Source organism: Ascaphus truei, chromosome 2 (genome assembly GCF_040206685.1).
Source record: "Ascaphus truei isolate aAscTru1 chromosome 2, aAscTru1.hap1, whole genome shotgun sequence".
NCBI classification, from domain to species: domain Eukaryota; kingdom Metazoa; phylum Chordata; class Amphibia; order Anura; family Ascaphidae; genus Ascaphus; species Ascaphus truei.
The window spans coordinates 432,971,720-433,115,898 of record NC_134484.1 but is presented as its reverse complement, the minus strand read 5'-3'; the positions used below and the strand labels follow the sequence as shown (position 1 = coordinate 433,115,898).

The 144,179-nt window shown below is 44.6% G+C and overlaps 1 long non-coding RNA gene across 1 annotated transcript; it reads right to left on the bottom strand.

The window, feature by feature from the left end:
- Positions 1-35,371: 35,371 nt before the first annotated feature.
- LOC142488787 (uncharacterized) lies at positions 35,372-124,828 on the bottom strand. The gene is made up of 7 exons (XR_012799660.1): positions 124,750-124,828; positions 108,205-108,521; positions 102,257-102,573; positions 96,309-96,625; positions 82,804-82,897; positions 52,810-52,902; positions 35,372-35,653 (listed from the first exon to the last, which is right to left on the bottom strand). It is a non-coding gene; the product is annotated as an uncharacterized LOC142488787 (long non-coding RNA).
- Between the last annotated feature and the right edge of the window lie 19,351 nt (positions 124,829-144,179).

Sequence of the window (144,179 nt, the reverse complement as noted above, 5' to 3'; positions counted from 1 at the left end):
ATGAAGCATTACCAGATTACATCCCTAGGAAGCTTGCGTTTCCATAGAAAGCTTGTGTTGCTATGATCAACATTTGACAGGGGGTATTTTTTACTTCCTCAAGCCCAGGACTTGCCAAATGACGATGTTATATTGGGCAAAAAAATAGTGATAATGAAATGCAGGATCTGCACAAGAGCTAGGACTTTGTTCCATCTGTTGCAGGTCCTGGCTAGTAAAGGAAACTTGGAAGAATATCTATATGCTATTTCAGTAAAACGCACTAACTCAACATTGCAAACCTGCATTAAATCTGTATAAAAAAAATGTGAAAACCAAATCTGTCATTTTATATTAATTACAGATGCACACAGAAGGAAGAAAAACAAAACAAAATCTATATTATAGGCCAGGGGTGGGCAACTCCAGTCCTCAAGGGCCACCAACAGGTCAGGTTTTCAGGACATCCCTGCTTCAGCACAGGTGCTCAATCAGGGACTCAGCCTTCGACTGCACCACTTGTGCTGAAGCAGGGATATCCTGAAAACCTGACCTGTTGGTGACCCTTGAGGAATGGAGTTGCCCACAAATGTTATAGGCCCTTTCATAATGTTGATGATGTGTAACTTTGCATTGATATTTTTTGGATTATCATAGTAGTAGTGTGTAATGCTGTAAAATGAATGCTTAACATTCTGCTCCTTCAAAAATATCACCCTTTTGAAATTGGACTGTCAACATTTTAAGTAGAAAACAAAACATATTATATATTTGAGTGCAGGGAATGTTTCTATTGTGTATATACACTTTCACATAGAAGCTATCATGTTGTATACACATGCAGCACCATATTTTTTTTATTTTTTATAAACCAACACACAGATGATACAGATCATGGGTAGTCAACTCCGGTCCTCAAAGTTCACCAACATGTCTGGTTTTCAGGATATCTCTGCTTCAGCATAGGTGGTGCAGTCGAAGACTGAGCCACCTGTGTTGAAGCAGGGATATCCTGAAAACCAGGCTAATACTCAAATAACTTGAGGACTGGAGTTGGCTACCCCTGATCTATAGACAATACCAGATGCTGAGTTAGGATGAGACGCTTCTCAAATAAGGACATACTACATATTCTATTGTCACCCCCTGTGGGGGGAGCTGGTTAATCCATACACAGGGGAAAAAAACCTGAAAAATGAGCATAGAACAACCTGCCTGTAATGGTCTTACCAGTTGGAAAATAAATGATGGCTATGTATAAAAGTCTGATAGCTGCCACATTTTAGCAAAGTGTAGTTCAAAAAGCAGCATCAGTTTTATTTAAAAAAAAAAAACGAATAAAGTGAAAGCCGGGGGATTTTCTTTTGTTTTATAATTCTAGTGCTGTGTTCTGCACTTGGGACACTTTGATACTACACATTCCCGCATGTGATAAGTTGATTTAGAAAATGTTGCAAGTAGCAGCATGGTTGACAGATAGGTCATCTTGGTTCGTAAACAGTGAACATAAATAATTGTTTACATAGCAAATTATACTTGTTCTAAACACTCGGTAATTAATTGCAGGTTGTCATTATATACTCTGCTCTTTGACTGAAGCAGAATTCCGTAGATTGTTTAAGATCCTTCAACATCTGTTCAATGCTATCAAGAAAACTGTCATTGACGTAGAATAAATCACTAATCAGTTAGAATTAATATGCATTAATCTGGTACAGCAATCAGGGTACAGGCAGTCATGTTAGAGTTCTGGGAAATATACACGTTTCATAGAAAGACGACTTTCACTGTTTTTTTTAGTTGTTGTGACATAATACATATGCCCATGTAAGGTTATCTATGATATTGTAAACACATACATGCTATTTTATAATGTGAGGAAGTGGCTAATAAAAGCAAGTCACTCTCTCTGGGCGCATCTAACAGGCAATCGTGCGGCTTTTATGTTTTTTCAACAAAAAATTTCTTTATTAGGTCAGGGTACAGTTCACACAATATCTGACAACCCACTATCTTATATGAGTGCCCCATAGCCCAACATTTCATTTTACAGCATCAACTGCGGGAGAAATAAAATTACAGACTTACAAGACGTACAGGACAGACTTAGGGAAAAGAAAAAAAGGGGGGGGGAGGGAGGGGGGGGGGCGTTCAAGTAAGACGGCCAGTTAGGACGGCCAGATGGAATGTGTCTCCGGATTGTGCTCTTGAGCCACCAGCACTATAATTGTTTCGAGGGAGCCGACTGCTCGTCTCTGCGTGGTCATCGCGTGTCTGCCCTATCGGTGTTCTAACCTATCGTTGTCTGTGCCGCTGCCCTGAAGGAGAACGCATCTTCTATTATCACTGCAGAATGTTGGTGGCATTCACCCCAGGGATGTCAGATTGGTCTAGCCAAGGGGCCCATACTTTTAGAAAATTTGTGCCGGAGTCATTGACCAGACTCGTCAATTGTTCCATCCGGCAAACATACCAGATTCTGTTCCGAATTTTCATCATCGTGGGTAAGTCTGGTTGCTTCCACAATGCCGCGAGTTCGCACCTCATGGCTGTTGCAAAATGTGCAATCAGTTTTTGTGCCGGTCTGCCTAGCCCCCGCCTGCGCCTGCCCAGCAGGAACAGCCAGGGGTCCAGAGGGACCGGTCTTCCGAGAATTCTCTCTAGCCAATTTTGGATTTCCTCCCATAAAGGTGCCACTTTGGTGCAACCCCACAGCATGTGCAGCAAGTCTGCTTGTTCCCCACATTGTTTGGGACACAATGGGGGGTAACCTTTCACAAACTTTGCTAATCGGGTTGGGGTGAGGTACCACCTCATGAGGACTTTATATGCGTTCTCCTTCAGGGTTGTGCAGATCGAGCTTTTGGCCGCCGCCAGCACTATAGTGTCCCAGTCTTTGTCTTCTAGGGTCTCCCCTAAGTCGGTTTCCCATGCCTGTCTATAAGTCAGTTTGGTATCGTCTGTGGTCTCAGGGCAGACTACCGCTCTGTAGATCGTAGAAGTAAGTCCCGAGGTGTCCGTTCCTCTTGAACACAGCTGCTCGAAATTGGTACGCTTCGGGCGTTTAGGGATTTTGTTATAGAAGGCTCTAACCTGAAGGTATCTAAAGAATTCGGAGTTTGATATCCCGGTCTCAGATTTAATTTGGTCAAATGATTTAAGTAGCGGGCTACCTTTCAGATGTTGAAGCCTTGTGAGGCCCTTTGTTTTCCAGGCCCCCATATGTCCACCTGGCATGCCCGGGGTGAAATCAGGGTTCCCTACAAACGGGGTCATATATGTGTGCTGGGTGGTAAGCGCACATCTCAGTCTGGTGTCCCTCCAAACTGCCAACGAGCTCCTCATAGTCGCAAGCGGTATCCCCATGGATTTTTGTACTCGCTGTGGAAGCCAGATTAAATCCTGTAACTCCACCGGGGAGCTACAATTACGTTCCAGTTCCACCCACCTCCAGAGAACCGTCGGCAAGTGCCACTGTACTATTTGAGTCAATTGTGCCGCTCGGAAGTAGGCCAACAAGCAAGGTACCCCTAGTCCTCCTCGTAGTGTTGGGCGAATTAATATACTAGCTTTGATACGGGGCTTCTTAATACCCCAGACGAATTTCACCATTGAGGACTGCAGGCGGAGGATGTCAGCCCTGGCCACCTGCACCGGAAGTGTCTGAAATAGGTACAGGATTCTGGGGAGGAGGTTCATTTTGAGGCATTGGATCCTGCCGATCCAGGAGACTGCATAGCCTGACCAGAGTCTGAGATCCTCCAATAGGGTCCTTATCAGTCTGGGGTAGTTAGCTTTGTATAGGGCGCTATATTCTTTGGTGATATTAACCCCTAGGTATTTAATCGAGGAGTCTTGCCATTTGAAGTTAAAATTTAGTTCTATCAATTTTGCGGTAGCCTTTGGCAGGTTTAAATTTAGAGCTTCTGACTTAGTTTGGTTAATTTTGAACCCCGAGATCTTATTAAATTTATCTAGTAGGCTGAAGACGTTTGGCAGGGAGGTAAGGGGCTTTGTTAACATTAAGATAATGTCGTCCGCATACAGGGCCACCTTGTGTGACTGGTCATGAATTTGGATTCCTGTTATATCTGGGTTATTACGAATATGTGCCGCCAAGGGCTCTATGCATAGCGCGAATAGTAGTGGGGACAGGGGGCAACCCTGTCTGGTGCCACTCTGTATCGGGAATTCCTCTGAGGGGAAGCCCTGGTGCCGGACCCTCGCCCTCGGTTCATGATACAGAGCTAGAATGGCGCTCAGCATTCTCCCTCCCACGCCGAACTCCCCAAGCGTCTCTTTAAGGTAGGGCCAATCAATTCGATCAAAGGCTTTTTCGGCATCTAAGCTAAGTGCCATAGACGGGCTATTCTGTTTCTGGGCCAAATCTATTAAGTCTATGATCCGTCTAGTATTATCTGCCGCTTGCCTCCCGCAGATGAACCCTACTTGATCTGGGTGGACCAGCTTGGGCATTACCGTGTTTAAACGGTTTGCCAATAGTTTGGAAAAATTTTTAGTATCAGAATTGATCAGCGATATTGGTCGATAGCTCTTACAGTCAGCTGGGTCCTTCCCTGGTTTGGGGATCACTGATATGGACGCTTGGAGCATTTGGCTCGGGATAGGGGCCCCATCTAAGAATGAGTTATATAGCCTAGTCAGGTGAGGGACTAATAATTTCCGGAATTTTTTGTAATATAAGTTAGAGAAACCATCGGGGCCTGGGGCCTTCGATGACTTCAGTGATTTGATTACCTCAGATATTTCCTCACCTGAGAAATCCACCTGCAGCGCGTCCCTTTCCAATCTGCTCAATCTGGGCAAATTTGCCTCTTTCAGAAACGTCTTCAGCTGCCTATGAGTGGTCTCACAATGGGAGACCTTCGCCCCATCATATAGGGTCTCATAGTATGTTTTGAACTCTTCGACAATTTGTTTAGGGTCAGAAGTGAGGCCACCTTTATTAGTTCGAATTGACTGTATGTGGAAGTTATTACTCCTATTCTGGAGTTTACGGGCAAGCGGGGTATCTGGCTTGTTGGCACGTTCATAGAATTTCCGTTTAGACCAGGTCAGCTCCTTCTCAGCTCGGGAGGCCATCAGTAAATTTAGTTGCGTTTTGGTATCTAGCCATGCCTTAAGGGTTTGGGCTTGTTTATTTTGTTTGTGTAGGGCGGAGAGGGTTTTTAGGTCTGATTGTAAAGTGTGAATCTTTTTTTCCCTTTCTTTCTTCCGCCTACTAGCAATCCCTATGAGTTCTCCTCTGAGTGTCGCCTTATGGGCCTCCCATAGGATAGACTGAGACGCCACGCTACCCGTGTTCTCGTCAAAATATGTCCTGATTTTTCCCTCTATTGATTGTGCCACCTCAGGGATTTTAATTAGATACTCATTGAGTTTCCATGTCGCTCCGGGCCTGTCAAGCACATAATCTGTGCACCGCAGCTCTACTGGTGCGTGATCTGACCATGAAATATCATGGATTCCCGTGTGGGCGATCTGCGAAACCATTCTGTTGGTCACAAAGAGGTAGTCTATCCTGCTATAGCGGTCATGTGGGTGGGAGTAAAATGTGTATTCTCTTTCCCCTGGGTGTTGCTCGCGCCAGATATCAACCAGGTTGTTGGCCCGGAGGCCCCTGATCCAGGCAGCTCTACCCTGTGGATTTTTAAGTCCGCCTACAGTGCATCTGTCCGTGTGAGGGTCGAGAGTATGATTAAAGTCCCCACCTAAAATTATAGCACCCTGTGCTATTCTCTGAAGGGTCGTGAAAAAACGATCAAAGAAGGAGTCTGCGCGGTCGCTGGGGGCATATACATTTGCTACAGTGAGTGGCTGGCCACGAATGGTCCCGACCACTATTAAGAACCGACCGTTAGCATCCCTCTTTGTGATGGTTATATCCAATGATAGGCGGTTGTGCAATAGAATTGCGACTCCTCTCTTTTTTTTATTTGCTGCGGCTGACACCCAGGTCTGATATCTACTGTCAATAAACTTAGGGGAGTGGCGTCGGGAGAAGTGTGTTTCTTGTAACATGATAATGTCCGGGTTCAGTCGTCTGTAGTCAGTCATGGCCAGTCGACGTTTCTGGGGGCTGTTAAACCCCTTCACATTGTGGGATATGATTGTGAGGTCCCTACCCATTTGTGCTTTTTGTGTGACTCTTAACGGTGGCGGTCTGGATGATGGACCCATGTTGTCTAGTTGTCCAAGGACGTCTGGAGCCAAGAGTGCGTCCTCGTGTGTCTTTGGCCTGGGAGCGGGGGAAACAAAAGGGAGCAGACATAGGGGTAGAACACATAACAAAGAAATAATGACAAACATTTGGTGACCCAATGAGAGTAGTCCTCCCAGGGTACCATAACTGCCCCTTCTGGGGGTCCGGACCTAGGCACCCCACCTCCCCCTGTGGGGGTGGGCTCTCGTCCCAGATGTACCGGCCCAGTGGGGTCTTGTGCGGGTCTCCCTGGGGCTAAGACCCAGGATCCCGCTTGGAGTCCCATGTCGATGGCGGGCGTAGCGCATCCCGCCTCCGCCTTTGAACAAATAACTTTCTTTTTAATAGCATGGTAAACAACAACTTCAGAACATTTTTTCCCTTATGCCCTCGCTGTCCCCTTGGCTTCGGAAACTTTTAGTCTCCCTGTTAATTCGCCCTCTAATCCTATAACTGCTGCATCCTCGGTCAGCTCTTTGTGCCTCAGCTTTGTGTCTGCTCGCCTGGATATTATCGTGGCCCCTTTGCCAGTTGTTTAGGGTAACCTGTGTGTGCCTATCCAAGGATGCTATTAGCTTGGCGGTATTGTGACTGTTATGTATTTCTTCCCTTTTTTTTGTTTTGTTTTTATCCTCTCTTTTTTTTATTTTTTATTTTTTTGGGGGGGGGGGAAGGCGGGGTGGCGGTGGTGGAGGGGGGGGGGGGGAGAGGGGAGTGGCGGAGGGGGGGGAGAGCGGGGGAGGGAGGGGGGGGGGAGGGGGAGAGCGGGGGGAGGGGGGGGGAGCGGGAGGGGGGGAGCGGGGGGGAGGGGGGGGGGGGTGGGGGGGGAGAGGGGGGGGGGAGGGGGAGAGCAGGGGGGGAGGGGGGGAGGGGGGGAGCGGGGGGGGGGGATAGGGGGTGAGCGGGGTGGGGGAGAGGGGGGGGGATGGGGCGAACCATGGCCCCGCATGATGGGTGTTGGGCAAGGGTGTGTTTATTATCTATGATTGGTCTCCGTAGGCCACAACCCTGGTCTGCATGTCTAAAGTGTTTGTCTGTGTTTGTTAAAGAGCTGGGTGCTCATGCTTCTTGCATTGACTTAATGCGCAGGAGGGGGGGGGGGGGAGGGGGGAGGGGAGGCAGGAGGGGGAGGGGGGGTGTGTGCGTGTGGGCAAGTAGCTGGTAAGTTTGAACGTGGGGGGGGGGGTGTGCGTGTGGGCAAGTAGCTGGTAAGTTTGAACGTGGGGGGGGGGGGAAGAGTCTGTGGGTCCACCCCCCCTACTTATGCGCCGCCGCGGGCCAAGCGCTTCCAGCTTTAACCTTATCGTTCGGCCTGCCCATGGGGGGAGATGTGTGGGGGGGGGGGGGGGCGCATGGAAAACATGCCCGGTCCTGAGGATTCGCCCTTCGGGGTGCCCCCCTCTCCCCCCGTCCCCGAGGGCTCCCCCCTCACAGCTGGGGAGAGGAAGGGGAGGGGAAGGGCGAGGGAGAGATCGGCTGTTGCCGCTATAGTCATAGCTCTATCCCTGCCAGGGCTGCACATCCGGTTCCGGTGGCAACTGGCATCCGGAGGCCGGAGCATCGCGGGATTTCCTGTGTCCGATGGGGTGTGCCCCATCCAAGATGGCCGTCTCGCTGCTTCCGGTGACGTCCTTCCGGTTGCCATCATTGAGTCGCCGGACATCGGGGGAAGCGGATGTCTCCTCGTGGGCTCTTCCCGCCGAAACGACCTCCACTTCCGGTAGGTGCTGGTGATCCCTCCATGCGGTCTGGCGTCGCCATCTTCTTGATCTTGCGTGTCACGGGGATTTCCTGGTATTCTTTTCCCTCGTTACGACCGGCACTTAAGGTAAGAGGATGCCGCTTTGGCTCCGCGTCTATTATTCTTTTAGGAGCAGTTATCCAGAGATCTCCGGTCCGTGCTGGGACGTCTGCCATGCATTTTGTGCACTTTTTCAGGGTAGTTCTGGCGAGAGTCAGGGAAAAACTAGGGCCTAACTGTGGCCAACTCAACTTTGTCTTTTAGGGCGCCGCTCTACCCCTCCTCCTCTGTCGCCCGGGTCTTGCGGTTTTTGGGGCTGGGGGATTTTTGCCACTCTGCAGGTGGACTCCGCTCCCTGTTGTTATTTGAGACAGGGCCTTCCTCCAGTCCTAGGTTGCGGAGGAACTCTGGGGCTTCCTCCGGCTCCTTCATCGAGATGGCCTTCCCATTCCGCAGGACCAGTAGTCCAAATGGGAAGGTCCACCTGTATCTTACTGCCCTGTCCCGCAGTATTTTCGTAACCGGTTGGAGCTTCTTTCGGCGAGCCAGGGTAATAGGGGAGAGATCCTGGTATAGTTGAATGGATGTGCCTTCGAAACTGCATGCCTCGGGGCCCCGGGCTGATTGGAGCGCAGCTTCTCGGGTGCTATAATAGTGCATCCTAGCGATAATGTCTCTAGGGTGGTCGGAGGCCACTGGCCTACTCCGGAGGGCCCGGTGGCAACGATCCATTGCCAGCTCCAACGCAGGTACCCCCGGTAATAACACAGACAGCCAGCGGGTTATAAAGTCTTTAATATCCGCCACGTCTTCAGAGATGCCTCTGATGCGGAGGTTGCTTCTGCGGTCTCTGTTCTCCGCGTCTTCCTGCCGCTCAGCCAACTCCGCTATTTGCGCCTGCAGGTGGTTTGCTCTCTTCTCAGCCTTTCTCGCCGCAGTGTTGGAGGCCGCCATGCTGTCTTCCAATGCCCCTGTGCGTTCTCCCAGGCCTTGGATTTCTTGTTTAAGCTCTTGAATTTCGGCACGGAAGAGCGACCTCATATTGGCATAGAGCCGGTCGAAGTCGCATCTTCGTACCGGGAGCTGGCCTGCCGCGTCCTCTCTCTCCTCCTCCCGATCGGAGTCGGATCCCGCTATGGAGCCCGGCGCCATTTCAGCCTCGGCCCCCCGCGTTGCGGCTCGGCTCACATACTTGCGCATGTCGCCGGTAGATTTTTTTTTGGTAGGTTGTGGGGCCATCCTGATGTATTCCCCTGTTTGTGCGTAGTATTTATTGTCGGGTAAAGTGATTTTTAAATGTTAGTCTGTCGTTGTTTTATGCGGCGGGTGCGGGAGCTCTCAGCTTAGGCTGCTACTCTCCTCACCATCGCGCATGCGCCTCCCGTGCGGCTTTTATTTTAATAACACAGAATTGAAGCAGGGGGTCACCGGAGCTGGATCACTATAAATTCTGCCTCGGGGACCCTTTGCCTCCCGAGTTTACAGGCCCCGGTATGGGGTTCCAGTACCTCTGCTATGTTGTACAGTATATGTAAATATGTTAAAGCATCCTGTTGTGAACCTTTAATTAATAAAATGTACTGTATGTTGCCCTCTTGTTGGTCCATACTGGTGTACAGATTCACGGCCGAGCTGGCATCTAAGCCGGTCTTCAACAGGTCAGCATCTAATATGTAACATTTCACAATTGTACACACACTATTGTTCACTTTAACCATTATATACATGTAACATACAATATGTGACTGATATTACATGGGAATAGTGTAACACCAAAATGTCACCATAAACTATATTTATACAACATCCAATTATTCTCAATATTACTGTTGTCAACATAATATGTAACATATAAATACCAAAAACTTTTCAACCCATAATGCTAAAATATTGACACTTCACGTCAATGAATTTACTTATGTGATATTATATATGTTTGTGAAAGTATCACAAATACTATTGTGTTGCAAACCTTTAAGTAATATGTTGCTTCATGCAACCTTCTTATAGGTCCAATCACGTGAAGTGCATCTGGACCAACTTGTCTATGTGTTCATATTTATTGTCAGGATTGGAAGGAGTGTGAGGAGTGATGGTGATCACGGTGGGCAGGGGAGGAGCGAGGACTGGAGTGTGAGGAGGGAGTGTGAGGGAGTGTGAGGAGTGCTTTTATAATAAGATACATGTAGTATAAAGTAGGTGATTGACAGCTGTAAATACAAAAGTCACACATACTGTATGGACATATTTGTAATACTATTGAATTACTTAAATATATCACATAAGATGCTATATAAGTATGAAGTACGTTAGTTAAAATAAACATCACTTCATATTTACACTGTATTTCATTATCACATACAATAATATCACCACAAATGTCTATAAATGTCTTCATAAGACAGTACTTGGCAAAATGTGACAACAACACACATGTCATAAACTATTGCACCTTAAATTAATATATTTTCAATGTAACCTTATAATAGGTCCATCATCACGTGCAACTCTGCGGGCAGCCCCACCCCTGAGTCCGTCTTCAGCAGGTAAGCAAAGGAAGTTCAAGTTGTACTTTTCACAAACAGTAATCTTCACTTGTCAGATACAGTACCTTTTCCATAACATTCATGTAACAATGTGCAATACAAGTTTTATGGCAATGTGAAATGTGTGATATAAATATTTTCCATACAACAATATTCATGGCCTAAATATTTTACAATTGCCAAATATATAAATTACAGCGACCTCAAATTTGGAAGTAAGTCTTTAATTAAAAAGAACAGGCTAATATAGTGGCATGCCATCAGAACTTTGAGTTAAAATGTTATGTAAAAGGTGTCACTCAACATATAAACATTTATTCAATTATGAAAAAACATTGATACAATTAAAGAATGTTTAGTGTTACCAACAAATTAGAAATAATTGTACTGTAATTAGTACAAAGCTCTATTTGTACTGAAATATCTATTTTCCCAAGGTCCTTAGTGGCATGATGAACCACACCGCATACCACATCCTGTACCGTGTTCAGAGGGTGATGACAATATTACCGCTACACAACCTTCTGAAGAGGAATTTACATTGATTTTAGAGCACATATTAATGGAGTGAAGGCTGAAAAAACATGTGCCTCCTCATGAGCACCCACATTAGCTGCACGTGGAAGTGTTACATCTATACTCCAGGAATCAATGCAGCTACACTTAAAGCAAGTGAAACACCTCAAGCAACTCACATGTAAGATACGTTTTCCTCATTAGCACATAGCTCACGTGAACCAAAGCGTGTGGGTTCACACAGCAGTCACCAAAAAAAAAAAAAAAAAAGAGCAGCCATTGATTGTCAAGTGTTGGCGATCAAAAAACAATAAATCAAATTACAGTAAAAACAACTGCAGGCCATATCATCATCATCATAATCATGTATTTTTTTTGTAAAAACATGCCTCAACTTAAGGGAGCATTGCAATACTTTACAGTTAAACAAATTAAAATGATATACAATTCTTTTGTTAGGCCGGGAAAGCCCGAAGGAAGAGGAAAGTCGTACACCGAGCCTGAAACAGTGGTACAGTAGATATACACCTGAGCTTTGGCAGTAGAGAGTTCCAGACCTCTGAAGCTGCATATGAGAAGGCCACCTCCTTGGCACAGAGAGGACCTCTGAGGACCTAAGATCACAGCCAATATCCCTCCACAGCTTCAAACGAAACTGCAGATAGGCAGGCCCTTGATCTGAAAAGATTTTAAATGACCAGTATGGCCAACTTGAACTGAAGAACAAAGGAACATAGTGCACAACGGGTTTGGCAAATCAAACTCATTTATTGGTGTTGGCTCAATAAATTAGTTTGATTTGCCAAACCCGTTGTGCCCTATATTCCTTTGTTCATCATTTCAGGACTGATTGCAGGCTTTCGTGCAAACACTGGAGCACCGGTAACTGTATCATTATTTTTCTTTTTGAGGTGTGCAGCTTTTCTCTTATATTATCTCAACTTGAACTGAACCCAGATGATCACTGTAAGCAAGTGCAGATCGTGTAAGATGGGAGTTATATGCTCAAAGCGAGAAACAAGCCTCAGCATTCCCATAGTCTAACCGCGTAGACATAAAGGCATAGACCAGTGATTCCAGATCCATTGATGACAGGAGTGGACACAAGCTCTGAAGCAGCCTCAGAAAAAAAAAACAGTCTTAACAACTGTGGCCACTTGGGCTTTATGTTGGGACTCTGGTCAAAGATGATGCCGAAGTTACAAATCTGATACACGTGCAGCGGCTGTACACTATTGATTGGGGAAGCTCTCGAACCCATTGTTCCATTCTCAGGAGTCTTGCTGAACCCATAATTAGTTCAGTCTTGTCAGGATTGAGCTTCAGCCAATTCATCTCCATCCATTCCGCCCCCTCGTCTAGACACGTGTGGCAACAGCTGTCCCTGGTCAGCCCTGGAAAGAAACCGATCTGAGTGTCATCAGCATGCTGGTGGCAATTCATTCAGACAATGCTTCCAGATGATGTGACCCAGTGGTCTTACATACACATTGAACAGGAGTGGTGACAGCACCGATTAATGAGGGACCCCAAAGATGAAAGGTCCCACGGGTGACACATTGGATCCCATAGCCACCTGCTGGATCTGGCCCTTCAGGAATGAGGCAACCCATTGTAATGCGGTCCCACCGATACCAGCTAGGTCCCTCAGGTGGTGCAGCAGCACCCCATGATCAATTCTGTTGATGGCTGCTAAGAGATCAAACATGACAAGAGCAGAAATACATGCCTTGTCCATAGTCATCAATAGGTAATCCGCCACACAAAACAGGGCCGACTCAGTTCCATGACGGCTTTAAAGCCAGATTGTGTGGGGTCAAAGAAGCCGGCACTCACTCACAGCGAGGGATCTATTGATGATCTCCACCAACCCCAGAGCCACTGCATTATTGGTCTATTTAAGGAGCCATGATGGACAGGGATCCAGGTCACAAGTTGTTCAGTTCATCCCATCCATGATTGAGAGGAAATCCGGAATTGAGATGATGCCATACTCTTCCAAGACAAATTTTGCCTGTGGGGTGAAGCCCATAATAAAATGGCAAGCAACCTTATGCACATATCCACACAAATCTATAACTCAACTTACAAGATGTGTGGCATCTTTAATCAGGCCATGGATATCTCGAGGTCACAAACACCACCTACTGTTAGAACTGAAGCACCAAATGTTTAAATGGATACAACAACCATCTTGCCATTTACCCTGCATGCATCTCCAGCTCATCGAGGTGTGTACACCCGAGAACGGATAAGATGCAGCAGTAGAAACACAATGGAGGACCTTCAAAGAGAGGCCAACCATAATTTTATTGTTTGTATAGCACCTATGTTCTAACGTTTGTTTTGGTGCACAATTTATACTATAAAACATTTTTGGTTAGCAACACAGACCAACTTCATTCTATTTGCACATTAGTCACAAGAGGGGTGGGGCAAGGTATTGGGGCTGTAGATGGGGAGGTAGGTGATGTTGGTAGTTGGGCCAGGTTGGGTGGTTAAGCCTCTCAGGGGCTATTTTTAGAGGTTAATTTCCGCATTGCTAACTAAAGGTCTGTCTTAAAATGCTGTAAAAGCCAGTAAGGCCGCCAAATTATTTATTTATTTTACCATTAAGTAATACATTGGTAGATACAACTTGTTTTCAAGTATGTCCTGGGCACAGAGTTATGATGACAGATACATGATTACAAATACATGGTTGCATAGGAGAACAGGGGTATACTTTATATATAAAGACATTGCATTACATTAGGTGAACAGGGTTATACATTAATTATGAAGACATTGCATGAACTGTTAAAGATAAAGTAAGTTATAGACGTATCTAACAGTTACAGACCACATTAAAATGTGAGACAGCTTTAGTTTTGAAAGAACAGAGACTGATTTTGAGCGTCTCAGGTAGATTGTTCCAGTTGTGAGGTGCACAGTAAGAAAAGACAGAGCGGCAAGATACTTTGTTCAACCGTGGCACATAAAAAGTCCCTTGGAGTCAGGTGATAAGTGCTGCATGTGGTAGGGGTGAAGAGCTTGCCCAAGAAGTATTTGAAGTATATATAAACATCATAAAGTATGGTGTATAACCGGTGGATTCGTGCCGAGTGCAATTGTAGGCATGGGCCAAAGCTTCCACATGTTTGCTCCACTCTCCCTTTTGAGAATCCTGTAGTGTGCCCAGCATATCTAGCAGTGTCCGATTGAATCGTTCCGGGAGATCATCTCCCTCAGGATGATAAGGGGTAGTCCTTGATTTCTGAATATTCAACAGAGCCAATAACTCTTTGATCAATTTGCTCTCAAAGTCTCGTCCTTGATCCGAATGCATTCGGTTGGGCAGGCCATAATGCACGAAATACTTCTCCCACAGCACTTTAGCCACTGTGGTAGCTTTCTGATATTTGGTGGGAAAAGCTTGCGCGTACCGCGTGTAATGATCGGTTACTACTAATACATTCCCTATACCCTTTGAATCCGGCTCGATTAACAGAAAGTCCATACAGACCACATCCATAGGGCCAGAGCTTTAGAGATGCCCCATTGGGGCAGCATGAGTGGGCAAAGTCTTTCGGTGAATGCATCTTAAACACTTTCGGCAATGCTGTTCAATGGACTCCCTCATTCTGGGCCAGAAGAACATGTCGTGTACTAAACCCAAGGTTTTATCCACCCCCAAATGTCCATGATCATCATGTAATGATCGTAGAACTAAGCCTTGCAGTCACCAGGGTAGGAATAGTTGCAGACGATCCGGATGATTATGAAACGGAACAACCCGATAAAGGAGCCCGTCATTAATTTCAAATTTGCCCATTCTCGCATAAGCAGGCCTACATCAGGGGAAGGAGCTCGTTTTATTAAGGAGGCATTATGGTACCGTAGTGCTTGTCGAACAGCCGCAATGGTTGGATCACGTGTCTGTGCTTGTACCAACTCCTGCCAAGTGAGGATACTGTTTTGAGTTATGCCCATGCCATCAGGGTGACAGTAAGCTTTTGGAAGGCCTTGTGGTTGACACCCTAAAGAATCCACAACCCTCAACTCTGAGAAGGCTACTCTATTATTTACGATAGCTGCCGTAGAGCACATGGCTCTCATACCTGGTCCCGGGATTTCTTCTCAAGGCTCATCCTCTGAAATCTCATCTAACACCGGTCTTCTAGAGAGTGCATCGGTCCCTATATTAAGGGGTCCTGGTTTATATCATAGAGAAAACCGGTACATAGCAAGAGTGGCCAGCCATCTATGACCGGTCGCATCTAATTTAGCGGTTGTCTGTACATAGGTCATGGGGTTGTTATCTGTTCTGACCTCGAAGGTAACTCTGTAGAGATAGTCATGTAACTTTTCGGATATAGCCCATTTAAGAGCCAGAAACTCCAATTTATGAACAGGATAATTCTTTTCACTGGGGGTCAAACTTCTACTGGCATAGGCCACAGGACGCAATCCATTGGGATACTTCTGATGTAGTACCGCTCCCAGTCCATTAAAACTGGCGTCTACATGTAGGATGTAAGGCTTCTCAGGATCAGCATAAGCCAGTACTGGAGCTTCCGTTAAGCTCTTTTTAAGTCTGATAAATGCTTCTTCCCAGGCTATTGTCCACCTGTCCCCAAAAAGTGTTCTCGGAGTATTCTTCTTCTGGCTGGATTTTTCAGGATATACTTTCAGCAAGTTGTTTAACACGGCCGCTTGCTTTGAATATCCCTCTACAAACCGCCGATAGTATCCACAAAACCCGAGAAAGGACCTTAGTTCCATTACATTCTCGGGTCTCGGCCAATTCACCACCGCTTCTACTTTGGCCGGGTCAGTGGCCACCCCGTCTGCAGATACAATATGGCCCACATAAGTGACCGAAGTCCGACAGAACCGACACTTGTCTAGAGAGAGTTTTAATCCTTCTTGACTCAATCGATCCAATACTTTCATCAACCGTGTCTCGTGTTCTTCAAGGGTGGCCCTGAACACAATTATGTCGTCCAAGTATACCAGACATTTCCGAGGACACATGTCACCAATCGTCTTTTCCATAAGCCGTTGAAAAGTAGCGGGGGCACCAGAGATACCTTGGGGCATTCGGGTAAACTGATAGAACCCCAACAGGCAAACAAACGCCATCTTTTCCTGATCAGCTGGGCTCATAGGTACTTGGTAATACCCAGACCGAAGATCCAGCACGCTAAACCATTGACTCCCGGACAAGGCACTGAGGATCTCTTCTATGCGGGGTAAATTGTATTGGTCCGGCACGGTACGTTTATTCAGAGTTCTATAGTCCACACACAAACGTACAGACACAATTCTTCTTTCGAACTACCACAATTAGCGAGGCATAAGGGCTTCGAGAGTCGACCACTATACCGGAGGCTTCCATTTCATGCAGGACACTCGCACATCGTCTTCATCCCGAGGTGCTATATGGCGAGACCTTTCTCGGAATGGAGTCTCATCATTTAGGCGGATGGTGTGCTGAGCGCTTCTGCTGCATCCCACATCCATATCGCTTGTAGAAAACACTCTTCGTCTCTCTCTCAATTGATCACACACCCTTTTTTTCCATTTCTCTTCCAGGGGAGACTCTCCAAAATCAAAGTGTAAATCTTCAGTCTCCTCCTTCACCCCATTGGCATAGACAGTTGCGGTAGCGTCTACAGGATCCACCGGGTACACTCTGCCCAATCGTTGCCCTCGTTCCAAGGACACCGTATGAAGTGACATGTTCTGTATGGTCCCCTCAATCTTCCTAGGAATTCTAGATGACCACTCCCGTACTTCTGGTACCATACGATATCCCCAATGAAGTTCCGCTTCTGGAAGGGTCTCTAGCGAGAAATATCGATCCTGCTTATACCGTTGGGGGTACGCGATCAGAGCCCACACACTCTGTACTCCCCCTGGCGGAATCTTCAGTATCCCTGGTTCTAAATTAGAAATATCGCCGTACTCTTCCTCATAGGCCACACGATAACATTCTTCCCGTAGACATGGGGCTATGTCCAAGGAGTTCAACGGTAGTTCACCGGCTTCTTTTAGGAAGGAGCGAATCACTGACCGTACTATGTCGGCATTGGTGCCCAGTATGATGGGTGCTCTGGGGTGTTCTCGTAATTCAGGGCAGACCAGCGCTTCCACCAACATAGGATGCGACTTTTTAGTGTTCAACTGAAGGATGTCTAACTTGACCGCCACTATTCCATCAATAGGGTAATCGTCTTTGCTCAGTCCCCACAAAGTCATCTTTTCAGCGGACTGCAAGGGCAGGTGGCTAAGATGTTGATCATAAAATGGCCGATATATTATGGTCACCTGAGATCCCGTGTCCATCAATGCTGAGGAATAGATCCCTTCCACAACAATCCTGATTAGGGCAGTGGGTCCTACTCGGCAATAACCGCCTGATGGCAAATTGTTGGTTACAACCGTCTCTTTGGAGTCTTCTGCGGCCCACTTGGGTAAGGCCAAGGAAGAAGAGAGAGCTTGCTTCGCCCGTGTCATGTAGGTTTGACCAACGGTATAGGGTTTCTGAGGATTGGGGCAGAATATGGAGATATGTCCATCTTCTCCACAGTTGTAGCAGCGCATGCCCTGATGAGATCTTGCTCGGCCGGAGAACCCGGGGAGGCGATCGATACATATCGGGAACCTCTGCGTCTTTCTTGGTCCCCCGATCTTTAGGTACTGTGGTTTCTTTGGTATCCTCCTTGCGACTGTCCTTGCTTTTCTTACGGGTGTGAAAATGCAGTTTTTGTAGACTCCCCACTAGCCGTTGCCGTTTTATAGCCTCGGTACATGACCATTCAGCTAATATTTGGACAGCATGATCCTTCCAGATTTCAAATCCATCTTCTCCGGTAGGTGTCGACAGAGTCCCAGAAAAGAGCTTTAATTTCCTGCAATGCTGTGATTGAGAAGCGAGAGTTATAGTTTCCATAAATTGAGACACAGATAGGTCCGGGGGAATTCCCCCAGAGAGGGGGCCACGGTCAGCCCCTTCATTTCCAGTGGGAAGGGCTTGAGCATTTGTTGAGTATGCCTTCAGGACAGGGGACGACGGTGATTGTCTAGGGGCCCAACTAGGGGCTCCGTCAATTGCACTTGGGGAAAATGTCACTCGAGAGGGGCGAGAAACATGGGTAGGTGTACTACTCGGGATAGGAGCTATCGTCTGCCAGGTGCCACTATGAGGTTCATCTGCAACCATGTCAGTGGGGGAATAGCGGTCAGCGGTGAATATCTCTCTTATTTCAGGTAGAACTGCAAATACGATTGAATAGCCTCCGGGCGGGGCCTCGGGGCCTTGTAAGGTTTGTGGCATATGGTCCCGATTTATCTCACGCCCAGCTGTAAATAATATAGCACACCAGTTACAGGTGGGGGTCATATTCTCGTGACCCTACTAGCTCCAACGTGTGAACCCCCAGCAATATCTCTAGTGAGGCACGTATTTTACTCACTAATGCTGTAATCGGAATGTTCCCTACAGCTACTACATGACTAGAGGGTTCTCTGAGCTTGAGGGCCCATGCATGGACTTCCGGGCTGGACGGGGAAAACATAATGAACGATTTGGGTATTTCTACACAATTTTACTAGGCACCCCAGGTATTTATCTCAGCAGCGCCTCCAAATGTAACGGGTATTCCCGGCGAATACTAGCGCTACTGCCGTGCTGTGTAACCTGTGTGGCGCTCAGGAACCTAAGTCTCCGCTGTGGAGCCTGGGGGCCCAGACATATATATATATATATCCTGTGGTGCAGCGCCTCCACCTGGGAGGGCTCCCAATGGAGTGGGAGAAGGCCCTCACAGGAAATAATCACATTAACCGAACAGTGGCAAAACAGAACTGGCTTTACTGCATGTAACTGGTTCTTAACAAATAACAGGTGTCCCTCCCATGAGGGGGACACTACACATGATGGTTAGCAATTCAACTTCCCCTTACACCGGGTGATTCCACCCCGTGTCCATAACCCCTACACAATCTGTCCACACCCTTTGAGGGAGAAAACACATATGACTGCGCAGTCACTAGTCCTGTAACATTATCAAACAGTAAAGTTGGTGCACTTGCTGAACGAGGTTACCTGCCAAGCACTCCAGTTCTCGGGCCTGAAATCGAACTTCACAAAGGATCGATAGTCGGACGACACCGCAACCACCATCCGGGGAGATTCCACCTGAAAGGCCTCGGCAACGATAGCGACAGTCTAGGTCCAACTCGCTGGCAGTACGCGCAGCGTTGGCTGGGTCTATTAATAAACTGGCTATAAAATAAGGGTAATGTCCCTAACTGGGGCCGGTCCCTACAATACTCCTCTGTAGTGACTTAGGGCTATGTGGGGCCTCAGGGGCTGCTAGCCTAGTGCAGAGAGTCACTGACTCCTGCACGCTTCCCTTGCGGCTCCCGACACCAACTGAACTGCGTATGCAATCACACGCATACATCTATCCTTTGCGGGGAGCTTCTCCAACCCTATTGGTCCTCTGGCGTCACATGGGGTGCCCTGACTATTCATGGGAGATATAGTCCCTACTGTGAGGCCAGCTCCTTGCGCGCGTCTCTTGCGCATGCGCAACTCTGCCGAGCAATATTCACTGTGCCCGGCACTCCGAGCCACCCGACCTTAAAAACGGCATGCCCGCGTTCCCGGCAACAGCTGAAATGCGAAAAGGGGGGAACCTGGCTACACAGGCAAGAATGTAATGCGTCTAATGCGGGTGTGTGCGCTATATAGAAAACCCACAATGTCCTCCTAGGTATAGATTAACCCATGGGGGGTGTTAAAGGGCTAAACATATATGGCGCAAAGGATCATAACCCAAAAATAGTGGGTAATGGTGTTAAGGTATAAAGATAGAGTTCGTAATCTCCGGATACATTTTCACGCCTCTTAAGAAGGCTAAATTACAATTTAAAAATGATCAGGACTGAGTCAGTAAGTTAGATATGTGGTAAAACGGTTATGTATTTAAAAAAAAAAATCAAACCTGATTGTTTTTCCTGAGTTTTTTATCGAAGAAAATACAGTTTCTAGAGCCCAATTACTGAAATGTGACTTTTCTTGCTTTAAAGTTACTCAAAATTTGAAATAGATTTCTGCAATCACTTGTTAATTGATATGAATTTGGAGCATAAAGATATGCCAGTCTGGTACTTTTTTGCAACATAAAAATGGATTCTTTTTTAACCTCTGCATTGCTAAGAGAACCATGCAAGAGCTAACAATGTAGTCTTCCATATCCATATCTCCAGCTTACAGTAGTTCTTCACACATCACCGATGAAGAATTTCATTTTTATTGACATCGATATCCGGAAAATCTGTGATTATACAAGTCGGCCATCGGAACTAATCTATACAAAAATATTTTTTAAACTTCGTCTGAATTATGTATCTATTCTGATAATATTCATTTTTCATTAAAGTTTGTCTTCTAATTCTTATTTTTGTTATGTTTTACACAATATCTGAAATGTTGTAAGTAGTAAAAATAAAATAAGACAGCCCACTTACTCCTTGCTACAGATCAAACAATGAATGTCTTGTTTGGCTGGTTCTTGAATAAAAGTCCATAGCCATAGCTATTGAGTCACTGTTTTTTTCCATTCATACTTTGGAACTGGCTGTTATTAAACGTTTGTACTATCTGTCATAAACCCAGCATTTGAAGGCATTTTGCTATCAGTTGGTGAACCTTTGAAACTCCGGATTTCACAACGCTATTAAACTTTACTAGTCTGTAATAATTATCTCAGCTTGTATTCACTAAAATCTGAATTTATGGTTTAATTGCTGCTTTTTTTAGCCTATCCTTTGAACATTTGTTACCCCAGAAGGCTTAGTTTCTTTTTTTTTGTGCACCAGTTCTTACACTGACTAACTATAATTCACAGTGTACAGTAAGAACACTTTTCAAATGCAGTTAATATACCAAAACTACTGGGTGAGAGAAGAGAAGGTCAAACCTCTCCAGTGTTAAATGAAAGATAAACCTGGAACTTTGTCCCACCGGGTCAAAATAAAGGAAAGCAGTCGAGTATGCAGTGTATTCTGCATAGCAGATATGCTTTAAGGGTTTCCTGAGGGCAGGGTGACTGGACAAAGTAAGTGGGCTAGATAGTCTTCATTTGCAATCAATTTATATATTTTTGTTCATAGAAGCAGCTGCAGCCAACACATTCTGTGGTAATAGAAAGCACAATGTTCCAGCAACGTTCTCAATGGAAAGGTATACATCTCAAGGTCAAGAAGGCAGGCCATATGCTGTAGTCTATACATGATTATGAAAAAAGTAAGATACAGTATGCCTTAGTGGTCTGGCGCCTTAAGAGCTGGATGTGCTTTTGGTTATAAATATGAATATTTTGCATTCGATGGCAAAACGGGAGAATATTAGACTTTTGCCCCTATTGAAAATTTCTCAAAACAGATATTACAGAACAGAATTCAGAAATAAGAATTAGATAGTAGAACCAGAACGAGAATATAAACTGGTAGAAGAAAGGTTCAGATTTTTTGTGGGTCTGTGTTTTGTTTTGGAATGTGCAGTAAGGTTCTAGCACAAAAGGTTCAGATTTCATATACCCGGGTTTTGCCCAACTCTTTACATGTGTTCTTTATCTTTTATCCACCTCTGACACCTAACATACTTAGTTCCTGATCATTTCTGATAATCCTCTCAACACTACTGGAAGACTCCATGCAAAGTTTATCCCCATCTCCACTCATCCCCACTCATCACTGTAAGATACACTGTATATGTCTCCTACTAACTCTTGGAGATGTGCAAATGTGTCCAAAAGGGGTTCACATGTTTATTTAAGTATTTTTGGGGAATTTTGCCAAAGTCATGACATTTTATATTGCTTAAAAAAGAGCAACAACTGCACATTTCCACCTGATGGTGGACATGGTGTCTGGCATATGATGATACATAATATACAAATAAATCCAAAGCAATAAAACATAAATGAAGCATCAAAGTCTCAAAGTATTAATCATATCTAAAATTCAATATATTGTATTAAAGAATTGCCTAAGGTGTTTAGAGGGCTTACTGATTGTATTAGCAGTCACTGGAGGAGAGCAGCAACATGTTATAAATGTCTCCGGGGTTGTGCTACAGCATGGAAGCTAGAGGCTTGCATAATAAATGCATAGTTACTAAAACAGAGCGGCAACACCAAGTGAAGTGCCTAAGTTTGCCTTCTATCAGATCAATAGTTACAAAGGCTTCACATGAGCTGCAAAATATGTATAGACTCTAGTAGCGTGTTACAATGTGTGCGCTGGGGTATAACTAAAGGGGGGTTGTACAAAATTTCAGAGGTATATTAGACAACAGAGATGTCACAGTGTCGCATCTCAAATGTGAAGTAGAGATACAGTCCATAAGTATCAATGTGATGTCAACTGTGTGTCATGACTGACCGTCATATCTCTGCAGTTTTAGTATAGCAATTAGTTTGAAGGTATAGTCAGCTAGTGATAACATCACAAATAATCACATGCCAGCAAATCAGATGGAGATGCTGTGCAGACCTGCTGAGACACAGTAATTGTCCAGTACCCTTTAAAAACAGTAATGCCGTGCCAACTAGAGATCCAAGAATTGATCCGTGCCAAGACTTGATCCGCGGATTTCCACAAATCAATCTCAAATCTCTTAAAGGGCGATTCATCTTTTTCTGATTTCATTTTATCATCGACAATCCAATTCATGGAATCCACAATCTGCTGGATGATTTTAAGAATCCAATCTGCACGCATATTGTTGAATCGCAAAGATTGCGGAATCCGCAGATTGGATTGGTAAAATCAACCAGCAGATTGTATTCAGTGGTGCTTTTTTATTAATCCGCATAGATTGAAATGGGAACCATCCGTCAACGGATTATACACCGCGGAATAGATTTTGAATGGAAAGCTTGGGAAATTCTTCAAAACGGATTTTGATAGTTTTGTCCATCCCTAGTGTCAACTACCATTCATTTAGCATTGTGCATTGGCATCTCACGTACATACTGTATATAAATAATATTATTAACAATAAAAGCTATGTCAAGGACTTGGTTATAGACCTGCTAGTAGTCAGCACAAATGACAGTATATAGATTCATCCTTTATTCACCACTATCAAATCCGCTTCCAGACTAAGCGCTAGATCCACAAAGCTCTATAAAACAGGGCAACTAACTTCATGTTACCTAAATAGTTAATGAAGGTTAACTTCTGTGACTTTAACGGAGATGTACAAAGCTAATTTCATGCAAAAACAGCATCCGTTACGGTCCTCATTATCATAGGCATAACAGTACATTAAGATGCTTACGCACATCTGTTCATTAAACATGTTAATGCCAAGATTTACATCTGCTAACTCACATACGTGTTAAATCACAGTTCCACACATGCACAATGACATTTCTCGCATACTCAATACAGAAGCACATGCTCTTTAGAATTTTATACAACCCATGTGCTAGGAATGTGTTTGTCTTATTTAACGAGCATGTGTACTATTTCACAAACAAGTTAAAATAAAGTTTAAATAGAGGTTCAATCATGACCGTTACATTACATAACAAGGGTAGGTAGGCAAGATGACCCAGCCAGCAGATAGTGGCACTTCTAGAAAGATAGGCAGGTGTAGAATTTTTAGGTTCCCTGCTGAGGAATCTGATCTGCTCATAAATGGCATAGTGAATAACTATGGATAACTATGCCAAGTTATTTGGTGAGATGGACTAACATCTGGAAGTCCATAAACAGTATAGGCCATGCTGATAGAAGCACTGACATATTCAAGAATAGATGGGCTGACAGCAAACAGAAGATGAATTAAAAGCTGTCTGACCATGGCTGCCAAAAGGATGGTGGTCGAACTTGAACCCTATGAACACAGACACATTTCAACATCACAGGTGGTCAGTCTTCCCACTCAGGTTGACACATCTGACCTGCAACAGGAGGAAGCTGGTAAGTAATCTTTAAATAATTATGACTAACAAAAATCACTATGTCCACATGATTTCCCGCGCATATAAAACACATTAGTCCATAACTCAACAATATTAAAATTAAATGTACATAATAAACTAGGCTTTAACTGTGCAATTAACACACATACGTAAAAGAATTACTCTCTTTCTATAATGTGTTTTTCAAAATATGTATACCAATTGATATTTTGAAACATGGGTTCTATGATCACTTCGGTAACTTGATTATAGTTGACATCACTGTATATAGCATTAGCCATATATAGTACTGATTGGTATTCACTAATGTGTTTTAGACTACATATCTGTTGATGAATCAATTGTGAACGATCAGATATGTTCCCAAAATAAAAATACGTGGGACTACTAACACAAATTACTGTAACCTTTTATCATGCCCCCACTCACATTCATAGAAATGGCACTAAAGGCATGTTAAATGTAACAGTGATTTAACCCTGTTATAATGAGGCCTGTAGTGGTCTGAGGAATACATCAGGGAGCTGGTTAATTGCAGCTAGACAATTAACCAGTCTCCACCTGGCTAATCAGACAGCAAGAAAAGCCTGCTGCTGGGAACTGACAAAGAGACTCTTGAACACACAGGAGTACTATTTGCTGCTTGCAAGACACCAGCAACCAGACCTCTATTCCTGGGTACAGTGAACCCAGGAACCTGCCAGAAGCTGGCCCCTCACCGGACACCAACCAGACTCAGAGACTGGCATAAAGAGCTCTGTTTAAAGGTACCTCTTTAGACATTGGGGTGAAAGGTTGGTAAGAGGTGTATCCTCCCAGCCCTGCAGATAGGGACAGAGGATGTGAGTTAGCCCTTACAAAGGGAAATTGGCTGAATAAAAGCCATTGTTTAATTTCCCCAAATATTCTCCCTGGTCGTACCTCTGCATATGTCTCTTACATTAAACCATAACACCGTTTAGGAAAGCTTCTCAACATTAAAACACACATAATCCCATTATATACTTACATTCATATAGTATATGTGTTGCACATAATTTGCACATATGACCAAAATCACAAAAGGGTACTAAGCTTTGGCTCGCCTTTGATCTCATTTAATTGAATAGGAATAAAGGTGTGCAAAAACTTCGGACCCTTTTATGGATCTTGCCCTCATTTTTAGATTTATTCTGGCACAGTTTTGTAAAGATGCCATTTGTGTTCTCAAAATATAGGCCCATCTCACAACTCCTAGTGTAAGCGCCAGCCTCAGAGGGAGAACTTTGACAGCTGGATACTTCTCAGAGAGAGCTAGAGGAGTCCTTTACTTTAAATTTAATGGAGGTGAAACTCCCAGCTTTGTCTCAAGTTGTGGTTACTGTTACTGCTCTAGCTCCTTTGGCCACTGCAGCGCCATTTGTGTCTCCTGTTTCAGTTTTGACTCCAGTTCCAGTTGTGGCTCCTGTTCCGGATGTGGCTCCTGTTCCGGATGTGGCTCCTGTTCTGGATGTGGTTCCAGCTCCAGTTGTGGCTCTTGTTCCTGTTGTGGTTTCAGTTCCAGTTCTGCTTCCAGCTCCAGTTTTGGCTCCTATTATAGCTCTTATACCAAATCCTGTTGTGGCTCCTGCTGCTGTGGTATCTGCTGCTGTGGCACCTCCTCCTGAACATAATCTAGCTGTGGCTTATGCTGTGGAAGATGCTCTTGATGCTGCTGCAATCCTGCAGTATCACAGCAGTTGCTAGCAGTCCATCGCCAGCAAAGTCGCTACACACATTATCTAATTTAAGATGGCTGGAGACACCATTGGGAGTCTATAGCAGTCATCAAAGGGATTGGGCAAAACATACAGTCAGTTGGAAACCAATTAATTAATGTTATCCAATAGGCCATCTGGGCGCTCTGGTCACCGTCTAGTCTTACCACTCTGACTGTCACACAGTCAGTAATATATCTACACCCGCAGATGAGCCAATCTCACCCACACCTGAGCCTCTATTGCAACGTAGCTGGCATCGCCAGCATGGAGGTCATGTCTTTACTCCTCGCACAAGCAAATGAATACGACATTCTAAAAAATATGTTATTCTGTTCTTTTTCCAACGTTGGAATTTTTTTCTTGTTATATTCTTCTATTGTTTTAGTGTTATTTGGCACAAAAATAAAGCAAACCTCTGATTTAAAAACATAGTTTCCTGTATTTTTTGCTTTGTTTAAAACACAATTAAGGTGTCAGGAATTTTTGTTGGGGGTACGCACATGTAAATAGATTCTCAATAGAACTTATGATGCTTTCTGTGGATTTAATACTGAAAAGATTACAGTAGAGTTTGTATTAAAAAAAAGCCTAGAAAGAAGGTACGGACACTATACACATGATCGGTTTATTATACATTATTTTCTTTTGGTATCCTTTTTTAAAACACGAAAGTTTTTTTTTTAGGGGAGTATAACAGTATAAAAATTATTGTAAATGATGCTTATCAAAACAAGCTAGTGTGGTGATCAGTGATGTTGGAACGGGGAAACACTGCCTTTATTATGAGATACCTCTTTAATAGTATTATAACATGATGTTACACATCATGTGACGCTATCTGAAGAGTGTGGATGTGAGTACAGACAGTCCTCGGTTATCCGACACAATGCGTTACTCAAAATGGCGTTGGATAGCGAAACGTTGTAAAGCGAAACACGTTTTCCCATAGGAACACTGTTTAAATGAAAGGTTCCGTTCCTGAAGGCATTTTTAATGCTAAAATACACAAAATATTTTATGCAGACAAGAAGATATGCAGCACACACATAAATTATATAGTGCATATACTGTATTATATATATATAACATAATATATAATATAATATAAAAATATAATATATTATATAGTATAATATATATATATATATTATATACACATAAACAACTTTGTAAGAGCGTTGGATAAGCCGTTTTGGCGTTGTAAAAATGAACATAGGTATACATTGCACAGCGTTGGATAAGCCATTCGTTGTAAAGCGAAGCGTTGTAAAACGAGGACTGCCTGTAGTGGCAAATTTAGCCATGATTTAACAAAAGTAATGTTAACTCATTCTGTTAAGTATAATGTAGCTCTGTGCATATTCATTGTTTGTGAGAACACCTCTTTTGCATATCACTAGCACAAACGTCTGTTAGATTAACGCAAGCGTTAGTTCCGGCTGAAAACAGCACTTGGTGCAATGTTATGGAGCTTTGAAAATCCCTGTTAGCACTTAATGAGCTGTTTACTGATCTTAACGTCTCGTTAAAATGTCACCAACAGAGATTTGTGATTCTGCCCCAAAGTTCCTTCAAGACTTTGGCTGTTTCCTGCTTTAAATATGTTTGAAACTGTAACATATTATAGGCTAAAGCAGTAAAATTCCGGGCATTACTGAAATCCCTGCTCTCAGACATATAGGGGGAGTGCAGGCATCTCTGTTCCTCTCCTCTCACAGCACATGCAGGCTCTCTCTCACAGCACATGCAGACTCTCTCTCTCACAGCACATGCAGGCTCTCTCTCACAGCACATGCAGGCTCTCTCTCTCAGCACATGCAGGCTCTCTCTCACAGCACATGCAGGCTCTCTCACAGCACATGCAGGCTCTCTCACAGCACATGCAGGCTCTCTCTCACAGCTGCTAGTGCTGTGAGAAGCTGGCGGGTCCCTAATAGTAACTTTGTTACTTGCAACAAAGTAATATTCTTCCACAACTTGTATAGCCTCTGCTAAGGTAATTTGTATCTGTTTATTTTTTATTTTTTTTAGTTTGTAGTTAAAATCACTGCCCCCCAACTTCTCTTCCCATTCTCCCCTTCACCCACCTCTTCCCCTTCCCTCTTCCCCCCCCCCACTTCTCATCCCTTTCTCGCCCTCAACACCTCACTCCCCCCTCACCACTCACTGCACCTCCCCCCCCTCACCCTCCTCTCCTCTCTCGCCCCCCTCACCTCCCCCTCTCTCCCACCACTCACCTCCCCCTCTCTCCACCCCTCATTTCCCAGGGACTATTTTTTATATATAAAATAAAAATAATAATGATTATTTACAGTCAATACTTACAGATTCATTTCATAAATAAAAAAAGGTAAATTTAATTTGACACAATTTCGCTAGTTAAGTTAGGGTTTATGAGTTGTATTTAAATGTAGGAATGTCCCTTCAACTCAGCGATAGACATGCTGAATTACACACATGCTGCTATTAAACAGAAATAATAAAACATGTGAAGCAAAATGTTCATGCAGACTGAGCATTCATTAAAGAGACACTTTCATTGTGAAATGATATTCTCCCAACTGGATCCACAATCATTTTTATAAAGAGATACTGATCTATTTTAAGCATTTAATTACTTTCTGAGCTCCCTACTGAATAAAGTATGAGAGGTGGCTTAATATGGAAAGATGTAATATCCTGCTATGCAAAATGTTTAAAATGAAATAATAACAGACATTCCTGCAATTACTCATCAGTGCCCTGGAAAGAGAACTGTGTGTACTATGAACATCCTGCTACTCTCAAAGAAAGAGAAAAGACTGACCAAATGTTTCCCTCATCAATGTCCATGTTGTTAATGGAAAATGTCCTTCCTGTTTTTCTTCCTTTCGGAGAGATTGAATTTTAGTGCATGTACACCTAGATACTGGCCTGGAATCATAAATACAGTTTCACATTTCTTTTATTTTTTTGATAGTTATGTTTGTATTCAGCCATTATGAAAACTTTGCAATTTACATAGATAATATCATTATAACGACCTTGTTTTTTTCAATCCAGCTTTCTGCCTCTGTGGTGCTAGATTTTATAGCATGTACGACTAGCAGGAGTTTACGTAATCTCATATCAACACACATCTTTACATTTTCAGGAAAAAAAGTTGGAGCAATATGTGATATGTTGTTCTGTTTCTCATAGTTTTTAATGTAAAATGTAATGTTTCATTTTTAAAAGTCGGTCAGACACAGAACTAAGGCCCAGATCCACACAGATCTGCTATTAACTTAATGATGCATTAACTTAAGGTAATGCCTCATTAAATGCTGATGGGTATCTCCAAAGCTCCATATGGCAGAGATTAGTGTAGTTTTTGTGAAGACAGGACGTTGCATTAGCTATAACAGACATTAGTGATAATCATATGCAAAGAGGCATTCCCCTTTAACGCTGCTATTTAACAATGCGCTAGTTAGGTCACATCTAAAGTTGGAGTTAATCATATTCGGGCCTGCAAGGTATATGAAACCTCAGAAGTCTGCAAAATGTTGCCTACTAATGTGACGTTACCTAATTGGGTAATGTCCGCAAGTTTTCATCAATTTAACCGGTTTCCTCAAAGCTAATGAAATGCAAAATCAAAAGTCATTGGCAAAACTAGCATAGTTACATTATTTGTATGAACCGGAATTATCGTTGCGCGTTAAACAATACACCACATGCGCATTGGAAAAAAATTAACATGCGTTACAATTAACGCACATGCATTCAACCCGTGTTAAGCATGTGCGTTGCCTAACATAACTCCCATGAACACGTGGCAATTTCAAATAAATACATACTGTAATACAAACTGAATTATGCAGCCATATCAGCAAGACCGGTGAAGTGGTGACAAGGTGGGGCAGGCATCTATCTGACTCTGCTGCTGGAACCAGTGCTCAAATTGCTGATGCTGCAAGAATTTGTAGTTTGAAGTTCACAGAGGAGGAACTTGAGGTTCTAATGGAGTGGTCCCTCCAAATTATTAGGGTCTTTGTGGTGATGCACCAGCACCACAGAGAAAGAAAGGATTTAGGGCAGAATCCTCACCCACTTAAATGCCCTGGAGATCACAGTCCACTGGGCTAACATGTTGAAGAAGCACTTGGCAGATACCAAGCGGATGCTATCTGACCATGCGGCCCATGCCACGAAGACAGAAGGTGGATCACCTGCTCACCTTCATCTCACCATTATGGAACATAATCTAGTTTCCTATATATTAGAGAAATGACATATGCATGATCTAAGAAGACAGTTGTGTCCTTGTGAATACAGTACACGAATTTTAGACCTAAATCATTGATTGAAACTCAAAAAAAGTTTCCAAAATGCTAGACTCTCCAACCCTAAATCAAAATAATGTCATCAATGAAATGGTCATAGTATACCAGGCCCGCCCCCAGCTCAGGATTAGCCCAGATTGATTTGAGCTCCCAAAACCTCATAAAGAGTTTAGCATAGCTGGGATTGAACCTGGGCCCATGGCCATTTCACAAATCTGATGATAAAAGAAACCATTAAATTAAAAGTAATTGTGAGATAAAATAAACCTAATAGAATCCAACAGAAATGCTTGTTGAATGTTAGGAAGTCTGACAGTCTCCAAAATATATTGATCAGCTGTAATACCTTCTCATGCTCAATACTCCTGAAGAGAGCTTGCACATCTATAGTAGCCCAACGATAGGTGGATTTCACCTAATCCTCGAGATGTATCATCAACATCTGAGAAACATTGTCTGACAATATGAGGTGCATATGTCATTCCCCTAATATATAAGAAACTAGATTGTGTAGTATTTATATTGTCAGTTTATACATTCCTACTATGTATCTTTTCATTCTATGATTAATAATTTTTAGCAGCCATATTATATCTGGCTTTTTCTCATTGGTAGCTTCATCTTGATTGCTCTAGTATTTTTGTGTATTCTCTTGTGCAATATTTTCTATAAGAGTGCACTTCAGACTTTATGTTCATTTCACCATTTCAGCAATATAAAGTTTATATTCTGTTGTCCTTGCATTGCAACATTCTGGTCAGTGTATTACCTAGTTATCATGTCTCACATTATCTTTGTTACGAATACCACATCAGCTTGTTATCTAATATGCAAATAAGGTATGTTTATTGCCATGTTGGTCTTTTAATAAGTTTCATAGGTTGTATTTACCATCTTGTTGTTTGCACCTTATACTCATTTGCATACTGATATCATTGGCTACCTGTCACTACTTAAGGAATGCACACATTGCAACTTCTATACCCCTGAGGAAGTCACATGACCTGTGACAAAACATGTCAGGACCGTCCCCTTTTCGTGTATGAGTCTGGTGGAAGTTTCAGCCTGTGTCTACCTTGTGGGAAGCAATACCATCTCCCCCTGCTGGCTCCTGCATCATCCCTACATCATTGTGAGCATTCAGGAATGCTTCATCTGCTGCAGGATTAACACCAGTGACTGCTTACTGATACAGATGTTATACAAAACGCGCAAAAGATACACTAAAATAATACAATTGATACAAACGTGATATAGAATCCTGTAGGGGATCAGCTCTCAAAAATTTCTCCCAGTCCGTTTGAATCAGATAGCAAAAAAGGAATGAGGCGCAAACCCACTCAGGAAAAACACTGTGACAAATAAATGAATGTGAACACACACCCTCCCAAACACACTATCTGTCCTTCCAAGTGCAGGAAAAAAACGCCAGATTAGATAGTGAGAAAAAAAAAAAAAAAGAAAGGACATAGTGTAATCCGTTTTAATGCCAACATGCATCAGAAAGCATGAATTGCACTTACAAAACAGGTGATAAATACGAGTGGTGGGTGTTGTTTTCACCAGGACACCCGCACCTCTCAATAACACGATCCAGGGCTCAGCTGCTCCCACAGCATACGGTAATGATATCCTCTTCTCAGCCAGCTGGAATATGGTATAGCGATAGTACCTGCTGGGTTGGGAGGCACTTGCGCACTGCATTCCCCCAAATCTCCAAACGATGCAGGTCCTTCGGAACTACTCACAGTGGCTTAACCACAATTATAGGCTAAAGCAGTAAAATTCAGGGTATTATTGAAAACCCTGCTCTCTGATTGGTTAAAATTACAGGCATTATCCACAGTAATTCCCTGAATTTCAGCAGTGTGCAAAATGCAGTTTTCAATCTGTTTATTTCCAGCCAATCAGCTTTCAGAACAGCTGAGACAGGGCAGGGGATTGGTTTGAATTAAGTAAAAACTCTGAGACATGGCAGGGGATTAGTCAAAAAGTATCAGCCACGGTTTGACTCCTCCCCCTCCCGAGCTGACAGAGATTTTCTGAGCAGATTCAGTTGAATTGGGGAGGGGGGGGGGGGGGGGAGAGAGAGACTGCAAAGAAGTAAGTGTGTTGTGTATAGAGGTGCAGTGTTGTGTGTGTGTGTGTGGAGGGGGGGAGGTATAGAGGTGCTGTGTTGTGTGTAGAGCTGGGGGGGAGAGTGCAAAGTTTAGTAAGTGGCTGCATTTTTTATTGTGGCTGCAGTGTGTGTGTGTTGTGCTGTTCTATGTGTAGCAGCAGTTTGTGTGAGTGTAGAGCTGATGTGTGTGTGTGTGTGTGTGTATAGAGCTACTGTGTGTGTGTGTGTCAGTAGCAGTGTTTATGGGTGTAGCATGTGTGTGTAGCAGCAGAGTTTGTGTGTGTGTAGAGCTGCTGCTGTGTGTGTAGAGGTGCTGTGTAGTGAGTGTAGAGGAGGTGCTGTGTTGTGTGTGGTGTGCTGTGTTGTGTGTGGTGTGCTGTTTTATGTGTGTGTGTGTGTGTGTAGCAGCAGCTTGTGTGTGAGCTGCTGCTGTGTGTGTGTGTGTGTACACAGAGGGGACGGCAGTGTGTGGATATAGATAGCTGCAGTGTAAGCGTATATAGAGGTGGTTTCATGTATTTACCATTTTATTTTAATAAAAAAATATATTTAACTATACAAAAGTGTCTATTATTTATGAAATAAGCCTACATTTAGCCTATAACAGTAATAATCCCCTCAGAACAGGACCTCGGGCCTTCAACTCTTCCAGCCAGGGCATTATTGGCCAGTAATGCCCTGTTCTTCAGGGATTATTACTTAAGTAGCAGAATCACACTGGAGGCAAACATTAACATGCATCAGCTGGTGGGATTCTAGTACGACATCGCTCTTGCCATAATACCCAGGGAATCTTTACAAATATACTGTATGCAGCACGCTGCAAGGGACAGCCACATCGATTTGTCCAGTTTATCTTCCATCATCACATGTCATTTGAACGTTAGAGTGAGTGGGCCAGACGTGAACTTTGATGGATCCCGAGATAAGACAATATAAAACAATTTGAGGCGTGCTATTTTAGATGAACTTGGGAAACAAAATTTAATACAGTGAAAGACACCATTACCATACTTTTATGACATCTGAAGACAGCTTGAGTAATCAGTGATTCAAACTGATGAAAAAATGATTTTTTTAAAATACATACAGTTTTTTTTAATAATAACAAGGCGGGGTGTGTGGAATTGGTTTGTCAGTGTTTAATCCTTGTTTTCATCCTTGATGTGCAGATTGATTCTGTAGGAAGAGTCAAACAACTTGCTCGTGTAGGAACCACATCCATCGACACAGAACATCATTTTTAGGTAATTAAGGTAATGTATGCATTCCATTCAATTTGCATATATCTGTACCATACATGTGCACAAATTCAATGGAATATCTATGAGTGTGCAGGCCCAGCAGTATACCGACACATCAGCACAATTTAATTAGTTAATAGGAGGAAGGGGTGGGTTACATTGAATTTTGGACAATTTAGGATAAAGACACACTAGCACTACTAGCAAAGTACTACGTGAGCCACAAAACTCTATTTGCAAGCAGCGGGTCGCCCACAGTCACAGGGCCACGGCATGCAAAGAAATTACGGCGGATTGCACTTGGTTTATCACGATGATAAAAACAGTAACTCACTGTAGAAATCTGCCTTGCGCTCCAGGTATAGATGGAATGATATAGCAGAGTTGATCCCAGGAGGATCAAAAAGAGCTCCCTCAAAAATAGAGCACTCAATGTTGGAGTACAATGAGTAGACTAACAGTGGTCTAACAGGTAAGTACTGTCGATAGGTCAAAATAAGCCTACCAGATGGAATGAAACAGGATTTGTGTGATCAGTATGAATCAGATGGGGGAGATTAATTGGGGAGCATAATCAAATAGGCGGCATCCAAGGGGAGGAGGTGGGGTAAAGAAAGGGGGCAGTGTAAGTCCTCTATATCTTCAGTTGAAACCCTCTTGTATCCTCCTCCCTCATGTTTCTAGCATCATGTTTTATTATGGTTCTTTTACTATAATCAGTACTTATTGTATTGTTTGATTGTACTATCAATTTCACCTGATTGTGTTTATTTTAATTAGTTAAAGTGTTTGAAGCCTTAAAACCCTTCCTTATCTATAGTACATATCTGTTTTTGGGATTTTTTTTTCTACACTGTTCTAGCCATAGATTCCTTTGTATTGCTGACCTGAAAGCTTTTCCTATGACATAAATTGTTGGTCCAAATAAAAAAGGTATCACCTAATACTGAATAACTCATTTATTCTGCACTATCTATCGCAACTGGACTAACACGGCTATTTCCGTTTTATATATATCTTTCATCACTTGCTTTCAGGAACCTTTTGACACCTCCAGCCATAGAACACATCCACACCGGGGGAAGGACCAGCACAGATCACATTCCAATAGACACTGTTTATAGTATAGCTTTTGCTTGCTTCATTCATTGTAACATCGCCGGAAGAAGAGATCAGTGTATCTCGAAAGCTCGCACAAATAAAAGCATTTCGTTAGCCACAGAACGGTATCATCTATTTATTTTTTGATTATTGAAGCTCAGCTAACACGGTACTGATACCTTTACATGTATATATATATATATATATATATATATATATATATATATATATATATATATATATTAGTCCCCTTGTCCCCTTTAGAAAGAAATGGGTTAGCTCCACCCTCTAGGGGGGAAAGGTTATAAATAATATAGTCAATCATTACTATTGAGGAAAAACTATCAGGGGGCAAGTCACCTGACAGAATCTTTTGATTCTAGTATGTTACACAAAGACCCTCCACCTCCCCTCCCCCCAGGGATAACCAGGCTCCAAAACAATAAATCACCCTGCGTCCATGGCCAGGACAGTCATGGAAAGTCTGGCCTAAAAGGGCAGGTCCCTTCAGCTGCAAAAAGGTACCCTAGTCCACCAGCACTCAAAGTCAGTCTTCTGTCCTCCTGGGGAGCCTATCCCAACATAAGTGTATGCCCCAGTCAACAATACAATGGCATTCTGTTGTCAGGTGAAATTACTACTGTTACTATATTTAGCAGGACAGTTCTGCTTTATTTTGAAGAAAAACGCATAGGTTCCTTTATTACACCAGTACAGCTTAGCCTAAATCCAAGATTAGAAGCTTGGGGTACTACTCAACAGGAGCGCTAATACCCTCATTTAGACTACATGTTGCGTCCAAGGTGGGGCTGGTAAAAAAGACCAAAGGAGAAACATGTTAATTGTTTTTATTAATTTTGAGTCTTTTTGGTACATATTTTATTGTTCTGCAAGAAGTAAGCCAGTTTCCATGTTATTTTCTGTCTTTCTGAGATTGTTTTGCTAAATATTTGTGCGACGTGATCGTGCTGATCGAATCCTAGAGAGTAGAGGTGGCCAAACAGGTGCCTCAACTTTGCCAGCAGGATCCCGCTGAGACCAGCAAATGAGGCAATCGCTGGGAGTCCTGACAGGGATCAAGTTGATGCTGGCGAGATTACCGGGAAGCTTCAGAGAAAGGAGTGCTTCGGATGTCATAGGAGCTACTATCTAAGAGCAGAGATTACAGAAAATTAACTGAAGCTCCTAAAGCTGCCTCTGTGGGGAAGGAAATCAGGCAGAGGTATCGATTACAGCCCACCTCTGGACTATGTTAGACAAAGGGTGATGGTTGACTCAGGAGGGCCTGGAGCTATGGAGGGCATCTCAGCAGTCCTTGCCCCCAAGCTTTTACTGTCACACCTAAGAGGAGATGAATGGCAAGATCAAAGCATACTGGGAGTAGTTGCCAGGTGAGTGTGCTAGGATATCCTGCAGCTAATGGAGGATGACTGTACCTCCTATATTCTCCCGGGTTGTCCATATTAACGAATTTGCCTAAGAACTCTCCAACCAAGCGGTAGGTCCTAAAGGTCTTGGTATCTGTCCCACCTACCTGATGAAGGCGGTGGAGTGAGACCAAATGGAATGGGCTAGGAACAGAGTCCTGGACATTATTGTAGCCACGAATGACGGCAGGGTCACCATGGTGCTAGACCCACATAACCAGGCCTGTTTAACAATCTGGACCAAGACTGGAGATTGGGCTGAAACATCTTTAAAAATTCGGCCCGGGGTTCACTAAATGCATCCTGGGTCCTCTTCTGCTGCACTGATAGCCAAAATTCTGTGATGACGATCATGTGACCAGGCAGGCACTAGGTTCAATTGGTTCACTGCTAGAGAGGGCATGGCTCAAAAAGGTGATGCTGTTTCAGAAGGGGAAGGGGATGTGACTTTGAAAATGGTTGCTATAGGAACAGAAATGCTTGTTACATTAGAATACATTAAACATGTCTTTAAAATTGTTTTTTTTTTAATGCTACAAGTATTTTCTCATAGTACAGAACTGATTTATTGAAAGAAAAAAAAGAACACATGTAGGATATTGCTTGAACTGCAGCTTTAAAGTCCATTAAGGTTAAAGCAGAGATTTACAGGTAATGTTACATTACTTAGGTTAAGCACCAAACCGAGCAATTTTGTAGCTCCCTTTTTTTGCAAGTCCCCTGAAAAAACTCAACCGATTTCAGAGTTTCTATTGGAGTGATGCCAAGACTAACATAACGTCACGTTATTGAAAGTAATTGCAATGTTATCATGGAGAAGAAGTGGCTCAGTGAGTAAAGACACTGACTGGCACTGAGTTCAATTCCTGGTGTCAGCTCCTTGTGACCTTGGGCAAGTCACTTTATCTCCATGTGCCTCAGGCACCAAAAACATAGATTGTAAGCTCCACAGGGCAGGGACTTGTGCCTGCAAAATGTCTCTGTAAAGTGCTACATAAAACTAGCAGCGCTATACAAGATCATATTATTATTATAAGGCAATGCTAATGAAAAATATTGAATCTAGCTTTGTAACCATCTATTGTCATCATAACTCCATGCCTAGGACGTACTTGAAAACGAGCAGTTACTCTCAATGTATTACTTCCCGGTAAAACATTTTTATGCATTTGTAATTAAATATAAATAAATGTTAACTCAGGGAACATAGCGTCTAATCTTGTTTCAATTAACGTTGCATTATGTTCCCTTACTTAATGGAGCTTTGTCAATCTAGATCTTAGTATTTTTATTTTCTGTAACACAGGTATAGTACTGTGCAGGAATAAAACGGTTCACATTGTTAAATATGCTTTTTTCTAATTGTTGTAGAAGCTGCTTTGGTGACTCCAAAAACACACCACCAAGTGTGACCAATTGTGACCAATAAAAGTGAGAATTAAAAAGGTTCCGTTCTCCTGTTCTCTTTTTGTGTGAAGTCATTGCACACAGAAAATAACGTCCATCTTATGAAAGGGTTAAAAAATGTGACGGGTGCAGGCTCATTATACAAGAGTTTGTGATTACCTCATCTGGGAAATATTTCTCTGCAGCAAGCAGCAAAGCTATTTCCTGATACCACCATTCACAATTGTGCCTGAAACCACATGACCTGCTCAGTACTTTGCAATACCATATAAGGTAATGGTGATCTTTTTGTGCATGTTTACCATTCTAGGAAAGGCAAATGCCAAGAAGTTGTCCCCATGGGCCTTTTACAGGCACTGCACATTTTTACAGCAGTTGAAGCAAAATTCCATGTGGTTGTAAATATTGACTCAGTATTATATGCTGCTTACTTCTGCTCAGCAAATAAAGCTGAAGATTAGTAAGCTTAGTAAATGTGATTTGCTTATGCTGTAGATCGTTGATAAGAGCTATTTCTTTTGTGAGCTACTGTAGTTTTGGGAACAAAACAGCCCATTCCTACCTGAATTACTTTTTATTTTATTTTTATATTTTGGCAGAATAGGAAGGGCAAAAGTTTGTTGAATTAAAAACACATCTGAACTAGCAATTCATTTATTTTAGCCCTACAGAAAATGTTTAGTTGCTTTCATCTCATTCCAACATTGGAGGAAATGCTAAGTATGAAACAAATATGTCTGTGGCTAATGCTACAGAGCCGACAGACATTTTTTAAATGTCATTATTTGATGTGTCAGAATGCATACAATGCACATTTTGAAAGCGCTAGTTGACTGATACACCATGCAATGCAAGCAGCCCCACCTTGTTGTGAGCAAAACATTTGTGTCAGCTACACAATAAATAATTGAATATTTAAGGCTAGTGACAGCATTCACATAATGTAGATGGGAGATATAAAAAGGCCACACGTACCAAACGTTCTTACTAAAATGTGTACTTGAAAGGGCCAAAGAAGCAGGTTATTATAATAATGAAAATTATTTACATACTTTAGGGTTCCATATGTTACAATTAATCTACGTCTACAATTAATTTGATGGACAAACACTTACACATTAATTTAAGCGGCTATTCTTCCCTCCCAGCTGCAACCAGTGGGGCATCAACTCATCTACAGTATCTATTTATCTTATACTATATTAGTGAAAGCACTGTATGTTTGCCTGCCTGCCTGCATGCATGCATGCCAGCCTGCCTGCCTGGATGTCCGGTGTCCCTAGGGGAAATCTCATTGGTCCCTTGGTCCGCCCCCGCACACCTCTCATTGGCCTGAGGCGGAGTGACGGGCCAAAGGACACACAGGGGGACACACACACAGGGACACACACACACAGGGACACACACTCTCCCCCGTCAGTTGGACCGCAGCTCACCTTCCACCCCCCCCCCCTCCTCTCCCGGTGCCCCTCCTCTCCCGGTGCCCCTCACTCTCCCGGTGCCCCTCACTCTCTCCCCCCTCCCCACCTCACCCAAATCCCCACGCTCCGCAACATCCCCAGCCGCACCATCACCCTCACCGTGCGCCGCGGAGGAAGCGCGGCCCTGCTGCTCAGCAGCAAACTCCAGGCTCTTCCCCCCTCACGGCGCGGCCCTCCTGCTCTCCCCCTCACGTGCGCCGCTACCGGAGAGGGGAAGCGGCGCGGGACTCCCCATCACGTGCGCCGATACCGGAGAGGGGAAGCGTCGCGGGACTCCCCATCACGTGCGCCGCTACTGGAGAGGGGAAGCGGCGCGGGACTCCCCATCACGTGCGCCGCTACCGGAGAGGGGAAGCGCGGCGCGGGACTCCCCCTCACGTGCGCCGCTACCGGAGAGGGGAAGCGCGGCGCGGGACTCCCCCTCACGTGCGCCGCTACCGGAGAGGGGAAGCGCGGCGCGGGACTCCCCATCACGTGTGACGCTACCGGAGAGGGGAAGCGCGGCGCGGGACACCTGCCACTCTTGCCCCCCCCCAGCTTCCCGAACTCACCTCCTGCCCCAGCCAGATGCCACGGGGTCAAGGTAAGTCACACACCGTCTCCCACCCACGCACCCACCCAGTCACTTTCACCCACTCAGTCACCCACTCAGTCACTCACTCAGTCACCCACCCACTCAGTCACCCACCCACTCAGTCACCCACCCACTCAGTCACCCACCCACCCACTCACTTAGTCACCCAAAAAATCACTTAGTCACCCACCCACTCACTCAGTCACCCACCCACTCAGTCACCCACCCACTCACTCAGTCACCCACCCACTCACTCAGTCACCCACTCAGTCACCCACCCACACACCCACCCAGTCACCCACTCAGTCACCCACACACCCACCCAGTCACCCACCCAGTCACTTTCACCCAGTCACCCACTTTCACCCAGTCACCCACCCACCCACTCAGTCACCCACCCACTCAGTCACCCACTCACTCAGTCACCCACTCACTCAGTCACCCACTCAGTCACCCACCCACACACCCACCCAGTCACCCACCCAGTCACCCACTTTCACCCAGTCACCCACCCACTCAGTCACCCACCCACTCAGTCACCCACCCATTCAGTCACCCAGTCACCCATTCAGTCAGTCACCCATTCAGTCAGTCACCCAGTCACCCACCCATTCAGTCAGTCAGTCACCCACTCACCCACCCAGTCACCCACTCACCCACCCAGTCAGTCACCCACTCACCCACCCAGTCAGTCACCCACTCACCCACCCAGTCAGTCACCCACTCACCCACCCAGTCAGTCACCCACTCACCCACCCAGTCAGTCACCCACTCACCCACCCAGTCACCCACTCACCCACCCAGTCAGTCACTCACCCACCCAGTCAGTCACCCACCCACCCAGTCACCCATTCACCCACCCAGTCAGTCTCCCACTCACCCACCCAGTCAGTCTCCCACTCACCCACCCAGTCAGTCTCCCACTCACCCACCCACCGACCCAACTCACCCACCCAACCACCGACCCAAAGTCACCCACTGACCCAAAGTCACCCACCCACTGACCCAAAGTCAAACCGACCCAAAGTCACCCACCCACCGACCCAAAGTCACACACCCACCGACCCAAAGTCACACACCCACCGACCCAAAGTCAAACCGACCCAAAGTCACCCACCCACCGACCCAAAGTCACCCACCCACCGACCCAAAGTCAAACCGACCCAAAGTCACCCACCCACTCAGTCACCCACCCACTCAGTCAAGTGTCACACACCCACCCAGTCACCCACACACTCAGTCAACTCAGTCACCCACCTAGCTGTCAAGGGGGGGGGGGAAGCCTAACCCTGTCGTACGCCCCCCCAAAATTATATCCCGGGCAACGCCGGGTCTCTCAGCTAGTTTATATATAAAAAAAAATTACCAGGAAGTAATACAATGAGAGTTACTTCTCATTTTCAAGTATGAAGTGCAGATAAGAAGATTAACCTTAAGGTTTTCTGGCTACCAGTCTGCCCTCGCTGGCAGTAAGCCCTGGTAAGAGCAGGCCTGCCAGTAGTAATCATGGATTTTCCTCACTCCCTACAGTACTCTTGAGTGACAGGGGGACGAGGTGGAACTAGGCCTGAGCATATCCAATCCTGGCTGTACTTAAGGTTGATTGCCGCCCAATTCAGTAGTGCCTCCCCCCACTTGAGAGAGGCAGGCACACAGCAAGGAGCCTAAGCATTGGGCCTTCTCTGTTCCTCTTCCCCTCTGGGGAGAGTGAGTGTGAACCTAACCTCTGCCTCCGCTAGAGGGGCAAGGACAGCTGTGGGGACCCTTGACCCGTAGTGATTATCCAGGGACAATCCTACAGCTGGGTAGCCAACTCAGAGACTGTAATTGGGCAGGCCACTGCTGTGTTGTGAATGCTGACACAATAAAGCCGTTCCTGTTTATGTACCTCCAACCTGGTATGTGATCTTACTGGGAGGAGAGGGTGTATTTCTACTGTAGGAGATTGCCTCCATTCATCTGGAGCCTACGGCAGATTGAGGCGCTGCACTGCTAAAGAACCATGTGGGGTATGTACCCAAGAAACCTGTCCTGTGTCCCTACAACCATTGGCAGATATCTCAGCCCTCCTGCTTACCAACAGGTAGCATGCTCTACACATGAAGTAATGGCCCAATGTCCCACAGGGTGGGGGAAACACATTTGGAGGCGCTGCTGAGATACTGCTCAACAGGACAGTTTTCAGCGACGCAAGGCTGGAAGTAACAAGGTACGCTTCCAGAGCAAGGGCTGAAACTGAAGGAGGGAGGCTAGGTGTAGCGTCCGGGGGACCGTCCCCAGTCACGGAACTATGCTTAGACTGCCCTATTGGATGAATGGTCTGGAGACAAAAGGCTATTGCTGTTCTAAGTCCACCTGCGACTGATGATGTTCAGGGTGTCTGGAGGGGATCTAGTTGCCGATGGCCAGGATCACCTGAAGGAGACTGGGGGATCAGGGCAGATGGGGTGGCATTAGGTACTGCTAGGGAGTGTCTCAGGAGGGGTGCCTGACGTACTAGTTGCCGAGACCCCTCTGCTGGATGAGCGCCCAGAGTACTAGTAGCCGTAGCCAAACTGTGGAACCACAGAGTGCTTGTGATGGACTGTGAACGAGTGCAGCGTAGTGGAAAGAGCTTTGCTAGCCTGGGGTATAACCTTCTCTCAGTAGACCACCAACCATGTGCTGTGGAGGCCTACGAGGAACGGATTCCTGTCGGAATCACGACTCCCGCGGGGTCAGAGAAAGAACTGTTCTCAAAATGGAGGTTCCCCTGCCCGGGAACGCCCTACGTGAGTGGTACTATCTAAAATAAAATGGCAGTTCCCCCGAGAATTTGGAACCGCGTGTACATTTTGCAGGACAGTTGAACTCTTTATTCATGCAAAGTTCAGCAAGGGTCTGGCGTGAAAGCCGGGACCCCACCCAAGCAATGTGACCGGCTCAGCCAGGAGCCAAAGTCACGCCCTGTTCCTGAGTGCCCCTCCCCTAGTCTCCACCAGAGGGAGGAGGCACGGTAACAGCCAATGCCGAACGATTCCAAGGACAAAGGAGGAGCCGGATGTGGCCGACCGCACCTTCAGTTCTTCGGAGCCTGACAAGAGAGAGTAGCTATACTGTTAGTACTCTTGTGCCCGGGCCTACAAAGAGACTTAACCATGTCCAGCGAGCTGAAGTTCACATAGTACCGTCTGCCAGGAGGTCTCCTGGTAGTGAAGCTGGAAGGGAAGAGGTACCTGAGATGCCTCTGCCCCAAGTGCGATTTTCTAGGCGGCGACCTGGTTTGGGGTGCCAAGTGTGCCCAATGCGGAGCCAGATTCCTAAAGACCACGCTGCTGCGGCCTACGATGTTCGCAGACATAATGCGCCAATCCTAAAATGTAGGCGGTTGATGCTGCTGCTACATCATCTACCTCAACTATGGAAGTTCCTGAGGGCCTGTGTGCCCAAGAGGATATTCCAGGGGGTTAGTGCACCGCGATGATCGCAGAACGAGCTGAGATGGTTCTAGACCCGGTCCCCGCATAGGAACCAGAATCAGTGAATCAGAATCAGTGAATCGGAACCAACGTCAGAGCAACCGGGTAAGGTGACTACATGGGGTGACGAGGAACCGCTGTTGCAAGAGGTGCAGGTGCCAGAACAGGCCCTGCTGATTGCCCCTGATGACTCAGAAATGATCCGGTGCCTCTCCCCTACGGATGTGTCCCTAACTTTGTCCAGTATCAGTAGCTGTCGGTCGTCCATGGTGTTTCGACTGATACTGGATGCCCAGACTGAGGTGACAGACGACCCGACCCTTCTAAGCAGTTCTGACCGACGACTAAGTCTGACCCCGATGACGGCGACCATGAGACCTGAGAAGCGGGGGAGCATCCCATTCGTGGAGGTGCCCAGCGACCTAACAGGGATTCAACAGCGCCCATGGAGACTTCCGGTGTGGAGGTACCTTCCGGTGTTGAGGCGCACATGGAAACAGAGGATGATGATGACGAAGACACGCCCGTCCAAAGACCAGATGTCGACGCACTGCCGGTGCGGAACCTGGAGCTGTACCAGGATCTCGAGATACCAGCCAGTGATGATGTCACTCCAAGAGTGACCGTTGGGGCAGATGAAGGACAGTCGATTCTCGGTCCGGTGAGTACCGCTCCACCTCTCATAAAAGGGCTGCCTTTATGAACTCCCTTCAGGAACACTTAGCCTACAAGAAAGCTCAGCCTCCCGTGTGCCCTGAGGTACACATCCCCGATTTGTTTGACCTGGTCTCTGGACTATTTCATGGCCCATAGGACTATGCCCAAGATCGTGAAAGAGCCTCACGTAGTCAGCGTGGCGCTGGTTTCTAGTCAGGGTGGGTCCAATGTTAAGGACTCTGACCGAGACTTTAAGGCCCCATACCCATCGACTAGTGCCACTCCTTCCGTGAGCTCTACAGTAAAGAGTGTATTTACTGACCGTCGTCAAACTGGTATTCCACCAGGAGAAGCAGAGCGAGCTTCTCGGGAATACTATTCTAAAAAGAGGGCTCAGTGGGCTGCACAGACACTGAAACCTTCCGGTGACTGGAAAGATTGGGTCTGTGGTGAAAAGTATCCTATTGATGATGAAGATGATGACGTGACATGTTGTGTTACTTCTGGGGGTAGTTATTATGCAATGTCTGTAACCGCTGATATGTCAGGTTTTTCGTCCCACACTACTTCTGGGGTGGGATCTGTTAAAGAGGCACCTACTAAGCCCTTGCCCTGGTTGCACCCTAGCTTTCAGGGGTATGTGCCATATATGCACCACACTCGATTCCTACTAGAAGTAGGTGATGTGGTGGATTATTGGTGGGAAGAAGGGGAGTTCAGCCCTGAAGAGACCGCTAAAGCTATGAGGCGTAGGGAGTACGAAATCAGAATAGGGATAGTGCAGCACAAGGGGGTAATCTTTATGTATTGCAAGCCACCCGTACAAGAGCCTTTATACTGGGTCCTGCCAGGTCAGGCTGAAGGTTGCAAGCTAACAAAAATAATCAGAGCTGAAAGACACGTAGTGCAGTGATACAGGCAGTCTAATGGTTTTGAGTACCCATATGTGCCAGAGCCTATCATGCGGGAGATTGATGAGTCCCGCAAAAAATGGCTGATTGAGGTGACCAGGGCCTCCGTAATTACGCATAGTAGGAGCACATTTCATCATGAGGAGGAAAGGGTGGCCTACCCAGTAAATGTGTGGAAGGTAGGGAGATCCATCTACATGGACTGGGTGGAATACGTGTCTGAGCGGCACCCTAAGGCCTCGGCCAAGCTCCCCGCTGGCGTGCTGTGGCGCGCTGAGGCTCAGGGAAAGCGGGTGCTTTCCCTGGCCTTGCGGGTGCTTTCCCTGCGTGCCGTCAGGGGGCGGGCCGGGGGCGGGCCAGTGACGTCACGGAGTTGGTTCGCCCTCGATGGGCGAACCGCTCACGTGACTGGCCCTGCGCTCCGGCAAGCGGGGAAATTTTACATTTCCCTAAGACCCAACTAAAGCTGCTATAATTGCGGCTGTACGGGCTAAGTGCTGAGCGGTAGCGCGCCTCAGCGCGCCTCCGCCAGCAAGCAAGTACCTTGGCCGAGGCCTAAGAGGGTGTTTTCAGTAACAGTGCCCGACAGTACTTGGGCACTAGTCAGCAAACCAGACCCTGAGCATTATTATTGAATAATAGGTTCTCTATGTTGGGAGGGACCTGGGTTAATTACGGAATGCTGAGACTAATATGTTAGGTACTGTGTATGCAGATAGTATGTATCATGTAACTGTTATGACTGTCATACTACTGTTACCTATTAATTTCTCCTGTTATGTTAGGTTACACATCTGAAGGATGTATCCGCAAATTTTGCTCCCAGTGCGGACATGGGAGTTCCACCAGAGGGAGAGTGTAGCCAGAACAGGTTTTCTGGCTACCAGTCTGCCCTCACTGGCAATAAGCCCTGGTAAGAGCAGGCCTGCCAGTAGTAATCATGGGTTTTCCCCACTCCCTGCGGTACTCTTGAGTGACAGGGGGGGAGGTAGTACTAGGCCTGAGCATATCCAATCCTGGATCAGACCATGTGCCCCCCTCCTGGCTGTACTTAAGGATGATTGCCGCCCAAAATTCAGTAGTGCCGCTCTTCACTTGAGAGAGGCAGGTCACACAGCAAGGAGCGTAAGCATTTGGGCCTTCTCTGTTCATATATATATGAAGGAAAAGAGAGAAATCAGTGCCAAATATCTCAGCGAGAAAATTGTGAAGCTAATACTTAATCAAACCACTTCAATGTGATGTGTATATTCATGTGATTAAAACTCAAGATAAAGAATGTGTAAATGTATGTGTCAAATATAAGAACAAAATGATATTCTAAATAGTGAAACAATAATAAATATATACTTAAGTGAACATGTTTTGACACTACCCACAATCAATAACATATAAAGTGTTGAAAGGATAAAACAAAGTGACATATATAATGTGCAACAAAGAAAAACAGTTACTCGGCCTCAAATAAAAGATGAGAGTCCAAAGCAATAAACATCCAAATAATAATTAAATTCAACCCAAATTCACAAGAATGGGGACAAGGCAGATTCTTCATTGGACCAACCAACTCCACAAGCTGTGCAGTCCAGGTAGGTGGTAATTAAAGCAGATTTTGAACCGGATCAAGTGCTGCTACGCTGTTCGACGTTCAGAGTTGTAAAACTGCCAGACTTCTGTGATCCGGTTCACCTCCTCAGGGGTCACAACAGACAACACCAAGCTAGCAACACTCTGACTGGGACTGGCCCCAGTGCGACTTCAGCAGGGCAGCCTACAAGTTTCGTCCTCACAAGGACAGCCCGGGTTAATAAACAGTATATATAATTTTTCAATATATATTTTTGGATAAGTTTAATACCTCTTTCATAGATAGAATTTTTGTATTGTTGAATTTGTTTTGATTATTGTCAATGTTTTGTATCTTTGTATAATTGACCCAATAATCAGATTGCAGTAGTGGATAATATATATATAGTGTCACATTCTTTGTGAAACGTGTACGGATTGTTTCTGAGATGTTGCTATTTCAACGTTTTGAGTTTGGATTGCTGAGGCTGTGGTGGTGATTGCTTATAAATGCCATTGTACACACGGGACTCCCGGTTTCTGTCTGTTTTATCCCAAGTTTTAATACTAAATTGTACGTGTGGATATTGTGGAAATGCAATCAATTCAGGAATGACACTGTGGCTTTTGTTTCAATGAACCGAAAAACTTGTTTGATGCACTGCGCTAATTTTGCTCCAAAATACCATCATATTGACCAAACTTGTTACTCCAGTTTCTTACATAATTTTTAAGTAATAAACCTAATAAACCTAATGTCGCCACTTACCTGACAGATTTTTCGGCGACTAAAAGAAGAAAAGGGATAAACAGAGGCACACAACACTGCCTAACTCCTCCTTTTGACACATAAAAAAAAAGCTGATACATATGTAACGGCTGGACCCCCCTTGTCTGACCCACCCAATCTCACATTGGCCCGTGTGGTCTAACCGGTCCCCATTACAAGGTCGTGTGTGGTGGTGCACCTGAAAGTAACAGGACTCCTGAGTCTCCCGCTTGGTGTTATAAGAGGATATCATCAGGACAGGTAGCTGAGGTAGTGGTTACGAGTCCAACTTACTTTTTGTGCAGCGCCTCCACCTCATCAGGATCTATGCTTCCGCAGGGAGATTGTCCTGGTGAGGAACACCTTCTCGGTGGTGACTGCCACTGCAGAGTAATCTCACACTCACACAGCGGGAATATCTTTGAACACGACATCTTTATTGTAGGTTGGGATGTAGCAGACTGCCCCATGCAGCTGCTGGCTCTAGCCGCACATCTTTCCGTGCTGTCCCTTTGCCAGGTACGCCCTCCTGTATTGAAGTGGGATTCCCTTTCTCCTAGGGAGATCACCACTGCGCCAGGTCCCTGGACACAGTGTGGCTTAGACAGACTTGATTGGTCACTCTGCTACCGCTAGTTACAGCACTAGGGTCACAAAAGTATTCCTCCAATCCTTTATGCCGTAGCATACATTTTACCAGCTGCTTCACACAACTGCTGGCTAACCCCTTGCAACTGACAGTGCTGTGCCCTTTATACCTCAGGGGGCAGGCGCATCTCTGATGTCACTATCCAGGGACTCAGAGCATACAGCCACTCCCTTCCTTACACAGGGCACCACACCAGGGTGTGAGGGAAAACCTCCATAACTACTGTTGGCAGGCCTGTACTTACCAGGACTTACTGCCAACAGGGAAGATGTACGCAGTCATTATTATGCATGGCTACATACTCCCCCTGGTTAATACCCACCGTCCCGGCTGGGACCTAAATTTGGTGTACCTTGCGCCAGGAAACACTGCAAAAGTACACACAAATAACATGGCAAACATCATCACATTAACATAATAATGCAAGCCCATCTCACTCACTGACCAGCAGGGAGCGCTAACGAAAAAGCAGACCACTCTAATTTGGCACTCAATAGTAATGTCGAGGATCTGGCTTCTTCACCTCCCGCCCCGCGGCATCATGCACAGTCACACTGTATTCCCGTGGTATCCCTCGCTCATTGCAATACACCACTTTGTGCATGTACACACTGCGTCCTATCTTCCAGACCCACATAAGTTGAGCTACCCTCTGCTCGGCCTGAATTCCTTTAATGGCTCCCCCTTTTTCTACGATATAGTGCTGGATATCGTTTTTAAGCCATCTCTCCCTATTCTCCTCTATCTCTCTCATTAGAGGTTCCGGAACATACGGGTAATCAAGCCCATGCGACCTTCTGTATTTTGCCGCAATAGCCCGTTCAGCTCGGCAAGCCCTGGTCAACTTACTTTCACCAGCCGCCCCGGGCAGCACCCATGACAGGGGCTCATCGGTCTCTACCGGGTCATCCAACCCTGCGGACCCCTTTGGGATAATAAGGCCTGCCTGGATGCGATCCCACCTTACCCTTAGGGCCCTAAGGTATGCCTCGTCATCAAAGTCACCGGCAGCCCACCAGTGATCAACCACCCCCTCCCTTTCTAGGATAAATCGGGTGCGGTCGAACCAAGCAACATACCCCTCGTACAACGGGGCCCACCACCTAGTCTCCTTCCGTTCTTCGGAGCTAGGTTCTATAGACTCCTCTATCGACTCCTCATCAGGCCCACCCGAAGATACCCCGGACGTACCCTCAGATCGCTCAACAACTCCTTTGTACAGTGCGGTGTTTCTAACGGTAATGCTTAGCACACTAGGGCAATCACTGGATACCGACACTTGTCGGGACATCCTCCCTCCTCCCTCCGACCCATCATCCGAAGTTCCCCAGTCCAGGCTTCCAGTCCGATCCTCGGAAGGACCCCGTGACTCCCCGGACAACCCTAAGCTAGAACTGGACCCGAATGAAATAGTGACGGGGACAGGGGCTTTAGCTAGGGCCTTGGGGCTAAGCTTGGGTGTTGACGGGGTTTGGGGACGGGACCGAACCGTAGGTATAGGCAGGGTTACGACCTGCTCCCCAGCAATACCTGTCTCGGCTTCGGCACAAAGTCTCTCTTTCTCACCGGCAGTTGGGCTCTTCACTCTCCGACTCGAGCGCCCATTCCGTCTGGCAGTAGGTGAACGACTTCCGCTGCTCGACCGCAGAGGCGCGATCATCTCCCACTCGATGCCGCTCTGGTCATCCGGAATCACCTCCGCACACGCACGTGCTGCGACGCCATCTTGGGTTGGATCCCCAATCGGGATCTCTTCCTCCACGAGGACATCCGGCAACGCCCGTCTGCTGCGCGATCCAGTCTGGCTCTGGACTCGCTCTTCTTTCTCCTCCACCCCCTGGGTCTGCGACAGGCACTGTGTCATCTTAGTACCTCGCAGGGTCGGGGTGGATCGACCTCCTTCCGATCCACTAGTCACCACGGCAGTGGGACTCCGGCGATCGGGTGGTCGCTGTACTGGAGACACTCTGCTCCGCGTCTCTACACCACGGGGAATGGCATCTCTCCATGGCGTACCAATAGTATGATAGTCTCTCTTTATGACCATCTTACTCGACAGCCTAGCACACTCCTCGTCCGAGGATTCTAACTTGCCATTCGGCCGAGGCATCCCAGTAGGGGACCGGCGATTGGCTCCTCGGTGATCACCTCTCCGATGGCTGGGCCTCTCCGTCGGGAGCACCGAACCTGACTCTGACTCCGCGGGACCTGCACTCTCATTCCATAGTGCTCCCGGCTGTTCGTCGATCGGCATCGGGACATTTCCTACTACTCCCACAGCTTGTACCGGTACAAAAGTGGTCATGGGCCACATGTACTGCAGTCCACAGTGGGGGCATCGGGCCTCGCTGCCCACGGCTCCGCCCGGCAGTCTGCACTGCAGGCAAAGACACGCCACAGTCTCCACACCCTCTACCCGGATGATCAGGAAGCCTCCTGGAGCCGAGTAGGGATGAGTAGAGATCGACGGACTCTGGTCCACTTTATAAGCAACTGCAGCCATATTCACCAGCGGAGGCACTCGTTTCAGAGGTCTGTACTGGTCAATGGCTCTTCGCAACTGAAGGGCAGGGGCGGGTTTGGCAACCCCTCCTCCTTCTTTCTCCATCGATATCCGGTGGAACTGCAAACCACTCCCCCTGGTTGAAACTAGGGGGATGTCTCGTAGACTTGTAGGCTGACCCAGCACTGGGGCTGAGTGAGTCATAGTCCATGAGGGCGCAGCTCCAGCTTTCGCGCCAAACTCCCCATCGGGGTGGAGTTTTCTCGTTGGCGCCAATCCTGGCCAACAATTAGCAAACTGCAAAGTTGCAAGATTTTCTGCAGCATGCCCACACGGTGTCCCGGGAACGCGGGAACCGCCATCTTGGTAAATATTGTCCTTTTTCCCATTGGAGGTAGCGTCTGGCTGTTTGTTAATTGGGGTATAACAAAGTCCATTTCGTTCCTCCCATCGGATAACACTGTCATGCTCATTATTCTCAGGGGTATCATCCCAAGAACAAAAACATGATAAACACGGCGCAGCCACGGCTTTCACGCCATTCCACAACAAACTCACAAAAGTCTCTTCTGTAGCTTGTTCTTCACCCACGCACAGTTCATATGCGTGTTCTTCCTCTGACCGCAATCCTGGACCTTCTACTCTATGCAGATCCTCCATTCTTGCGGTTCTCTCTCCCCGCCATCCTGGACCTTCTACTCTGTGCAGATCCTCCATTCTGACGGTTCTCTCTCCCTGCCATCCTGGACCTTCTGCTCTGTGCAGATCCTCCATTCTGACAGGTCTCTCTTGATCGTTGAACACGGGGTTCTTGTACATGGAGCTCCGCTCTGCGGGGCAGCTACCACATCCGTACAATAAACATGCCTTGTGCACCACCTTGTGTACCTAACGTAGATCTGACTCGTGTTTGCACTACCTCAGGCTAGGCTCACTCTTTCTGTGTCTACTGTAACACGTTCCTCCAGTCTGTGCTCCTTGGTAAATGATCTGGAATGGAGACTAGAGTACTCTGGCTCTTCCATGCAGTACTTTGGGCGTCGACCTACTTTTGGCTAGCCTAGTGCGGACCCTTCCAGAATTCCTGCCCTAAGTTACCAGTTTACCCCTTCAGGCGTCCCCCGCTAGCGCTACCTCAAGGCGACTAGAACAGCAATAGCCTCCCGCTCCAGACTCACTAACCCCTAGCAGGATCCCAAGGCGTCTTTGCGGCATGCAGCTCCAGCATCTCCCCGACTACCCCTGGTTCCGTCCCACGCAGCACAAACTGGCATCAGACACTCTCTCTGTTTCCTAGCGTGTGCCTAGCAAAAGCCTGTCCTGTTAACAGGTATCTCAGCAGCGCCTCCAAATGTAACGGCTGGACCCCCCTTGTCTGACCCACCAAATCTCACATTGGCCCGTGTGGTCTAACCGGTCCCCATTACAAGGTCGTGTGTGGTGGTGCACCTGCAAGTAACAGGACTCCTGAGTCTCCCGCTTGGTGTTATAAGAGGATATCATCAGGACAGGTAGCTGAGGCAGTGGTTACGAGTCCAACTTACTTTTTGTGCAGCACCTCCACCTCATCAGGATCTATGCTTCCGCAGGGAGATTGTCCTGGTGAGGAACTCCTTCTCGGTGGTGACTGCCACTGCAGAGTAATCTCACACTCACACAGCGGGAATATCTTTGAACACGACATCTTTATTGTAGGTTGGGATGTAGCAGACTGCCCCATGCAGCTGCCGGCTCTAGCCGCACATCTTTCCGTGCTGTCCCTTTGCCAGGTACGCCCTCCCGTATTGAAGTGGGATTCCCTTTCTCCTAGGGAGATCACCACTGCGCCAGGTCCCTGGACACAGTGTGGCTTAGACAGACTTGATTGGTCACTCTGCTACCGCTAGTTACAGCACTAGGGTCACAAAAGTATTCCTCCAATCCTTTATGCCGTAGCATACATTTTACCAGCTGCTTCACACAACTGCTGGCTAACCCCTTGCAACTGACAGTGCTGTGCCCTTTATACCTCAGGGGGCAGGCGCATCTCTGATGTCACTATCCAGGGACTCAGAGCATACAGCCACTCCCTTCCTTACACAGGGCACCACACCAGGGTGTGAGGGAAAACCTCCATAACTACTGTTGGCAGGCCTGTACTTACCAGGACTTACTGCCAACAGGGAAGATGTACGCAGTCATTATTATGCATGGCTACACATATGGTAATTAAAACTGGGGCAAAGTTCTTGATACACTGGTGCAAAGAAGTGTACCACAACAATTACTCCATTTGTTCCCATTTCACTCCACAATTGTCCAAGTACAAACGCCCCACTAATTAAAATATTAACTTGTGCTAAAAAATGGCTAAATAGAAAGTCTCACTGGAATCATGATTAAATAAAGGTATAGCAAAAAGTTGGAAATTTGCTTGACCACACAGGGGAAAACTATGTTGGGTTAACTTTCCCTGTGGCCAGGACTGATGGTTAAAACTGACAATTGCAATTCCTGGATGCGAGGGAAGCAGTTATGAGCAGTTGCATCATGCAGTCACTGCGGCTGCCCATGGCTGTCACCTTCCCCAGAGCTAAGAGAAGAGCAGAGCTACATCTGTATCTTCTTTCAACCTTCCGAGCATGAGATCTTTGATAAATTCTCATCTGTACGGCTCCAAGCTTCTAATCTTGGTGGAAGACTTCACAATTGCTAAGCATTTCTACCTGTCAACCATAATACATTCTCCAGTATTAGTATGTAGGTAACATGAGTAAAGGATAACAATCATAGAACAATGATTAAACACTATAATTAGAGATGTGCAAATGTTTTGCCGATATTTGACTTTGCAGCAAATATGGCGTTTTTCACACGCGCAAATATTTGTGGTATGATTTTTTTTTAAATGGACCTTTGCCTACCTTAGTTCGAATGTATGCAATACAAATCAGCCAGTATTCACATATTCAATTTGCCCTGCAGGTAACATTCGATTCATCCAGAATTTGCAGACGCTGAAATATGGGTTGAGGGAGAGAGGATATGAAGTTTTATAATAAAACATATTTACAGAGCTATAGTACAACTTGACTAATACAAACAAAACCCTTTAGTATTAGCAGTAGTCTAAACACACTTAAGGTTTAAATAGCTGCTTTCCTGTCATTAAGCAACTAATCTATTAAATGGGTTAAATTACACATTTCATGCAATTGTTTTTAGCACATCAACTACATTATGAGCTTCAAATAGCACTTTGAATATTTTAAACCAATAGGTACTGTTATAAATGTAAGACCCTTTTATAATTTGAATAATTCATTGCATGATCACTCGTAAAACCAACAATGTCAAGCTGATTAATTATTTACAAAATAACTACTAGTAAATATTTTCCATTTTAAATACTCATTAAATTTGACCTGCCGGTGAGTCTACCCTACAGCTGAGTATTTCACAGCAGAGGTCATTTCAATGCTTCTTTGCAAATGCTGCATTATTACTTACAGGAAAGATGTACTTATAATGGCATTACCAATTTGTAACTATGAGAAACTTTTATTACAACATGTAAATCATGTGCGTTAAATTGAATTTATGGCCTCGGGAACTCGGTGGCATTTTAGTAACACAGAAACGGTGGATGTGAAGTCGTAATTCAAGGCTGCAATAATAGTCTCTGCAAACGGTGTGTTCATATGGACATGGTTATGTACATAGAGATCACATGTTCAATTATTAAGAAACATGTTCTTTAAAGGAGCCTCCCTCCTAAATTCAGACTAAACTGAAGACCGTGTTTAATAGATTAAAGTGCAAATTTATTAATAAGTACTATTCAATAAGACCTTTTTTGGTGCTGGAAGACATCATATGGCCAGTTACTTGAAAAAGTATGTTTTGCATTGGAATGATTACTGTGACAAAAAATATATAGATACCGTAAGAAGCTGCATATCATACTCAAAGTACTTAGCTTCATCACCTCAAATGATAAAGTAATCTCCGCTGTAATTGGCATCCTCTTTAAATTGTTATATTTTGAGCAATCTCCAAGAGGCTATGGTTCATTTTCATTAATACTAACTTCTCCACATTTTGAGGCAAGAGCCTGCGACACTCACTAACAATGCTGCCAGCAGAATTCAACTCTGGAAAGAGTATTCCACATAGTAATTTTTTAGCCCAGCACGTACGGTGTAAGGACCGTCCCTGATGTTAAGGTACTTTTATCTTTATGTAACGGGTAGTCCCCCACCCAATCGCATATAGAGTGTATGTGAGGGGGAACCTATATGTTACCAGGTGTGGTGCGTTATACCTGTCAGGCTCACAGGAGGCCTGAGCCTCCGCTAGTGAGAGCCTGGTGTGATTCTCTGGAACGTTTCTTCAGTCAGCGCCTCCACCTGTGTAGGATTCTAGGAGTGTAGAATGCTCCCTACACAGGACCACATATAGTAACCACATACACAGGAGTATAAGTATAACCGTTTACTATATGCAGCATCAACATAACACAATACACGTGCATTAACCATATGCTATCAACTCAATAACTGTACCACTCTGTACTAAAGTCCCAAATGTCATCCACTCCCACTTAGGAGTGTATACCATGTGCCCACCACCGTGTACCCCCAAACCGTGTTGTAACAGGGGACTTATCCCTGTTCACAAATGTGCCTCTAATCCAGCAGTATGGTGGTTAACTGCTGGTAGGCAATTAACTAACACCACCTGTCTGATTAGATTGCTTAGAAAAGCCTGTCTTTTGAGACAGGAAGTGAGACTCCTTAGCTCACACCTGAGCTGAACTTTGGAGACAGAGCAGAGATTCCTTAGTCCACAATGGGGCTGAACCAAGGAAGGACAGATGTCTTGAGCGACAAGCTGACCACAAGACAAAGGGGACAAGATTCTAAACTTGGAGCCTGACATTTTCTGTGCACACAAGGGTGCGGTTCCAGGAGAGCAGAGAAACTTCCCCTATAGCAGCCCAGCTAACAGATAAGACTTTTTTTGTATAAGACTATTATCTATGTCTGTGTATTGATAAATGTCTCCATGATTTGGGGCCGGTAAATTGCTTAGCTAACCAACCCAGTCAGAGAGGGCTGAGCTACATGTATAGATAGTCTCCAAAGCAGAGATAGGGGTTTTTGGTTGGCTCACTATTTCGCGTATGTTGATTTTTTTTGCTGTTTAATGCGACAGGCACAATAAAGCCTTGTTATAATTTCACCTTACAACAGTCTCCATTGTGTACCTCTGCACATGTCCTCCTTCACGTGTCCACAGTATAACCCTTGTCCCGTGGTCAGCGCTGCCACTATGTGTGAGTACTCTGTTGGTGCACTTTATAACGATACCTGCCCAGTGCGGCGGCACCTGGGCTTAAAAGGATCTTCACAAAGGATCCGGCGATCTCCTGCACGACGTCCGGGTTTCGCCCTCGTGGTGATCCGTCAGGGGCGATCCCACCCTGGAGATAGTCTTGCTCTTTGGAGCGTAGGCTTGAGCCCAAGTCTCTTCTTGGGGAGTGCAGCGTCCGCTGTGTCCCTAACTAACACTGGTACTAATGTGGCAAGGTCCCTAACCTAGGGCCTGTCCCTGTAGCACCACAAGCTGTAAGGGGCTCAGGACCTAACTGGGGCCTTGTGGGCTGCTGGCCTGATGCAGTGGGTCAAAGACCCCTGCACTCACCTCTTTCCCCTAGCTCTTCCTGGTCCTTAATGATCTGTGTCCCGCTCGCATGAAATGTATCAACACCCTGCAAGCAGGGAGCTCCTCCAGCCCTATTGGCTCCCTGGCCTCATTGGGCCGCTCCTGAGGCTCATGGGACTTGTAGTCCCGTTCAAGAGCCTTCCCTGGTAGGCTACGGTTCGCACGCATACCACTGCGCATGCGCGAACTCCTCAGGGCCGCCGGGACTTACTGCGCATGCGCGAACTCCCTGCTCGGGAGTCGCCGGGGACCTCCGAGCGCCAGAACACTCCCTGCACTCGGTCCCCACCTTCCAGACATGCCGGCGGGTCTGTCGCTGACTCCAGGCAGCGGAGGAGAGGGAGGGGGTCGCGGAGCAGAGGGGGGAACCTGGCTACATCCTCCCCCTCCCCAATGGCCTCGCTTGGGACACAACTTAAACAACTATAACAGAAGTTATATAATAAAAATGCATCTCAACACAAATACAATTTATCACCTCAATTGACTTTAAACGATATTGCACAGTTCTGTGAGCATCACAATTACAGACTGTATTTTGCTACGAGACCACTGCTGAGCCTCATAGTGGGGTGCCCCAACTTGATCATAGGTTACCCGATTTGGAGGGTACCTGACTCTTTGGCTCCTTCGGTGCTGTTCTTCAGCAACTCTCTCGGGGGAGTAAGAAGTACAGTCCTGAGGCTCAGCCTCTTCCCTTGAGGGGGAAAATGTCTCTAGATAGTCTCTCTTTGGCACAAAGCACGGATTTTGTGGATCCAAAGGCTGGCCCGCTGGAGCCACCTTAGTAGGCATTGGCCTACGGGGCCCTTTACCCATAGCTCCTCCGGGAGATGCCCCTCCAGTGAGAGGATCCCTTTGAGAGGGTCCTTCCATAGGATCTTCATGAGTTTCAGAGTTGGTACTGTCGCGGCCGAGTTTATTCTAACATTTACCCGGTCTCGGCCGTGACAGATACCGGGCGCGCGCTGCATTCTCCCGCGAACGCGCCGGAGCCTCGGAGGATCGGTCCTCCGATCGGGGCTTCCCCCTCCCCTCTCCGGGTCTGCCGGGTCCCCCGAAGCCCCCCACCGCCATCCCCCACATAGCGGGACACCAGGGCTCCCTTCAATGAAGCGTGACCACGCATCGGTGACGCGCGGCACGCCGAGGGGATTCAACACGAAAGCCGGGAAATCTCGCGGCTTGCAGCTCTAGCCGTATTCGAATAAAGTGTGCCGCCTCTGTATGATCATGTACAGTATCTTCACCAATCCCTGAGGAATCGGACTCACCGTTCAGCGGTGTGGCCAGTATTTCTGCTTCCTCATCCCCCACTTGTGAGATGGGTAGAAGATGATTACGATGCCATACCTTTACCCGGCCTTCAGTGTCTTTGATGCGATAGACCGGGAGGCCAGGCATCTGAGATTCTACCTCATATACACCGTCTCTCCATCGGTCAGCCAATTTATGTTTTCCGGGGACTCCCAGATTGCAAAGCAACACAGCATCTCCAGGAAGATGCTCCCGATATTTGACCTTATGGTCGTATCGCCTTTTATTGTCAGCATTCAGCTTAGCTGTAGACTTCTCAGCCTGTTGGTAAGCCTGTTGCAAGCTGTCTTTAAGTCTTTGCACATATATTGAAATGGGTAGCATTATGTATCCCATCCGTCGAGACTCGAAGGCGTACATCTACTGGCAGTCTCGCCTCTCGTCCGAACATGAGGAAGTATGGGGAGAATCCAGTTGACTCATGGCGGGTACAATTGTACATGTGAACCAGGGTCTCCACGTGTCGACTCCATTCAGTCTTCTGAGCACCCTTTAGAGTTCCGAGCATGTCCTGTATTGTCCGATTAAATCGTTCTGGCAAAGCGTCTCCTTTGGGATGGTACGGGGTCGTTCGTGATTTAGCAATGTTCAGCATTTTGAGCAATTCTCGGATCAGAGTGCTCTCAAAATCTCGACCTTGGTCTGAGTGAAGTCGGTTTGGAAGACCGTAGTGAATGAAGTACTTCTCCCATAGCACTTTTGTCACTGTGATAGCTTTCTGGTCTTTAGTGGGGAAGGCCTGGGCATACCGGGTGTGATGGTCCGTGATGACCAGCACGTTGCAATTTCCTCGGCTATCAGGCTCAATGCACATAAAGTCCATACACACAAGGTCCATTGGACCAGAACTTTTCAGATGGCCCATGAGCGCCGCTCTGGTTGGCAGTATCTTGCGTTGTATACACCGCGAACAACGGCGACAGTGGTGTTCTATGGCTTCTTGCATCTTGGGCCAGAAAAAGCGGTTTCGGACCAACCCAAATGTCTTCTCCACACTGAGATGTCCATGCTCATCATGTAGGGACTTTAACACCATGAACTGCAAGTTCCTAGGGAGGACTAGTTGTCGTCTGTCCGGGTGATTGTGATATTGCACCACCCGATAGAGTAAACAGTTATCGATTTCAAATTTGTCCGCCTCCCTAATGAGCAAGGCAACAAGTCTCCTGGAGCATCCTTCAGTAGGGCTGGGTCCTTCTTTTCAACGGCTTGCCTAATAATACTAATTACAGGATCTCGTATTTGGTAGTCTACCAGATCTTTCCACGTAGCACTTTGTCGTGGGTTATGTTCATCCCCTTTGGATCGCAGTAGGCAGCTGGGACAGCCTGCGACTGACATCCCAAGGAGTCCGCAACCCGTAATTCTGAGAAGGCCACTTGATCATCGATGATGGCAGCGGTGCTACACATAGCTCGCACCCCTGGTCCTGGGATTTCTTCCCACTCATCATCATCTGGAATAGCACTTAGTCCCGGTCATCGGGATAGAGCATCAGCTCCGACATTCAAAGGCCCCGGCTTATACTTCAGAGTATACTTCACTTCACTGTAAATAATAAATAAGCTAACCAACCTAAAAACAAATATTATAGGTGGTGCACCAGGAGCAATTAAGGCTAATAACCAAAAAGGAAATACAGAATCCAAAAAGACGGAGACTGCAGAAACTCCAAAAACAGGGCACTCAAGGTAGGTATTGAATGATATAAAATTAATTATTTTTTGTTAGACCCATGATCGAAAAATAGACAAAACAGTACTAAAAACAATTAAAAAAACGCATAGAATCTACTCCAGATCACAAAATATAAACCTTTGCGATTGTAGCAAGCAAAGAAAATAATTTGCGAACAAATAGCAAATAACAATAATCAAGAATGTATGTGCTGCATGTGTGGATGAACCCGGTGTAAGCAGCGTTCACATAAAAACAGGAGGGGTAAATGAAACCTCTCCCGGATTAAGGGATAATTGTCCAGCTAGAAGAATGTCCGTCAGATGGAATGATAGTAAGCAAACAATGGTGAAACATTAAGCAACTTGAACTGGATGTAATGCTAGCAAATGAATCAGACACATGAAATAGCAGAATCATCATAAATATTGAAATTGCATGTGATACTAATATCAAAATAGTAAAAAGCACATGCCAATGCTAAGGATGGTCACTAAGATGAAAATAAAAAAAAGGATTCCATATGTCCCGTATTATATGAGCATGGCAAAGAAGCCAAAAAACAAAGCTATAATGATAAGAAGCCTTGATCCGGATACATCAAAGACAAAATTTTCACACCGGCCAGAGTAACTAAAATATTGGCAAGTAGAGATACACATGCAAATAAGCACCATAGGCGAGCAGAGGTGCTGGATCAGCAAATGAACCTAAGTGCCAGGGGAAGAGAACCCCGGTTGTAACAAAGTAGTTGCAGGTAAGACAACACATAGTATACTCAAGCGATAGAAGGTATCATGCTGCCAGAAAAATATGCCGTTAGTATCCATGGCCCGATCCGTGCTTCTTGGCCCGCTCCATACTCTGCTATGGATTCAACTAATGCATCAGCTGCTTATTTCGGGAAACCGGGATACCGGAAATCCAGTGGATCCACTGCACACACCGTTAGCTGCTTACTATTAATCTGGATTTAGAGAGGGAGGCGCTCAATGTGGCATTTTACCAACAGGCTTTCGTCGTGATCCAGTACCTCTGCTCGTCTACAGTGCTTGTTTACATATGTAGCTCTACTTGCCAATATTTTGGTTACTCTGGCCAGTGTGCATATTTTGTGTTTGATGTATCAGGATCAAGGCTTCTTATCATTATCGCTTTGTTTTTTGGCTCCACAGACTGACTGTGCAGTGTAGCATGATATCACAGATTTTTAGGAACTTTGATTGGAAAAAGTCGATTGAGGAATAAGGGTCTGGTATCATATTGATTCTGAACCAAGGACAGTTGATAACGTCAGCAAGAAATAGTTGAAGGTTAAAATGTCTAAATGTTCTATTGAAAATAACTTTAGGGCTAGATTTTAATAGTTTTATTTTATGTACACACTACAATGATTACGTGATCACTGAAAAGGTCAGGCAATATACCAAAGGTTTGGATTCTATTGGTACAGGAGGTTAGGATCCAATCTATCAGTGAGTGGTTACAGGATTTTAAATTTGGACGAGTAGGTTGAGCAATTAGTTGTTTTAAATTTAGTAATTTGAAATGTGCACAGATTGTTATTTTTAGGGTCAAGCCAATGGAGGTTGAAGTCACCAAGAATCTATAGCTCACTATTTCTATTCAAAGAATCAATATTGTCAAGAAAATTGGACACATCCGATAAGGAATGTAGTGGTGCCTTGGGTGGTGGTAGATGCCAATAATAACAATACTGTATGCTTAGAAAAGGACAGTCAATCTTGCCAACTAAATATTTAAATGCGGGTGGGTTATGGGGGTTATTTAAAAACAAAAATGACAAGAAATCCTCAATATAAAACACCACCCATCCTCCTCTCTTTGACCAATCCTTCCTTAAGTTTGAGGTACCTTGAAGAGAAATACATGTTTCAAGAGTTTTGTGACTTAGCCATGTTTTAGTAACAACTATGTCTTATGGCTTATAAAGGAAGGACTACGTCCTAAATTCATTTAGTTTGGACAGTAAGCTACGGAAATTGATATGGAAGACAGATAGTCCTTTTGGGAATTTAAAAGGGATATTTTCTGTGCAGTGGAAGTTAGTGAAAAAGGGAAGGCTGGGGTTAGTTCAATATTACCTGCCAATGCTAGTAACAAAAAAGATTACAAATGTAAATAATTGTTTGCGGGTTGCAGAAGAATGGTGCTTGCAATGGCTGTTTTATTTATTGGTGCTAGGTGAACTGTATTTCAGAGTGTGCCACCAACATTGAGTAGGTAATGCAAAGCTTTTGAGTTAGCCAGGGTGTTTGATTACATATGTAAAGAATTTAAGTTCCACCCGCTCAACCAGGCGGTATTTAAGGTGCACTGGGGTAATAGGTGCTTAATAGCAAGACCTAAGAGAAAATATGTTTCTCTATTGTCTTGCTGTATGATTACATAGGCTGAGCTCACAGATGAAGAGTTATTTAACTGGGGAAGAGTAAGATGATTAAGTAAAGTTACAGCAGTGAAGAGAATTGTAGTCAGTAACATTATGTATGTATGTATGTATGTATGTCTTTATTTGTATAGCGCCATAAAATGTACATAGCGCTTCACAGTAGTAATACATGTCATATAAATAGCAAATATAAATAACACATCATGGGAATAAGTGCTTCAGACATACTGTAAAAGTAACATTAAGGAAGGAGTCCCTGCTCCGAGGAGCTTACAATCTAATTGGTAGGTAGGGAGAACGTACAGAGACAGTAGGAGGGAATACTAGTAAGTGCGTCTGCAGGAGGCCAAGCTTTGTGTCATGTGTCCATGATTATCCAGTGCTACTCATATGCTTCTTTAAGCAGATGTGTCTTAAGGTGGGTCTTAAAGGTGGATAGCGAGGGGGCTAGTCGGGTATTGAGGGGAAGAGCATTCCAGAGGTGTGGGGCAGAAAGTGAGAAAGGTTTAAGGCGGGAGAGAGCTTTAGATACAAAGGGGGTAGAAAGAAGACATCCTTGAGAAGAACGCAAGAGTCGTGATGGTGCATAGCGAGAAATTAGGGCTGAGATGTAATGAGGGGCAGAAGAATGTAAAGCTTTAAAAGTGAGCAGTAGAATTGAGTGTGAGATACGCGATTTAATCGGAAGCCAGGAGAGTGATTTCAGCAGGGGAGACGCTGAGACAGATTTAGGAAAGAGTAGAGTGATTCTGGCAGCAGTGTTTAGGATAGATTGTAGGGGAGACAGGTGAGAGGTAGGAAGGCCGGACAGCAGGAGGTTGCAGTAATCGAGACGTGAGAGAATGAGGGCCTGAGTCAGAGTTTTAGCAGTTGAGTAACAGAGGAAAGGGCGTATCTTTGTGATATTGCGGAGGAAGCATTATAAGCATTATAAGCATAAGATATGAACTTACAACAGTAGTGTTGTAAAAAGTAAAATACAATAACAAGCAATACATTTTTGGGCAAATGGCTGTTTTTAATTAATTGTTAGGTTTTGTATTTCTGTTTATTGTTTAGAGTTAATTGTTATGTATTTGTAGGGCTTGTTTTTATTGAATTTGTGGCTTGTTTAGGCTTTGATTTCTTTTATTGTTGTGTTGTTTAGGTGTTTGATTTCTTTTATTAATATGGTGTTTAGGTGCTTGAGTATTTGTTATTGTTGTGTCTTTTTGCTAATGTTATTTTTTTTAGGTTGCCCATTGACTGCTATAGTGGCTAATCATACCCATATTATATGGGCATGATGGAACACTGTGCCAATCAATGGGTAGAGGCCACCATGGTGGATAGCGGGGGAGGGGGTTTAACCCCTTAATTACTTTAGCGGTTACTAACCACGAAGGTGATTATATGGTTAGGGGCCATTAGATTATATTGGGTGAAGTGGGTGAAGGTGGCATTTGCCCGAGGTGTGTGTTTATGCCTACCGGGTGGGTAGCGGGAGGGGTTAACCCTTTCATTACCTTAGTGCTAAGGTAATGAAGGGGTTAACTCCTCCCACAAATCCCCCGCAAGCCCTAAACACCCACCGCGGGCCAAATACCACCTCCACCCTCTTCCCACAATAAAAAGGGCACTGGTAATTAACCCCTCCATTGCCTTAGTGGTTAGCCGCTAAGGCAATGAAGCTGCCTGTAAATTTATTTTTTTTGCATTGGATAGAATCCGGGTGTCTCTTCAACTGATATTAATGTTTATCAGCTCCGGAGTCTCCTGGCTTCAATCCGATACATGAAAAATGCATTTTTATTATTATTTTTAAGTCCTGCTCTCAGATCCCATCTCGCCACTAGGGCTGGCGAGATGAAATCTTTCAATTCCAGAGCTCTGATAATCTCATCGGAGCTACTACGGTAGAATAGCAGAATTTTATTGAAATGGAGCTATTTGGATTTTTGCACATTCCGCTCGATGTGTTTGAGCAGGAGCGAGAAATCTTGAAAAAATGCCTTTCCTGTACGATTTGGCCAACACATCGAAGCTTTCGGAATAACTACCTTGCAAATTATTGCTAGAACTGCTCAAAATCCTCGATGAGTTGGTTATTGAAGCTATTGGAATAGGCCCCATTGAGTTTGTATAATATTTATCAATTCATAACCTTTTATCTTTTCTGCAAACTATTTTCAACCAAACGAATGTCTAATATCAATGTAAAAATGTCCCATTGAGTGCTACTGTAAATATAGTAAAACAATCACATATATAAACATAAAATGAAATGATAAATTACATTCTGACATAAAATAATCCACAAAACAATTCAACAAAAAGAAGTCACATCAATTATTATTTCCCCCACACTACAATAAAAACATTGACATATCATTCAATAAAATTGCTTCCCTCATCAATAACATCAATAATAAACATCATTAGATTCAATTGCTTCCCTCAGCATTAACATAAAAAATATGCAAACCATTAAATAAAGTTGCTTCCCTCAGCAATAAAAAAATAAATAAAATAATAATAATAGAATAGCTTTACTCATGCCAAATCATTATAATCATTTTTTCAATAATATATATGTAACGGTCAGACACCCCCCCCAATCTCACATTGGCCCCTGTGGTCTACTGGCCCCCATTACATGTCTGTGTATGTTGTGGTGCACCTGCTGGCTTCCAGGTCTCCTGAGTCTCCCGCTGGTTGGTATAGGGGAATATCACCATGACAGGCGTCTGAGGTAGTGTGTTCTGAGCCCTACTCACATTCGATGCAACGCCTCCACCCCATCAGGATCTCTGCGGCCAAAGGGGAATGTATCTGATGGAGAACTCCTCTGTGGTACCTCCTTCTGCAGAATGACTCCACACTCACACAGAAGGGATGTAGTGAATAAGAGCATCTTTATTTGCATCTTTCCGGGCAGACTGCCCCTCATCGCGGTCGTGCTAGCTGCTCATCCTGTTGGAGTACATCCCTCTCAGAAGGTTCCTCCTCTCTCAATAGAGTTGGCTCACCTCTCCCCTAAAGGAGATCACCATCTGTGTCAGGTCCCTGAGCACAGTGTGTAGTCAGCTAGCAATTGAATCTGCCAGCCTTGAACTGCTGCAGACTCTCCTTCCACTTAGACTCAACAACCTTGAACCACCCTGGTTAACACACTAACTTTAGGCAGTGCTGTGTCTTATATAGACTCAGAAAACAGACACACCTCTGTGTCACTAACAGTGGACACAGAGCATGGTGTCACTTCCCTTGTTACATATGAAACCTCACCAGGATGTGAGGGCAAACCTCCATGATTGTTGCTGGCAACCCTGCATACTTACCAGGTTTACTGCCAGCATGAGAAAGAGCTGTATACCATTTTTAGATATGGCTACAATCTCCACGTGGTGAAACCCAACGACCCGGCTGGGATCTAAATTTGTGGAACCTTCTTCCAGGTAGCACTGCAACAGACAACATAACAACATCTTTTCATGAAAATACATTATTACACACCTCATTGTTTCTACATACAGTAAACATAATTGCACACAGTACATGCTGACCAGCAGACTGCACTGCTCCTAAGGAGAATCCACATTAATAATAGTGCCTAGGGTCTGGCATCTTTTATCGTCACACTGTAGGCTCTAGGTGGCCCATTTTTTGGCCTGTACTCCATCCTATTCATGAAAATGTTGCGCCCAACACTCCACACTCTCACAAGATGGGAGCTCCTCAGTTTTAAATCCTGCATAGCCACTTGATTTGTCATAATGTATTCTTCCACAGTCTCCCTCAACCATGCCTCCCTATTATCCTCAATCTCCTGCATTAAGGGTTCAGGCAAATAGGGGTACACTAGGCCATGGGATTTTTTGTACTTGGTTACAATGGCTCTTTGTTGCCAGCCCTGCCTGGCAGTAACCACGATAATGGCTCATCAGGATCGACTAGATCTCGAAATATAGATGACCCTCGGGGAGTAATTACCCCTGTTTGGATATCATGCCACCGTATTCGGAGCTCCTCTAAGCGCTCTTCCTCAGAGAACTCTCCTATCTCCCACCAGTAGTCCACTACTCCATCCCTCTTTAATATGAACCGAGTACGGTCGATCCAGGCATCATATCCCTCAAACGTGGGCGCCCACCACCTGGTTTCCTTCTCCTGTACCCTCTCTGCTACGGCTACTGTAGGCTCACTCTCTTCCGGTTCTCCCCCTGAAGAGATTACGGATGTCCCTGTAGACCTGGAATTTGACCCTAGGCGCTTAGGTCTACACCTGACATTCACAGTACAGTTACTATCACTAGTACATGATGACACGTTGCGCACAGACATTTCCCTCCCCGATCCCTCATCAGAGGTGAAACAGTCCCCCCAGTCCAAATTCGAACCAGTCCGTTCATCGGATGTGTCCCGTGACTCCCCAGACAACCCTTGGCTCGACTGGGACCCTGAGGAGGAGGTGACAGGGGCAGGAATTTTAACTAAGGCTGGGAGCTGAGCATAGGGTAAGGCCAGAGGCTGATGCGGCACAATGATCCGCAGCTTCTCGCTACATCGGCCGGTGCCATCGGGTTGGGGTACCGGCTCACCCATCTCCTGTTTCCCAGGCTTCCACAGGGCCTGCCAGCTTTTGCTCTTTACTGCTCCAGCCGATTGAATACAGCACGGCGGTCGCGAGGGCGCAGCCATCTTCCATCCAGTTCCGCAGTGTCCGCCGGACGTGACGTCATCTATCTTGCGGGACTCCCCGCCGCCATCTTGGGTTGGGCTCCCCACCGGAACCTCTTCTTCCACAACGACGTCCGCCGCCGGAAGTGAAGGTTCAGCTTGGAGCTCCGCCTGGGCCTGGGCTAGGCCTTCCGTCTTTGGCGCTACCGACGCCTGTGGAGGGTAAGGGTGTATCTCACCGCTCCGTCGGCTGTCGATGGGGCCTCCTCCGCCTTCCGCGCTGGAAGTCACCACTGCCGTGGAACTCCTCCGCTCTGGTTGCCTCCGCACAGGTGATCTCGGCACCTCAAGACTCCGCTCCGCTGCTTTGCAGGTAAGGCCTGGTTCTTTTACAGCGCCGCTGTAGTGGTCCGCCGGTAGGCGCATCACCACCGATGTCGGGCTTGCTTGTTCTTCATCCGAAGATGCAGACTCCGACTCAGGTAGTGGCACTCCCGCAGGGGACCAACAGCGAGGTTCCAGGTTCTCACTGCGGTAGCAGGCCCCTGTCTCTTTAGGCTCTGTTGCGATCATTAACAGCGATCCCCATTCTCTGGGATCAGCTTGCTCTTCTTTGACTTTGGGCGAGGCTTCAGCCGTCAGCTTGGCTGTCTCCGCTCCCGCCTCCACGGTATACCCCGGCACAAAGGGCTGCATGGCCCACAGATAATGGATGCCACATTGGGGACACCTTGCCGTGGTACTGGCTTCTCCACCCGGCAATCAATACTGCATGCACAGGCATCGTATAGTCTCGGTGTCACCCGTCTTGATCACCAGGAAGCCTCCTGGCAATGAGTAGGGGTGTGCTGAGATGTCCATCTCTTTTTCGCTTGAAACGCTGGTTACAGGGGACACTTTGCACAGTGGTCTTGCCTGTTCACCAGTTCCTCGCAACTGAAGGGCAGGGGTCGTTCCTTTAACTCCTCCCTCAGCTAGCTCCGCTCTCATTTGGCAAAGGTAGAGACCCCTCCCCCTGGTGGATATTAGGGGAGGGTCCCACAGATTCACTGGGTGACCCAACACTGGCTCTGAGCCTGTCACAGTCCAGGAGGGCGTGGCCACAGATTTCGCGCCATACCCCCCAGCAGGGTGGGGTTCTCATTTTGGCGCCAATCCCGGGCAACTTTCTGCAACCTTAGCATTTGCAGAATTCTCTGCACTCGGCCCACGCGGTCTCCCAGGGAAGCGGGAACCACCATCTTGGTTTGCACCGCCATTCACTATAGCAATTGAGGTAGATTTTTGTCTTGGGATCAACGTCTGACAATCAGGTTCTCCATCCACACCGCACATAACAACAATATCCTCAACACTGTCCTCCAGGGTAGCACCCGGGGATCCTAGGCAGGACAAAAACGGCGCGGCCACAGCTTTCGCGCCACTCCACAACAGACTTGCAAAAGTTCCTCCTTCTGCAGCTCTCTCTTCTGTGGTATATACACCACTTGCACTCCCTTCATCAGCCGTGGTCCGCCATCTTGGATTCTCTGCACCACGCGGAACTTCACTTCTTTTGGTCGCCATTTTTACTCTGTAATTTCTATTATCACACATGGTGCTCCTCTCTGTGGGGCAGATGCCATTTCGATGCAATAAAGAATGCCACGATGCACCACCTACATATATCTAATGTACGTTTGACTCATGTTGCACTACCTCAGGCTAGGCTCACTCTCTCTGTGTATGCTGTGTCCACCTTCCTCCAGTCTGCGCTCTGCGGTAAGTGTCCTGGCTCCTGGCTAGAGTACTCTGGCTTCTCCCATGCAGTACTAGGGCGTCTACATACTGTTGGCTACCTCTAGTGCAAGTCCTCTCTAGAATTCCTGACCCACGTTAACCAGGCTATTCTCATGAGCATGGCATCCCACAACTAGCTGCCTCAAGGTGACTTGGACAGCTATAGCCCTGTCTCCAGACCCACTTTACTCCGCTCAGGATCCTAGGTTGTGCTTTGCGAGCTGACAATTCCATCACACTCCTGACTACCCCTAGGCTCCGTCCCCATACACAGCACTGACGGGCAGCATACACTCTCTCTGTTTCCTAGTGTGCCTAGCAAAAGCCTGTCCTGTTGATACAGATCTCAGCAGCGCCTCCAAATGTGTAATGGTCAGACACCCCCCCAATCTCACATTGGCCCCTGTGGTCTACTGGCCCCCATTACATGTCTGTGTATGTTGTGGTGCATCTGCTGGCTTAGAGGACTCCTGAGTCTCCCGCTGGTTGATATAGGGGAATATCACCATGACAGGCGTCTGAGGTAGTGTGTTCTGAGCCCTACTCACATTCGATGCAGCGCCTCCACCCCATCTGGATCTCTGCGGCCTAGGGGGATGTATCTGATGGGGAACTCCTCTGTGGTACCTCCTTCTGCAGAATGACTCCACACTCACACAGAAGGGATGTAGTGAACAGGGGCATCTTTATTTGCATCTTTCCGGGCAGACTGCCCCTCATCGCGGTCGTGCTAGCTGCTCATCCTGTTGGAGTACATCCCTCTCAGAAGGTTCCTCTCTCAATTGAGTTGGCTCACCTCTCCCCTAAGGGAGATCACCATCTGTGTCAAGTCCCTGAACACAGTGTGTAGTCAGCTAGCAATTGAATCTGCCAGCCTTGAACTGCTGCAGACTCTCCTTCCACTTAGACTCAACAACCTTGAACCTCCCTGGTTAACACACTAACTTTAGGCAGTTCTGTGTCTTATATAGACTCAGAAAACAGACACACCTCTGTGTCACTAACAGTGGACACAGAGCATGGTGTCACTTCCCTTGTTACATATGACACTTCACCAGGATGTAAGGGCAAACTCCATGATTGTTGCTGGCAACCCTGCATACTTACCAGGTTTACTGCCAGCATGAGAAAGAGCTGTATACCATTTTTACACATGGCTACATATACATCAAGACAGACAGAGGCACAGGAAGAGGGAGATCAAGATGAAGTTAGAGAGGGGTACACAGAAAGAAAAAGAGGGTCAGACAGAGAGGACAGTGACAGCATTTGTAGAGGATAGAATAGGGGTTCATGGATCAGCTACAGTAATGGCAACATGGCTCAAACAATTTACTAACTTACATGTAAATATGCCTTGAAAGTTTACTTGCTCCAGAGAATGATGCACTCACGGGATGGAGAAAACTTCCATGGGTGCTCAGCAACAGTGATTGGATGCAAATGCAGAAACCGCCGACAAGACAGGGTATAAAATAAGAATAAAGTGGCACACCAATGGTCTTTCACAATAAAAAGATGAATTTATTGGCAGTTATCGACTATTCGGTCCGCTTGCGATCCTTTATCAAGTCAATCATTGCCAATAATTAATCTTTTAATTATGAAAGACCATTGGAGTGCCGCTTCATTCTTATTTGGAATGTGACAGGGCAAAACCACTGTCTAAAAGGCTTCAATATAAAGCCTGTATTGCTCTGAGGAATCCAGCAAGGAGCTGGTTAATTGCAACTACAGACAATTAACCATTCTCCACCTGGCCCATCAGATAGGTAGAAAATCCTCCTGGTTGAACTGCACGGTAGACCTATTAAGCACAGAGGGACTGTGTTGCCAGCATGACTCACAGAACAGTTGTTTTGAGCAGAGAAGGACTGTGCTGCCTGTAAGACACCCTGAAACGAGACAATACATCCAGGGCGCAGTGGACCCTGGAGCCCACCAGAGGGTGGTCCCCAACGGACACAACCCAGAGACTGAAATAAATAGGCCTCTGCTTACAGGTACCTCTTTGGACTTTGGGGTCATAGCTTGGCCTATCTTCCCAGGCATGCAGATAGGGACTGGGAAAGTGAGTTAGTCCTCATATATATAGAATGTATAAATATGATGTGTATAAAATATACTCAAAGTGTGATGATACTTTAGGACGGATACACAGCACCATTCATTTTTCATTCCCTTCTTTTTGATTAAATATGACTAATGGGCTGATTCGATTGAACTCGATTGAAGTTAGTTTATAGAATCAGTCTATGAAAAAGAACCTCTCCCTTTCTATTCTCAGAATAAATATTAAATAAACCACTTTGAATTGGAGTTTAAAGCACATTCACTCCATTTTTAACAGAATACGCATAAACTCAACTGTATAACCATTATCTTGGTTTCTTTGGTATCTTGGTTTAATATTAGTTTGTGGACTAGATCCACAAAGCTCTGTTAAATAAGTACATAACATGATATTACCTAAAACAGTAACCAATGTTATTTTCCTTGAGGTTAAAGCGTTACCACAAAGATAATTATATGCAAGAACAAGGACCATTGTATATCTCATTAGAACAAGCTTATTGTCACATTATTGTAGCATAACATTTTGTTATGCTTCCAATAACGTGACGTTAAGTATGTCTTACCCTTACTTCCTTCCAGCCTTTGAAATAGGTTTTTTTCTTTTTTTTAGGAGAGGAGAGATTGGAAATATGCTATTTAACCCTTTGAGTGCTAGAGGGGATCCAGAGCTAGCATGCCGTGCTCTCCGAAACAATTGCGTGATTGCTCCACCACTGATGATGGAACAGAAGGGGAGGAGTCCACCCCCTTCCGCCTGCCATCACATCTGATCACATCCTCAGCCCCATAGGAGTGCAGGACACTATCGATCTTAAGACAATCAGTATTTTTCGGGACTCCCTAGGGCACCCACGGTGCCTAGAACCCCTGATGTAGTAGCTCGTCACAGGGCTCTGAAAGGGTTAAATAATTTGAATATAATTTGCATATTGAAATGAGCTCTCAGGTGTGTTCACAGGTATCTCTACACGTATTGTATAGAGGAGAGTTTCAACAGGTATTTTACTAAAATAATCTCTCTGTCTCTCTCGTTATCGGCCTTTGAAGATATGGGGTAAAGGTCAGCATCATGCTTCATCACTTAACTGAGCTTTGTGGATCTGGGCCCGTGAGCTTTTGCAACCACACAATTTGACTCCATTATTTCATTTGATTAATTGCACTTACTGTTAAGCACATTATTACAACTTTTTTTTCAAGTTTATCCTTTTACTTTTGTTGCTTTGATTCAGTTGCACACATATTTCCTAAAATAAAAGAGACACTAAGTAGCAAACAAACGTCACGGTTTGAGTGAAAACAGTATCTTAATTAAAAAAATGTTTTTTTTCCCAACATTTGAAACGTCAATTATGACATCATTTGTGTTGTTTGCGTTAGGGAAAATCTGAATGTCATACAACCAGTGTAATATTTGTAACCATTATTGTAAGGTTTAAACTAAATTATGCAAAAGGCAATTGTATAAATATTATTTTGGTAAACTGTTATGAACACGAGTCAGATACGCAGACCTCTTTTCCATCACTCTTTGTCTATGTTAAACCTATCATAAATAAAGTGAAATAAACAAAAAAGCTGAATACAGAGCAATGAGAGAATGTGGAACAAAGCAGACAGCAGCAGGGTGATAAACAAATTAATTTTATGTACAGCCTGCTGCTTGAATCTATATAAAGGTCTTTGTTTTTGATGATCGTATATGTATGTGTGCTCATACTGTGTGTTATTTAAAAGAACTGGTGCACAATAGATGTTCTATACAACTTTAAAATGGATTACATTCTTCATGATTTGGGTTATGATCTTTGGCAAGTTAATTGGTGCTGAGAAATAATTGAGAGTGATTCAGTTCCTCCTTCTTTTCTCCTCCTGATGAACTAAGGGTCCTTTTTGTGGGGGTTGTGTCACTTCCTAATGTTATCAAATTAACTTTACAATCGATGTTATTAAAAAGCACAATAGTGGTACAATTGACAGCAGGATTTTACAGAAAAAATAAATATATATATATTAAGAGCTCATAGTGGTTCTAGATATGTATATTAGTTTTTTATACACTCCTATTGACTGTATGCATATGTACAATTATTTATATAGATCCTATAAGTGTTTATACAGTATGTATTTTACATAGAACAATGAAAACAAATATTTATGGTCCTATTCTATACACAGTACTCTGAAGAGTCGGTTTCTGCATTTTTTTCGCAAAAGAAAAGCAAAAATGTGCTGCAACATTGTTCTCAGTATTATATAAATGGGGAAGAGTTACCCAAAGCAGGCCTGAAGGCAACTTTCAATGGCATTTCGGCCAGAAGCAAAAAAGCAATTGTAAAAGTAACTGGCTTTGCTAAAATATCACAGACAATATTCTACAGTATATATTCTTAACTCCGTTTTTCGTGTAAAATATTTGTTGAAATATAATTTTTCTTCCCTGACTGGGTCACTTAAGACAAATGGGTAATAATGAAGGAAAAATAAGCAGAAATATATCTGAAATGCTCTAATAGCATTTAAACCAGTTTATGCAGTTCCATGTGTTCACTAAGCTGGAAGCGTATTTCAAGTCTTCAGCTCAATATTTGGTTTTTGATGACTCTCCTGAATGACTCTTGGCTGTCATGAAACCTTTCATTAATATTTTGTCCTATTGCAGGTAATTATTATTTATCAGTTAGTGTGTAAAAAATATTTGCTTATGAGTGTTACAGGGAAGTCATGTCCTTGTTTAATGATTGCAAATTTGTATATACCTTTTTAATAATGTGAAGGTTCATATTTGAATGTTGTAATGTGAATGACAAACAATACCAATAACTCTGTCATACCTCGTCGCTGAAAGGTGGAATGTACTGTACATCTGAGTTTATCGCACCGGTGTTACTAGACACAACTAAGAGCTAGCTGATTGATCGTTCTCAAGGTACTATAAGCTGCCAAGGTCCATAATTTTGTTCCAAAGCCAGTCCACCTCCAGTACTACTGTAGTTGCATGCTCCTTTTCTATCGCCATTTTTAATTTAACAAATCGTTTATCTTCGTGGTGTAAAAATAGTGCATTTTTGGTGAGTTTTACTCATGCTTTTCCCGTGATTTTCTTTGGCCTACTGTATATTTTAAAGTGTTGCTTCACTTTTTGAATTTGGTTATTATATGGAATTTTTTAAAAGTAACATTAATATAGAGATCTCTCACACTCAGGGACTATTTAACACCTCAAGTCATAAATCACACACTATACAGGGGGAGGGATGGGCTCTAGTCACATTCCAAGAAGCACTGTTCTTCAGTAAGCCCCTTGACTGCTTTATTCAATGTAACATCGCCGGAAGCTCGCACAAATAAAAGCATTTCATTAGCCACAGAACGGTATTGTCTATTCACTTTTGAATATTAAAACTTGGCTAACACGCTACTGATACCTCTACATATTTATATATCATAATACAGAAAAGCTGACAAAAACATTAGTAATGTGCATGCCTGCATTGCAATACATCTGTATATTGAGAGAATGGTAATGCTTCCTGTTTTGAAATGCTGCCTCTCTTACCGGACTACCAAAACACTACTGTAGGTAAGGCAGAAATCTTGCAATGCTAGCAAGCTATGATTTCCTATTCTTATGTAACGGGTTTTCTGGACTGGCCTGACCCACCCAATCTCATATTGGCCCCTGTGGTCTAACCTGTCCCCATTACAGTGTGATGTCTGGTGGTGCACCTGTTGGCAACAGGACCCCTGAGTCTCCCGCATGATGGTGTGTGGGGATTTGCCAACCCAGACAGGCAGCTGAGGTAGTGTGCTGAGTCCTACCTATATCCAGTGCAGCGCCTCCACCTCATCAGGATCCCTTCTGTCGCTTGGGGATGGTCCTGGTGAGGAACTCCTCTGTGGTGCCCCTCTTGGTGTAATGACTCCACACTTACACATGAAAGTATCTTTAATCAGGAACATCTTTATTGACGGTTGTGGGCTAACTGCCCCTCACAGTGATCTTCTAGCCACACATAGTTAGTCAGCTGCTTCCCTATGAAAGGTATATCTCTGTCTTTGATTTGGGGATTCCCTATCCCCGCAGGGATGTCTTTCCTGTGCCAGGTCCCTGGTCACAGTCTCATCACTTTGCAGTGTCTAACTACACCAACTACTTTTACTCCTTGCATAACATTGCAGAACCGAACCTAACTTTTTGAGCAGTGCTGTGCCTTATATCGTCAGGGGGCGGGCACATCTCTGATGTCACTAAGGGTGGACTCAGAGTATGTAGCCACTCCCATCCACACATAGGGCACCTCACCAGGGTGTGAGGGCAAACCTCCATGATTACTACTGGCATGCCCACAACTTACCAGGCCTTACTGTCAGCAGGAGAGATGACTGTTAGCCATTTTACAGCATGGCTACATTCTCCCCCTGGTGAATCCCACCGACCCTGGCTTGGACCTAAATTTGAAGTACCTTTCCTCAGGAAGCACTGTAAAATGGAACATACACACATTTTTATTAGAACATGCAGATTTATGAAAAACAAACCACATCGCGCCAAGCACGCCCTGTCCAGCAGCCACGAACTCGCGCAATGCTACCCAGTACCTCCTAATAATAGTGCCGGGGATCGGGTTTCTTAACCTCCCGACCCCCCATGTCCAGGACAGTTACGCTGTAACTGTGCGGCAAACCCCTCTCAGGCCGGTACACCACCTTGTGTTTGTAAACTCCGGCCTATGCTCCACACCCTTATCAAGTGTTCTATTCATTCTTCCGCCTTACTGCCAGTAATGGCACCCCCCTTATTGACCATGTATTCTTCTATGGTCTCCCTTAACCATTGGTCCCTGTTATCCTCAATCTCCTGCATGAGGGGTTCTGGGACATATGGATACTCCAAGCCATGGGAATACTTATATTTGGCTGTGATGGCCCTTTCAGCCCGGCTACACCTAGTCAAATTGGCGTTCCCCGCTATCCCTGGTAATACCCAGGACAAGGGCTCATCTGGGTCCACAGGGTCTGATAACATCTCAGGACCCATTGGTTCAATCTTGTTCCGGCCTATCAGGAACCACCTGAATTGTAATTCTTTCTTTCTCTCGGCGGCCGTGAACTCCCCTTTAGCCCACCAGTAGTCCACCACATCATCCTTTTCAAACAGAAACCGCGTGCGGCCCATCCACCCCACATATCCCTCAAATAATGGAGCCCACCAACGGGTCTCCTTAGGCCTCTCGGGCCCAGACTCTAGAGAGTCTCCCTCTTCGGTACCCCCCCAAGAGCATACCCTGGAGGTCCCCGCTGAACGGGGTCTGGACCACCTTTCATGCTTCGGCGTCTCCTCCAATTGCACATCAGCCTCTTCAGGCACCCATCGTGACTTCGACATGTGCCCCAATTGTCCTCCACCCCTTGAACCACCCTCAAAGGCATAACTGCCTAGTCTCTCCTCAGTCCGGTTCTCACCAACCCCCAAGGACCCCTCCGATATCCCCAAACTGGATGTGGATCCCCGGGAAAAGGTGATTGGGACAGGGGCATTAACTAGGGCGTGGGGTTAGGCATAGGGGCAATCGATTGGTAGCCACGGGGCTACGACCCACTCTCGGCTATCGGACTGTCCTGTACCGCTGATCGAGGGTTCCGCTGGCTGAGCCTCACCCTTCTCGATCCGCCTCTCGGCCTGCCAGCTCTTTGTCTTCTGGGGTGATCGGGAACCTCTGCCCGATCGCTGAGCCGCGTGTACTCGACTTCCGCTTGCTCCGCCACCTCCGGCGGAACCGACGTCATCGCCGGATTCGGATATGCCGCCATCTTGGGTTGGACCCCCATGCGGGATCTCTTCCTCCACGATGACATCTGGAAGTCCACCTGCTGCCACGTGCGCCGTCATGGCCTGGCCCGGCCCCTCCTCCGCTAGTGTCAGCACCGGAGCCTGGCAAGAACAAGGACTATTCTTAACAGTCCGCAGGGTGGGCGTGGATCGCCCGTTGCCACTGGACCCGCCGGTCCCCGGAATGGAAGGGCTCCGCCTCTCAGGCTTCCACTACACCGGCGACGCCCGACTCCTCCCACTGTCACTCCCGGTAAGTGGCCTTTTCACCCCATTTCCTCCACAGGACACCGCCTTCGGCCGGATCACGAGGCTGGATAGTTCCTTGGGTCCCTCATCAGAGGAATCCGCTTTTACCGGGCTCGGGGTCACCGATCGTGGCGACCGTTGTCTCGTCTCCCGGTCAGTCGCCTGACCGATCGCTCCATTCTCTTCGGACCCAGCCATATTAACCGGCTCCAATCCCCATTCCCAGGGATCTGCACCCTTGGTCCACAGTGCACCGGGGGACTCGGCGGACAGCCTAGCCGTATCCCCCAGGGGGTCAATTGCTTGAATTGGCACAAAGGTGGGCATCGGCCACAAATACTGGGTCCCGCATTGTGGACAGCACGCCGCCGTGCCCATAGTACCGCCAGGTGTCCGACATTGAAGGCAGAGGCTCACTACAGTCTCTGTCCCTGCCACCTGAACCACCAACACTCCTCCGGGCACCGTATAGGGCTTGGTGGGGACGTTCGTGGTTACTTCCTGCGGTTGTATCATTCTCTTCGTGGGAGGCACTTGCAGCAATGGCCTGTTCTGCAAGCTAGCTCCGCGCGACTGATCAGCAGGGGTTGAGTTGGCAGCCACCCCTTGGTCCAGCTCCACCCTCATCTGACATAGTTGGAACCCGCCCCCAGTAGTGGCGATTATGGGCGGGTCCCACAATGGGATAGGATGTCCTTCAATTGGGGCCGCACCTCTTTCAGTCCTGGAGGGCGCGGCCACAGCTTTCGCGCCCTTATCCCCAACAGGGTGGGGTTCTTCCTTTGGCGCCAATGCCAGACGGTTTCTTGCAGCTGCCTTGCGTGCAAAATACCCTTCCTTTCCGCACACAACACCAGCTGCAGGGACTACTTTTGGTAACAGCACCGCCGGCTCACCAGCTCCTTGCTCCGCTGGATTCATACCCACGGGGCATAGTTGGAAACCACACCCCCTGGTTGAGATTAGGGGAGGGTCCCACAGGGTAAGGGGTTGGCTCAGCACTGGGGCTGAGTGAGTCACTGTCCATGAAGGCGCGGCGGCAGCCTTCGCGCCATACCCCCCATCAAGGCGGGGCTCTCCTGTTGGCGCCGCTCCTGGCCAACTCCTTGCAAATTTTGCATTTGCAGAATTCTCTGCAATCGGCCCACGCGGTCTCCCAGGGAAGCGGGAGCTGCCATTTTGGGTTGCACTGTCAGTCTGGTCAATGAATGAGGTAGCGTTCATCTGTTTGTATGCCGACTGACAGTCACTCTCACTGTGTTCTCCTCCTGTTATAGCAATGTCCTCAACACAGTCCTCCAGGGTAGCGCCCCGGTGTCCTAGGCAGGACCAAAATGGTGCGGCCACTGCTCTCACTCCACTCCATAGCAGGATCATGACAGACATATCAGTAACAGCTTGCTCTTCAGCGGGGCGCACGCCAGGTGTGCTCTCCCCATCAGCCTCCGGTCGCCAATTTGGACTATCCGCACCGCGCGGATCCTCCATTCTTGCGGTCGTCATAGATATATTGTTTCCGTGATTATTGTACATGGAGCTCCTCTCTGCGGGGCAGCTACCACACCGGCACAATAAAGATTTCCCTGATGCACCACCATGTGTACCTAATATAGGCTGGACTCGTGTATGCACTACCTCAGGCTAGGCTCACTCTCTCAGTATCTGCTGTATCTCCTTCCTCCCAGTCTGTGCTCCCTACGGTAAGTGGTCTGGAATGGGCTAGAGTACTCTGGGGCTTCCATGCAGTACTTGGGCGTCTACCTATCTTGGTTAGCCTAGCGCAGACCCTCTCCAGGATTCCTGACCACGTTAACAGGCTATCCCTTTAGGCATCCTACCAACTAGCACTACCTCAAGGTGACTAGGACAGCTATAGCCCGGCTCCAAACCCCCAACTCCTTTCAGGCCCCTAGGTCGTCCCTGCGAACTGACAAACACCGTCAGCCCCCTGACTACCCCTAGGTCCGTCCCAACGCAGCACAAAGTGGCAGCAGACACTCTCCCTGTTTCCAAGTGACCTAGCAAAAGCCTGTCCTGTTGACAGGTTTATCTCAGCAGCGCCTCCAAATGTAACAGGTTTTCTGGACTGGCCTGACCCACCCAATCTCATATTGGCCCCTGTGGTCTAACCAGTCCCCATTACAGTGTGATGTCTGGTGGTGCACCTGTTGGCAACAGGACTCCTGAGTCTCCCGCATGATGGTGTGTGGGGATTTGCCAACCCAGACAGGCAGCTGAGGTAGTGTGCTGAGTCCTACCTATATCCAGTGCCGCGCCTCCACCTCATCAGGATCCCTTCTGTCGCTTGGGGATGGTCCTGGTGAGGAACTCCTCCGTGGTGCCCCTCTCGGTGTAATGACTCCACACTTACACACGAGAGTATCTTTAATCAGGAATATCTTTATTGACGGTTGTGGGCTAACTGCCCCTCACAGTGATCTTCTAGCCACACATAGTTAGTCAACTGCTTCCCTATGAAAGGTATATCTCTGTCTTTGATTTGGGGATTCCCTATCCCCCCGCAGGGATGTCTTTCCTGTGCCAGGTCCCTGGTCACAGTCTCATCACTTTGCAGTGTCTAACTACACCAACTACTTTTACTCCTTGCATAACATTGCAGAACCGAACCTAACTTTTTGAGCAGTGCTGTGCCTTATATCGTCAGGGGGCGGGCACATCTCTGATGTCACTAAGGGTGGACTCAGAGTATGTAGCCACTCCCATCCACACATAGGGCACCTCACCAGGGTGTGAGGGCAAACCTCCATGATTACTACTGATATGCCCACAACTTACCAGGCCTTACTGTCAGCAGGAGAGATGACTGTTAGCCATTTTACAGCATGGCTACACTTAGGAAAGGCTATACACATTTCTTTGTGTCTTCTCAGTGTATCACTGTACACCAATTTTGGTACTGAGCAGAAGCGAGGGTTACCTTTCCCTGCCCCTCCCCCTCCTATCCTTGTTTGCTGTTTTCTCAGTGTACACAGAAATTGTCAGAAACAACAGGAGACCATTATCTGTGATAATCTACCTGCTGTATCCACTGTATGAGGAAATGACCCCGGGACAAGTAAATAAGAAAGTATTTTAGGAGCACTCCTGGCTGTTTGAGTTTTACATCTGATCTTAGAGCATCATCCAGTGACAGAAAGGCTGCTTCTCTCAAGCAGTAACATTTCAGGAACTTTAAGGAAAGAGAGAAGATCTGCAACAATTTGGGAGCTTAAAATTGTAAGTCTGTACCTTCATGTCCACTCTACTCTTCTCTTCCTCGTGACATTCGGTGTTTCTCCTAACTCATTCCATTGCCCTGTTTATTTTGCTTTCTGTCTTTGTGTGTCTCTCTTTAGCTCAAGTGCAGTTCCCACCCATGGCTTCCTTGATGCTGCCATAACATTAGGCATTTGGTCATGCCCCTCACAAAACAACAGCCACCTAATTTAGGTAAGCCAATGCCACAGCTATATTTATATTAAATATAGGAGGACTAAGGTAGGAACCCAATGCTCCAACCATCCTGAGTCCAGGGTCCACCAACCAACCTTGACCACCTAAATCACTAGATGTCCCATCTTGATCTATTGCTCTAAAAAACAGAAACTCCTTAGCACATCACCACAGACTGGGACCGATGCTTCAAGGAAAAAATCAATATCCACTTGTCCACTAGAGCAGCGGTGCGCAAACTGTGGGGCATGCCCCCTTGGGGGGGCGCAAGATTATGTAGGGGGGGCGCGGGCTGCTTGCAGGGAAACCTGGGGGCGGGCAGAGCTGTGCACGGGCGGCCAGAAGCTCCGTGCTGCTGCTTCTATGTATCTGTGTCTTGCAGAGGGGGCGGGGCCTGCAGAGGGGGCGGGGCCAGAAGCTCCGTGCTGCTTCTCTGTCTGTGTCTTGCAGAGGGGGCGGGGCTTCTCTCTGCACACAGACAGCCCCTCCTTCTCTTCCTGTCTGCTTCCCGCACCAGTTTTCAGCAGCATGGGGGTTTGGGGGATCGGAGCATGTCGCCCCCCAAGTGAAAGTGTGTGTGTGTGTGTATTTGAGTGTGTGTGTGTGTGTGTGTGTTGGGATTGAGTTTGTGTGTGTGGGGGGATTGTGTGTGTGTCTGTGGGGGGGGTATTGTGTGTGTGTGGGGGGGGATTGTGTGTGTGTGGGGGGGTATGGTGTGTGTGTGTGGGGGGGTATGGTGTGTGTGTGTGTGTGGGGATTGTGTGTGTGTGTGTGGGGGGGGGATTGTGTGTGTGTGTGTGGGGGGATTGTGTGTGTGTGTGTGTGGGAGGGGGATTGTGTGTGTGTGGGGGGGATTGAGTGTGTGTGGTGGGGTTGTGTGTGTGTGGGGGGGTTGTGTGTGTGTGGGGGGGTTGTGTGTGTGTGGGGGGATTGAGTGTGTGTGTGGGGGGGATTGTGTGTATATGGGGGGGAGATTGTGTGTGTATGGGGGGGGATTGTGTATGTGTGGGGGGGGGATTGTGTGTGGGGGGGGATTGAGTGTGTGTGGGGATTGAGTGTTTGTGTGTGGGGGGGATTGTGTGTATATGGGGGGGGGATTGTGTGTGTATGGGGGGGATTGTGTGTGTGTGGGGGGATTGAGTGTGCGTGTGTGTGGGGGGATTGTGTGTATATGGGGGGGTTGTGTGTGTATGGGGGGGGATTGTGTGTGTGTGGGGGGATTGTGTGTGTGTGGGGGGGGAGTGTGTGTGTGTGGGGATTGTGTGGGTGTGTGGGGGGGATTGAGTGTGTATGGGGATTGTGTGGGTGTGTGGGGGGGATTGAGTGTGAGTGTGTGGGGATTGAGTGTGTGGTGTGTGTGTGTGTGGGGGGGGATTGAGTGTGTGTGTGGGGGGGGTTGAGTGTGTGTGTGTTGGGGGGATTGAGTGTGTGAGTGTGGTGATTGATTGAGTGTATGTGGTGAGTGTGTGTGTGGTGATTGATTGAGTGTATGTGGTGAGTGTGTGTATGTGGTGATTGATTGATTGAGAGAGTGTGTGTTGTAATGCAGTGGTGCGCAAACTGGGGGAGGCAATGAGGCGCAAGATTATTTAGGGGGGCGCAGGTGGCGTGCGACGAAAACTGGGTGCGCGTGCCGGCAGACGCTGTGTGCGGGGGGCGGCCAAGAAGATGTGCACGGGCGGGCAGCCGAAGATGTGTGCGGGTGGCTGAACAGGATAGTGCAGGTGGCGGCAACGTGATGGTGTGTGAGCGCACGCGCAGGGGCTTCGGAGGTACAGGGAGGAGCACGCCCGAGCACGGTAAAGTCAAACGCCCCTCCTTCGGTGTCTGCCCTGCAATAGCGCTGTGTTCTTGCTCTCCTCCGCTGGCAACCTGCTTCGCTGCGATCCTCTGCAAGTGAAAGGGTCGGCTGCCACTATATCAGTCATACTATGAATGTGCAGAAATAATGTAAAAAAACTGAAAACACAACATTGAAAACGGGAAAAAATAAATAATACTGTAGGTAGGAGTTTGGATGACAATGGGGATAGCAAGCCAAAAAGCATGGAGGGGAAGGAAGAAAAAAAGGGGGGGAGAGGGAAGGGAGGTAGCAAACAGGTGGGTGAATGCCCCCCCAAAGGATTGCCTTTGTGCACGTACGCTCTCCCAAGCTTGGCGCTTGGGGAGTCAAACAAAATTGACTTTGATGTGCGCTCAGCAGCAGTCAATACACACACACACAGACACACACAGACACACACACAAATAGCCCCGATCCACACTTGCAAAATTATGCAGGGCACCTTGTGCTCATGCTTGGAGAGTTGGTGATGTCACCGCTCTCAGCGGCAGCGTGGACGCAGCCTAATTTTGCAAGCGTGAGCTGTTGAAATATGTAAGTATTTAAACATATTTGGATTTATATTATATACCGTTTAATAAAGGTTTTTTTTTTTTTCATGTGATTTTGATTACATCAGGCAGGGGGGGCCCGAGAAATTTTATGGATGAAAAGGGGGGCTCGGCATAAAAAGTTTGCTCACCCCTGCACTAGAGGCTGGTGTGACCTACTGAAAATAATTGTGTAAGTAATAGAAATAATCATGTTTATCACTAACTAACTAATTATCAACATGTGAAAGGTATTGATACCTGAATGACTGAGACACTTATTGATCCTCATATGCTGAAGCAGGGATATCCTAATACCTGTCCTGTTGGTAGATATAGAGTATCTTGTTTTTGTATTTTTTATATTTGCCAAGTTGGTTTAAAAAAAAATCCCCACTATTTTTTTATTAAAATATGTGAATATTGTAAAAATTGTATACAATTCTAAAAAAATTAAAACAATTTTTGCAAAAACTGGAAAAATACTGTACGAAAATGAAAGACAATTCAAAATATTGAAATAATATTGAAAATATTAAAAAATGTATGCATTTTCCCAAATATTAAGGTGGAAAAAAGCAAATAGAATTTTGTCCCCTTCATCCATCTCTAATATACCTACTTTTTAAAAAAAATAAAAAAAATAACACCAGTACAGGTATTTCATATAAAGTAGAACAGAGAAGACAGTGAGTAATACATTTATAAGGTTAACAGAATGAAACTACTTCACAGATTTTATTGCATGCACTCTTTTAATTAATACCTATAAATTAACAGATCCTCCTACAGCCCACCCCTCTGCACTAACCGTTTATTTGATCAGCTCCCTTCACCCCCCAATGCCCATCTACACCGGGGTGGAGAGGTAACCACCCCCTCACACACACTTCTTAACATGTCCTCCCCCCACTATCCCCTCCTCCCCCTCATCTGATACCCTCACTCCCTTGTTACATCCGTACCTGTTCCTCTTGAACCAGCCCTCTGTGACAGCCCCTACGTACTCCTTGTCCCCCTTCCGTACCATCCACCCTCCCCTGTGTTGACTTAACCATTGCCCATCGCTCCAAGGCTGGTCTAGTCCTCATCTGCTCCATCCGAGCATTCCTCGCTAAGTCCATCGCCATCCTCTCCTGCCCTGATGGCTTCCGCTGAGGCCTGTACTGCCGGTGGGGCCTGCACCACCACCACCACAGCCCAAAGCTGTCCAATTCTGTTGCCTCATATCCGCACTGCTGGTTGACCCCCCGGCCAATACCCCTGCCTCACAATCTTGGACTGAGTCGCCTCACCTCCTCCCACAACTTCCACATCTCCGCCACCATCCTCGACTACCATCATCACTGATGGGCCACTAACCTTGCCCTTCTTCCGCCGCACTGCGCAGCCATCACCACAAGTTACCAGGCTACCAGGAAGCAAGATACTCCAGACAACTTCGCTCCAGCAGATCCTGTAAGAAAGAGGGAGGTGAGGTCCTCTCCTTCTTCCCCCCTTAAGTACCCTTCCTTATTCCCCACCTCTGGTCTGACCTCACGGCTCCCTAGGAGAGGGACCCCTCGGCCTTAAGTCATGCTGCCCCTCCCACTACAGGTCCAGGGGTATCTTGATTTGTGTTGACATTTTTTGTGTACTTTGATTCCCTATGTAATAGTGCATTATTGATGATGATGATGATGATGATGATGATGATGATGATGATGATGATGATGATGATGATGATGATGATGATGATGATGATGATGATGATGATGATGATGATGATGATGATGATGATGATAATAAGAAACATTTACAACCTTTACAATAGTATATAATAAATGACAATAGTACGTGATGCTAAATAAATACAATTTCTATTTTTTGATCCATCTACCTCCAGTTCTCCAACTTTTTTGCAGTGCTCTCTTTCTTCCCCCTTTTTTCATTACAAATGTACAGTAAGAGCAATGAAATAACAAAATTAGGCAATCATTTTTTCAGCTATTCTAAAAAATGATAATGTTTCCTTTGGTACACGTATTGTAACTAGCAATATATTTCAGTTTTTTAACCCTCTGGTATGCTCATAGTCATAATGGATATTTGTCAAAGTTTTGTAGAGACAAAACAGGGGCAATAGTGTTGTGAAAATAACCCGCACAAGATTTGTAAAAGAAAAAGACCCAGTTTAGTTAATTGAAAATTAATAGATTGCAGTTGCCTGCAAAAAGGAGGAGTATAGAAAAGTTAGGATTCAAGTCAGGTTGGGTTTGGGCAGTAGATAGGAGACTGAACATAGAATTGTGCATTATCTACACGAATCAGAAGAGTGCACATGTTTTCTCTGGGATGACAAGATTCTGGGTTCTGCTTTGTTATTTTCAATGCTGATGATACAGCAACCTAAAAACAAGAGAAAGAGTTGTAATCATGCAAAAAGAGAACATAAATTATTTATGTTCTCTTTGTGAATGATTGCAACTGATTGGCACTAGTTTGAGGTAACTTTTTCTCTTGTTGTTAGCTGATCCTAATATTTACCTTCTAGTTCTAGTTTCTAAACACTTCATTAGGCTGAGCGGGGGTTATCTTTTTAGTTTGTGCTGATGATACAGTAACTGTCAATTGCTCTCATGTTGTCAAGGTACAATACAGAATAGTAGCATAGTTAAGAGGTTATATCAGTGTGGTTTTTACCTTTCTGTGGCTCAACAGACAACTCATGTATGCAATAAAAGTGTATACCATTAACTGAGATATACTGTAAGTATGAATTGAATTAAAACATTTGCAAAATACAAGTACAGCCAATAATATATAGATATAGCAAATGTCTTCCAACATCAGGATGTGTCTCATGGTGTAGCACTGCTTGATAAACATGACCCGTTCTGCTTTTTGTGTGAAATGTAAATGTTTTGCTCCCAATTGAGACTAAATAATATTTCCACTGACAGGCAATCTTGCAGATCAACAGTACTGTCAGTCGCTGAGGCATTAGACATTTATTACTTTACTGATTAAAAGACAAACCCACTGAGATCGAAGAGTAATTTAATTCCACCTTAAGAACTTGCATTTATCAATACATAGAAAAAACACAGGTCCCTATTTAATATGCAGTGAAGTTGTGTTCCCCTTGTTCGAGACTATTTAACCTGCATTCATTCATGTTAAGTTAAATCAATCGTAAACAGCAGCCAATAAATGTGATGTTTTTGTTATAAAATCCAGTGACTTCTCAGCAGAAATATAGACCTACATTTACTAAGCAGTGCTATTTTAATAGTTGAATGGACCATAAAGTGTCTTCTGCACCGAAAGGTTTAATATGGAATAGCTCTACTAAGTACTGTACACATGGGCCATAGTACTCACTGAAATTGGAACAGGATCCTATACTTGGCACCAGAAAAACAGAATCGTTTTTTAAAAATAACGTTAATAATGAGAAATACGAGGGCTATCAAATCTTAATTAGATGATCTTAGTAAATGTGAATTTAGTTGTCATAGTTCATTTGTTATTAGTCAAGTATTCAATTAATAAGAGAGTATTAGGACATGTACTTCCTGACATATTATGATAACTTTATGTCAATCTGTAATGGAGAAATATTTAGTTCTCAGTGAAGTTGCATGAGTTACCCAGATATTATCATGCATACAATGAGGCATAGGTAGAAAGGCGCAGTGAATCATTTCACATTGTATAAAAAAATACCTCACTCTTAAGGGCAGATCCACAAAGTTATGTTAATCTATTTAATGCGACGTTACCCACAATTATCATTACGCTACTCCTAACACCTATGCACTAAGGTGATTAACGTAAAGATTACCTCGAGTTAACCCAATGACTCCCAAGCTTTTTTGTTTGGAGGAACCCTTAAAAAATTTTGAAAAATCTCGGGGAACCCCTATCTGGCTGACATATATTACAGTTAGGTTAATTTCACACCTCACGAGCCCCCTCTATTTCCCACCCTCTACCCATGTATTTCTCTCCCCTCCGTCTCACTCACTCTCCTCCCCTCCCGCCTCACATTTATTTATCTCCTCTGCGTCTCACTCTTACTCCCTCTTTCCTCACTCACTCCCCCTTCTCTCCTCTCACTCGCCCCCACCCTCCATCAATCTCACTCAATCCTCCCTACAAAATAATACCAAAAAAACCCACCCCCCTAAATACATGAAACTCCACCCCGTAATACATAATAAAAATACCTGCCCCCACCAATACATATTTAACAAAAATTGAGCCCCACAGGTAAAATCATCATCATATCTCTCCCAGCACCCCTCATCAACATCCTCGTCTATCATATACCCACTCCCCTGCATCTCACATCAACCCCCCCTGCATCTCACATCAATCCCCCCTGCATGTCACATCAATCCCCCTCTGCATGTCACATCAATCCCCCCTGCAGCTCACATCAATCCCCCCTGCAGCTCACATAAATCCCCCCTGTATCTCACATCAATCCCCCCTGCATGTCACATCAATCCCCCCTGCATGTCACATCAATCCCCCTCTGCATGTCACATCAATCCCCCTCTGCATGTCACATCAACCCCCCTTGCATGTCACATCAACCCCCCTTGCAGCTCACATAAATCCCCCCTGTATCTCACATCAATCCCCCCTGCATGTCACATCAATCCCCCCCCTGCATGTCACATCAATCCCCCTCTGCATGTCACATCAACCCCCCCTGCATGTCACATAAATCCCCCCTGCATCTCACATCAATCCCCCTCTGCATGTCACATCAATCCCCCCTGCATGTCACATCAATCCCCCTCTGCATGTCACATCAATCCCCTCCTGCATGTCACATCAATCCCCCTCTGCATGTCACATCAATCCCCTCCTGCATGTCACATCAATCCCCCCCCTGCATGTCACATCAATCCCCCTCTGCATGTCACATCAATCCCCTCCTGCATGTCACATCAATCCCCCCCTGCATGTCACATCAATCCCCCTCTGCATGTCACATCAATCCCCCCTGCATGTCACATCAATCCCCCTCTGCATGTCACATCAATCCCCCCTGCAGCACACATAAATCCCCCCTGCATCTCACATCAATCCCCCCCTGCATGTCACATCACTATCCCCCTGCATGTCACATCAATCCCCCCTGCATCTCCCATCACCCCCCTGCATGTCACACCACTCTCCCCCTGCATGTCACATCAACCCCCCTGCATGTCACATCAATCCCCCCTGCATGTCACATCAATCCCCCCTGCATGTCACATCAATCCCCCTCTGCATGTCACATCAATCCCCCTCTGCATGTCACGTCAATCCCCCCTGCATGTCACATCAATCCCCCTCTGAATGTCACATCAAACCCCCTGCATGTCACATCAATCCCCCTCTGCATGTCACATCAATCCCACTCTGCATGTCACATCAATCCCCCCTGCATGTCACATCAAACCCCCTGTGCATGTCACATCAATCCCCCTCTGCATGTCACATCAATCCCACTCTGCATGTCACATCAATCCCACTCTGCATGTCACATCAATCCCCCTCTGCATGTCACATCAATCCCCCCTGCATGTCACATCAAACCCCCTGTGCATGTCACATCACTCTCCCCCTGCATGTCACATCAATCCCTCCTGCATGTCACATCAATCCCCCCTGCATGTCACATCAAACCCCCTGTGCATGTCACATCAATCCCCCTCTGCATGTCACATCAATCCCACTCTGCATGTCACATCAATCCCACTCTGCATGTCACATCAATCCCCCTCTGCATGTCACATCAATCCCCCCTGCATGTCACATCAAACCCCCTGTGCATGTCACATCACTCTCCCCCTGCATGTCACATCAATCCCCCCTGCATGTCACATCAAACCCCCTCTGCATGTCACATCAATCCCCCCTGCATGTCACATCAATCCCCCTCTGCATGTCACATCAATCCCCCCTGCATGTCACATCAATCCCCCCTGCATGTCACATCAATCCCCCTCTGCATGTCACATCAATCCCCCCTGCATGTCACATCAATCCACCCCTGCATCTCACATCAATCCCCCAATGCATGTCACACCAATCCCCCCCTGCATGTCACATCAATCCCCCTGCATGTCACATCAATCCCCCTCTGCATGTCACATCAATCCCCCCTGCATGTCACATCAATCCCCCAATGCATGTCACATCAATCCCCCTCTGCATGTCACAACAATCCCCCTCTGCATGTCACGTCAATCCCCCCCCTGCATATCACATCAATCCCCCTCTGAATGTCACATCAATCCCTCCTGCATGTCACATCAATCCCCCTCTGCATGTCACATCAATCCCCCTCTGCATGTCACATCCATCCCCCTCTGCATGTCACATCAATCCCCCCTGCAGCTCACATAAATCCCTCCTGCATGTCACATCAATCCCCCTCTGCATGTCACATCACTCTCCCCCTGCATGTCACATAAATCCCTCCTGCATGTCACATCAATCCCCCCTCTGCATGCCACATCAATCCCCCCTGCATGTCACATCACTCTCCCCCTGCATGTCACATCAATCCCCCCTCTGCATGTCACATAAATCCCCCTCTGCATGCCACATAAATCCCCCTCTGCATGTCACATACATCCCCCTCTGCATTTCACATAAATCCCCCTCTGCATGTCACATCAAGCCCCCTCTGCATGTCACATAAATCCCGCTCTGCATGTCACATCAACCCCCCTCTGCATGCCACATCAATCCCCCCCTGCATGTCACATAAATCCCCCTCTGCATGTCACATCACTCTCCCCCTGCATGTCACATCAAACCCCCCTGCAGCACACATAAATCCCCCCTGCATCTCACATCAATCCCCCCCTGCATGTCACATCACTATCCCCCTGCATGTCACATCAATCCCCCCTGCATCTCCCATCACCCCCCTGCATGTCACACCACTCTCCCCCTGCATGTCACATCAACCCCCCTGCATGTCACATCAATCCCCCCTGCATGTCACATCAATCCCCCCTGCATGTCACATCAATCCCCCTCTGCATGTCACATCAATCCCCCTCTGCATGTCACGTCAATCCCCCCTGCATGTCACATCAATCCCCCTCTGAATGTCACATCAAACCCCCTGCATGTCACATCAATCCCCCTCTGCATGTCACATCAATCCCACTCTGCATGTCACATCAATCCCCCCTGCATGTCACATCAAACCCCCTGTGCATGTCACATCAATCCCCCTCTGCATGTCACATCAATCCCACTCTGCATGTCACATCAATCCCACTCTGCATGTCACATCAATCCCCCTCTGCATGTCACATCAATCCCCCCTGCATGTCACATCAAACCCCCTGTGCATGTCACATCACTCTCCCCCTGCATGTCACATCAATCCCTCCTGCATCTCACATCAATCCCCCCTGCATGTCACATCAAACCCCCTCTGCATGTCACATCAATCCCCCCTGCATGTCACATCAATCCCCCTCTGCATGTCACATCAATCCCCCCTGCATGTCACATCAATCCCCCCTGCATGTCACATCAATCCCCCTCTGCATGTCACATCAATCCCCCCTGCATGTCACATCAATCCACCCCTGCATCTCACATCAATCCCCCAATGCATGTCACACCAATCCCCCCCTGCATGTCACATCAATCCCCCTGCATGTCACATCAATCCCCCTCTGCATGTCACATCAATCCCCCCTGCATGTCACATCAATCCCCCAATGCATGTCACATCAATCCCCCTCTGCATGTCACAACAATCCCCCTCTGCATGTCACGTCAATCCCCCCCCTGCATATCACATCAATCCCCCTCTGAATGTCACATCAATCCCTCCTGCATGTCACATCAATCCCCCTCTGCATGTCACATCAATCCCCCTCTGCATGTCACATCCATCCCCCTCTGCATGTCACATCAATCCCCCCTGCAGCTCACATAAATCCCTCCTGCATGTCACATCAATCCCCCTCTGCATGTCACATCACTCTCCCCCTGCATGTCACATAAATCCCTCCTGTATGTCACATCAATCCCCCCTCTGCATGCCACATCAATCCCCCCTGCATGTCACATCACTCTCCCCCTGCATGTCACATCAATCCCCCCTCTGCATGTCACATAAATCCCCCTCTGCATGCCACATAAATCCCCCTCTGCATGTCACATACATCCCCCTCTGCATTTCACATAAATCCCCCTCTGCATGTCACATCAAGCCCCCTCTGCATGTCACATAAATCCCGCTCTGCATGTCACATCAACCCCCCTCTGCATGCCACATCAATCCCCCCCTGCATGTCACATAAATCCCCCTCTGCATGTCACATCACTCTCCCCCTGCATGTCACATCAAACCCCCTCTGCATTTCACATAATCCCCCTCTGCATGTCCCATCAAGCCCCCCCTGCATGTCACATCAATCCCCCTCTGCATGTCACATCAACCCCCCTCTGCATGCCACATCAATCCCCCCTGCATCTCACATCAATCCCCCCTGCATGTCACATCAATCCCCCTCTGCATGTCACATAAATCCCCCTATGCATGTTACATAATTCCCCCTCTGCATGTCACATACATCCCCCTCTGCATGTCACATACATCCCCCTCTGCATGTCACATCACTCTCCCCCTGCATGTCACATAAATCCCTCCTGCATGTCACATCAATCCCCCCTCTGCATGCCACATCAATCCCCCCTGCATGTCACATCACTCTCCCCCTGCATGTCACATCAATCCCCCCTCTGCATGTCACATAAATCCCCCTCTGCATGCCACATAAATCCCCCTCTGCATGTCACATACATCCCCCTCTGCATTTCACATAAATCCCCCTCTGCATGTCACATCAAGCCCCCTCTGCATGTCACATAAATCCCGCTCTGCATGTCACATCAACCCCCCTCTGCATGCCACATCAATCCCCCCCTGCATGTCACATAAATCCCCCTCTGCATGTCACATCACTCTCCCCCTGCATGTCACATCAAACCCCCTCTGCATTTCACATAATCCCCCTCTGCATGTCCCATCAAGCCCCCCCTGCATGTCACATCAATCCCCCTCTGCATGTCACATCAACCCCCCTCTGCATGCCACATCAATCCCCCCTGCATCTCACATCAATCCCCCCTGCATGTCACATCAATCCCCCTCTGCATGTCACATAAATCCCCCTATGCATGTTACATAATTCCCCCTCTGCATGTCACATACATCCCCCTCTGCATGTCACATACATCCCCCTCTGCATTTCACATAAATCCCCCTCTGCATGTCACATAAATCCCCCTCTGCATATCACATAAATCCCCCTCTGCATGTCACATCAACCCCCCTCTGCATGCCACATCAATCCCCCCCTGCATGTCACATCAATCCACCTCTGCATGTCACATCACTCTCCCCCTGCATGTCACATCAATCCCCCCTCTGCATGTCACATAAATCCCCCTCTGCATGTCACATCAACCCCCCCTGCATGTCACATCAATCCCCCCTCTGCATGTCACATCACTCTCCCCCTGCATGTCACATCAATCCCCCCTCTGCATGTCACATAAATCCCCCTCTGCATGTCACATCAACCCCCCTCTGCATGCCACATCAATCCCCCCCTGCATGTCACATCAATCCACCTCTGCATGTCACATCACTCTCCCCCTGCATGTCACATCAATCCCCCCTCTGCATGTCACATAAATCCCCCTCTGCATGTCACATAAATCCCCCTCTGCATTTCACATAATCCCCCTCTGCATGTCCCATCAAGCCCCCTCTGCATGTCACAACAATCCCCCTCTGCATGTCACATCAATCCCCCTCTGCATGTCACATCAATCCCCCTCTGCATGTCACATCAACCCCCCTCTGCATGCCACATCAATCCCCCCTGCATCTCACATCAATCCCCCCTGCATGTCACATCAATCCCCCTCTGCATGTCACATCAATCCCCCTCTGCATGTCATCAATCCCCCTGCATGTCACATCAGGGGGCTGCATGTCACATCAATCCCCCCTGCAGCTCACATAAATCCCCCCTGCATCTCACATCAATCCCCCTGCATGTCACATCAATCCCCCCTGCATGTCACATCAATCCCCCCTTCATCTCCCATCACCCCCCTGCATGTCACATCAATCCCCCTGCATGTCACATCAATCCCCCACTGCATGTCACATCAATCCCCCCTGCATGTCACATCACTCTCCCCCTGCATGTCACATCAATCCCCCTGCATGTCACATCAATCCCCCCTGCATGTCACATCACTCTCTCCTGCATGTCACATCAATCCCCCCCAGCATGTCACATCCCTGGGACTGCTCCACGGAACCCTGGTTGAGAAACACTGAGTTAACCAGTAAAGTATCGTATAACTAACTTTTGACGGACGTTAGGCATATTCATATACAAATAATATGCTATTGAGCGGTTAGCCTAACAGTGAATATCCATTAACCTCCACTAAAGTTAGCGCATGAAAATAACATTACGATAAATAGATCACACCAAAATTATCCGCTGCAGCTGCACCATGATACCGTAACATTATTTCTGGGAATTTCCTATAATGACAGAGGCAGGCCCAACGTGGTACCCACATTATTTGTTTGGGTATGGAAAGTAACCCTTTCCTTTAGAAAAAGTTACACGTGTCAACAAAGATACATATTATGCATAATATGAAACAGAATTTTATTGAATTGCTGTGCAAACGTGCAATAAAACAGTATATAGTAAATAGTCGAATCCTATATACTCAAATAAAAGATAGACAGCTAACGTCTATTAGAACTTCGCCAGAAATCACACTGAGCTCTAGTTGTACTGATCTATAGGGTATCCTGGTCAAACAGGATATTAATCCTCCGTAACATCACCTCGTACATGTAAAAGGTGGGTACATATAGTAAGGTGCTGATGTTAGTACACAAAAAAATGTTCGCTTTAAGATATCCCTTTAAGTCTCCGATAACTGTGTGTTGTTCAGTAATGGGGTGAGCGATCTTATTAAACCTGTGTTGTACCTGTGTCCACACTGGGGGGACACATCTAAGGGGTTCTAGGTGATGTTGTTGGTGTAGTGGGCCTATCCTGTGGCTCCCTATAGATGTATGGGTGAGTACCTGCTCCTAGAAAAACATAGATAGAGAAGTGCTGACAATGCTATGTTCCATGGTAACCCAGTTAGTCACTTGTATTGTGTCAGTAAAGAGCCTAGCGAGAGTGTGGTTAGTGTACTCCGCATGTGTATTGTGCTCTGCGCTAAACGTCCTTAGAGAGATCTTATGCACATTAGCTGCGCATGCGCTAGTTTCGTGCCTTCTCGCGTTAGGTATCGGCGGCTAATACAGGGGTGGGGGACACCCACAGGAAAAAGCAATAGTATGATGCCTCTTGGTAAGTATTGTGATCATGTAGACTGTTGGTGTTTAGTTATCACTGAAACCCCTAGCCGTCCTGTCATATGCCAGAGCTGTTTGAAGTTCAGACTGCGCATGCGTCACAGACCGTGCTTAGATAGTACTGTTAGAACGTCTGCGCATGCGTCGGTGCACGGTAAGTAGGATAATAGCGATTGTAATAGTAAAGGACACGTTTAGGGTTCTGTTATAGGTGTTTGAGTCTTATCTACATGACAGAAAAAATGCTAATGATGAAATGCTGCACCGGGGCAAGGAGTTCTCGTATGCTCCTAACACGGGTGGTCAGCTGTTGATAGCGCGTGTGTTGCCCGGTGTACCATACAGTGTAGTGCAGTTTGCCCGAGAGGGTATTCGGTTAAAGACTTTGCTAATAGCTATACTAGTATGGTGGTATAGACAGCAGTAGCGTGGTGCCCATAGAACAATGATGGATGGATGGATGAAGTCACAGGAAGTGACGAAACATGCGGCATGTCGGGTCTTTTGCCGGCATTTAACTAACTTTGTCAGTTATCACCAGTAGCTCTCCGAGAGCGCTGTGCTCCTATACCACAATATATTAAAAACTCTTTGTTACACCCATTTAAAGAGGTGTTAGTACTGCCGCAGGGCAGTACTTGTTCTATGGGCACCACGCTACTGCTGTCTATACCACCATACTAGTATAGCTATTAGCAAAGTCTTTAACCGAATACCCTCTCGGGCAAACTGCACTACACTGTATGGTACACTGGGCAACACACGCGCTATCAACAGCTGACCACCCGTGTTAGGAGCATTCGAGAACTCCTTGCCCCGGTGCAGCATTTCATCATTAGCATTTTTTCTGTCATGTAGATAAGACTCAAACACCTATAACAGAACCCTAAACGTGTCCTTTACTATTACAATCGCTATTATCCTACTTACCGTGCACCGACGCATGCGCAGACGTTCTAACAGTACTATCTAAGCACGGTCTGTGACGCATGCGCAGTCTGAACTTCAAACAGCTCTGGCATATGACAGGACGGCTAGGGGTTTCAGTGATACCTAAACACCAACAGTCTACATGATCACAATACTTACCAAGAGGCATCATACTATTGCTTTTTCCTGTGGGTGTCCCCCACCCCTGTATTAGCCGCCGATACCTAACGCGAGAAGGCACGAAACTAGCGCATGCGCAGCTAATGTGAATAAGATCTCTCTAAGGACGTTTAGAGCAGAGCACAATACACATGCGGAGTACACTAACCACACTCTCGCTAGGCTCTTTACTGACACAATACAAGTGACTAACTGGGTTACCATGGAACATAGCATTGTCAGCACTTCTCTATCTATGTTTTTCTAGGAGCAGGTACTCACCCATACATCTATAGGGAGCCACAGGATAGGCCCACTACACCAACAACATCACCTAGAACCCCTTAGATGTGTCCCCCCAGTGTGGACACAGGTACAACACAGGTTTAATAAGATCGCTCACCCCATTACTGAACAACACACAGTTATCGGAGACTTAAAGGGATATCTTAAAGCGAACATTTTTTTGTGTACTAACATCAGCACCTTACTATATGTACCCACCTTTTACATGTACGAGGTGATGTTACGGAGGATTAATATCCTGTTTGACCAGGATACCCTATAGATCAGTACAACTAGAGCTCAGTGTGATTTCTGGCGAAGTTCTAATAGACGTTAGCTGTCTATCTTTTATTTGAGTATATAGGATTCGACTATTTACTATATACTGTTTTATTGCCCGTTTGCACAGCAATTCAATAAAATTCACTACACTCACTACATCCACCCCTGACCGTCTATATTATAAAGGTCTGCGGTGCGCCTATAAAGGGACTCTGTAGTGCACCTTCTCTGGTACACTTTTCTGGTATATTGTCTATTTCCCTAGGCAGCACGCTTTTACCAACCAGGGGTTAGAGCGAGGTTCCTCTCTATATCTCCCTAATATGAAACAGAGCAAGAGATGCATCTGATATTGTATGTATATCTTTATTTAAACAGTGCCATCTATGTGAATAGCGCTTCACAGCAGTAATACACGTGACATAATAATATAACACATATTGAGAATAAGCGCTTGAGACATAAAAGTAACATTAGGATAAAGGAGTCCCTCCCCGAAGATCTAAGTGATAAGTTGGAAGAACGTACAGAAACAGTAGGAGGGTGTTCTGGTAAGTGTGTCTCCAAGGGGTCAAGGTAGATGTATGAGGTGTATAGTATCAGCTACGGAGGTACCCATATGCTTCGTTAGAGAGGTGTGTTCGTTAGAGAGGTGTGTTTTAGCTGAGTTTTAATGGTGGATAGAGAGGGTGCTAGACAGGAGAGGGATTTCAGCAGGAGAGACGCTGAGACAGATTTAGTAGAGCGTAAAGTTGTTCTAGTAGCAGCGTTTAGGAAAGACTGAAGGGGAGACAGGTGAGAGGCAGGAAGGCCAGACAGTAGAACATTACAATAGTCAATGTGTGAGAGAATGAGGGTCTGCATTAGAGTTTTAGCAGTAGAGCAACAGAGGAAATGGCATATGTTTGCAATGCTACGGAGGAAAGAATGACACGTTTTATCTACTGTACATTGTGTATGTGAGAGAAGAATGTGAGGGAGGAGTCAAATGTGACACCTTGGCAGCGTGCTTGTGATATTGGGTGTATGATAGTACTGCTAACAGTAATATTGAAGAGGGCAGTAGTGCCAGGCTTGGGAAGAAGTATGAGGAGCTCCATCTATGACCTGTTAAGTTTGAGTCAGCCGTCCCGCCACGACCAAGTCCCCACCAGCGTTTCTCCTCACAGGGACCCTCCGCTGCAGCTGCACCACCGGCTGCTTCCCTTATCATGTACGTTTTAGACTTTAAGGGTTTTAGTGGTTATGTTAAGGGGTTAACTTTAGGGGATCTAGTGGTTAGGGTAGTGGGTTAACTTAAGGGGTTTTAGGGTATGAGGTTAAGGTTTTTAAGGTACGGGGTATCATTAGTATGAGGAGTTAAGATTAGGTTTGTTTTTAGGTAAGGGCTAAAGTTGGGGACTTACCCTAGTGGGAAAGCGGCCAAAAAAATGAAATAATAAATGAAAAAACATATTCTCTTCTACCAGAGTAAGGGACAGGCTCACAAGGTCCGCTTCTGCAAGGTCTTCTACGCCTTAAGATTTCTGTGGCCATTAAGTAAGGAGTTGGAGTAAGGGACGAAACTGAATGAGGAGGAGGAAGTGGAGTGAAATGACCTCCCCCCCCGATGTTGCCAGCGAGTCGCTGGATGCAGCCGCAATTGTTAGAGTGGATGGTGAACGCAAGCTCTCCCTACATTTCTACTTTGCCAATGTAAGCTTCTTTACCGCAGCAGTTAGTGGGCAATACTATTGGTAATGGCAAAGCTGCTCTGCCACAGGAGGTGGATTAACACACAGACCTGTCAGCTGGATGTTTGGGAGATGTTCGCCAAATGATGGGTCGTCTGTCAAAATGATATCTGCATCTTCAGGAACTCCTGCTAAAACACCAGTGCAACCTCGTCGTAGTGGTCAATGCAGTAGCAGGAAGTCTCAGTTCAGCTACAGCTGGGACAGGTACAGCTAGAGCAGGTGCAAATGCTGCTACAGCTTGTTCAGGCACTGGTAGAGCAGATGCCAGAACTGGTAGAGCAGGTTTAGGCACTGGTGTTGCTGGTGCTGGTACAGCTTAGGCAGGCACTGGTACAGCTGATGAGGATGCTGGTAAAGCATATTCCTGAAGAAGAACAACAGTAAAATGGAACGTTACTGAGTCCTCTGGGTGCTGTTCCTCAATGCTCACCTCAAAGGTTCATTCTGTCTCTACAGTTAGCTCTCTGGCTATTGTCCTTCAGAAAACTTACATAATATGATCAAATATAGTACTATAGTACATTTAACCACATTTTAATATACTTTGTGTGCATAAACATCAATTTCTTCACAAGTTTAGATAAGTTTAACAAGAAGGATAATATGGTGTTCTGTTAAGTATTTGACATACTGTAAATCTATTTTACTGTTTATTAATGTGGTGTCATAGTGATTTGAGAACAGTAATATGGTAATACAATAGCTAAAGGACTACAGTACTTTATATCTATTGAATATGACTGTAATGTGCAAGACATGGTCTATAGCCTACTCAAATATTATGTAGTCATACATCTAAGCATTCAAAACGTAGGTTATTTGACGAACTACTCACCACATGTATGTGTGACTGCAGGGCAAATAATACAGTAATTTTAGGTCTGGGAGGGCTGGGATTGTAAAACTGGGATATTGTTCTACACTAGCAGCTCAGAGCCAAGTCCTACAAAGAACCCTGGACTTTCCATGAATAGCCCACCACTGATTGGCTACACCTGGTGTTCCCATTTTGCGAATGGGTAACTCTCAATGTATTACTTCCTGGTAAAACATTTTATAAACTAAATAATGGGAACTCTTGCTAATGTAACCAAACTAGTACTGATGAACAAGAGAGTGCTTATCAGGACAAGTCTCTGGAGACCACTGTGCCTGAGTCAGAGAGGCAAATGGATGGTCTTTTTGTTGCACTCGGACGGTGGAGTTGGAGGCAACTAGCTATGGCAGTTTGCAGTCCTCCTCACAAAGTCTACCTGAGTCTGGAGACCCTCAACTTGAACTGTCTGTTATCCATGATAAGCCAGCTCCAGCAGTGTCCTAACCCTAGATATTAAGGACTCCTGCAAGTATTCCCTGTTACTCCATACAGTATATTGTTGTGGTTTGTATTAGTTCTTATTGTTACCTGTGTATAATAAACTACTTTGTTTATTAACCTCTGTGTCTTGCCTGGTGTATACGACCCCAAAGTGAGTCTGGTCAATCTGCTACGTGACATGGCGCAAAATGTTTTAGAGTTGTATTACAGTAGGTTCTTGTAACAGGGGACTTATCCCTGTTCACAAAGGTGCCTCTAATCCAGCAGTGTGGTGGTTAACTGCTGGTAGCAAATTAACTAGCACCACCTGCCTGATTACAGGTAGTAGAAAAAGCCTGCCTTTGAGACAGGAAGTAACTCCTCCCTAGCTCTGACTGAGAGCTGACCTTTGGAGAGACAGAGCAGAGGTTCTTCAGACCCAGGAGAGACTGACCAAAAGAAACCCAGGTCTCTGGAGCTGAGCGGTCTTGAGCTCTGCACAGCAGAGCTGAATTCAAGACACAGGGAAAACTACTGCACCTGAAGCTGAACCAGGAAGTGAGATTTTCCCTCCAAGAAACAGATAAGACTTGTATTCTTAAGAGACTGCTTATATCTGCTTATTTTCATGCTATATGTTTTGGGGCTGCGAGAACTGCTTGACTAAGGGAGATGTGAACTAATTGCATAGGATTTCACTAGAAATACTCCCAAGTGAATGGAAGCTTTGTTCCCCCCCCTGTGTTTGGATAATTTCCTGATGAAAAGGAACAGGCACAATAAAGCCTATTATAATTTCACATTATAAAGCCTCCTAATTGTGTACCTCTGTGAACGTCCGTCCACATATGGTGTCCGAGGTGGGACAAGAGGTGTCTTTGTAGTTAAAAAGGACAGGAGAGTTTTATGTGAAATTTTTTGTTATGCTTTTTTGCCTACAAACAAGTCTGAGAAACTTAGAGAAAAAAAAAAAACCTCATGCAGCAGAGATCAGAATTAAAGGGACACACCACTGCACTGAAACATACACAGCATTGAAACTTACAAAAACACAGATGGACTTTTTACCCCAATCCCAAGAGGAGAGAGACTGCTGAAGCAGCTAAAACTTTATTTTCCTATCAAAAAGCATAATATGGTAATTGAAATAGGGCTCTTTGCCTTTCAGCCATAGTCAGGGTTCAAGAAGTGAGTCAGCCCTTGGAAAGGGATAGGTGTTTGTTGTTTTCAAAAGTTTCGCTGAAGCAGTGAATACAGATGGTGACCCACGAGTGGTACTGATTTTGCAAATAAAGGTTGCCACACCGCATAGGGCTACCAGCTGTGAATGGAGTATATGCAGAAAAGTGTGAAAATTGATACAAGACTGTGCTGAAGCAAGGGAATTTTTAGCAAACAAATGCTGAGTGTAAAATTGCCCTATAAAGAAAAAGGTTTTTCAAAGCCAATTGCTGAGTGTTGAGTCCACTGCAAAGAATGTATTTTTTCTGCAAGTAAAAAAGTATGCCTATTATCTTGGGAGCAAAACAGACACCCAAAGTGTGAAGTGTGAATGCCATAATACCCAAAGATGAGACTGAAAATTACTGAACTCAGGCAGAAAACCAAATTCTGTTGCTGAAGCGGAGGGATTTCACCTAGCAAATAAATGGTATATAGCAAATAGACTTTTTTACCTAGCAACTGCACAATCTTGTATACCTGATAAAAGAAAATGCATGCACAGTACTGCTGATATTGAAAAAAAAAAAATTACCCAAGAAAGAAAAATCTACAGAAATGCCTGTGAGAACTACGACCTCTACAAGCAAAATATGCCCATCTGTAGGACTATCACAATTGGGGGTTCTAGCAAATACAGTGGCAACAGCTGCAATAGCGCCTCCTGAGGTCAGGAAGAAAATTACACCTGATTGCCTAAAAATGGAGGACAAGATGCAGCGTTCCTGTAATGAACCCTACCCCACTGAAGAGTGGCCCTTCCAGTCCAATAAAGAGGAAGACATCTCTTACGGGGAACCCGAACCGAGTCACACCCACAAAACACCCCAAGAATGGTGGGGGTGCCTGAACTCGGCACGAACAGAAAAGACCGCTCTTTTTGATGACGAATATGATCAGCAGGAGACAGAGCGGGAGCAGTGGACACCGAATATTTCCGTCAGCTATTACAGTTGCAAGAAAAGCCGGGTGGATCCAGTGACGCTGCTAAAACTTCAAATGAAGATGGAGACCCCAATATCCCTGAAGGGACGGTGTCATCCAAATCAAAAAGGAAGAAAAAGAAAAGCAGTTCTTCACTTACCGTGGAAGTAACAGACACATCCGCAGATCCTGTGGAGAAAAAGGGGGACCGAGATGCCCTGCAGGCTAGAGAAAATGGAGAATTCGTCCCGCGTATAACCGAATATCCAGAGGGCCCAAGGCAGAAGTCGTGTACCCCAAAGAAGTGTCTGTCCGGTGCCAACAATGAGGAACCCTCAACCAGTCATCCCAGGGAAGCGGAGCCGGAACCAGTGAGTGACGATCCCTTGACCAGCCCTGAAGACGCCCTGCAAATTGCCAGGCGTGACTGTGATTTACTCCGTGAACAATTGAATCAAAAGAAAGATGGTTACGCGGAGCTACTGAAAAATAACGTGAAGCTACAGGAATATGTGCTCGCAATGTACTCTACAGCTAGGACAGAATTGGACGATCTCAAGACTGAGCTAGATACTGCAAATGCTGCTATTTCCGCCATGGATGAAAAGCAGAGCCAATCTGATAAAATGGTGGCTACGCTAAAGCGGAAGTATGAGGAGGCACTGAAGCAGATGACAGTCTTCCAGCAAGAGGTTCACACTCTTCGCATAGAGCTGAATGCCTCACAACAGGAGGTCAACAGTGTCCAGATAGAGGTGGACGTAGCTCAGAAAGAGGTTCAGACACTCCACAGAGCACTGGATGCCTCACATCATGAGACCAACAGCTGCCGCACAGACCTGGAAGTTTCCAGAAAGGAACTACACAGTCTCACTGAGGAGCTGGACATTTTAAGGAAAACTATCCTACATCTTAACTTAGATCTCAAAGTCTCTCTGACCGTCTATATTATAAAGGTCTGCGGTGCGCCTATAAAGGGACTCTGTAGTGCACCTTCTCTGGTACACTTTTCTGGTATATTGTCTATTTCCCTAGGCAGCACGCTTTTACCAACCAGGGGTTAGAGCGAGGTTCCTCTCTATATCTCCCTAATATGAAACAGAGCAAGAGATGCATCTGATATTGTATGTATATCTTTATTTAAACAGTGCCATCTATGTGAATAGCGCTTCACAGCAGTAATACACGTGACATAATAATATAACACATATTGAGAATAAGCGCTTGAGACATAAAAGTAACATTAGGATAAAGGAGTCCCTCCCCGAAGATCTAAGTGATAAGTTGGAAGAACGTACAGAAACAGTAGGAGGGTGTTCTGGTAAGTGTGTCTCCAAGGGGTCAAGGTAGATGTATGAGGTGTATAGTATCAGCTACGGAGGTACCCATATGCTTCGTTAGAGAGGTGTGTTCGTTAGAGAGGTGTGTTTTAGCTGAGTTTTAATGGTGGATAGAGAGGGTGCTAGACAGGAGAGGGATTTCAGCAGGAGAGACGCTGAGACAGATTTAGTAGAGCGTAAAGTTGTTCTAGTAGCAGCGTTTAGGAAAGACTGAAGGGGAGACAGGTGAGAGGCAGGAAGGCCAGACAGTAGAACATTACAATAGTCAATGTGTGAGAGAATGAGGGTCTGCATTAGAGTTTTAGCAGTAGAGCAACAGAGGAAATGGCATATGTTTGCAATGCTACGGAGGAAAGAATGACACGTTTTATCTACTGTACATTGTGTATGTGAGAGAAGAATGTGAGGGAGGAGTCAAATGTGACACCTTGGCAGCGTGCTTGTGATATTGGGTGTATGATAGTACTGCTAACAGTAATATTGAAGAGGGCAGTAGTGCCAGGCTTGGGAAGAAGTATGAGGAGCTCCATCTATGACCTGTTAAGTTTGAGTCAGCCGTCCCGCCACGACCAAGTCCCCACCAGCGTTTCTCCTCACAGGGACCCTCCGCTGCAGCTGCACCACCGGCTGCTTCCCTTATCATGTACGTTTTAGACTTTAAGGGTTTTAGTGGTTATGTTAAGGGGTTAACTTTAGGGGATCTAGTGGTTAGGGTAGTGGGTTAACTTAAGGGGTTTTAGGGTATGAGGTTAAGGTTTTTAAGGTACGGGGTATCATTAGTATGAGGAGTTAAGATTAGGTTTGTTTTTAGGTAAGGGCTAAAGTTGGGGACTTACCCTAGTGGGAAAGCGGCCAAAAAAATGAAATAATAAATGAAAAAACATATTCTCTTCTACCAGAGTAAGGGACAGGCTCACAAGGTCCGCTTCTGCAAGGTCTTCTACGCCTTAAGATTTCTGTGGCCATTAAGTAAGGAGTTGGAGTAAGGGACGAAACTGAATGAGGAGGAGGAAGTGGAGTGAAATGACCTCCCCCCCCGATGTTGCCAGCGAGTCGCTGGATGCAGCCGCAATTGTTAGAGTGGATGGTGAACGCAAGCTCTCCCTACATTTCTACTTTGCCAATGTAAGCTTCTTTACCGCAGCAGTTAGTGGGCAATACTATTGGTAATGGCAAAGCTGCTCTGCCACAGGAGGTGGATTAACACACAGACCTGTCAGCTGGATGTTTGGGAGATGTTCGCCAAATGATGGGTCGTCTGTCAAAATGATATCTGCATCTTCAGGAACTCCTGCTAAAACACCAGTGCAACCTCGTCGTAGTGGTCAATGCAGTAGCAGGAAGTCTCAGTTCAGCTACAGCTGGGACAGGTACAGCTAGAGCAGGTGCAAATGCTGCTACAGCTTGTTCAGGCACTGGTAGAGCAGATGCCAGAACTGGTAGAGCAGGTTTAGGCACTGGTGTTGCTGGTGCTGGTACAGCTTAGGCAGGCACTGGTACAGCTGATGAGGATGCTGGTAAAGCATATTCCTGAAGAAGAACAACAGTAAAATGGAACGTTACTGAGTCCTCTGGGTGCTGTTCCTCAATGCTCACCTCAAAGGTTCATTCTGTCTCTACAGTTAGCTCTCTGGCTATTGTCCTTCAGAAAACTTACATAATATGATCAAATATAGTACTATAGTACATTTAACCACATTTTAATATACTTTGTGTGCATAAACATCAATTTCTTCACAAGTTTAGATAAGTTTAACAAGAAGGATAATATGGTGTTCTGTTAAGTATTTGACATACTGTAAATCTATTTTACTGTTTATTAATGTGGTGTCATAGTGATTTGAGAACAGTAATATGGTAATACAATAGCTAAAGGACTACAGTACTTTATATCTATTGAATATGACTGTAATGTGCAAGACATGGTCTATAGCCTACTCAAATATTATGTAGTCATACATCTAAGCATTCAAAACGTAGGTTATTTGACGAACTACTCACCACATGTATGTGTGACTGCAGGGCAAATAATACAGTAATTTTAGGTCTGGGAGGGCTGGGATTGTAAAACTGGGATATTGTTCTACACTAGCAGCTCAGAGCCAAGTCCTACAAAGAACCCTGGACTTTCCATGAATAGCCCACCACTGATTGGCTACACCTGGTGTTCCCATTTTGCGAATGGGTAACTCTCAATGTATTACTTCCTGGTAAAACATTTTATAAACTAAATAATGGGAACTCTTGCTAATGTAACCAAACTAGTACTGATGAACAAGAGAGTGCTTATCAGGACAAGTCTCTGGAGACCACTGTGCCTGAGTCAGAGAGGCAAATGGATGGTCTTTTTGTTGCACTCGGACGGTGGAGTTGGAGGCAACTAGCTATGGCAGTTTGCAGTCCTCCTCACAAAGTCTACCTGAGTCTGGAGACCCTCAACTTGAACTGTCTGTTATCCATGATAAGCCAGCTCCAGCAGTGTCCTAACCCTAGATATTAAGGACTCCTGCAAGTATTCCCTGTTACTCCATACAGTATATTGTTGTGGTTTGTATTAGTTCTTATTGTTACCTGTGTATAATAAACTACTTTGTTTATTAACCTCTGTGTCTTGCCTGGTGTATACGACCCCAAAGTGAGTCTGGTCAATCTGCTACGTGACATGGCGCAAAATGTTTTAGAGTTGTATTACAGTAGGTTCTTGTAACAGGGGACTTATCCCTGTTCACAAAGGTGCCTCTAATCCAGCAGTGTGGTGGTTAACTGCTGGTAGCAAATTAACTAGCACCACCTGCCTGATTACAGGTAGTAGAAAAAGCCTGCCTTTGAGACAGGAAGTAACTCCTCCCTAGCTCTGACTGAGAGCTGACCTTTGGAGAGACAGAGCAGAGGTTCTTCAGACCCAGGAGAGACTGACCAAAAGAAACCCAGGTCTCTGGAGCTGAGCGGTCTTGAGCTCTGCACAGCAGAGCTGAATTCAAGACACAGGGAAAACTACTGCACCTGAAGCTGAACCAGGAAGTGAGATTTTCCCTCCAAGAAACAGATAAGACTTGTATTCTTAAGAGACTGCTTATATCTGCTTATTTTCATGCTATATGTTTTGGGGCTGCGAGAACTGCTTGACTAAGGGAGATGTGAACTAATTGCATAGGATTTCACTAGAAATACTCCCAAGTGAATGGAAGCTTTGTTCCCCCCCCTGTGTTTGGATAATTTCCTGATGAAAAGGAACAGGCACAATAAAGCCTATTATAATTTCACATTATAAAGCCTCCTAATTGTGTACCTCTGTGAACGTCCGTCCACATATGGTGTCCGAGGTGGGACAAGAGGTGTCTTTGTAGTTAAAAAGGACAGGAGAGTTTTATGTGAAATTTTTTGTTATGCTTTTTTGCCTACAAACAAGTCTGAGAAACTTAGAGAAAAAAAAAAAACCTCATGCAGCAGAGATCAGAATTAAAGGGACACACCACTGCACTGAAACATACACAGCATTGAAACTTACAAAAACACAGATGGACTTTTTACCCCAATCCCAAGAGGAGAGAGACTGCTGAAGCAGCTAAAACTTTATTTTCCTATCAAAAAGCATAATATGGTAATTGAAATAGGGCTCTTTGCCTTTCAGCCATAGTCAGGGTTCAAGAAGTGAGTCAGCCCTTGGAAAGGGATAGGTGTTTGTTGTTTTCAAAAGTTTCGCTGAAGCAGTGAATACAGATGGTGACCCACGAGTGGTACTGATTTTGCAAATAAAGGTTGCCACACCGCATAGGGCTACCAGCTGTGAATGGAGTATATGCAGAAAAGTGTGAAAATTGATACAAGACTGTGCTGAAGCAAGGGAATTTTTAGCAAACAAATGCTGAGTGTAAAATTGCCCTATAAAGAAAAAGGTTTTTCAAAGCCAATTGCTGAGTGTTGAGTCCACTGCAAAGAATGTATTTTTTCTGCAAGTAAAAAAGTATGCCTATTATCTTGGGAGCAAAACAGACACCCAAAGTGTGAAGTGTGAATGCCATAATACCCAAAGATGAGACTGAAAATTACTGAACTCAGGCAGAAAACCAAATTCTGTTGCTGAAGCGGAGGGATTTCACCTAGCAAATAAATGGTATATAGCAAATAGACTTTTTTACCTAGCAACTGCACAATCTTGTATACCTGATAAAAGAAAATGCATGCACAGTACTGCTGATATTGAAAAAAAAAAAATTACCCAAGAAAGAAAAATCTACAGAAATGCCTGTGAGAGCTACGACCTCTACAAGCAAAATATGCCCATCTGTAGGACTATCACAATTGGGGGTTCTAGCAAATACAGTGGCAACAGCTGCAATAGCGCCTCCTGAGGTCAGGAAGAAAATTACACCTGATTGCCTAAAAATGGAGGACAAGATGCAGCGTTCCTGTAATGAACCCTACCCCACTGAAGAGTGGCCCTTCCAGTCCAATAAAGAGGAAGACATCTCTTACGGGGAACCCGAACCGAGTCACACCCACAAAACACCCCAAGAATGGTGGGGGTGCCTGAACTCGGCACGAACAGAAAAGACCGCTCTTTTTGATGACGAATATGATCAGCAGGAGACAGAGCGGGAGCAGTGGACACCGAATATTTCCGTCAGCTATTACAGTTGCAAGAAAAGCCGGGTGGATCCAGTGACGCTGCTAAAACTTCAAATGAAGATGGAGACCCCAATATCCCTGAAGGGACGGTGTCATCCAAATCAAAAAGGAAGAAAAAGAAAAGCAGTTCTTCACTTACCGTGGAAGTAACAGACACATCCGCAGATCCTGTGGAGAAAAAGGGGGACCGAGATGCCCTGCAGGCTAGAGAAAATGGAGAATTCGTCCCGCGTATAACCGAATATCCAGAGGGCCCAAGGCAGAAGTCGTGTACCCCAAAGAAGTGTCTGTCCGGTGCCAACAATGAGGAACCCTCAACCAGTCATCCCAGGGAAGCGGAGCCGGAACCAGTGAGTGACGATCCCTTGACCAGCCCTGAAGACGCCCTGCAAATTGCCAGGCGTGACTGTGATTTACTCCGTGAACAATTGAATCAAAAGAAAGATGGTTACGCGGAGCTACTGAAAAATAACGTGAAGCTACAGGAATATGTGCTCGCAATGTACTCTACAGCTAGGACAGAATTGGACGATCTCAAGACTGAGCTAGATACTGCAAATGCTGCTATTTCCGCCATGGATGAAAAGCAGAGCCAATCTGATAAAATGGTGGCTACGCTAAAGCGGAAGTATGAGGAGGCACTGAAGCAGATGACAGTCTTCCAGCAAGAGGTTCACACTCTTCGCATAGAGCTGAATGCCTCACAACAGGAGGTCAACAGTGTCCAGATAGAGGTGGACGTAGCTCAGAAAGAGGTTCAGACACTCCACAGAGCACTGGATGCCTCACATCATGAGACCAACAGCTGCCGCACAGACCTGGAAGTTTCCAGAAAGGAACTACACAGTCTCACTGAGGAGCTGGACATTTTAAGGAAAACTATCCTACATCTTAACTTAGATCTCAAAGTCTCTCTGACCGTCTATATTATAAAGGTCTGCGGTGCGCCTATAAAGGGACTCTGTAGTGCACCTTCTCTGGTACACTTTTCTGGTATATTGTCTATTTCCCTAGGCAGCACGCTTTTACCAACCAGGGGTTAGAGCGAGGTTCCTCTCTATATCTCCCTAATATGAAACAGAGCAAGAGATGCATCTGATATTGTATGTATATCTTTATTTAAACAGTGCCATCTATGTGAATAGCGCTTCACAGCAGTAATACACGTGACATAATAATATAACACATATTGAGAATAAGCGCTTGAGACATAAAAGTAACATTAGGATAAAGGAGTCCCTCCCCGAAGATCTAAGTGATAAGTTGGAAGAACGTACAGAAACAGTAGGAGGGTGTTCTGGTAAGTGTGTCTCCAAGGGGTCAAGGTAGATGTATGAGGTGTATAGTATCAGCTACGGAGGTACCCATATGCTTCGTTAGAGAGGTGTGTTCGTTAGAGAGGTGTGTTTTAGCTGAGTTTTAATGGTGGATAGAGAGGGTGCTAGACAGGAGAGGGATTTCAGCAGGAGAGACGCTGAGACAGATTTAGTAGAGCGTAAAGTTGTTCTAGTAGCAGCGTTTAGGAAAGACTGAAGGGGAGACAGGTGAGAGGCAGGAAGGCCAGACAGTAGAACATTACAATAGTCAATGTGTGAGAGAATGAGGGTCTGCATTAGAGTTTTAGCAGTAGAGCAACAGAGGAAATGGCATATGTTTGCAATGCTACGGAGGAAAGAATGACACGTTTTATCTACTGTACATTGTGTATGTGAGAGAAGAATGTGAGGGAGGAGTCAAATGTGACACCTTGGCAGCGTGCTTGTGATATTGGGTGTATGATAGTACTGCTAACAGTAATATTGAAGAGGGCAGTAGTGCCAGGCTTGGGAAGAAGTATGAGGAGCTCCATCTATGACCTGTTAAGTTTGAGTCAGCCGTCCCGCCACGACCAAGTCCCCACCAGCGTTTCTCCTCACAGGGACCCTCCGCTGCAGCTGCACCACCGGCTGCTTCCCTTATCATGTACGTTTTAGACTTTAAGGGTTTTAGTGGTTATGTTAAGGGGTTAACTTTAGGGGATCTAGTGGTTAGGGTAGTGGGTTAACTTAAGGGGTTTTAGGGTATGAGGTTAAGGTTTTTAAGGTACGGGGTATCATTAGTATGAGGAGTTAAGATTAGGTTTGTTTTTAGGTAAGGGCTAAAGTTGGGGACTTACCCTAGTGGGAAAGCGGCCAAAAAAATGAAATAATAAATGAAAAAACATATTCTCTTCTACCAGAGTAAGGGACAGGCTCACAAGGTCCGCTTCTGCAAGGTCTTCTACGCCTTAAGATTTCTGTGGCCATTAAGTAAGGAGTTGGAGTAAGGGATGAAACTGAATGAGGAGGAGGAAGTGGAGTGAAATGACCTCCCCCCCCGATGTTGCCAGCGAGTCGCTGGATGCAGCCGCAATTGTTAGAGTGGATGGTGAACGCAAGCTCTCCCTACATTTCTACTTTGCCAATGTAAGCTTCTTTACCGCAGCAGTTAGTGGGCAATACTATTGGTAATGGCAAAGCTGCTCTGCCACAGGAGGTGGATTAACACACAGACCTGTCAGCTGGATGTTTGGGAGATGTTCGCCAAATGATGGGTCGTCTGTCAAAATGATATCTGCATCTTCAGGAACTCCTGCTAAAACACCAGTGCAACCTCGTCGTAGTGGTCAATGCAGTAGCAGGAAGTCTCAGTTCAGCTACAGCTGGGACAGGTACAGCTAGAGCAGGTGCAAATGCTGCTACAGCTTGTTCAGGCACTGGTAGAGCAGATGCCAGAACTGGTAGAGCAGGTTTAGGCACTGGTGTTGCTGGTGCTGGTACAGCTTAGGCAGGCACTGGTACAGCTGATGAGGATGCTGGTAAAGCATATTCCTGAAGAAGAACAACAGTAAAATGGAACGTTACTGAGTCCTCTGGGTGCTGTTCCTCAATGCTCACCTCAAAGGTTCATTCTGTCTCTACAGTTAGCTCTCTGGCTATTGTCCTTCAGAAAACTTACATAATATGATCAAATATAGTACTATAGTACATTTAACCACATTTTAATATACTTTGTGTGCATAAACATCAATTTCTTCACAAGTTTAGATAAGTTTAACAAGAAGGATAATATGGTGTTCTGTTAAGTATTTGACATACTGTAAATCTATTTTACTGTTTATTAATGTGGTGTCATAGTGATTTGAGAACAGTAATATGGTAATACAATAGCTAAAGGACTACAGTACTTTATATCTATTGAATATGACTGTAATGTGCAAGACATGGTCTATAGCCTACTCAAATATTATGTAGTCATACATCTAAGCATTCAAAACGTAGGTTATTTGACGAACTACTCACCACATGTATGTGTGACTGCAGGGCAAATAATACAGTAATTTTAGGTCTGGGAGGGCTGGGATTGTAAAACTGGGATATTGTTCTACACTAGCAGCTCAGAGCCAAGTCCTACAAAGAACCCTGGACTTTCCATGAATAGCCCACCACTGATTGGCTACACCTGGTGTTCCCATTTTGCGAATGGGTAACTCTCAATGTATTACTTCCTGGTAAAACATTTTATAAACTAAATAATGGGAACTCTTGCTAATGTAACCAAACTAGTACTGATGAACAAGAGAGTGCTTATCAGGACAAGTCTCTGGAGACCACTGTGCCTGAGTCAGAGAGGCAAATGGATGGTCTTTTTGTTGCACTCGGACGGTGGAGTTGGAGGCAACTAGCTATGGCAGTTTGCAGTCCTCCTCACAAAGTCTACCTGAGTCTGGAGACCCTCAACTTGAACTGTCTGTTATCCATGATAAGCCAGCTCCAGCAGTGTCCTAACCCTAGATATTAAGGACTCCTGCAAGTATTCCCTGTTACTCCATACAGTATATTGTTGTGGTTTGTATTAGTTCTTATTGTTACCTGTGTATAATAAACTACTTTGTTTATTAACCTCTGTGTCTTGCCTGGTGTATACGACCCCAAAGTGAGTCTGGTCAATCTGCTACGTGACATGGCGCAAAATGTTTTAGAGTTGTATTACAGTAGGTTCTTGTAACAGGGGACTTATCCCTGTTCACAAAGGTGCCTCTAATCCAGCAGTGTGGTGGTTAACTGCTGGTAGCAAATTAACTAGCACCACCTGCCTGATTACAGGTAGTAGAAAAAGCCTGCCTTTGAGACAGGAAGTAACTCCTCCCTAGCTCTGACTGAGAGCTGACCTTTGGAGAGACAGAGCAGAGGTTCTTCAGACCCAGGAGAGACTGACCAAAAGAAACCCAGGTCTCTGGAGCTGAGCGGTCTTGAGCTCTGCACAGCAGAGCTGAATTCAAGACACAGGGAAAACTACTGCACCTGAAGCTGAACCAGGAAGTGAGATTTTCCCTCCAAGAAACAGATAAGACTTGTATTCTTAAGAGACTGCTTATATCTGCTTATTTTCATGCTATATGTTTTGGGGCTGCGAGAACTGCTTGACTAAGGGAGATGTGAACTAATTGCATAGGATTTCACTAGAAATACTCCCAAGTGAATGGAAGCTTTGTTCCCCCCCCTGTGTTTGGATAATTTCCTGATGAAAAGGAACAGGCACAATAAAGCCTATTATAATTTCACATTATAAAGCCTCCTAATTGTGTACCTCTGTGAACGTCCGTCCACATATGGTGTCCGAGGTGGGACAAGAGGTGTCTTTGTAGTTAAAAAGGACAGGAGAGTTTTATGTGAAATTTTTTGTTATGCTTTTTTGCCTACAAACAAGTCTGAGAAACTTAGAGAGAAAAAAAAAACCTCATGCAGCAGAGATCAGAATTAAAGGGACACACCACTGCACTGAAACATACACAGCATTGAAACTTACAAAAACACAGATGGACTTTTTACCCCAATCCCAAGAGGAGAGAGACTGCTGAAGCAGCTAAAACTTTATTTTCCTATCAAAAAGCATAATATGGTAATTGAAATAGGGCTCTTTGCCTTTCAGCCATAGTCAGGGTTCAAGAAGTGAGTCAGCCCTTGGAAAGGGATAGGTGTTTGTTGTTTTCAAAAGTTTCGCTGAAGCAGTGAATACAGATGGTGACCCACGAGTGGTACTGATTTTGCAAATAAAGGTTGCCACACCGCATAGGGCTACCAGCTGTGAATGGAGTATATGCAGAAAAGTGTGAAAATTGATACAAGACTGTGCTGAAGCAAGGGAATTTTTAGCAAACAAATGCTGAGTGTAAAATTGCCCTATAAAGAAAAAGGTTTTTCAAAGCCAATTGCTGAGTGTTGGGTCCACTGCAAAGAATGTATTTTTTCTGCAAGTAAAAAAGTATGCCTATTATCTTGGGAGCAAAACAGACACCCAAAGTGTGAAGTGTGAATGCCATAATACCCAAAGATGAGACTGAAAATTACTGAACTCAGGCAGAAAACCAAATTCTGTTGCTGAAGCGGAGGGATTTCACCTAGCAAATAAATGGTATATAGCAAATAGACTTTTTTACCTAGCAACTGCACAATCTTGTATACCTGATAAAAGAAAATGCATGCACAGTACTGCTGATATTGAAAAAAAAAAAATTACCCAAGAAAGAAAAATCTACAGAAATGCCTGTGAGAGCTACGACCTCTACAAGCAAAATATGCCCATCTGTAGGACTATCACAATTGGGGGTTCTAGCAAATACAGTGGCAACAGCTGCAATAGCGCCTCCCTGAGGTCAGGAAGAAAATTACACCTGATTGCCTAAAAATGGAGGACAAGATGCAGCGTTCCTGTAATGAACCCTACCCCACTGAAGAGTGGCCCTTCCAGTCCAATAAAGAGGAAGACATCTCTTACGGGGAACCCGAACCGAGTCACACCCACAAAACACCCCAAGAATGGTGGGGGTGCCTGAACTCGGCACGAACAGAAAAGACCGCTCTTTTTGATGACGAATATGATCAGCAGGAGACAGAGCGGGAGCAGTGGACACCGAATATTTCCGTCAGCTATTACAGTTGCAAGAAAAGCCGGGTGGATCCAGTGACGCTGCTAAAACTTCAAATGAAGATGGAGACCCCAATATCCCTGAAGGGACGGTGTCATCCAAATCAAAAAGGAAGAAAAAGAAAAGCAGTTCTTCACTTACCGTGGAAGTAACAGACACATCCGCAGATCCTGTGGAGAAAAAGGGGGACCGAGATGCCCTGCAGGCTAGAGAAAATGGAGAATTCGTCCCGCGTATAACCGAATATCCAGAGGGCCCAAGGCAGAAGTCGTGTACCCCAAAGAAGTGTCTGTCCGGTGCCAACAATGAGGAACCCTCAACCAGTCATCCCAGGGAAGCGGAGCCGGAACCAGTGAGTGACGATCCCTTGACCAGCCCTGAAGACGCCCTGCAAATTGCCAGGCGTGACTGTGATTTACTCCGTGAACAATTGAATCAAAAGAAAGATGGTTACGCGGAGCTACTGAAAAATAACGTGAAGCTACAGGAATATGTGCTCGCAATGTACTCTACAGCTAGGACAGAATTGGACGATCTCAAGACTGAGCTAGATACTGCAAATGCTGCTATTTCCGCCATGGATGAAAAGCAGAGCCAATCTGATAAAATGGTGGCTACGCTAAAGCGGAAGTATGAGGAGGCACTGAAGCAGATGACAGTCTTCCAGCAAGAGGTTCACACTCTTCGCATAGAGCTGAATGCCTCACAACAGGAGGTCAACAGTGTCCAGATAGAGGTGGACGTAGCTCAGAAAGAGGTTCAGACACTCCACAGAGCACTGGATGCCTCACATCATGAGACCAACAGCTGCCGCACAGACCTGGAAGTTTCCAGAAAGGAACTACACAGTCTCACTGAGGAGCTGGACATTTTAAGGAAAACTATCCTACATCTTAACTTAGATCTCAAAGTCTCTCAGAAGGAGCTTCAGAACTTAAACCTGGAGATGGAAGTCTCACGCCAGGAGACAGCCCGCCTCCAAGCAGATGTGCAAAAATGGAAGGTGGACTGCAAGGAGGCCCTGAATAGTACAGAGACTGAAAAAAGAGAAAATTTAAGATTAAAAAAAAAATTCTGAGTTGACAGAATACGTCAAGGGAAAGAATGAAGAGCTGCAGGCTCTTAAAGAAATAAATAAACTTTTGAAAGAGGAAATGTTTGAAGCAGAGCACCAACTGCAGAACCAACTGCAAGGTCTGCGTACACACCTCCAGTATGCTGAGGAGAAGCAGCAAACGCTGCAGGAAGAAAAGCTGCAGGCTGCTAAAGAGGTACAAGCGCTGCAGGGACGTCTGAATACCCAGTACGTCCCCACAGAGCAGTATGAGGAGCTAAAGGCCACGCTGCATATCTTCAGAGCATCATTGGAGGCGGAGCTTCGATACCAGGTGACTCTGTATGAGAGGGAGCGTGAGAAGGCTCAGAAACTGGAGCAAGAGCTGGAGAGACAGAGAGACTGTTCCATTCCCTTGAGTCAGTACACCAAGGAGGAAACAGACACAGCGGCAACATTGACAACAAAAATTACGGAGCTCCAGAATATGAAGGAGACTCTAATACAGCCACCTAAGAAAGCACTAGCCAAACCTGCAGCTGCACAACAGGCAACAAACAGAGGTAGGAGTGCGAAATCAAAGCCAGAAGAATCCTTAGCTGAGGAAGCTGAAAAAATAGGACGTTCTCTGGAAAAGGAGATGGAGGTGCAACTCAGTCCCAAAGAAGGTGAACTGGCGACTCCATGGTGTGGAGAAGAGCAGAAAACTCTAAGGGCTAGTCCTAACTGCTCTACAACTGTTGCCATACACTTTGTCTATAAAAAGAGGAGTGCCCGACGCAACAGAAATCTCATGACCACGCACGCGATAAAAAGACTTTATGTGGAAAAAGTCCTCCTCGAGCGACTGAGGAGTGCTGATCTCAAGCACCTTCGGGAGGAGACAAAAATAAACTGGAGAAAGGGCTCCAATCCCAGCGGGACAGAGGGTTCTCTTCCTCCATCCACTCTCATTCAAGTCACAGAAAGATCTCGAATGAGAGTGGAAGGATGGGCTTTGGCCGTGGTAAGCCCAAGCTTCCCGCAAACAGGGGAGGTATGTAACAGGGGACTTATCCCTGTTCACAAAGGTGCCTCTAATCCAGCAGTGTGGTGGTTAACTGCTGGTAGCAAATTAACTAGCACCACCTGCCTGATTACATGTAGTAGAAAAGCCTGCCTTTGAGACAGGAAGTAACTCCTCCCTAGCTCTGACTGAGAGCTGACCTTTGGAGAGACAGAGCAGAGGTTCTTGAGTCCCAGGAGAGACTGACCAAAAGAAACCCAGGTCTCTGGAGCTGAGCGGTCTTGAGCTCTGCACAGCAGAGCTGAATTCAAGACACAGGGAAAACTACTGCACCTGAAGCTGAACCAGGAAGTGAGATTTTCCCTCCAAGAAACAGATAAGACTTTTATTCTTAAGAGACTGCTTATATCTGCTTATTTTCATGCTATATGTTTTGGGGCTGCGAGAACTGCTTGACTAAGGGAGATGTGAACTGATTTCACTAGAAATACTCCCAAGTGAATGGAAGCTTTGTTCCCCCCCCCCTGTGTTTGGATAATTTCCTGATGAAAAGGAACAGGCACAATAAAGCCTATTGTAATTTCACATTATAAAGCCTCCTAATTGTGTACCTCTGTGAACGTCCGTCCACAGTTCCCATCAGTACGAACTCTGAAAATGTAATGGTTGTGCAGCTTGGATTACTGCTTCTTCGTTGACTTCATGTGAATGTAGGGCTCTTATCACATTTGTAATACTTTGTTAGGGTGTTGAATTTAATGGGAGCCAGCTGACATCCTCTGAAATCAAGAGAAGATCCAGTGTGATGTGAATTTATTTTCTACAATTGCGATGGGACTTAGGATTTAGTGGAGGTGTTTAACTCAGCTATGCACTACTGTTAATTTAACAATTTACTTGTGTGGCATATGTAATGTGTGTATGAATACACTAAAACACTACTATTGATTTTGATCAATAATTCGATATATTAGTATTAATAGAACTGACATAACTACAAAGGGTCAATATACATACTAAAAAGCTTAGTCAAAGTAATAGTTTTACACTTTCCCAAAATATCTTCTATCATAATTTTCTTTCAAATGATTGTTTGAGGCTTATTTAATAAAATGCCATACTGCCAATTCAGCACTTCCGCACAGAAACTCCCATTCAAGTCAATGACGTTTCCATACAATAGTGCCTTATTGGTACTATCACACTTTTGTTTGTTAAATCCTTTCATGATAACTGTGTACTGTATTTTTGTACTTTAAAATTACATTTTAAATACACTTACTGCAATCCTCAAAACTTAAACAATATTGCATTTACAATGTTTTATATTTTTCTTCCATTAAAGCATTATATATATATTTAGATGTTTTGATGTTTTGCATTAACAGTCTTTTGTATTGCTGAAATTGTTGGAGGTACTATAGTTATGATGTAAAAATTATTGCCTGACAGCTTGTGCAAACATGTTTTTTATCTTAAAAATCTTAGCTTGCATGAAGACTATTATTATCCATAAGCAAGATGACTCAGTGTGTGTTTTTTCTCAGTGAATGAAGAACACCCTGTGCCGGAATAAGTTAGTTATTAACTGGATGTTAAATACATAATTGCCTACAAATACAATCATGTGTACGTCTAAAAATATTATGTTCCGGTAAACTATTACCTTCTTTAGTTTTATTTTTTTCAAAAAGATGACTCTATCTTTGCTGATCTGTACTTTTACATTTATAGGAATTGCATCGTCATTCGTTTTCTCAATTTATGCTCTTGTATAAATTATGTTTGCGATATATGGTTTATTTTCACCCAGAACCTAGGCAAAACGTAACAGCTCACTTCAATATACTGTAACCTGCCTCGAATTGATGCCGGCAGTCTCAGGAGCTGATACCCATTAATATCAGCACCGGAGGCACCATTCAATAAAAATGCATTTACAGGCAACTTCACAACTTCATTACCTTAGCGGTAAACCGTTCATTACCTTAGCGGTGAACCGTTCATTACCTTAGCGGTTAATTACCTTAGCGGTTAATACATCTAAGGTAATGAAGGGGTTAACCCCTCCCGCTACCACCAGGTAGGCCTAAACATCCATCCTTGGGGCTACTACCTCCTTAATCCAATCCCTCTACACACAATAAATAAAAATACACACAACAACCCTACTACCTATCTCCTCCACCCACAACACCCCCCCCCCCCCCGCCCAACACATACAGTACAGTAATGGGCAAAATTAGTATTATCCAGATATGTATAATAGGGCATTTGCACATTATAAAATCAAACATTAGCCAGCCAGCATTAATAAAGTAAATACAATGTTTAACCCCTGCCATCTTGAAGTGCGTCCTCGTCAGCATACTCCAGGTCCATGTTTTCCGATGCCAGCAATAATACAAGAAACAATACAATCTAATGGCCCCTAGCCCCTTAATCACCTTAGTGGTTAATCACTATATAACCACTATATTAATTAAGGAGTTAACCCTCCATCCCCCACTACTCACCCGGGAGGCCTAACCACCCACCCCGGCACCACTATAACCATTAATTGGCACAGTGGTATATCATACCCATATAATATGGGGAAGATAAGCCACTATATCACTCAATGGTCAACCTAATACAAATAATTAAGGCCAAAAATACACAATAATCAAAGAAATACACAAGCACCTAAACACCCCGCCAATAAAATAACTAAAAAGCCTCAACTACACATCAATTACATTAATCTATCACTAAAACAGCAAAAGAATTCCAATTATGTCATGCCAAAACATAAGAATACAAATAAATAAACATCTATCCAACCAATCAATTAAAGAAATAAAACCAGTAGCCAACAAAACAAATAATTAATTTAAACCTGTAGCCAACAAATCAATTAAATAAAACCACTAGCCAATAAAACAATTAATTTAAACCACTAGCCAACAAAACAATTAATTAATTAAAAATGATAACCAATCCTGAAATGTATTAAAAACAAGCCATCCAAATGCCAAACAATTAAATCCAAACAATAAAAAGAAAAAATAACAATCAATAATAGTAAACAAGCATTTGCCAAAAAATGCATTCCCTGTCACTGTATTTATTTGTACCATGGGCACAGATTAATACATTATCAGTCAATGGGCAAACAAATACATAAAAATAAATAAATACAATAAAAAAACCTGAAAAAAAAAACAATTTCATAGATTCAATATTTTACTTCCCTTTAGATGTCTTCACCCTCCGAATCCCGGCAAAGCTCTCGTACCGCGACATCATCACCCGCATTCCAATGCCATCCACATTGAAGACCAGCATCAGGTAAAAAAAATCTTCCTTCTTTTATCTTCTATCATCATCTTCTATCTTCATCAGTAATTATTTTTTATCTTTTCTTTAATCTTCTATCTTCTTCTTTCAATCCAAAGCCCCATGGCAAATCCACAACGGAATGTTGTTTCATCGGCCTCTTGAGGTAAAATGTGGCATACAGGCCTTATATATGGCTTGTGACGTCACATTTTAGGGTCAGATGGTACAGCTCCAATCTGATTGGACGCTGAATCATGTTCCCGCCTGGTTTTTTTTTTTTTAAGGATGCGACGTCATCTCCAAGAGAGGTACGTCACATCCTTAAAACCACATGACTATATCACATGGTATTACAGCCAATGGGATTGAAGACATTCCCATTGGTTGCTGAACCATGTGATAGCTTACATTAGTTCAAAAGGATGTGACGTCACTTTAAGGGATGATACCAGCGTCCGGAGGAACACCACGTGGACGCAGCCCCATCTAGGAAGTGGATGCCGCCGCCCAGTGTCGCTGCCTCTCTCCTTCCCCCAGCTGTGTGCGAGCCAGGGAAGGAGAGAGGCAGCGACGCTATCCCAGATTGGAAGAGAACACCGTTTCAGCTGACAGGAACGCCTTTGATCAACGCGAAAGACCCTATTTACCCCTGCCACAAAGGATTTGAGGAGGAAATAGGCTGCATATGCTGGAAAGCTTATTCAAAAGGCGTGAAAATCAGGCGTTTGTGCGTTTACATCTGTTTTTTTATACCAGTCCTAGTTTCAATAAATGTTATTATGCTACGTAATTTCTCTTTAATCTATAATGTCTTCTGTTGGAATTTTGAAGAATAACCCTAAAATCCAACTGGGTAATAAATCTATACTGTACATCTATATTTCCGTCGCATGCCATTTGGATAACGTATGAGGGAGTCCGCAGAAATCACCACAACAGGTGTGTGCTATCCATATCAGACCTACTCTTTACCGCAATTAATCTGAGTTAGCTTTGACTTTACTGACTACATCTGAGTAAGAATTGTACTGACAGAGATAATAAAATAGGCTGATATATTACCACTGGTTTGAACAATGAAGTCATCTACAGCAATCTGTCTATCGATATATGGTCTTTCCGTGTTTTTTTCCTTGTATTTCTCTTATATTTGGATATCCTGCTTGAGTTTGTGCGCCAGAGGACATTTTCATTTTTTCCTGCTGAGTGTTTGGAGGGACGTGAATATCCCTCTTTGGATTCTGGCTGCCGGACTTAATTAAGTACCATCCCATTTGGGACATTTACTACCTTGTGACTAATTGGTGTGTTTCACTTATATGAGTTTCACCCTACACATATTCATTCTTAAACCCTACATTAGTTTCACATTAAGTGGATAGCGCTACTTTCCATTTTTTTAATAAGTCTTACTACATCTGTACATATTGTAATGAGATGTGTAATGTCTGTGTCCATCACCTTTTCCCCTTGTCGTGTCAAAATTATTTCCCAGATCTGACACGATGGAAACTCCTAGAACTAACAATCAGCATGAATATTGTTGCAGTATATTTGGGTACAAATACATACAGTACAAGTAACTAATATGTATCCTTTTAAACAGTGCACTGAGAAATATTTTTAACAAAACTTATCATTGACAAAAAAAATAATAATGGAAATGCTTCCGTTTTTCTTCTTTAAGACTAAGATCTAAATAACAAAGTAACATTGCTAAAATACAAACTTTTTTGATTCACTACTACTGAAATGTTAGTGCATGTCCCCACATTCTTCCCTCTGAACTACTGCAACCATCTCCACATTGGCCTTTCTGCTTTACAGCGCTCTACCCTTCAATCTTTTAGAAATGTTGCTGTGAGGATAACCGCACTCTCATCTCGAGCAGTCTCTGCTTCTCTCTTCCTGAGCACTCTATGCTTGCTCCCTAGTAAATTCCACTTTCACCACTAAATAATGAATCTCTCATTCAAGGCTCTCCCCTCCTCTGCCCCTCATATCTCAACATTAATCTCCAACTTCTCCCCTCCCCCTTGCTCTCTCCACTCGCTCTCTATGCTGTTCTCAGGTCTTTCCTCGCCCCAGGTCACTGCAGCTCTTTACGCCAACAAGCATTTCCCATGCTGCACCCTCTCCTTCAATGCCCACCAGGCACCTACTCTCTTTCACTTTAAAACACATTTGAAAGCTTTTAAGCAAAGTGTTTAATTAGTCCTGGATGATCACTACTCACAGTACGCTCTTAGCTACAGTATGCTTTCATTCACACTCTACCCAATGCACTCAAATGTACTCCTATTGTTTCTGTTAGTCCCCCCACAGTTTATTAGATTGTATGGTTTTTGGGGCAGGGACTGTCTTCTCTACAATTATGACTTGATGCATTTATTCCACCTAAATTATTATATTCCCTGTGTTGTAATTTGTAGTGTTTGTACAACTGGTGGTCAATATAGAAATAAAAATGTACATGTATATGAATGATGACTATCTTTCACATACAGTATGATCAAATTTTTGGGTCTTGGCAAATATTTGAGTGTGAAATGTTTAAAAGCTGCATGTTTTTCCTCTATGCTTTACATGCAGACAATACCCACATATATGAACGCAATCATCAATAATATGCAAAAGAATGAGTGCCAAAGAGATGTCTTAATTAAGTAACCTTTTGGTCTTCAATATTGTCCAGCTCTTGCTTTGTTTCATTGTGTTTGCTGATATCACCCTAAGTGACATGCAATCACAGCCTTGCAAACTTAAATGGATCAAATTTTATTTAATCATCTAGATAAAATTAGACGGCACAGATTGCATAGCAGGCATATAAATCAATTACAAAGTTCCCACCCCACAAGACAACCCCTCTCTTTGTTCCATGTTTGCTATAACAAAGAAAGTAGTCTGAGGCATTCACTTACTGTGCAGGGCCAAATTCCTAAAGTCGTTTAAAAAAAAAAAATGTCGTTTAAAAAAAAGAAAAAAAAAGGGAAATAATGTTTTAGTGAATGCGAGCTATTTAACAACAGAATTTTTAAATGTTGGACTTATAAAAAGCAAAACAGGCTAGAGATCTAGAATATCCAACTATCCCCTACAATAATGCACTCTGGTGGGTGGTGAGTAAACTTAAGATATATTTATTTCAGAACCATTAAAAATAATATAGTAACCATAAATATTAGAAGAATTAAACATTATATAACCCCTTTCAGAAGGAGAGACTAATGTCAGGGAAAGAGAAAATGTGGCATTTATAACTCAATATACAATAATGTTTTAGTTGAGCAATAATTAAATAATATATGCTAGCTACTGTACTGTAGGCATTAATATCTCTGTAGCACTGACTAAATAGGAGCTCCCGTGAAGATGCAGAATATGGCAAAATGTCTTAATAGAGATTTCAGTGCATTCCCAGATATGGTTGTTATACAGTATATAGTAGTTAGTGTGGTATTAACTAAATATCCACCTTAAATTGACAACTCAATAGAAATGATCAGGGATTAATGTATTCTCCAGCTGGGATTGCGCACAATGCGGACCTCTGTATAAACTAAAGCAAGGGTCTCCAAACTCAGTCCTCAAGGGCTGCCAACAAGCCGGCTTTTATGGATATCCCTGTTTCAGCACAGGTGGCTCAGTCAAAGTCTGAAACAGGTATATCCTTAAAAGCCGGCCTGTTAGCGGCCCTTGATGAATGAGTTTGGAGACCCCTGAACTAAAAGTAATTTTTTTGTTGTAAAAGTGACGTATTAAAGTGTAACAAATTCACGCATCTTAGTGTATTGTGAGGTACGTGCAGCAACTTTTATTCACTAAGAATAAACTGATGCACAGGAGTGGAGTGAGAGGTGGATATTTGAGGTGGTAAGCGGCGCACGTATGCAGATGATATGCATATAAATAGTGCAAGCATTCGTCTCTTTTATGCACCAGAAATGTGTCAAAATTGTGAGGACGAAGAGGAGGAAGAGGAGGATGGGGAGGAAGAGGCGGAAGAGGAGGAAGAAGAGGGGTTCAACTTGTGCTTTTTTTCAGCACAGGCATCTCTCCATAATGTTTTTGGATGGACATTTAGGGGATATATATACACAACTGGTGATACTTCGAATTCAAACTCACAGATTTTTTAGCACCCAATAAGCAGACGGATGTTGGTGAGCCGATCATATTCAGACAGTTTCGCCATTAAGCAGCCTTAATCAACTGTAATACTACCAAAACATTGTTAGTAATGTCTATAATAAGCTTTCACAGACAATTTAAAAACATCTGACTTCAAGTAGTTGTTACTGTTGCATGATGGGGTGTTGAAAACGGATGTTTAAGTGTTGCAATTTTAATTACAGTAATAAATGTAAAACTATGTAATGTACTGTATTTGTATAATTGACGTGCACTGTATTTTGCGAGTTACGTATGAGTATTACCAAAGATAATAGGGCTTTTTATGAAAACAAGGTTTGAGGTTCAGATGCTGCACTGAACCAATATGCACTATTGTGTCATAGCATAAATGTATGTGTGACTAATAAGACAATGATGCAAGTTTCAGCGATGAGAAGCTTTGAGTAATGACTAGGTAACATTTGCATCACTTTCACATCTCCCTTTTCAAACAGTATATAAAACACTCAGCTTTGTATTAGATTAGTGGATATACAAAATGAAGTAATTTACAGCAGTCATTTATCAATTTTAAATGCCAGGGAAATGGCCTGAATGGTTCTGATGTTGTTGTTTGCTTTTCTGGATAGAAGAACGTTTTCTCGTGTACACTATGCTTGCATTAGGCATCTAAGTTTGTAATATCGGGCTATACATACTGTACAGTCATGTGGCCCAACAATCTCAGTAATGTGAAGGTAAGGCTACCTTGACAGACAGCCAAACACACAGACAAATAAATAAGTTGCAGTTAACAGATATGTTGGAGAGTGTGTACAGGGTTGGTAATCTTTAATTGTGTAATACGCAGATCATTCACTGAATACTGGTTGTTTTTTTTTATTTTAGTAGGTTTAGATCTTGCATTATCTTAATACAGCACAGTGTCTGCGTGTATATTGCGGCAGTTTTGGTAGTGTTGTACAATACGTTGTACAATGCCATGTGTCTTAGTGATCTATGTTTGCTGTTGGTATGTGTATATTTGTCAGATTACAGCACTAGTCCAATTTGGGAATTGTATTGTTTCATTTGTTTACACCAATTTGGCCTTTCTTTGGTGCTGGTATGCATTATGAACGAATAGATTAAGACGTCGTTAGACGAAGTTTGAGTATGGAATGATATACATAAGCATGTTTTCAGTCTCTTTGTTTTGAAAAACATTAGGCTTATTTCTAGAGTAGCGCTGTTTCCCCCACCCTATGGGAAATGTGGCAGCTACTAAGTGTGTGTGGTGCTTTACCTGCGGCTCACAGGAGGCCTGAACCTCCGCTGCTGGGAGCCTGGGGTGTACCTGGATCGTCTGGTGACAGAACCTCCCACAATCAGTGTTAGAGTTGGTGCACTTGTAGATGGGGAGTGATAATTGCCGAGTGCTCCGGCACTCGGTACCAGCGACTGAAGAGAAACCGTCTGGTCCCACGCCATCAGCGTTGGCGTCCGCCTCTGTGTGGGGTGGTATCCAACTGGAGGGTCGCACCTTGTTGAGAGTCTCTAGCCTTGCAGTGGTGGTCTGGTCCCAGACCACAGGCCGCATCTGCTGCGCGGCGTCCTGCTGTCCCTGACACTATGGAGGCTAATTGGGGCAGTATCCCTATCTAAGGGCCTGTCCCTATATCAGACACAAACTTACAGGGGAGTCAGGACCTAGCTGGGGCCAATAAGGGGGTCTCTGGCCTAGTGCAGGGGCCTATTGATGCCCTACACCTACACCCTCACCCTTCCGTGTCCTAGCTCCGACTGGCGTGGTCTCAGCACGCCAAATGTATCTTTATCAGGGCGCAGGGGATTGCAGCTCTAGGGGCTGGGGGCTGCTGGGTAATGTTGTTCCCCTGAGGAGTACTCCCTAAGATGGCCACCGCTATTGCACTTGCGCTGCGCATGCACGAGGAGTCCCAAGATGCAAGATGGCTGCCGCAACCTCAGACCGAATTGCGCATGCACGAACTCACACTGCGCATGCGCGGCCAATTCCAATATGGCTGCGCCATGCAATGGGAGCCGCTACGGACCTCCTGTACCCGCTCGCCATCCTGACTGCTCGCAAGCTACCGCAGCCCACCCCGCACTCTCCCCAGCCTCCTCTGCCGGTCGAAGCCACAGCGGAAGGTAAGGGAACGAAGGGGGAACCAGAGGGGACCTGGCCACACTAGTGACACTAATTAGACACTTTTCGCTTAGCTGTGTTTAGTGTAAGGACAAAATAGGTTTTTGGAGATGCTGGTGGTACGAGTTTTAATAGAGATGTTTAAACATGCGGTGGGTAATATGTATTTACCCTGATTATTAAGTATTAAGCTGATGCATTTTATTTTCGTTTGATGAAATTATTTTTGCTAGTGTCATTGTGTGCCAGCATCTAAGGTAGGAAACCTGTTTGGATTTCCTAATTCTGACAGTAATGTCTAAGTGATGCAAATTAGTGCTTAGTTCTAGAGGATGTAATTGACACAAAAAGAAAGGAAAACAGAGGTAACAGCAGACACTGACTTTTGATACATAGTATTATATTGTACTGAGTAACAACTCTTCTATCTTCACGTATAAGCATTCCTTAAAACTTTCACATACTGCATGCATGTAAAATAAAAGACACAATAAAATGTTATACATTAATAAAATGGGACGTAACATAAAACTGATATTCTAAGCATCAAATTAAAATCATATCACCCATTAGAGACTTTCAATACACATTTTTCAAACAGTATGCATCAGAAATCAGAGCACATCTCAAACTAACACAAAAAAGACATTGGTGACAAAACTTCTATTAGCTATTTACCTTCAGCTATTGAGATGTAAAGATCATTTAAAGTCATTTTACAGCAATGGTGTTAAAGGCAGGTCGTAAACAGAAAGACTGGGTAACATGAAAAGAAGATCTGAAACTCTGCCAAATCTCCTGTGATCTGGGTGGGTGGATGGATGGCATATAGTCTCATATTTACCAATCTGTGCTATGATATATGACACTTTCCAATGCTGAAAAATACCTTACAGACCATTCCAGTGACGTGAAGCACCAGAAAGTAACTTATGGCACAACATCACTTAATAACTATGAACCATACTCTCTATTGTTTGCAGGGAGTGGTAATGACAATGAACCCAATTAAAAATGTTGTGAAGCTATCTTCGCCTTGTTTGAGAAGATTTCAGCTCCATTTATTTAATTAATGCTGTAAAGAGCCAGGAAGTGGAGGTGGCCCATGTACAAATATTTGTGTATGTCTTTAGCATTGTGGCTTTTAGAAAGCTCTAATGCAATCTCACAGAGGAAGTCCCCAGATCTGTAATATTGTTGGTAACTCTCCATTTGTTTCTGAATGAGTTGCTGTCTTTTTACAGCCTTAATGCAGACCAGATTGTACAAGATGCTTAATGCGACACAATTATGTTCAATTACTGGAAATGGAGTAAACTAAAAGTGACCAAGGGTTCACAGTTTAGAATGATTTGGCGTTGCTCTACAGAGCAGGGCACAGCACAATGTAAAGAGATGTTTTCAGCACAAAATACATGTGGTGCCTCCTGAAATGTAAAGACTAATTTAGACATCAAACATACATGCTCGGCAGGGAACGGCTCTGGCTTTCGCGGGCTTTGCCGCTGACGTCACTGCCAGGCGAAGAGCCAGGAGCCGAACATGGCGCGGCCCCTTGTGACGCGGCACGCACGGCGGAGAGACTCTGCCCAGGAGGCAGGAGGAGTCCGCAGCCGTGGGAGGGATAAAGGAAAGGGGGGAGGGGGATGATGCTCATGAAAGGGGGGTGATGATGCTAATGAAAGGGGGCGGGATGCTGCTAATGAAAGGGGGGTGATGCTAATGAAAGGGGGGGATGATAATGAAAGGGGGGCAGAGGATGATAATGAAAGGGGGGAGGATACAAAGAAGGGAGGGGGAGGAAATAAAGAAAGGGGGGGAGTGTATAAAGAAAGGGGGGGAGATGAAGAAAGGGGGGGGAGGATATAAAGAAGGGGGGAGATAAAGTAAAGGGGGGTAGATAAAGAAGGGGGATAAGGAAAGGGGGGGATAAGGAAAGGGGAGGGATAATGAAAGGGGGGGGGGATAAAGAAAGAGGGGGTAAAGAAAGATTCCATTTACTTGTCACCATCTGACGTTGAGCCCTTCCCAATAAAGTTTCAATGAGTATGTTATATGTATGTTATATGGTATAGAATATCTGTTGCATCTGTTGTATATGTTATAGGTTATATATGTTATTTATGTTCATATGTTATATAGGGTTAATAGGTTAAATATGTTAAATATGTTCATTATAGCATTAAATAACTGGGTTCATTCAAATGCTGGGTATATATATATATATATATATATATATATATAGACAGATATATGGATATGCACTCACTATAACTTAGGTACTGCTGTAAGTCGTTATGAAGTTAAAAATCACGCTGCAGTTTAAGGTTAAGTTGGTTATCAGTTTTGCGCCGGTGGGATTCACCCACGACGTCGTACATGTGTTCCTCACATAGGTCCCTGACGAATCAGGACCTTAAACAAGTCCAGGGGGTCGGTCCCGGGAAGGGAAAGCCGGCCGTTTTGGAAGGTCAGGCATACTGACCTGCCCATTGGGTTTTGTCTGGTTTTTCATTTATTTTTTTTCATTATTACAAAGCTGTTTAACTTATGTTTCGAATTTTGCTTTACCCCTTATGTGTTTTCCCTTGTACTGTCTCCTCCCTCCCTACCCTCCCAATCCTTTCCCCATCCGGCCGGGAGGATGCCAACCTGGACGGAACACAAGAACTTTGCCGGATGGCAACACCAAAAACGTCCGCCAGTTGAACAAGAGACAAAGTGGACAGGGTGAGTCATCAAACGTTAGCTTGTTTCACTTCTCACACATTAAGTGATGGCGTTAACCCATATATCACATAACGTTAAGGGCATTAATAGCCCAACCAAGAGAAAAATAGCTTTCACTGACTATAAAAGAAAACACGCAGATGTCCTAATGTTTCAGGAGACTCATTTTAGCAAGACCAACGCACCTAAATTCTTAGACAAAGACTATGCCCAGTTCTACCTTTTCTCCGCACCGGTTAAAAAACGTGGGGTGGCCATCTTGTTCTATAATAAAATCCCATTTGTAGCCCAAACTATTAAAAGAGACACAGAGGGACGTTTTGTTATACTAGTGGGCACGATACGGGAGCAATGCATCACAATAGCCACAATTTATGCCCCCTGCGAGTAGGACGCAGTCTTCTTTGAAGACTTTTCTTACTCTATGCGCCGTTGCGAGGGGCGGCGTAATATTCGTAGGGGATATAAACATGGTCATGCAACCAAATCTAGACAGATCATGGAATACGGCCGCAGTACATAAAAAAGTGGGGACCTCTTTACGCAAGGGCCTCAAAGACAACCAACTGACTGACATATGGAGAGAACTACACCCGACTGATAGGGACTATATGTTCTATTACCACCCACATGGCTCCTACAGCAGAATCGATTACTTTTTCGTCTCTTGCAAACTGGTTCCTCTGGTCTCCCGAGCTGGGATCCATGATATTTCATGGTCTGACCATGCACCGATAGAGCTAAGGTGCGAGCACCTCCGAACAGGCAGACCAGGAGCGAACTGGAAGCTCAACGAATCAATCCTAAAAATCCCTGAGTTTTATGAGACAATAAAGGAAGAAATAGTTAAATTCTTCCACACAAACACAGGCTCTGTAGATTCCCAGTTTTTATTATGGGAGGCTCACAAAGCGACGCTGAGGGGCATACTAATTAGCTCCACAGCTAGGAGAAAACGGGAAAGGGAAATTATGAAGCTTCAATCGAGATTACACTCCCTTACATCACACCATAAGAGTAACCCAGACCCGCAAACCCTACAAGAATTGAAAGATACCAAAATTGAATTAAACATGTTGTTGACCTCCAGGGCAGATAACGCGCTGAGTTGGTCTAAGAGGAAATTTTACGAAAAAGCGAACAGGCCGGATACTATGCTGGCTCGAGCGTTAAGAGACAGACAAGTGAAGTTTAATATCCAAGCTATACGCTTAAAATCAGGCACCCCCACGGCCAACCCTAAGAAAATAGTAGAAGAATTTGGTTCGTTCTATGAAACATTATATAATGGAGAGAAAGTGGCACATAACGCTAAAACGAGCGAGAAGCTGAGAGATTTCTTAGCCAGCTCAATACTAGGGAGATTGACAGAAGCAGAGAGAGACGCCATGGGCACTGATTTCTCTATAGAGGAGGTGTCACAAGCCATTAAGGAACTCAAACCCTCAAAAGCACCAGGGCCCGATGGCTTCTCTGGGCTATGCTATAAGAAATTTGCCAAAGTACTAGCCCCTAGGTTGCTCCACGTGTTCAATGCAATATTAGCAGGAGCCCCCATCCCCAGAGAGATGTTACAGGCGTCTATATCAGTAATCCATAAACCAGGTGAAGATCCGCTGGACTGCAAAAGTTATAGGCCCATATCCCTAATCAATACTGATATTAAAATATACGCTAAACTATTGGCCAATAGATTATGTCTAATCCTACCCAGACTTATACACCCAGATCAGGTCGGATTCATCAAAGGCAGACAGGCAGCGGACAATACCCGGCGATTTACTCATCTGGGAGAATTGGGCACTAAAAATAACACACAAAGTATGCTGTTAAGTCTGGATGCAGAAAAAGCTTTTGATAGGATAGACTGGCCTTACCTGGAGGAGACGCTTGCGGCATTTGGCTTTGGGGATCAGGTGAGTAGAGCGATTCTCTCGCTGTACTCAGGACCTACCGCCAGGGTAATACATCAGGGCTTTCCATCTCTCCCCTTTCAAATTAAGAGTGGCACAAGACAGGGATGCCCATTATCCCCTCTTCTGTTCGCTCTATGTATAGAACCACTGGCGGCGCAAATTAGAGGCAACCCGGACATCTCAGGGTTAAACGCATATTCTCGAACACATAAAGCGGCCCTGTACGCAGATGATATCCTACTAATTATCTCAAAGCCCCTCACCTCCTTGCCAAACCTATTGGATTTATTGGACAGATTCTCGAACATTTCGGGATTTAAAATAAATCAAGCTAAATCTGAAGCCCTCAACATCAATCTCCCTAGACACGTAGAGAAGTTATTGCAACTGAATTTTAACTTCCACTGGCAACAGAAATACATAAAATATCTGGGAGTCCACATAACCAAGAACATCAAAGACATTTACAATGCAAATTACACCAACCTAATTCGGACTTTGATAGTTGACCTCCATAAATGGTCCTCTATACGAATATCCTGGATAGGTAGGATACATAGCGTCAAAATGAACCTACTCCCCCGTATCTTATACCTTTTCCAGACGTTACCAGTGCCACTCAGACTGAAGGATTTGCTCTCACTTCAGTCTGAAATCTCTAAATTTATATGGGGAGGGAAAAAAACGAGAGTCAACAAATTAAATATGAAAAGATCTGTCCTAGCGGGGGCTTAGCGGTACCCTGCCTGCTCTCATATTACAAAGCGGCTCAATTAAGCCAAATTGTTCAATGGCAATCCAATCCACATCTAAAACGGTGGGTGGAATTAGAGAGTGTTGCCTGCGCTCCTTTGAAAATACGCAACTTGATTTGGATACCTAAAACAGCACGACGATCTACTGACATGCTGCTTTCCTCAATGACCAACTCATTGTCTATCTGGGAGGCCAATAAGACTAAATACTCCCTCACAACGAGTAATTCTTCAATGTCCCCAATTTGGAACAATCCCAAGTTCTCTCCTGGCCTACTAGAGGGAGATGCATCAATTTGGAAACAAAAAGCTTATATACAAATCAAAGATCTGGAGGGATACAATAGCAAGATTAAAACGTTTGATCATGTCAGACTAGAAAAAGATATACCCCACTCAGAATTTTTTAGGTACCTCCAGCTCCGAGCATTTTATAACAAATTTGCCCCATACCCCCCCTGACGTCATTCGAAAAGCTCTGTCTGGCAGAGACCAACACAAAGGTACTCACATGACAATTGTACAAGGATGTAGTTGATTCTGCGAGCTCTAGACAACAGCCACCGTCATTTAGAACCCAATGGGAAAGAGACCTGGGAGAGACATTAGAAGACGACGAGTGGAACGCTATATATCTGGCCACGGCAAAAAGTTCCATATGTACCACACTAAAGGAGAACACATATAAGGTCCTAATGCGGTGGTACCTCACCCCAATGAAATTAGCCAAGTTTGTGCCTGGATCCTCCTCGCTATGCCTCCGGCAGTGCGGAGGATCGGCCGATCTGTTACATATGCTGTGGTCTTGCCCGCGGATCTCCCCACTATGGGAAGAAATTAGATTGGATACAGAGGGTCTTCGACCTCACTATTCCCCCAGACCCATGGCTATTCCTCTTGAATAGACCACTAACGGGCCTGTCCAAAGCAAACAATAAACTAATAGCACATTTTGCAATAGCCACGCGGAGCGAGATCGCAGCACTATGGAAACGCCCCGAAATTCCAAGTATCCCAAAGATTCTAAATCGATTGTGGCTTATCTGCCAGATGGAAAAGTTGACGAGTCTAGTTAACGACACTGGCACCAATTATCTCAAAGTATGGATGCCTTGGCTGGCGCAGACGGATATCCCCGGGGTTGAGAGGAACACAATCTCGCTATGATAGATGCAGGTGCGTTCTCCTTTAGAAGTGGAAACTCAGCTCACGACGACTACACAGACAAATAGACAGAACGCCTACAGAGGTCATAAACTGGAGAGGACGCAACCCCCAAAGAGCCTTACTAGGAGCGTTGGAGAGACCTAGCACGAGTGGACGCTCCTCTCTCGTCCACGCCGCCCCTTACTCCCTCCCTACCCTCCCCATCCCTTCCTACCCACCCCCCCCCCCCCCTTTTTTTTTTTCTTTTGTCTTTATTGATTTTGTTTTTGTGTTTGCCAATTTGAATTAATTGTATTATGTGAATTATGTTATTATCTTTATTGCTAGTCCACCCAAAACAACCCGGTCGAGTAGGGCCCGAAAAACCGGGACATGTCTCATGAGCTGACATACGGTACTGTCTATAGCGGAGATTTACACTAAAAATTAATGTAATGTATACTGTATTCTGTATCACTTGTTTGGAAAAAATGCAATAAAATCTAAGTTACAAAAAAAACCCAGTGTTCTGCAATGTTCAAAAATATAAAAACTGGACTTAAACATGCATACGACATCCATATATACGTGTCTATTTACTGAAGGCCTCTTGCTGTTAAACTAGTGTGAAAAACAGTTTCATTTCTATCAAAGAAAATGAATCACATTGGAAGAAAATCTTTTTTTTTTTGCCTTTAATAAATCAGGTGCAATTCTTTTGCACTTTTTATCAGCCCAAATATTTCCTTTTTCCAGTCACTGAAACAAGTTATAAGGGGTTTAGTTGTTGTCACTCGTTGGATATACTGTAAATACTGTAAAGTAATTTCACATATTGAGCAATCATTTTATAGGACTACATTTTTTCTATTCTCATAGTGACTCTTGATTGACTCTTGATTGTATCTGTTGTAAATGGGACACGGTAGTGTCTATGGTAAAATATAGTTATTTTTTTCTGACTGGGCTGTATAGAAGTAAAGTATGATAGCAATACTGTGATAGCAATAGTGTGATATGCACCAACCTAGTCTGTTGTGCGTACTACACATATACATATGTAATCAAATTGCAAAGATTATGCTACTAAATCTAGCAGCATTTACTAACTTATAAATGTAATAAACTATGCACTCAAGGTTCCCACCACGTCACACATACAGTATAAACATGGTCATTATCTTGACCTACTGTAGTAGTTTCCTATAAAAACTGGTTCCTGTCCATATTTCCCAGTCCCCCCTTTCTCAGATTCTGACCATAATACAATCGAAATACGTTCCACCTTTTTTCCACTTCTACCTTCTATTGTGCATGTTTTTGACCATTACTCCATAGGAAACCTAGCCGTCCTTCACTCACCTCCACTCTGAACACTCATTTATTCAGCAGTCAAAGACATACCCACAAAAACCATTCGCCTTCTATATAGAGATATATTTAAACAGTGTGGGAAGAAAAGAAAACAATGATTGATTGTATATTGTTTTAAGGAAGCAATATGCATAATTATAACTAATATAAATTAGGATTACATATTGACAGTGACAGTGCAGTGCTGAATAGTTTTTATAATACAACGTTCTTTGTTTTAGTAGTTCCCAAAGTCAAAACTGAAGTCATAAACCTAAAAAACAAAATAGGCTGACAAGAATTGGGTGTGTTAAAATTCCATTTGCATGAATGTCTATGGGAAAAAACTGAGTAATAATGCCTTGCTAGTGAAAGCATTCATTGTTTTACCATGTCAACAGCACAGAGTAAAGGGTGTGTCCTGTACATATTGAAATTACATGAATTAAATACAGTGTGTTTGGCAGTTAAAGCTGAAATGGGGTTTGCCTGAATACAAATAGAACATTTTGCTCATACTGTATTTTAAGGTTATTACATAGGAGACGTAGCTCACGCAGGTTGGTATATGAGAAAACCTTAACACAGTTATAACAGTTTGCCTCTGTTAAAAGATCATTCAGTGAAATTCAATATTTTGAAAAAAATACATAACTTTATTTATATATAGTAATATCAACCTTGTATACAAACCTTTACACATTACCATTTTTTTTTGTGCTTCTACTGTATATTGGTGAGCAGGTATCAAGTAGTGTTTACTCTTATATTCTTAGATGGAACATTATGACTCTAATAATAGTCACATGGAGTCTTTACTCTACTCGGATACTGAAACAATTGGAGCTCTATATAGTACGAACCATGTCAGATGGAATTAGACGTAATGAAGATTGATTTATCTTTTTTACTCATTTCAGAACACTTTGGAACTGGTAAATTTTAGAAGAGGATTAGTAGTTGTCATTGACAGGTTACAGCGTTCTTATGTATAACCTAGTTTGAATTCCTCAGGGCAATGTGTTTTTATGTTAGGACAAAAGAGTGATTGTTTCACACTGTCATGCAGATGCATGAAAATATACCAATGCAATCTTCTTCTTCTTCTTTTGCAAATGTATTCAAACATACTGTAGTTTTAGTTCTAGTCCAACAGCTGCACCAATACACCAACTTACACAAGTGCAGCGAGGAATAGTAACCTTGAATTCAAGAAAGATATATATTTTTTAAAGATTGACACTCCCAAATATTGAGGTGAATCATCTATTTTTTTTTTATTGTTCGTTTCATCAAAATCAAGTTTCTTGTTGAGTTCAGAGGCTTGAGAAGGGAACTGCACTGCATATTATGTTTGGGAGAATGAAAGATGGAGAATGTAGGCACTAGTAATTGAAAGAGGCATATTTAATGTTTCTAATAAATACATTATATCAATATTATCAAAGGTGTGCAACTTAAATAGACATATATACTAAACAGTGCTACAGTATTCCACAAGACAACTTCCAGCCTTCCAACTCGTTTTGACCCATTTACTTGAATAGTACTTGTTAGTAAATATGGGTCTCAGAATAAGAATGACTAATATTGTGTTAGGAGCCGCATTGTTTAATATATCTGCTTTTATGGGTGTCACGGGAGACCAGGACACTTAACACCAGGATTGTATACACCAGACTGAGCAAGAGGTTTAATAAAACAAGTTTATTTTGACCAAGGTCGACAGGCACAACGCTACACACAGTTTGGCACAAACTCACCCAAAACAAGAAATACAGGTGGAATCCTAACTCAATTAGGTGCCAGGCCCCATTCATCTGGGCAACTTCCACTTTCCGTCCGGTTTGGGCACCACAGTAGTCCAGGGATGCTAATTGAGCTATATACATTCAAATAACCCTGTGCTTCCACTACAAGCCTCAGTTTGGTGTCTCCGGCACAACCATGGATGACACCTACTCCACTATGACCAGAACAGTCTCTTACATATGTTCCCCATGTCAATAGGAAAGCATGGAAGACAGGGGGGGTCAACCAATCAGCGCACAGATTCTGCGTGCAGGCCAATCACTGAACAAAGGCTCAGCTGTGATGTACCAATCCAGGATGTTGGGTGGGGTTGGAGGGGGGGTGAGTGACCGTGCCTCTTGAACAGCCCACAAAGCGTGGCTTTAAGATGAGTGGGAAATTCAAACTGGCCAATGGGGGATCATACCCACTTATGGTTCCCATGGCCAGCCTTATATCTCCATAGAGATAGGCGCCTAAGAGTCTGGCCTGAACAATGGTTCTGCTCGGCGAGGCACTGTCCCCCAGACTTGAGTGAGCACCCCTCCCCACTCCTAACAATGTCTGATGCACTTCACCTCCTACATTTGGATAGCAGGGCCCTATCTTTTTGTGTGCAGGTTGGCTGAGTAAATTACCAGCCTTGCACACAGAGACGACCGAAGATACACTGATCCTAGTCTAAACAGTTTAATACATATAACAAAACACATTATTAAGAGGGATACTTGGTTAATTTCTTTAACCCCTGATTAGCCATCTAGACAGGTAGGGGCAGTGGCCAGGTGTGACCTTTATTATTATAACAGCCACATTGCCTCTACTGTCACAATGGGGACTGCTGACATTGTTTTTGTTTTCCAGTTGCCTTATATGCTGATGAAAACAAATATCTAAAGGTGTCGTAATGTCAGAATTAAGACTGAAGAATTAGAATGTTGAAAACACTGCAGTTGCATCTAGTTTGATTGACTGTGTCTGCTTTCCGTATGGTCACTTTATTACCACACGCCTCAGGCAGCAAAAATTAGATTATTAGGGCTTGAGGATCTCCATTAAGGTATCGGGAACTAATGCATTAGAACACATAGAAAAGATGCAGATTTTATACAGCTCTGGGTTTCAAGAAAATGGAACATATCAACGTGAAGAGAATCATCACTTCCTTTGAGGATTATCACTTCCAACAATGGCAAAGCCCAAATCAATGACATCTCATTAACAGAAGATTCTTAACGGTGTATTCTCATGTTTTATTATAGAATCACGCTAAAGCTAATAATGGCTGTCATTAGAAGTTAGGCACAAATGCTTTAAAATCCAACACTGATTACTGAAACTGAGCCTTTAGGTAGCCTTTAAAAGCAAGGTGCAGGTAAGACTTTGGAATAGCTTCACCTAAGTGAATGACCATTGGCTTTGACCATTAACCCAGTAGATTTTGTAACCTAAATTCAAGAGCTATAAAACATATCTACTTATGACATTAACATAAAAAATGTCAGAACGTGTTACATAGCCCAATGCTTTTCTTAACTGTACTGTTATATACCGTTAAAAATAAAGAAGGAAGAAGCACACATGAACGGAAGTTCAAAGACCCTATTTAGGGCATTTGTATTACAGAGAAATAATAGTAAATCACAAAGTTTCAGAAGTTTCAGAAGTTACTAAAAAGGGAACTTTCTAAAAGTTTGCAAAACATGTAAAAAAAAAACTTTGCTAGAACTTTTGGCAGCAAAAGTTCTATCATAATGACCTAAATTGTTCATAATTAGCTATTTAGTGGTGAAATAGCAGACCTACGACCTTAACATTTTTTTTAAAAAGTTGGATTACATTTTGAGAGAAGTAATCAAAATGAATCGAAAATGTAATGCCCATTGATCTTTTAGTGTTAATAGAACTAGTTGAAAACTTTTCGATCAAAGCAAACTTTTTTGCTGAACTAAAAAAGGGTAACATTTGCTAAGATTGCTTAGACATGCAAAAAGTTTGCACATTTCTACTTAAAGCACCTATAGTGTGCTTAAAAGTCAAGCACAGAATTATAATCGGAGAGAACAAGGGTGCCTATAAGACTTTTTCTATATTGTTGACTATACATTTAAATGGTTATGTGCGGTCTCTTTTCAAACATGCCTGCAACTTGCAGAGTACCATTACATGCATTAATGATATGCTTTGTATTAACATACTCACACTGCATTTTTTTACGTCCCTTTATTAGTATTCAGACACTTATTACTACTGTCACCTCTCCTAGACACTTGATGACTTCATGACAAATTATATACTATATGATGCAACATTTCACATGAAACATTTGAGCAAGCAATTTATTTGAGCTGATCACATTAACTCACTCGTTGGTGCTCATCCATCAGGGTAGATCATTGCCACAGGGGAATAAAAGGCAGTTTGTTGGCTTTCACACACTGTTTTTTTTCTTTAGAGGCTGAAAAATCTGTTTCATTAACACTGACTAGGTTGCCACTGAGTAATTTTGATTGGGTTCCTTTGGTTTGTTCAAAGTTATAGTTTAATGAATCACCAGTAGCTACTAGCTAACATTATATTAATACAAGCTGAAAGTATCCAGTGTTGCTCAGGAATTCTAAGACGTCAACCTTATCCCTCCCCTCGTCCTCTCCACAACCCCCTGATCTGTCTAACCCGCAGATCTCTCCACCCTCTCATCTCTCTCCTTTACTTCATCTATCTCCCTCCCATAACTTGACCTTGGAGCCGGCGAGAAAGTTCCCCCTCCCTCCCTATAACTAACAAATAAATAAACACACAACAAAGGTCTGGAGGTACAAATAGTACACAATTTACAATGTACAATAGTACATTTTTACACAAATAATAAACCCTGGTAAGTGCCAACCCTGCTAGCATACTCCCCCCGAGTAAAGGCAGATGGCTCCTCAATCATGGACCGCAAGGCCCACCAAGCCAGGCACTGACCAGCCGGGCCATTAAGTGAGGCTAGGCCCCAGGGAATCATGCAAAAATGAATCCTGCCCACTCACCACCCCCAGCTATCACAGGGCTTTTCAGCACCGTTCCTGCTGGCAAGGTTAATGCGTACTTACTCCTCCCCCCCAACAGCTGCCGCGACGAAGGGAACACGTGTCTCGGAATGCCCACCTCAAACATGGCAAACATCAAAGTCTTTCACACACACACACATATATATATATATATATATATATATATATATATATATATATATGACACCCCTCTTTGCCTGACTACTAGGGAGTGTTATAATGAGGTAGTATAGGTGTGGTGCCACAGACTCTCTTTACCTTCCCAGGGTGCTGGCATTTGGCTGGCTGGTAGTGTAATCTCTCAGGGTGGTAATAAAGGGCACCAGGAACTTTTATACACACAGGACAGGCTTTATTGACAGGACAGGTTTTTAAGCTTACATTCTCTTTCCTGGAGTCCATACATCTCCACGGGGAGGCACACATGGCTTACGTCACTCTTATACATAGTCAAAGGGGAATATCCATTTCCATATCATCTAATGTCCTGGAGTCCTCTGCAGGCACTTTCCTAGAACTTCTGCCTGGGGATGTGATGCCATCAGGGTTCCCCTCTACCCCTCATTAAGACAATAGCCCAGCTGTCCTCTTTAGCGACCTGGTATGCTTACTTCTTCCAAAGTTGCCTTAAATCAACTTTAATAGTGACAGTTCTGGGGAACCCTGGTTTAAGGATCCCACTCTGTGAACCTGTCACAAACACAATCCCTCAGTGTATTGCAATGGACTTATCATCAGATCTTCACGGGCCCTATCTACTTAGGAGCACTTTCCCTATATATCAAAACAATAAAAGTGACCTCACATACTTAAACATAAAATGACACACTTATTAGACATAAGACTACCTACATATTGAGACCCCCTCCTTTTTCATATCTTGGTTTTGATGGGGTACTCCTATGGTCCTCCTGTGGTCCTCCTGTGGTCTAAGGCCCAACCCCCCGTACCGCTACCTTTATACCACCTGGTGACCTCATAGGTCACCATAGTTACCTGGGAGTGGATGGCCTCATCATCTCACCCTACCCTTGTTACTGTGCAAAACAGGGGTAAGCTTTTTCCAGAATAGGGGTGGACCTTACATGGCAGTTGGCTGAATTGCAACAATACCGTAAAGGTCATTGCTTGCAACAATTCCCCAGACATTAACCCATACATAGCAAACAGACAGACAACGTTACAAATATATGGTAGATTAACTTAGTTAGAAAATTTTCAGTAGGTTTTGCAATCTTGGGAATGCCAGAAGAAACATGACCCTTCATAACTCTCTTTAGGATAGTCTAAAAGTTCATAATACATTAGACACTCCCAAGATGCATAGGTTGTTTTCTTTGCAACTCTACGTAGTCATCATTATCATTTGTTTATAAAGCGCTAATAGATTCCACAGGATGTTGTATAATAGGGGAGATGTAGTTAGAGTAAGTAGAATGACATACAAAAATGAAGAAACAAACGCAAAGCGATATAAAAGGTAATTATTTCCCTTGCATATCTGGCTATCTCCCCTGACCAATGATCTCCTATTTATTCCTAGTTTAAACACCATAAGATGTCTACTCTATTCTGATACTTCTTTGTTTCTGTTGACGATCCTCTTCTACGTCACATTTTCATTCAATTAATATCCATAACAGAACACCATTCCATGTATTGTTAATTAAAGTCTATTTACAAATTGTGCTTTGCCATGCACTCAACTGTCTGTTGATGTGTTTTTAAATTTTATTTGGTTTCAGTCATTAACTTTATAAAGGTAACTCAAATGTCGTGGTCCACCAAAGACCATTCAAGTTATTTGTATTTGCAAATATTTAAATGTCTATCAAACAATCACCTCATGGATGCCTTTGGTCTAAGACTAAAACATGTGGAAGATAGAGCTCCTCCTCCTCAGCATCATTAATTTTTTTTAAGTCAATTCACACCTCCACTTAAGTGGGCATCACAATACTTTACAGTCAGTTTGAGAACAACTAAAATGAAATACAATCATTTTTTACACAAGACTCAGACAGAAAAAGCCAGAGTTATAATAATATATTGTTGCTATAACAGGGACTTATCCCCTTTCAAGAAAAACTGCCTCTAAATCCAACAGGGAGCTGGTTAATTGCAGCCAGGCAATTAACCAGACTCCAGCTGGTTAATTAGAACTCTAAAAAAGCCTCATGTGAGAAACAGAGAGAGATTTTATTTAGCACACCACAGTGCTGACATGAGGAGAGAGTCTTGAAGCACACAGGAGGACTGTGTGCGATAGCAAGACAAGAGGGGACTAGACCTCTATGCCTGGACACAGAGATTTCCTTAGCACACAAGGGTGCTGACAGAGGAGAAAGAGGTCTAAGAAGAGAGACACGCCATAGCACACAAGGGTGCTGACCCAGGAGAGCAGAGAGGCCTTCCCCTACAGCAACAAAACAGATAAGAGACATTCTTGTTGGACTGTTGTATATATACATGTTTGGAGTGGTAAACGGCTTAGCTAGCCACCCAGTTAGAAAGGGCTGAAATAAATGTTTAGTTAGTCTCCAAAGTGGAGTAGGCCTTTATTTTGTTTCTTTTTGTATGTTTTGCCTTGTTAAAGGAACAGGCTCAATAAAGCCAGGATTTATTTCCCCCCTAATCGGTCTCCATTAATGTACCTCTGCACACATCTCTTACAGTTGCACTAAATGATTAGAGATTATTAATTCAATTTAAAGACATTTCATGGACAGTTAGAGATATGATTATGGGTATATGGAACATTTACAGACAAGATTAAAATGGTGTTAGAAGAGGTAGGATAGGCTTGCAATATGTTGTCTTAGAAGAGACCCTTCCTCAAGTAGCTTACAATCTATTAGGCAGGGTACATTTACACATTGGATACAGGGGATGAGAGGGCTGGTGAGTTTCAGATTGCAATAGAGCATCTGTAATATTATCAAAGATCAGCAAATGGTGACACCCTTTTGCTGCCCTTCAGCTGACACCTTTGTGGTGACTCAGGTGTTATATTCCAGAGATTCTTTGGTAGAACTGAAAACAGCAGCATAGCAGCACACAGTATCTCATGCCAGACATGCAGAGGGAAGGGGATGATTAACTCCAGTTGGTCTTTGACGTGGCTGTTGTCCTCATGTTGTTAACCCTGTCTACGCTAACTAACTGGACAGGGGCAGTGAAGGCTTATTGGGGAGCCTGTCATAGGATGATGCCTCTGTGGTTACTCTTTTGTTATCCCAGAGATTCTTTGGTAGATTTGAAAACAGCAGCATAGCAGCACAGTAATAAATAGATCCCATTGTCCTCTTCTGTATCAAAGTTGAAAGAACTTGCCAGTGCCCTACGAATGTACCCATGGCATAACATCGCAGACACGTATCTCCTTTTCTTCCCACATTCTGGCTCTTTGTAAATCATCACATTCTCTTTCTACTAGAACCTCCCCTTTATTCCTTCACATACAGATGTAGCAGGTTTTATTACCCCCATTAACGCTGGTTAACACAAGAAATAATGGCAACAAACATATTGTGTTCATTAAAGAGATAATGTATGCATTACCATTGTTTTCAATGAATATCGTGGTAGCATTAAGACATCATATTGCAGGGGTACAATATTATCTGCTACTTCTAGAAATGCTTCACTTCTTCTACTAGTCTCCTAGCCTCTAAACATTATTCCTGCAATTTAAACAAGATGTTTCTGCTGCTTGCTAATGTATCATTAATATAGTCTATATTTAACCTCTGATGTCCCTTATTACTTGTCAAATTTCCCTTTGATTTCTACATTAAAGACAAAAGCCATTTCCTGTCCTTCAAAGCTCCATTGATACCGTTCTTATTTACTACACCATATCGCTGGAATTATCCTTCTATCAGTGTTTGTGATGCTCCCTCTCATGCCACTTTTAAGCCTCATCATAATGCAGATAATTTTAAGGAGACATACAAAAAAAAAATCATGAACGGCTATGTGAAGAATGATGTCAAAAAGGCAAATGCACTTGTATTTACTCCGACAGATTCTCTGTGTCTCCTACATCACCATTAGATTAATTACATTACCCAAAGGAATTTCTGGTTAATTATTTTCACAAACCCACATCAGTGGTGTTGCTAATTTGTCCAGTGTTTACTTTCTAATATTTAGTGATAAAAGTCTTCCTTGCATATTTGTATCACTTCATTAGATTGCACTAAACTGAAGAACAATTAAAAACAGGAATAGAATGACAATCATTCCAGAGGAGGAAAAACATTATTTTTTTCTCATGTAATTGTGTTTCTTGTATCAAAATTGGGTATTAAAGGTTGCCAACACATTTTAATTTTGGCAGGCTTGTCAGATGTGCAATAATTATACCAATCTGATATTTTCGAAATAATAGAAATGACAAAATTATGGAACAATTGTTTTATTATCTGTTTACGCAAACAAGTACACATTTTGTAGCTAATATTCATTCAGTTTATTTATTTGTACGATTTGTCCCACACACCTTCATTATGTATTTTCTTTTAAGTTGCTCCTAGCAACGTCATGCATATTCCAATACATCCTTCATCAAAGGGTCTATTCTTTAATCATTCACGAAGCTCAAAAAGTCCTGAAATAGTATATTGCTTCAAAATAAAATATATTTTTTGCTTCAAATCCTTCTTACCATAAATGTTAATCTAAAAGCCTAAACGGCAATTCCTACTAGTGGAATTCATTCTTTTTATGTTCCGTCAAATTGGAGTTCAATTTTATTGTAATCATGTTTCATTTCCATACTTCATACTGCTTCCCATCACAGGTCCTTAAGAGCTTTCACTTTCTTGATTCTCATTAAGGAAGTGAAATCTTTGGAGACATCTGCTCTTACTGTATGCTGACGTCTAAATACCAGAAACTACAGTATGTGCTTTAATGGATAACTTACTTGACAGCTTTGTGAATTTTTGCTGTACTTTTTATTAACAGTGGTGGTGTTTGAGAAACACTATGCATAAATATAAATGTTTGAAAGATGGTGATCAGTAAAGAAGGCTAACATTGCAATATTTTGTTCCTTAAATGTAGACTGTGTAGCCATGCCACCTGGCTACTAGTTTGCATCCCTCCTGGCAGTAAGTCCTGGTACAAGCAGGCCTTGCCAGTAGTTGTTATGGGATTTCCCCCTCCGAGGTTCTGCATTTGAGTGACATCGGGAGGTGGTGACATCAGTCCTGGGCATGACCAATCATGAGACAGACCTGGTGCCCTCCTCCTGGCTGTACTTAAGGGCAGTACCACCCCAAATTCGGGAGTGCCTTTCCCCACTTGAGGAAGGCGGGTCACACATTGGAAAGGCTGAGTATTGGGCCCTCTCCAGTCCTCTTCCCTTCGGGAGAGAGTGAGTGTAGACCATAGCTCTGCCTCTGGTAGGGAGGCAGGGAAGAGCTAGGATGGCTGTGGATGCCCTTGGCATGTAGGGACAGTCCTGGGACCATCCTTCAGTGGTATCTGAGAAGTACTGCATCGGGCAGAAGCCTGCCTTGTTACTGTGCTGTACAGAAGAGATAATAAACCGTTCCTGTTGTTATAACCTCCGGCCTGGTGCATGACCTTACTGGGGGGAGAGGTAATAGTTCTACCATGGGAGATCGGGAGTATAAACCCTTTTATGGATAACGCACTTTCCTCCTAATTCTCTCTTTTTTTGGATGATTCCGGTTGTGCTCTGCCTTTTCTTTCTCCTATTGCATCTACCATGGAAGATCACCTTCAGTTCCTGGAGCCCACGGCAGATGGAGGCGCTGTCACTGCTAAAGAGATATGTAGGGTATGAACCCCAGAAGCCTGTTCCGGTGTCCCCACTACCACCGGCGGACGACTCAGCCCTGCTGTTACCAGCAGGTATCAAGCACCGCATGATCAGTAATGGCCACACCTTCCACCGGGTAGGGGAAACACTATTACATTTGGAGGCACTGCTGAGATTTGTAACAGGACAGGCTTTCAGCGTAACAAAGCTGGAAGTAACATGGTACGCTTCCAGAGCACGTGCAAATGAAAGAGGGAGGCTATGTGTAGTGTCAGAGGGATATCGATCCTCGCAAGGAACTATGACCTAGACTGCCCTATCGGGTGAATGGACTGGTGACACACAGGCGGGTAGTCAGGATGCCTAAAGGGGGTGCTCTGGTTAAGTGAGACACAGGGACCTCTGGAGAGGGTCTGCGATACTGGCAGCCAAGCGGGGTGGCTAAAAGGTACTGGACAGGGAGTATCTTAGAAGGGGTGCCTGAAGTACAAAGTGTCGAGACCTCTCCGCTAGAAGAAGCCTAGAGTAACACTAGCCAGTACAACAGATTGATTACTATATAATTAGGTGAGCGGTTTACCAAAGACTAGTATACACAGCCGGTGCACATAGGGACAAATATTCTGAACAAAAACACAAAGAGAGGAGATCACAGGATCTCCCAAAGATCCCTATTTGCTGCACTCAAAAGACTGTCACAATGTAGTGGGGTTAAATACTCCCAGACAAAATTGTCTAAAGTGGCTATTTGAATACAAAATTCCAAGTAGCAAATGCTCCCAGCATTGTAGGAGGACAATTGCTAATTAAAGCCTATAAATGGCCAAAATAATAAAGTTATATTATTTTTTATACAGAACATCAAAGCAATAATGTGTATAATGTGTGTGATGAAATAAAATCTCTAATAAAAAGTGGTCATTATTGCTATTGTGATGAAAAATAGAGTAGGATAAGCTTCTCTTATTATGATTAATTTATTCACGTATAGCAAATCAGAATCATCCTGTGTACTACATGTGAGCTGGGCACATTATTGCATTTACATGTGACAACTATTTAAATTGTTATGTGTGGTTAATGTGGCGATACACAGAGGTATATACCATCTATTACCCCTGGTACACTAAGATATACTGAATATCTGTACTCACATGTTTCCAATTATCCACAGGACGATTCTGAATATTTTCTTAAGTCTGGTTTGCATTAATAATGCAAATTACAATTCATATGGAAAATACAATTCTATACATAATAGTTGATAGTAAGCATTATCCTTCTTTTTTTTCTACATTGAGATGTTTTCCAGATATTAACACTAAGGGCCATATTTTCATGTAGTGCTACTGCTAATCTTAAGACTCGTTGTGGCCCCTTCACTTTAAAGAGACGTAAGGTGTTTTAGGGCTTTAGCACAGCTTAGTAAATATGAGCCTAAATATTTGCCAAACATCCCTGACATTACAATGATAAATAAGAATGGAATTATACTATCACATGCAATTAAACTATTTTGATCACTCTCCCACTCTCCTTTCAGCACTATGCGGCAAATAACTTAATATATTTTAATATAGACAGTAACACTTATGCATCATGTGCAATGCTTTCTACGAAAAGGTGTAGCTGAATACTTATTTTTTACATTGTTCTATATAACAATTTGCCAAACATGCAAATCCACATACTGTAGTAATTTGGTAATAAATGTAAAAAATATATTTTGTCACATTAAAATGCAGTTTAGAATCAAAATAAACCTGCTGTTCTCATTATTAAATAAAAGTTCACAACTACATAGATCATTGTACAAAATCAGCAGCGGTTGTGTTCATAACACTTGTAAATTATTCTAACATAAAGTACTGTAATCTAAATCATAAGAAATGAATGTATAAATACATAGAAAACAACACTGTAGTTTAAAAAAAGTGTGTGTGTGCTAAGCATGCGCATTTTAAGTGAAACTTCTTTGTCTTTTGTCACAAAAATTGTATTTGTGATGGTAATGTTTTTAATTAAAAATCAAAACACAATTTCAGTTCCAAAACACAAAGACGTTTGACCGCGTGTTTTAGCTATTTGTACGTCTATATTTATAGTAACTGATTTCCTTGTGTCTGTGTTAGTGTGTGTGTGTGTGTGTGTTAGTCAGTGTGTGTGTGTGTGTGTTCTCCGGACTCCCCCCATCCTGGCGTAGATGCGGAAATGGGGGGCTCTGTATGAGTCTCGCCCCCCCCCCGGCGGAGCTGTGGGCTGTGTGTCCTGCTGCAACCAGCCCCCCAGTGGAGGTATGGGGACATGGGGGGGGGGTGTGCTAGGCAGCTCACATGTGGTGGGGGGGATAGG